At 42.4% G+C, this 144179-nt stretch overlaps 2 protein-coding genes and 1 non-coding gene across 3 annotated transcripts; 1 reads left to right on the forward strand and 2 right to left on the reverse strand.

Annotated features, from left to right (window-relative positions):
• Positions 1–15268: 15268 nt before the first annotated feature.
• Positions 15269–83155, reverse strand: EDARADD (EDAR associated death domain). The gene is made up of 6 exons (XM_043477027.1): positions 82585–83155; positions 69097–69155; positions 64556–64595; positions 57770–57828; positions 34583–34628; positions 15269–21058 (listed from the first exon to the last, which is right to left on the reverse strand). Exons 1-6 carry the CDS (start codon positions 82613–82615, stop codon positions 20676–20678), a joined length of 618 nt encoding a protein of 205 aa, XP_043332962.1. The 5' UTR covers positions 82616–83155; the 3' UTR covers positions 15269–20675.
• On the reverse strand, positions 49848–49920 carry TRNAW-CCA. The gene has a single exon. It is a non-coding gene; the product is annotated as a tRNA-Trp (tRNA).
• A 37761-nt stretch (positions 83156–120916) lies between the features above and the next one.
• On the forward strand, positions 120917–121378 carry LOC122446605 (40S ribosomal protein S15a). Its single transcript, XM_043477028.1, has one exon. The coding sequence runs from the start codon at positions 120949–120951 to the stop codon at positions 121339–121341; it is 393 nt and encodes a 130-aa protein (XP_043332963.1). The 5' UTR covers positions 120917–120948; the 3' UTR covers positions 121342–121378.
• Positions 121379–144179: the final 22801 nt, after the last annotated feature.

A 144179-nucleotide genomic window follows, 5' to 3' on the forward strand; every position in this document is an offset into this window, starting at 1 on the left:
GCTTCCTTGTCTGCCTGGGGTCAGAGTCCAGCCAGTGCAAAGAAAGATAACCTGATCTGGAAGCACCCCGTTTGGGGCCACACCTTCGGGTGTAAGTAAAATGATGGGGAAATGGGTTCAGTGGAGTTGGACTTCGTCCAGTCTGGAGCCGCCAAACATTTACTCTAACTTGGACTTAAGTCACTGCGGCTTCTCCGCCAGTTTTGTGTTGCCGTTTTCTCAGTTTTATCAGGACTTCCCCGAGGAATATGTCAGCAGTACAAAGCCCGGTTCTGAGCACGGTAGGTGTTCAGAAATAACCAACTTTCCTGTCCAGGGCCCATACTGACTGCCAGTTTGACCTGCTGGCTGTAAAGAAACGTCAGCGACAGGCACAAAGTTACGTAAGCTACCTTGAACACGTGGTCCACATTGTTTTCTGATAGGGATCATGAAGTTCTTATCTTCCTACTTGTCTCTGCTTGACTTTTATCCAGGTTTCCTTTGAAAGGCAGGTTTTGCTGTCCCTGCTCTGGACTTTCTGCTCTGTATCTTTGGGCTTTATTATTTTTTATTTAAATTGAGAAATTCATTACACACTCCATACCATTGGACTCACATTCTAATTCCCTATTACGTTTCTCTCTTCCTATTCATTTTCCAAGTTTGCTTCACTCTTCAGGATTCAACTTCAGAAGTTGAATTTAACCTTTAACACACACTACCTGGAATTTGTACTTAGCCTTGTTCGATCTATTCAACACGGATTTAAATCGAGAAGAGGAAATTGTCCTGTATATTCCCCAATGCCTAGTGTTATAATGCTTTGCATGAAGTTGACACTCTAAATGTTAGGTTAAAATGACAGGTTATTGATAAAGTGAGGAGCAGTTGAATGTCTTCACAACTTTGCCTGGGTTGATTACCTTTCTCCACAAAGTTGAAATAAATATAGATCAGTGCTCCATTTCTTTGGTAAATGGAATTTAGGTATAAATGGGACTGTGTAAATAGGCTTCCCCAGTGGCTTTGGCCATCTGATGCAAAGAGCTGACTCACTGGAAAAGACCCTAATGCTGGGAACGATTGAGGGCAGGAGGAGAAGGGGGAGACAGAGGATGAGATGGTTGGATGGAATCACTCACTCAATGGACATGAGTTTGAGCAAACTCCTGGAGATAGTGAAGGACAGGGAAGCCTGGCTGCTCTAGTCCATGGGGTTGCAAAGCGTCGGACACAACTGAGCGACTAAACAGCAGTGGCTTAGCAGTAAAAAACATCTGCCCACAGTGCAGAAGATGCGGGTTCGATCCCTGGGTCGGGAAGATCTAGGAAGGCATGGCAACCCACTCCAGTATTCTTGCCTGAAAAATCCCATGGACAGAGGAGCCTGGTGGGCTACAGTCCATGGGGTCTCCAAGAGGCCAACACGGCTGAAGCTTGACATGGGACTGTGAAAGGGCCAGAAAACCAGGGTTGGTGCCGTAATGTTGGACTGAAAGGTGTGCAAATCCAAAACATTTACTCTTAAAAAAACTTCTTTGATCCCTGTTTTGTTCAGTGAACTATGTTTTTTATATCTTTAAAAATCAAGGAATATATCCTCAGTGCCCACCATGACAAGGCACAGTGGTGAGGAACACCAGTATACAAAGAGCTTTGTAGTAATTGCCTTTCAGGGCCCTTCTAAACGCAGAGAAGAGATATAATACACGGAAGTCCCTCCTCTTTTCTTGGGTTATTACAATAGCTTCTTCATTGATCTCCCAGCTTTTGCCCTTCCCCCTGCAGTCTGTTAACACAACAGCCAGAAAGGCCATGACAACACACGATCCAAACAATGTTACTCCTCTCTCAAACCTTCCACTACTTTTTGCTCATTCTTTGAGTGCAAGTCCATTACACTTCGTGATCTGGCCCCACCCGGTGCGCTCTGACCTCACTTCCTACCATGTTCCTCCTCCCTTACTCTGTCCTGACCACACCCGTGCGCTTGTCACACTCCCAGATCAGAACCTCTCCTTGTGATGTCTCCTTTACCTCCTTAAAAGTCAGTGTCAGTTCTCGGTGAGGCCCTTCCTGACCACCGTATTTAAAATTGTAGACACCCTCCCGAAACACACACACACAACCGCCTATCACTCTTTCTTGCTTTATTACTCTCCAGCATTTACCATATTCTATCTAATATGCTGTATTATTTACTTTTTAGTTTTACTTCATCCACCAGACTACAGGCTCCATGAGGACAGGAGCAGTTTTGACTGCTTTTGTTTATGGCAAGTAGTAATTTTTTTTTTCTTTTAGACCTCATTTTGCAGCATGGGGACATTAGTTCCCCAACCAGAGATTGAACCCCAAGCCCCCTGCATTGGGGGCACATAGCCTAACCCCTGAGCCAGCAGTCTTTACCCTGACTGTTCTTGTTTCAGTGGGACTGCATTCCAGTGGGGGACCCAGGGAGTGATGCATTGTGGAGAAGATTAGGGTTATGTAATTGGGAGCGTTTGGGTGACTACTTTAGTTGCATGCCTGGGAAAGTCTCTCCAAAAAGGTGAAGTTTAAGCTGCTGGTAAATGAAAGAAAGGAGACAGCTAAACAAAACGAAATGACAACTTATGGACTGGGAGAAAATATTTGCAAGCATGCGACTGACAAGGGCTTAATGTCCAAGATATATTAACAGCTCATGCAGCTCAATACTAAAAAAAACCAGCCCAATAGTAAATTGGCAGAAGACCTAAATAAACATTTCTCTAAAGAAGATAGACAGATAGCTGACAGGCACATGGAAAGATGCTCAGTGTTCCTAGTTATTAGAGAAATGCAAATCAAAACTAGAATACGCTATCATCTCTCACTGGTTAGAATGGCCATCATCAAAAAGTCTACAAATAGTAAGTGCCGGAGTGGTAAGGGTTAGTCGCTCAGTCGTGCCCGACTCTTCGGGACCTCATGGAGCCCACCAGGCTCCTCTGTCATGGGATTTTCCAGGCAAGAATGCTGGAGTGTGTAGCCATTTCCTTCTCCAGGGGATCTTCCTGACCCAGGGATCAAACCCAGGTCTCCTGCACTGCAGGCAGATTCTTTACCGACTGAGCTGGAGTGCTGGATAGGGTGTGGATAAAAAGTAACCCTCCTCCATTGTTGGTGGGGATGTAAATTGGTGCAGCCACTATGGAGAACAGAGTGGAGAGGCCTTTAAAAACTAAAAATAGACTTGCCATATGACCCACCAATCCCACCCCTGGGCATATATCCACAAAAGACAAAAACTAATTTGAAAAGAAACATGCACCCCAGTGTTCACAGCAGCGCTATTTACAATAGCCAACACATGGAAGCGACCTAAGTGTCTGTCGACAGATGAATGGATAAAGAAGATGTGGTACATATATGCACATACACACATAAGTATAACAGAACATTACTCAGCCATAAAAAAGAATGAAATAATGCCATTTGCAGCATTGCATGGATTTAGAGATTATTGTACTAAGGAAATAATGTCAGACAGAGGAAAACAAATATCTATGACATCCCTTCTCTGTGAAATCTAAAAGAAAAAATGATACAAATGGACTGATTTACAAAAAAATAGACACAGAAAACAAAGTTTTGGTTACCAAAAAGGAAAAGGAGAGGAGGGATAAATTAGGAGTTTCAGGTTAACAGATATACAGCAATATGTATAAAACGGATCGTTTCTACTGTATAGCATGGGAAATTATATTCAATAACCTATGATGGAAAATAATCTGTAAAAGTATACACACACACACACACATTTATTTATACACACACCCTCTCCAGCACTACTTATTTGTAGACTTTCTGATGATGGCCATTCTGACCAGTGAGAGATGATAGCCTATTGTAGTTTTGATTTGCATTTCTCTAATAATTAGGTATGTTGAGCATCTTTCCATGTGCCTGTCAGCCATCTGTATATCTTCTTCAGAGAAATGTCTATTTAGGTCGTCTGCCAATTTTTTATTGGGTTTTTCTTTAATATTGAGCTGCATGAGCTGTTTTTATATATATTTATATATAGACTTCCCTGGTGGCTCAGTGGTAAAGAATTCACTTGCAAGGCAGGAGACAAAGAAGATGCAGGTTCAATCCCTGGGTCAGGAAGATCCCCTGGAGAAGGGAATGGCAACCTACTCCAGTGTTCTTGCCTGGAGAATCCCATGGACAGAGACAGGCTACATAGGATTGAAAAGAGTCGGACACAACTGAAGCGACTTAGCACATATATATATAATATATATATTATATATATCACTTTGCTGTATACCTGAAACATGACACTGTCAATCAACTATATTTCAATTTTTTTTTAAAAAAAGAGTAAAGCAACTGTACTCCAATAAAAATTTTAAACTAAGTAAAAAAGCTGGGAGGCAGTCACATGAAGATCTTGGGGAGGCGCACTGTTGACTGAAGGAATAGATAATGCAAAAGTCTTTTGGGCTCTTGAGAACACATTGAAGGTTTTCAGGCACAGAGACCGCCAGCATGGCTAAGCAGAGTAAATGAGGGAGAAATGATATTTGATGAAGTCATGGACTTTGATCAGGTCACAGGGGAGGGTAGATAGATGGAGAAGTTGACCTGGACAGAGCCCTCGGGAGAAAAAAAGAAGAAAAACCAGTCAAAGAGACTGAGAAGGGGCGGCCATGGAGAGCTGCTGCAAATGTGTCAGAGCAGCCAAAGGAAGGAAGTGCTTTAAGGGAGTTGAACAACCAGTCCTGCTGTTAAGAGGTCAAGGAACACAGAAGTGACCAGTGAATTTAGCGACATCGAGGTCATTGGTGCCTGACTCTGAAGTGGACTGAGGCATGTGAGGTGGTGGAAACAACGAGTATAAATATCTTAAGAAGTTTTGCTGTGAAGAGGAACAAAAAGTGCTAAGGCTAAGGAAGCAGTGAGGTGAAGGGAATATTTTTATTTTGTTTTGTTTCTATTTTTTTTTAGGCAGAAGATACTACAGTGGTGCCTTTTGTCAAGTAAGCCACAATAAGAAATACATTTACGTTGTGACTTGTTACATACCTATTTAAAATCATGGAAACAAAAATTTCACAAAACCATACTATTGAATGAAGCACTCTCATTCTTCATTTTAAAATACTGCTTATAACTCTCTAAAATGTTCACAAGACTAAACGTTACAAATTGTTTATAGACAATTGCCTTAGACTTCCAAAGATGAAGGGATCATTTCTGGTTGGATCAATTTTTTTTTCATCTATCTTTATTGTCCTCTTTGTTTGCTCAAGAAGCCACATTCATAAAGTACAAATTTAAAAATAGTGTGATATAAAAATACTAAATACACACACACTACTATATATAAAATAAGGACCAAGGACCTACTGTATAGCACAGGGAACTATATTCAATATCCTGATAATGGAAAAGTATGTGAAAAAGAATATATATTGGGTTGACCAAAAAGTTTTTCAGGTTTTTCCATGAGATGTTACAGAAAAACCCAAAGGAACTTTTTGGCCAACCCAATCCTATATATATATATATATATATATATATATCCTATATGTATGTGTGTATATATCTATATGTATATATCATATACGGCACTGAATGGCTGAGTGCCAAAGAATTGATGCCTTTAAATTGTGGTGCTGAAGAAGACTCTTGAGAGCACCTTGGACTGCAAGGAGATAAAACCAATCAATCCTAAAGAAAATCAACCCTGAATATTCATTGGAAGGACTGATGCTGAAGCTGAAGCTCCAGTACTTTAGCCACCTGATGCAAAGAGCTGACTCATTAGAAAAGACCCTGATGCTGGGAAAGATCAAAGGCAAAAGGAGAAGCAGGCAGCAGAGGATGAGATGGTTAGATAGCATCACTGACTCAATGGACATGAATTTGAGCAAACTCTGGGAGATAGTGGAGGACAAGGAAGCCTGGCGTGCTGCAGTCCATGGTATTGCAGTTAGACATAACTTAGTGACTGAACAACAATATATGGCACTGAATCATTTTGATATAAACCTGAAACTAATGTTAACATTATAAATCAACTATAATTAAAGAATTAAAATATGAAGTATTATATGTTGCCCCAATTAAAAAAAAACTAAAATATCACATGATTTCAGACTTATTAATTTAAACTGTATTGTTCACAGGATTAATTGACTAAACAAACACATGCCATATTTTGTCAATGATGTGAACGATGTTGTGTCAAGCCAGGAAACATTTCTGGTAGTGCTTTTGCTTATTGTTGGGCTGCTGTGTTATTTTTGTTATTATAATAATTTTTTGAAATATTGGCCCTCCAAACACTCATTTAAATGGTGGTGCCACTGTTGGGAAAATATGCTCCCATATCGGTAATTTTGGAATACAAGTTACGTGTGATAAAACATTATAAAGAAATCTAAAGAATTACTTTGATTTTTTTTTCCGCCATGAATTTATGAGCCAGAACTCTAGAACCTTTAGCAATAATAATGATAAATAAAAGCAGTATTAAAAAGTTGCCACAATACATATAGATTTATGAACTCTGAGAACACATACACTGCTTTCCATTTATTCTTGTGAGAAAATTAGTCTTGAATTTTGCAGGCCTTAAATTATGCAGTCTTTATGAATGCATTCTTCACACAATCATGGCACTCATATTTCTTACATGTATGTCTACTTCCCAGGGAAATTTTTATGGTTGGTGTCATCTACTTCTTCTGACTCTCCCCACCATTCTACATGGACTCCTGTCCTCTTTGAATCCTCTAGCTTGGAACTAATGTCTCCCACACCCCAATACTGGTACCACGCATAGAACTCAAAGTCTTTTATCACCCTCTAGACCCCCTGTGTTGATTGATTAGGCTTACCTCTTATGTTCTACAGGATCATGTCCCAAATCTAGTCTTTTCAGGTCTGAGAAACAAGCTTCTAGAACTATGGCTTTGTCATAAAATAAAAGAATCTTGGAGACAGGAGAAATCTTCAGAGGAGCGTGGATTAATTTATCCCAGTGGCTCCAATAATGAGATGCTATCCCATTTTCAAAATACTTTTCTTGAATGCCTTGGCAGACTATGGTATGTTAACTAGAACATGTTGTACTATTATTTGATATAAGGATATACCTGAAATTATTTAAAAGTCAAAACAAAATAGAACCCTTTAAAAGTTTATGTATACACACACACACACACACACACACACACACGTATATAAATTGAACAAAATGTTACGCACTAGAGATACAGTGGGTAAAAAATATAGCTTACCCAGGGACTTCCCTGGAGGTCCAATGGTCCAGTGGCTAAGACTCTGCATTTCCAATACCGGGGACAAGGTTTGATCCCAAGGTGGGGAAATAATATCCTACATGTTGCACAGTGGGCCAAAAATGTGTGTGTGTGTATGCATGCCCATGTGTCCTCGGAAGCTCAGTCTTTGCGACCCCATGGACTGTAGCCTGCCAGGCTCCTCTGTCCATGGAATTTTCCAAGCAAGAATACTAGAGCGGGTTGCATTTCCTTTGGATTCTTTACCACTGCGCAACATGGGAAGATGAAATGAAAGTCACTCAGTCATGTCCAACTCTTTGCAACTCCATGGACTATACAGTCCATGGCATTCTCCAGGCCAGAATACTGGAGTGGGTAGCCTTTCCCTTCTCCAGGGGATCTTCCCAACCCAGTGATCGAACCCAGGTCTCCCATGCTCCAGGCAGATTCTTTACCAGCTGAGCTTCAAGGAGAGCCCAATCCTTCCTTAAATCTAGTGGGAGTTAGACATTCAGTAATCACGTATATGAATTTTTTAAAAAGTGCAAAAGAGTGATATTAGTAACTGTTAGTCTTCATTGTGATCTTTGTTCCTACATAGTTGCTGCAATACATAAAATCGTTAAAAGGCCTCCCTCAGCCTCCCTATCTCAATATTTAACCAACCCCTCCTGCACACAACTAATCTCCTTCCAGCTTGTGTTTACACAGCTTATTATAAAATAAAGTGACAAGCAAAACCTCAAGGGAAGAATTTTTGTGACAGGTTGGAGCAAGTAAGAAATCCAGGTGGTTTTTCCAAATAGAAAAATGTTATTGAGTCCAAATACTTATAAAAATTAAAAAAAAATTATTTTGAAAATTTCAAAACATACGCATTAAGAGACAGTGGGATGAATTCACATCCACTCACATTCTAGGTCCAGCATGGACATATCTTATCAGCAAGTCCTATCTTGTTTCATCGGCTCCTAACCCACTCTCTCCCCACCCCCCCCAGATCACTTTGAAGCAAATCTCAGACTCCATTTAATCTGAAGAACCTCAAAACTGGTTGGTAGACTTTAATGTTAATAAGATCAGGTTCAGTTTCTTGCCCAGATGACTTTATAGTGGAATGTATTTCCAATTACAAGTCAGCAGAAGAAGTTTAAAGTCTGGTTGTTGTTCTTTTCTTTTTAAATATTTCTTTCTTTATTTGACTGCACCAGGTCTTAGCTGTGGCACGCGGGATCTCTGATCTTGGTTGCTGCATGCAGGATCTTTAGCTGTGGCATGCTAACTCTTGGCTGCGGCGTTCAGGATCTAGCTCCCTGACCAGGGATTGAACCCGGGCCCTCTCTGGGAACACAGAGTCTCGGCCAGTGAACCACTGCGGGAGTCCTCTGGTTGCTTTCCTGTTTGCAATAACCACACCTCAGGGAAACTGCACTGGGCAATGATACTTCACCTGGTTTTTCTCTGTGTGATATCAAGACTGGTCAGTGGTTTGAGGTGTTCTCAGCCTGATCCATCGATCTAGTACAAAGTTCCCATCAGTTATTTTTCTCCCCACCACTGCCTGGATCCATTATTTCATGAAAAACTGAAAAGTGATATATCAGTGATAACATTCCTCCTGCATTTATGAGCTGGATTTCTTCTATGAGGGAATATTGTTTCCTATTTGGTAACCCCAAGGTGAAGTTTATGCCAGAAAGGCAGGCCATTTGCTTGATTCCTCCCCTTCACTTAGTTTTCTTAATAATGAGTTGGTTTCCTAGCCTCCACAAAAGGTAACCAATGAATTTTTTTAAAATATCATTATGAATTCATGAATATTAATATATTTGATATGTTTCTATTTTTCCTGATACTTAAGTTATCCCATCTTTAACCGTCTCTTTGAGTTGGCTTCTGACTTCTTTTGACTCAACATAGTGATCTTAGCTTCCTTGCTTTCTCGCATGACAAGATGTCCCAAGCTACCATTTTCATTTCCTGCCAAACTTGGATTTAGCAGTTTCTCCAAGGAAACTTGTAGTGGGAAATGGCATATGGAGACTACACTTTTGACGAGGGGTATTCGTGGCATGTGGGTTGGTTTCTGGACTTCCTAGTGAATAGAGCTAGAAGGAGAGTTTTATTTTTAAATATCTGAGTCTATGCTGATTCCTGTCAGTTAAGCATTACAATGTTTTCACTGAGCTTTTAATTTTATATTTATACCTCACTATTCTTGTAAAAAAGCTTCTGACAAAATTAGTATAATTACTTATTTGCTTTATCTTATATAATAGTTTCAGGGTAAAAGGATAAATATTATCATAACCATATGATTACAAAACCAAACCAAGGTTTATTTGTGGCCTTTTTCTATCCTTAGGCTATCTCTCATAAGATACAGATATATACACACATATATATACATATATTAATAATTACATTTCTGTGTTTTAAAGTAATTTGATAGTACTACCAAAGTGATCTATAAGTTCACTGCAAGCACTATCAAAATCCCAACAATATTTTTGCAGAAACATCCAAAAATTTATACGGAATCTCAAGGGACCCTGAAAAACCAAAACAGTCTTAAAGAACAAAAAGTTGAAGGTCTCACACTTCCTGAATTCAGAAAGCAAGTTAGTAGGCAAAATAATGTAGTACTGGCATAAAGACAGACACCTAGACCAGCGCAACAGAATAGAGAACCTTGAAATGAACGCTCATGTGTGTGATCAAATGATCTTTAAGAAGGGTGCCAAGACCACTCAGTGGGGGGACAACAGTCCCTTCAACAAGTGATACTGGGAAAACTGCATCTCCACATGCCAAAGAGGGAATTTGAATGCTTATCTTACACTCTATATGAAAATTAACTCAAAATGGATTAAAGGACTAAACACAAAACCTAAAACCATAAAATTCCTTGAAGAAAACTTCATGACATTGGATTTTAGCAATGATTTCTTAAATATAACACCAAAAGCACAGATAATAAATTTAAAAATAGACCAATAGGACATCAAACCTAAAAATTCTGTGTATAAAGGGCACAACCTATAGAATGTAAAGGCAATCCATGGAATGGCAGAAAGTATTTGTAAATTACATCTGACAAGGGGTTAATATCCAGAATATATAAAGAACTCCTACAACTCAACAGCAAAAAGACAAATAATCCAATTCAAAAATGTGCATAGGACTTTAAAAGACATTTCTCCAAAGATAATATGCAAATGACCAACAGACATAAGAAAAGGTGCTCAACATCATTAGTAGTTAGATAAATGCAAATCAAAACCACAGTGAGATACCACCTCACACCCATTAGGATGGCTATAATAAAATGATAATAATAATGTGTTGGCAAAGATATGGAAAATCAGAATTGTTTTGCACTGTTGGGAGTACCAAGTTGTGCAGCCCCTATGGAAACCAGTATGGAAGTTCCTCAAAAAATAAAAAATAGAATTACCATATGATCCAGCAATCCCACTTCTGGGTATATATCCAGAAGAACTAAGAACAGGCTCTTAAAGAGATATTTGCATACCCATGTTTATAGCAGCATGATTCGCAATAGCCGGAGGTGAAAGCAACCCAAATGTCCACCGACAGATGAATGGTAAACCAAATGTCATATATTCATGTGATACGGTATTACTCAGCCTTAAGAAAGGAAGGAAGCTTGGTCACATGCTACAGCATAGATGAAAATTGAGGACATTATGCAAAGTGAAACAACTCAGTCACAAGAAGATAAATACTCTAGGATTCTGTTTATATGAGGCATCTAACGTAATCAAATTCATAGATAGAATGGTCGTTGCCATTGGCTGTGGGAAGAGGAAATGAGAAGTTGCTTAATGGGTAGAGAATTTAAATTTTGAAAGATGAAAAAGTTCTAGAGATTGGTTGTGCAACAGTGTGAATGTACTTAACACTACTGAACTGTAATGCTAAATTTTATGTTATGTGTTAAACACAATTTTTTTAAAGAAGTAATTGAAATAATGTATCTCTGTGAGTAAGCCACCACCGTAACATACCATTTATACTCATTAGTTTCATTGTGCTTTCAATTCTTGGGGCTTGCTTTGTATTTATTTAACTTTGGTTTAATTCTGGTTTGCAATTGTGTGAAGTATTTACATGAATTCAAAGCCGAATTTACAGACAAGATACATTCAAGGAATTCTAACTTCTCCCCCCCCCCCCCTCCGTGCTCCCCATCCTAGTTCCTTCCTCTTTCTACAGGTAACATTTGTGGATGGTTGCCTCTATCTATTCTTATTCTCAACTTAGACAAAGAGTAGCACACCATGAATAGTTTTGTACTGGCCTCTTTTTACTCCACTTACAGCTTGAAGATCACCCCACAGTAGCACACAGAGATACTCCTCATTTCATTTCTATAGCTGCATGCTTCTCCATTGTGTCAACATTCCATAGTTTACTTAACCTGTGGATACCTGGGTTGTTTCTCATCTATCACAAGTAATGCTTCAGTGATGACTTTGGGTACGTGTCTTTGTATATAGCCACACTATCTCTTTGGGACTGATTCCTAGAAGTGGCACATTTAATATTATCAAGATGTCAGTTCTTCCCTAATTGATTGATAGACTCAATGTAATCCAAATCAAATGTAATCCAACTATTTGATGAATATCAACAAACCAATTATAAAGTTTATATGGAGAGGTAAAAGACCTAGAATAGCCAACACAATATTGAAAGAGAGAACAAAACAGAAGGACTGGCACGACCTAGCTTCAAGACTTACTATAGAGGTACAGTAACCAAGAATACCGTAGTATTCTGGAAAGAATAGACAAACAGATCAACAGAACCAAGGGCCCAGAAGCAAAGCCACGTAAATAGAAGCAATTGGTTTTTGACAAAGGAGCAAAGGGAATAAAATGGAGTAAAGAAATCCTTTTCAGCACATGGTTCTGAACAATTAGACCTCTACATTCAAAAAAATGACTCTAGATACAGACCTTACATCCTTCACAAAAATTAGCTCCAAATGGATCTTACACCTAACTGTTAAATGGAAAACTATAAAACTCCTAGAAGGTAATATAGGAGAAAAGCTAGATGACATTGGGTTCAGTGATAGCTTTTTAGATACAACACCAAAGACAGGGTTCATGAAATAAATAACTGATAATCTGAACTTGGTAAAATTAAAGACTTCTGCTAGCAAAAGACAGTATGAAGAGAATGAGAGGAGAAGGCCCAGACTGGGAAAACATGTGGGCAGAGAACACCTCTGATAAAGGGCTTACACAGAATATATCAAGAACTCTTAAAGCTTAACAAAGCAACAAAAGACACTCAGCTTAAAAATGGATCAAAGACCTTAACAAACGCCAAAATGCTTTTACTGTGTGTTCCAGCAATTGCACTCCCTGGTATTTGCTCAAATAAGCACAAAACTTTATGTCTACACAAAAAACTGCACATAGATGTTTACATAGCAATATAACGTAACTATAACTGGCAAAACTTGGAAGCAACCGAGATATCCTTCAGTAAGGTGAGTGATAAACTGTGTTATAACCAAATAATCAGTGCTAAAAACATGAGCTACCATCTGTGTTCCCACTGACCTCTCCCTCAACTTGAGCCTTTAGACCTAAAGATGCCTACATCTGTTAGTTCCTCCTTAGGTGCCTTTCACTCTTGTAATTAGTTCCTTTATTAAATTGTCCTGATGGAACTTACCATTTGTTCCCCCATGAAAATACTGACTGAATTATAAAAAGATAAACTTTGGCTTCCCGACACAACAGTTGCCTGTTTTCTTGTCTGTCTTCATTCCTGGATTTGGGGTCCGTCACTGTATTCTCAGAACTCAGTTGAGGGCTTGACCATAGTAAATGCTTGGTAAATGTTTGCTGACTGACTTAATGTGATTTCCCCTATTAGTTTCTATTTAAAACTAGAAACAGAAATCATCTAAAAGAGGTATAAGCAGCTCTTCCAAATCTGTCACTCCAGAATACCCTTTTTTGATCTGGCTTTTTTCAGAGACGTACACATAGAGGAAGAACCAGTTCTTGCCATTTATTTCTCTTTGCTGCCCTTTTTCAGTCAGTTCTCCCATTGCTACTTTACTGAGTCCACAGCAAACATGATGATTTTCTGCACCTTGGACAAATCCAACTGCTACTGCCCTGATCACATGGCTGTCTCGGTGTTTTGGCCTGTGTCTTCCTGGGAGAGAGGCTGAGGGGCCTGCAGGTAAAGAGGTGGGATGGAGGGTGGTATTTGGAGCAGGGACCTTTGCTCCACAGCCCCTCTGAGGAGCAGGATCTTCAGCTCTGCAGAGGACAGCAGGGGTCCGGAGTGCTTTCAGCATCCTGGCTGTCATTAGGGAGATGGATGGCAGGCACCCTGCTTGGTTGGACTCACAGAGCAGTCTTCACTGGCTTCAAGACCAGCCTCCTCCTCACTTTCCCCTCTGCCTTCTCCCGGCTCCCCTCAGCTGCTGGGAGCTGCTGTTTTTGCTTCACCTTCCCCTGTGGGGACAGCTTTATTTTTTATGTTTGTTTTTTTTCCTATTGGGACACAATTCACATAACATAAAATTCATCATGTGAAAAAGCACTTTAAGCACACAGTTCAGGGGCTTTGTAGTAGGTTCACAGCTCTGAAAGATTCATTGCCATCTAATTCCAGAAGATTTTTGCTTTGATCTTTGAAGACAGAAAATGAATGGAAAGGGATGAACCTCATTAAAAAGCATCCTGTGTCCCAGAGGCATTCACGGTTTGGTATGTAAAACCCCTCATCTGGTATTTTCTATTTATAACATTTTTCCTCCTCAAGAACCATGATACTGTTAAAAAATTTTCTTAAAGCTTTCACTTTATTTGAAGTATTACTTTCTTAGTTCCATTTCTTCAGCATATTTTGAATCACTCCAGGCCAGTTAGTGCTAATGATAACAGTGAACCACAGACAAGGCCCCATCCTCTGGTTTGCAGCCAAGCGGAGCGGGCTTGACATCAGTAATCAGGTTATTGTGATGAGTGCTGTGGGGTAAATATAACAGGAAGACAACCAAGTCTGGGAGGCAGGGGCACTTTCCTGGTAAGAGCGGTGTTAGAGGCAAGACCTGGGGCTTGAAGAGGCTGGGCTGGGGCAGGCGGCGGGGCCAGGTCTGAGTGTAGCTGGTGTGTGGGGAGCTGAGGACCTCCTCTAGTGCGGCTAAGCTTCAGGAGCTGCAGGAGAGTGGGCACGATGACAAGCCACACAGGCAAGTCGCGGGGCCTCAGAGCCCACGCTGCCAACTTGGGGCTTCACCTTCAGTGGGAGCCCATCGAAGGAGTTAATGTGGGGGTGGCGAGATTCGTCCCGCGGTTGGAGACCACCTGGGAGGCTGTTGCAGGATGAGAAAGGGTGGCTGCCTGGCTTAGGACGGTCGTGAGGATGGAGTAGAGGGGAGAGATTTAAGAGACATTTGGGAGGGGGTCTTGAGGGTGATTTACCAGCAAGGTAGATGGTCAGGGAACTCTGGTGAAGAGGAAGTGTGGACGGGGGAGTCATGGGTTCTCTTCAGGACAGGTTGGATTTGAGGTACCTGGGAAGCAGCTGCATGGAGATGTCAAGCTGGTAGTTGGGGTCTCTGGCAGCTCAGTAGACCAGCCTGGGCCAGAGAGAGAAAGTTAGGAGAGGCGGAAAGTGACTGTGAAAACACTCTTCATGTGCAGGTATTACAACATCCAAAACACTTCATCAGACTGCTTGTTCACCTGAGTTTCCTGCTGCCTCAGTGATTCTCACTTCATTCTGCCCCTTCCTGGGTGTGTGTGACACCCTCTCCAGGAGTGTCTCTCGTCATGTACAATGATTCTCCCTCATCTAAAGCTCCTGGAGGGTAGGAGGGTCTTACTTACCTTTGCATCCCCGGGGTGTATTACAGAAAATCACTAGGTTTCTGACTGATGAATGACCAAGAGAAAAAAGGGAATCAATGATTGTGTTAGGATCTGCATAAAAGCACCAATTAGAGTTATGGTGGACGTCCATTTAATTTTGCAGCACCCATTATGATAGTTTAAAATAATCTCTATTTATAAAGAAGCATATAAAATCATGCAAGACATCAAAATGAAGGCATCTTCAAAAGTACAGCATGAAGACATAGAATGGATCACAAAAATTCAGTCATATAAAAGCATTGCTGAAGAAGCCCTCCATGGAGCTTTCTCAAAGGAAAATGGTCATTGGAGGTCACATCAAGTATAAGAGCTCAGCTCAGCTCAGGGGCCATAAGAAGCTATAATCTTTACATTTCCAAAAGGGTTGATAAACTCGATCATTTCATTTCGAGTTGCACTGTTGACTACTTTGATCTCTTCAACTGTGGAGTTGCTTTCAGGCGTGTCCTCGGCTAAGATGGCCACGGAGACAAAGAAAACAGCCTCTCCTCTGCTCTGGGTCTTCCTCTAGGTGATGGGACCCCCAGCAATGCAGCGCCCACTTGCCTGGCACTTGATTCAGCATCACGGCTGCAACCCTCCAAACAACTGGGAAGCAAGATTTGCCCTTGTCCATTTATACACAACTGTACACATTTCAGAAGGTGGAGCTGGAACTCCCAGGCAGGAAATCACAGAATCAGGAGGGAGACTGCTTCTCAGTCACTTCCTTGAGTACATGCAGTTGCAGATGTTTTGGTTACGTCACTCCAAATTTTTGTTGTGACAAGACAAGAACCGAGGAGCATACACTCGCCTGACAGTTACAAGGGTAGAAAACAGTTTCAACGTTCTTAAGTTCAAAGTGTCATTAAATATGAAAGACAATCCTCTATATGTATAAGCAAAAAAAAGGAAGCCAATGTTAGCAGGTCACCGGGAGTTAAGAAGGCCACAGGCATGTAGAAGAAATCTGATTCAAAGACAGAGGAACTGGCCCTAAAACAAGCAATACAGACAGCAGAAACATGAACCCAGAGGAGAGGAAGATTCTATAACGGAGGACAGAAGTGGAAAAATGTTATTAATATAAGGAGTATAGTCTTGCCTCAAAACTAAATGAAATATATTCACTCATCTGAAAAAGAGAAAGAAAATTCGCTAGATCTTAGTTATTAGGACTGTATTTAAAATACTGTGTTTCTTTTATGTGTCATAGAGGAAGACACAGTTAGCACTCTTCCTTGAAGTCTGCTGTAACTGAGGGAGATCAATCCCTTTGCCTTTTTACACAGAAATCACTATACCTGTGATGTTCAAGATGAAGCATCATTAAACTGAAAGCAAAAGAGACCACAGACAGCTAACCTTATATCTCCACAGAGAAAAAGTCCTACTGAGTGTTTAGGGAGAACTCCCAGGGTGACGAACTGCAACTAGGGTTGACTGTTCCACATTTCATCTGCGTGGTGATGTTGTCATGATGGGGATACCTTCAGGGGACAGGAACCCTCATCTCAATTATGCCAGCCTCATTCCATTAATATTTGCCAATCTGTAAAATAATTGCACTCTTCTGATTTTTTAGTGGGCTACTTCTAAGGGTTCTAACATACAACCAATAATCAATAGAAGGTTGGTTCTAGGCTGGTCTTAGGGCTTCCCAGGAGGCTCAAAGAATCTGCCTGCCAGTACAGGAGACGCAAGAGACAGGGTTTGATCCCTGGAGAAGGGAATGGTTACCCACTCTAGGATTCTTGCCTGGAGAATTCCATGGACAGAGGAGCCGGAACCTGGCGGGCAGCAGTCCAGGGGGTCTCGGCTTAGTGACTGACACACACACTGGTCTTAGCCAAGCCTGAAAGGATGCAAGCAGATTCCATTCTCCAGCAGAGGGCAGCGCCCCATAAAAATTACCCAAAGGTGCAGCATCTTTGTCTATCACCATGCATTTGCTGTATTGTTATTTTATGGCCATGTAGCTTGTGGGATCTTAGTTTCCCAACCAGGAATTGAAGCTGGGTCCCCTGCAGTGGAAGCACAGAGTCTGACCACTGGATCGCCAGGGAAGTCCCTCTGTATTATCAAATATTTATTATTTAGTGTCACAACAATGGAAGGCTTGTTCATACAAGTTATCTTGAATACTGATGGGCAATCCAGGCAAACAATTTAAGCCCTAACTATTTAAAATCTTATAATTTTAAGATTAATTGAAATTAGTTAATAATTTAAATGACTCTGTGCTTTATTTGTGTCTTCCTTCCACGTGAGTCTTCCTCTGTGTGCATATGTCCTGGGTGTGTATGTCGTGTCTACTTTGCTTTCCATTCCCTTGCAAGTAGTAATTTTCTATTGCAACCAAATAAAATGCATATTACATAGAGCCGCAACACATAACACCATAACATTGCAGGTGGGAGTTTTGTTTAAAAGAGTGTAACTTGGAACTTAGCTAAGAAGAATTCATCCTTCTGATAGCAAAAGGACATCATCAAAAGCGGATTAGTTCATAGTATGATCAATTCAACATGGATTCCTACAGAAGAAAGCTTTTAAGTATTAATGAATACATTTTAACAATGATTTGATCAATCAGTCATAAAGTAATTCCCTTCCTTTCCACTTTGACCTTTGTAAAGTATCAGCATAGTCAGGCTAACACAGTATTTATCTACTAAAAATAAACTTTAAAGAAAATTATTTGGGGTTACTACAGAATTGTGTTATAGTTCTACTTCAGGTGAGATTTACTTTTGATATTTCTGTATGTAACACAGATGAAAGTCATCCTCCATTTGGTCAAAGTCTAGAATCTAAATGAACTTTAATTAAAAACAATTTTTGGTTAAATCTCTCTCTGCTAATACACTGTTAATAATTAAAACTTTTCCTAAGGTAAATGCCAATGAATGTAGATGTCGATATGTGCAAATAATGATAGAGTGAAATTAAAACAACATACTTATATCAACTCCTATTTTTTTTTTAAATCCCTTCTATCCTGGCACTTCCGCTATGCAATTATAATAGAAACTTAAGCTTTTATAGCCAGTGATGAAAATTATTAGCCATCAGGCTTTGGAACTAATGCTGCCAAATGGAGAGCTGAGTGGGTGGTGCTCTGTGGTCTCGTGGTTTCTCTGTAATTCCTGAACATAAAGATAAAGGAGCGTTCTTAGCTCTGCCCATAGCTGAACCATCTGCATTCTTGTGTCTTAACATTTCTGATCCAACTCAAAGGTAATTTCAGCCGACATTTATGAACCACAGCCACGTTCAGGTATCTATGAGGGTAAGTTCTGTCTCAGCTTGGGGGGAATTCCCTGGTGGTCCAGTGGTTGAGACTTTGCCTTCCAATGCAGGGGGTACGGGTTCAATCCCTGATCAGGGAACTAAGATCCCACACACTTCTTGGCCACAGTACATTTTGGGCTAACATATGAGCACATGTCACACGCAGCCTAACGAAAACCCCGCGTGTACATGCTTGTGCATGCTCAGTCATGTCCAACTCTTTGCGGCCCCGTGGACTGTAGCCCACCAGGCTCCTCTGTCCATGGGATTCTCCAAACAAGAATGCTGGAGAGGGTTTTCGTTTCCTACTCCAGGAGATCTTCCCGACAGGGATCGAACCCGAGTTCTCACATATCCTGCACTGGCAGGCAGATTCTTTACCATTGCTCCACCTGGGATCCCGAACACGGTGCAAAATCAAATGTTCTGTACAGTTCCAAGAATACAGCAGACAACCAGCACCTAACAACCACCCCACTGGACATCAAGCTGCAAAAGAACCCAGTTTTTAAAACTTACATTTTATTTCTGACTGCTGCTTTTGGGTACATCTTTTGATAAACTTGGCATTTATCTGCTAAATCTGACAAAACGAGCTAGGTGTGACTAACACTGACTAAGTCGGAAGTGATCAGTAGGTCTCTACAGTACTTTTGCAAGTTTAGAGATAACATTTGATGACTACATACCAGCAACCTCTGTAACAAACTGCTGTAAACAGTGGGGAAAAAATGTCAGTGGTTGAGAAAATAACTTTGAGTTAATCCTAATCTTTCTTGTACTCCTATCAATGTTAGTCATCATTTTTGCTTCTTTTAGTCAGGGATTTATACAGAATCCTCCCACACTGGATGAAGTACCTTAATTTTCTAAGCCTACAGCCAAAATCAAATAGCACGTTTATGAAATTGTCAGGTAAACCAAGGCTTCCCTCCCATCCTCCACACCTTCCACAGTAAACCATCAAACAAGACTAGTGGATATTCTTTGGATCTCATCTTTTCATTTGGTTTAAAATCCTCTAAAATTTGGATTTTAAAGCACAGCTCCCCTTCCAATATCATCATTAAAGATTTCTCTTTCTTGGCTAATGTGTTGGGTAATACTGAGGCTCTGTCTTAAGCTGAGATAGTAGGTTTTAGAGGGGGTTGCCTTTCACCCATGGGCTGAATTGTGATGTACAGTACCTGAACTGTACAATATTGTGATGGTTTTTGCCATATATCAGTATGAATCGGCCACAGGCATTCATGTGTCCCCTCTATCCTGAATCCCTCCTCCCTCCCCAGATTTTTATTTATTTCTCAACTGAGCTTTCTCTCTGGGGCAAAACACTTGACCTGATAGAAAAGATGTAGAAATAAATACTAAATTAACTTTTGAAAAGTCAAAGATACTGGAAGGGCCAACTCTTTGTCAATACCTTTCCCGTGGTCCTTATTACCCTGCTAATTCCTGACTTTGTCTTCCCAATAACTAGTTGTTTTGATAAATATTTCTTTTGAAAATACTCGAGCAAAGACCTCTTTGACAGCGCCCAGAGTTTGAATAAGAAAGGCGGCACCTGTATCCTGGTGTGTATCACTACATAATGCCAGCAACCTGTAAGTTCACTTTGTAACAAAAAGCATAACAGGCTAAAGGGTGACTGCTCTCTGTGTGTGGGAGTGTCGTTACTCATCAGGGATCTTGTGGATGATGACTTTTGGGGGCCATCAGCCATCTTAGTTCCAATCTCAATCTTCTGTATTTAAAGGAGGGGAACTTTTATTTTCATCATGGCATGAATCCATTCTGATTATAGCTTTGGTCCTGGTCCCCGTAGGAGCTTGCAACACATTTCCCCCAATTCCAGATTCAAATATTAAATTAAAACAGATGTGCAAAACTAAAGGAAATTCCACCACCAAAAACATACCCGACCCCTCCACAAAACTGCCAGCTCTGGGGAAAACCAATGTCCATGGTTCCGGGTCCTTCTCCTAAACTTGAAAAGGAACAGAGTCAGGACTCTCCCAGCGGTCCAGTGGTTAAGACTCCATGCTCCCAATGCAGGCAGCATGGGTTTGATCCCTGGTTAGGGAACTAAGATCCTATATGCAGCACAATGTGGGAAAAGAGAAAAAAAGAACAGATTCACATTGCTCCTTAACCTGCGCTTGTTGCAATGTCCGAGAGGCCAATGAGAAGGAGCCGAGGTCTAGAAGTTCCTGGGGTGCTCTCCACGCCCCCGCTTGGGCCACTCCTCGTCCACCCACCTGCGCAGCACCTTCTCCACGTCGGCCCGGTGGTACAGCCGGCAGAGCTCCATCAGCTGGCCCACCGTCCTCTGACTGTTCCGGAGCAAGAACTCCAGGGTGGGGCTCTGGGGTCGCTGCTCCAGGAAGCACAGCTCGTCGTAGGGCATGCCCCACTTGCTGGCAAAATTCCTCCAGTTTTTGACTGTTGGGTGACAGGGATCCAGCTTTATCCTGATCACATCTAGTAAGTCCTGGTCATTGAGCAGGTCGCTGATGGTGGGGACGCGGAGCGCACAGGAGGGACAGGAACAGGTCTCCGTGCAGGACGCATCCTTGCTCACACCTGTAGGGTAAACCACAAGGGTGCGTGTGTCAGCAAGAGGCCCCAGACACGTGCTTATCTCTTCGGTCCTTTATTTTCCTACTGAATTGCTCATAGCGTCAGGGTAAGTACAGCACCTATTTCAGGGTACTCACTTCTACATATTCACCAATAACGTCTTATTCTTCGCGGTCAAGAACAGCTGCTCTGCTGGAAGCAGTGGCAAGACTTTCTAAAGCCAGTATTCCTTTCTTTCTGAGACTCTGTCCCCCAGGCTGCCCATTTGTGAGCCTGCCGGCCAGATGAGGGCTCCAAAGAGCAGAGCTCTCTCCGTGGGCAGATAGCCAGTCTAGGCGGGGTGGACTCTGCCATCCCAGGAGAAACCAGCGCATTCTCACCTCAACCCTCTTGCCCCTTCCAAATTACAAGTCAGCCTTGTCAGCTTTTTAAGGTCAAGCACAGCATGTCAGGGTGTATTGCACAATTCTTCAAAAGGTCTTTATTAAAAAAAAATTATAATAACACGCACAACCTCAAACTGGAATATCCACTCCAAATGCATATTTGAAAATGAGTGATAACTGATAATGCCAGACTTTTCAGATTTATGGCCACCTTATCATGGCTTTGCCTTTATTTATTTATTTATTTTTAACACATAGGGCTGCCTTTGAAGTGGAGCCAATACCCTGAGGTGTGTGCAGTGGGCTGGGTGAGTGGGTGGCTTTGAGCTCAGCCTCCCCAAGAAGAGGGCTTCCTTGGTGGCTCAAATGATAAAGAATCTGCCTGCAATCCCGGAGACCCAGGTTCAATCCCTGGGTTGGGAAGATCCCCTGGAGAAGGGAATGGCTACCCACTCTAGTATTCTTGCCTACAGAATTCCACGGACAGAGGAGCCTGGCGGGCTACAGTCTATGGGGTCGCAAAGGGTCGGACATGACTGAGCAACTAACACTTTTGCTTTCACCAAGAAGAGCAGCCCCAGCACAGAGGAAGGGCCACCTTCCCATCCATCATCTCTGGCCTCCCTGCTTTATCTGGCAGTATCTACTAAGAGGATGAAGCTAGTAGGTAAGCAGTAAATAGGTTAGAGGTAAGAGGTTAGTAGGTAAGAGACAACTCAGAGTATAGGTGTAAGCGGGGTCTACACAGCAACCCAAGTGAATTAAAACTCTGCAACTGCACTGAATCTCCTAGCTCCTCTCACTGGGGATATTTAACCACCAAAGACGACACTAAAGACGACTGGCTTGGAAAATTCTGGGAGGTTATGATGCCTTTTTCTACAGCGAACTGTGTGCACAGTCCAACTTAGGAAAGTAAAAAATTTGGAGGAAAAAAAAAAGGAGTCACTCTGGTTATTATAAAATTGAGAACTAGAAACTTTGAGGCAAATACAAAGTAAAAGATAACAAGAGCCATGAAAATTATGCTCATACTCTGACCTACTAATATAACTTCTGAGAATCCAGTCAAAGGAGATCATCTGAAACATGTATGTACTTGAACATTTTTTATTATAGTCTTACTCTTATTATATATTAAAAAAGAACTTAAAATCAAAGTTAGGGGACTAGTGAAATTATTGTTACTATTTGAAGGAATATTATCTAAGAAATTATGAAGACTATAGCAACCTAGAAAATGTGTGTGCTATCATGTTCAGTGAAAAAATGCAAGATGTAAGGAATTTATGTACTCTGATTAAAACTATGGGAAAAGTCTCTGTTAATATTACCATGGAAGGAAATGTATAAAAATAATCGTAGCTTCTGTGGTTAATGTAGGATTATGTTTTTATTTTCCAGACTTTCTCAGCGTGTATGCCGGCGTGTGATCAGGCGTGCGCTGTGTGCTCAGTCGTGTCCGGCTCTCTGCGACCCCCTGGACTGTAGCCCGCCAGGCTCCTCTGTCCATGGGATTCTCCAGGCAAGAACACTGGAGTGCGTTACCAGGCCCTCCTCCAGGGGATCTTCCTGATCCAGGGATCGAACTTGTGTCTCCTGCATTGGCAGGCAGAGTCTTTACCACTGCACCACCTGGGATTGTGTTTCTATTCTCCAAACTTTCTCTAGTGGTGGTTATATTTCGATGATAATGAAAACCATGTATTACATTAACAAACATATTGTTCAGCACTGAGCAAATGTATCAATGCAGCATCCCTCCTTTTTGCCAAGCTTCACTTACCCCTCTGAGGTCACCTCTTCCTACCTTCCCCATAATTTATTTCATCAAATACCTCCTTTCTTTCCCCTCACCTCCAGACACCCATCTCTACTGATTCTCTTTCCTTTATCCACAAATAGGTATACAGCTCCTCTATCATAAAAAGTAAGAACCTCAAACTGCCACTCTCTGGTTTATAATGCACTGAAGGACTTTCTCTTACTCTTCATTTCTTTACTGTTTTAAAAATATTTATTATTATTTTGGGGGCTACACCACATGGCATGTGGGATCTTAGTTCCCCAATCAGGACGAAACCCATGCAACCTGCAGTAAAAAGCTCAGAGTCTTAACCACTGGACTGCTGGGCAAGTCCCAATTTACTGTTAAACTTCTAAAAGGAGAAATCAAAACCTGTTGCCTACAATGCCTCACCATGTTATTAATCTTCACTTTCTTTGGCTTTGAGCAGCGTCTGACCAGCCCCATTCTTGCCAACACTGTAGAGATCAGACCCAGTTCCCCATGCCCCGCCTGTGGACCAGAGTCCAGTTCTGATGGGGTAGATAAATCCAGAGATGCAGATCCCCACCTGGCTTGGAGGATCTGCTGCTGCTAACGCCCCCATCACATCACTCCCCTTGGGCCTGCCTGCCTCTAGAACTGAGCCCAAGATTTTGTGCCCCTTTGAACACTGTCTATTGCACTGAAGACGGTGTTTTCCCAGAACTCAGGCCCCTTATCCCCAAGCACATCCTACATTGTCCCGGCCACATCCCTTTTCTTGTCTGCCTGACGCACTGCGATCCCAGCCTGTCTCACTGCCAAGTCCCTGGGAGTTATAAGGAGGTGCTCTGGTCCTGTTCTTAGCCCAAGGCTTTCCTCTTCTGCGTTGTGTCCCTTTGGTCTTCTCTGCTCCCAACAGCCTCCATAAAGATCTCCCACTAGAATGGAAGACCCTTTCTTTTTGTGTCTACAGGATCCAATACAGCCCTTGACACACTGCAGCAAACACTTAACCAACGTGGACTGAGTGAATAAATGAATGGCCAACCCTGCCAGCTCACCTGGGCTCCAGACTGGCTACTAGAAAGCGTCTCTTGATGTTCAGATGACATGTCCAACTCAAAGGACCCAATACGGTACTTATATTTCTCCTGCTATGCACCCAAAGCCCCTCAAGTCCCCTAATGACATCTGCAACTCCTCAGCATCCTTACAGACTTTTTTTTTCTATCTAACCAGTTACCAGGGTCCCAATCTCCCCTGGAAGCTCTCCATACCTCTCTTCCATCTTATTTCCCATGGCTTCCTTGAATATAATCTGGGCTCCAGAGAAAAGGGACTACTTACTTCCTGAATAGACAACCTGTATTTTCTTTGCTTCAAAGTTTAATAAAATGAAAAGGAAAAAATATAAGCTCAGTGTAGAACATTAAAAATTATACTCAGTTATGAATTTTGCGTAAACTTGAACATTTAGGGTTTCCCCATAGTTGCATGACTATGAGTAACAATTTGATGCAGACCCTTACATCTAAATTTTTGACCACCTCTTTAATGATCTCACCAGTAACTATTAGGCCGAAAAATATGACCATTTTAAGGCTGTCAGCGTCTATATCCTAAATTGCTTTCCAGAAGTAAATGCTGTATCAATTTACACTCTGTAAACTCCGAGAATAGTGACGGTGCATATCTCAGTTGACCTTTGTTAGCATCAAGTAACACTTTTATTAAAAAAGATGTTTGTCAATTGCATAGGTGGAAAATAAAGATTTCCTGCAGGACTTTTCTGATGTTTTCTCTCTGATCAGTTCTCTCTCTTCTTTCTCTCTCCCTCTCACTGAACTTCCTCTCATTGAACTTCCCCTCAGCTACTAAACTTATCTATCCTATGAAACCCACCTCAGAAACACCCCTTCATTAAACCCCCTGGCTCTGCCTGCAATGCCGTCTCATCCACAGTCTCTTCATTGTGTTTGCATCTCCTGACTTTGCCTTGCAGTGAGATATTCCATATGGTCTTTTTTGTTGCTCCTTCAGGGCCCTGAGAAAAGATCCATATCCTTCTGCAATGTGTTACACATCTTAGAGTTCTAGATTGTTGAATTACATTTCTGTGTAATACAGTAAGAGTTATTCTTCTGCTCCATTAATAATGGTGTATCTGGAAGTCAGACTTTAGCTCCATGATGGGATAGAAATTTATTTATAAAGAGTTTTCTAACATTGAAGGTGGTTTTTGAAGTACAAGGGGGAAACTGTGCAATTTTCTTTGCCCTTATTTAAAAGTAGAGTCAAAATCCAGGGAACTTAAATTGGGGCTCTGTAACAACCTAGAGAGGTGGGATGGGGTGGGAAGTGGGAGGGAGGTTCAATGCGGAAACATATGTACACCTATGGCTGATTCATGTTGATGTGAGGCAGAAACCAACATAATATTGTAAAGCAATTATCCTTCAATTAAAAATAAATTTTTAAAAAAGGTGGGAATATAGGAAAAAAGTAATACTTTGTCAAGTAGAAAAGAAAGCAGTTTACCAAAGGGTATGTATAATTCCGTTTTTGTAAAAACAAAATAATACAGTCATTTTTATCCACATAAAGCTTATATTATACACACATTCATGGGCATAGGAAAAATCTAGAAGTATGCATAAAAACATTAACAATGGGTATTCCTAATTTTCTATAGTTACTATGTTTATTTAGATACTTAAAATATAATTTTTAAATGTCACAAAAAATAAACGATTTATATCTCTAAGTCCAGAGTGAAATGTATTGCTTTCTGAAGGTCTGCTCTGTATTACCTCCATAAGACTCAGGGTTTTAGCCATGTTTTTTCCTTTAGTGTCAAGAAGAATGAAAATCGTTAAGGTTTCTGTGAAGCTCCTCTAAGCCTTCTAGTGTACGAGAAGCTTCTATTTCTTTGAACACCACCACCATCCATTTATCAGTTTGTTTTAAAATGCATGATGTGTCAAAAATCTATTGTTTCCTTTTTTATTTTCAATGACACACATGCTAAGCCATTTACCCAACTGGAATCTACATAAACTGCCAATAGTCATGAAGTTGTCGAATCATAAACTATAATTAGTTCTCTGAGGACTTAAGCAGACAAACTTTTTTCCCTATGAAATACATTTTGTCCTGCCCTGCTGTAAACACCTATCATGTATTCATGTGCATGCAAGGAAAGAATGGCTGATGCTTTGGGGTAAGAAAAATCATGGGAAGAGAAACACTTAGAACCAAAGAAGTTTTCCTCAGAAATGGGGGAAAAAATGGGATTATTATTGGGTGCTACTCAGTGGCAAGCTCAGGATATCTGTACAGGAGAAACTCAAAAACTGTTTACTAAATGAATGAATGAGAATTGTTCTTTCTCCTCTGGAGACAAGGTAGGTTTCTTATTACTGTGTGATGCATTTTAGGACATGAAGAGAGAATTACTAGCAAAGGAAAGAGAATTTACTGGTGTCTGTTGGCTGTTAACAGAAAAATACAAAAGACAGATTGATTCTAGATTTGGGGGAAGGAAAGGACAGTGTTACTGAGGAGAGAGAAGTCAGTTATGTATAAAAATTCACTTAGATTCTCTAACAAGTAGGGTCCTTGCTTGTCATATTTTGACACTTGACTTGCATATTTTCCACTGATGCAAAACAAGAACAGGTTGCACCATTAGTTCATAATAACTTCTTAGAGGCCAAAACCCTGGAAGGACTTGCCTTCTGTAGGTTTAGTCTGAGTCCTGGCTTGAACTAAGGAAGAGTTTATCAGGGGAGGAAGGGCCAAATTTCTCAGTGGTTTTTATCATCACAGTAACCGTCATTTATTAAATGCGTTAATATATAACCGGCCCTGCACTGTGCCCTTTTACATCAGGAGTCCCAAATTCTGGGATCTAATGCCTGATGATCTGAGGGGGAGCTGATGGAATAATAATAGAAATAAAGTGCACAATAAATGTAATGCACTTGAATCATCCTGATACCATCCCCCAACTCCCACCCTCAGATGGTGGACAAACTCTTTCACAAAACCAGTCCCTGGTGACAAAAACACTGGGGACTGCTGCTTCACACGCATAGTCCCGAATCAGCTGCATCAGATGGGGCTCATCGAACTGGTGCCCCAGCTTCCCAGGGCTTGACTGCTCAAGGCATTTAACATCCCCGAACTTCAGATTCCTCATCTATCAAATGGAGATGATAATATAATAATTCCTACATCTCACGAATTAAATGAGATAAATGATGTGAAAGCATTTTTGTCAAGTCTTATGTAAATGTTATTTAAGGTTGTTAGGTTTTACAATTTTTTTTTAAGTAGAATGGGGGGAAAAAAGAGTGTGTCAATGTGTCATCTGGCCTCTGCTGACACCTCCCAGCTCATTCCCTTTTCAAGTGCTCTTTACTGCCCACACTTGTCTCTAGAACATATACCCAACCCTGCCTCAGGACCTTTGCACCAGCTGGGTCTTCTCTCTGAAGTCCTCCTTCCTCAGATCTCCACATGGCTGGCTCCTTTGCATTGTTTAGATTTTGGTGCACCTTCTTAGCTAACACAGCATCCTTTCCTCGCAGGCAAACCCCACTGTGCACTCATTTATTTTCCTCAAGGCACCTACCACCATATGTAATTATTTGTGTTTATTGTCTGTCACTCCCAACTAGTATATAAGGTCCAAGAGGAAAAGGCCTTAGATGTCTAATGTCTCCACTTCATTCCAGGCACATAGTAGGCACTCAGTAATGTCTGTTGAGTAAATCTATTTAATGAAGAACATGACACAGAGAAATAATCAAATCAGGAACTTCTGAGCAGCATATGAAGTGCTATCTAGAAAGTCTCAGACAAACGGAAAGGTTTCTCGCGCTGAGTATATACAAGGCAGAAGAAGGATGACTGGTTGCTATGGAGAAGGAGTACCCCATGTACCACAGGGGTACCCACATGAGCTTTAGAAGCATGCTGACCAACTATTAATACAAGCTGACATCGTGCAGGTATGCAGCGTGGACAGGTTACTCAGCTTGCTAAGGCCATGTCCTCCCTCTCTGAACAACTGAGAGGACTGAATTTCATAAAGTTGTGGAGAGGATTAAATGAGACCATCCCTTAAAGCCTTATCCTAGTGCATGGTAGTTGGAAAAGGAAATGGCACCCCACTCCAATACTCTTGCCTGGAAGATCCCATGGATGGAGGAGCCTGGTGGGCTGCAGTCCATGGGGTCATGAAGAGTCAGACACAATTGAGCGACTTCACTTTCACTTTTCACTTGCACGCATTGGAGAAGGAAATGGCAACCCACTCCAGTGTTCTTGCCTGGAGAATCCCAGGGACGGGGGAGCCTGGTGGGCTGCCGTCTATAGGGTCGCACAGAGTCGGACACGACTGAAGCGACTCAGCAGCAGCAGTGCATGGTAAGTGTGCAACAAAGAATTAGTAGCTGTGGGTAGGGAACCATAACAGCAGTTGTTCTCAGGACTTTCCTGGTGGTTCAGTGGTTAAGATTCTGAGTTTTCAATGCAGGGGTGGGGGGTTTGATCTCTGGTTGGAGAACTAAGATCCCATGCATGAATGAATAAATAAAGCAGTAGTTCTCAAACCTTGGCTAAAAATGGAACTCTCGACCCCCTCCCAACCCCACTCTCCCCTGGGGATATTACAAAATCCTGATGTCTGGTTCCAATACCAAGACCCTTATTTAACTGGTCTGGGGTATAGGCAGGACACGGGAAGTTTTCCAAGCTCTCTTGGAAATCCTCGTGTGCAGCAGGGTTGAAAACCATGGCCTTAAACCGTATCTACTGAAGAAGTTATCAATCAGATGGGCCAGCAAAAGTAGGTGTTGGAATGCCAGCTACTTCTCTTTGAAGAATACAGCGTGTGCTTGGTGATTGGGAATTTGTGGATAATATTTCTGCACACTCACAAGCAGAAGAATGGATTTTCCTAGGGGGCTTTTTTCCCTTCTTCCACTATTCTTCATCGCACACACTTTTTACATCGTACCTTAAAGAAGACTTCAGAAATCAAGCATGCTCATTGACAAGGTATGTCCACGTCATTTCAAACAAAGTAAGAAACAGTTCACATCCAAAGATTCAGTGCCTAACTCTCAAGTTGGCGGCTGGCAGATCATAAAATGCTGGTCAATTAACAGTTAATTGTGAACTGGAACAAGATGCAGAGCTCACAAGGGCCCTGATTGGCTGAGCCTGGAAAATGGCTCCAGTCAGGATGCTGGCAGTGGATCACAGATTGACTTAATGTGTCTCCCTGCAGGGGAGGTGCCGTTTTATCTTGTACACCCTGGCTTTTCGAGAGCTATTACCACACGGGCATTTCCCTCCACAGTGCTCAGCGCCACTGCGGGCTCTCAAATCATTTATAATAATGTTCCCCATGATAACCAGGTCTTCAGTTGGCGCAAACAATTAAATAGAAAACATTTTATATTGGCAGCTTCGCAAATAGCAAAACATATTCTATTCTAAAATAACTAAAATAACTCCTAGGTGTCTATAAATTATGAGATTTGGAAAATACCACCAAGTGTCAAAGTACTGTCAAATACTTCCACAGTTATGTTTGTTAATGGTGTAAATTCATTCTTTTTTCTGCGTGTGGTTTCTAACATGGCTGGAAATAAATATATTTAAAATGCCAGTTTACGGCTTTGAGCTATCACTGGGGTGCGTGCATACCACATGACTCATCAGAGGTAGTTATTTGCTCTGAGCTTGAAAATGGTGAAGAATTATTTTTATCTACTAAGAAACTGACCCCAGGGCTTTTGGTGGGTGTTTGATCTCTTAACCAAAGGGAAAAACAATATGATTTCATTTTCCCTCTCTGAAACACCCTTTTAAGAAGACATCAAGTTGGCGGCAGCACTAGGAAATCTAACTGACAAATTGGATGGATCTTGGCAAGTAAATCACACTGGGCCACTCTCATCACACAAAACTGAGGCATAGAAGGTGTGTTTAAAAACAAAACAAGACACACATGGAAGAAAGGACCCAGGTTAAAATTCAGCAGAGGATTTAATGTGAGCTTGCATTCTGAAATTACGTGACACAATGTATTTACGAAGTGTCAGTTTATAGCCCTCAGTTGAAAAAAAGAAAAGAAAATCTTTTTGCACGTTCAGTTCTACAGGTAAATTAGGTTTGGAAGAGGCAAGTGCCGAATTATGCAAGGTGGTCAGAAAGTCAAGTCTTGAAAAGCTGGCAACTGAAGAGGGAGGGAGGAAGTCATGGTCCAAGTGATAAACAGCGCCACCAGAGGGGAGAACAAGAATAGGTTATTATTTAGTTTTTTAAATTATTTAATTTCTGTAATTTATAAAATTGACATATCCTATTTACATCACCCTCCCCTTGTGGCATGTGGGATCTCAGTTCTCCAACCAGGAATCGAACCTGTGCCCCCTGCATTAGGAGTGCAGAGTCTTAACCACTAGATTGCTAGGTAAGTCCCTAGAAAAGGTTTTTAACTTTCCAATTTGTGAGGAGTTTTTTGTTTGTCTGTTTTTTATAACTGAGTCTTACTCTTTTAATGCCCAAATGTTTTCATTTTGAAAAACTGCAGGAAAACATAGTAAAACTTTTATGACTCCTGGGGGCTGGTTTCTGTATTCAATGGTTCCACAAGGGGGCTTTGATTTTCTGGTAGTAGCTGATTCTGAATTGTATTCTTATTCTCCCCTTGATTATCAACTGTCAGCTGTCATTTCTCACTCTGGTTGAATCCCTCCTTTTATCTTAGAGCCCTCCATCCTCTGCACATTGCTTACTTTAACTAGATATAAACTGGATGCAGATAACTAGGGTTTTCAGGTTTTAAGAATTAAATAAAAGCCAGGGTCTGAGTTAAGTAAGGCTAGACCAAGGGCCTGATTAGGGGAGAGTAGCAAGCCTCTGCAAAAAGTGTTTCAATGGCTCAAAGACTGACTCTGGGGGGAGGGATGGACTTTGGCTTTGTTCCAGCCTGAGACTCTGAGCTGGAAGTCTGACCTTCACCCCCGGGTATGATACTGAAGCACCAGACATGTGCGCTACACAGGCGATATGTCTGGCCCGCGGGGAGACAGCATGGTGTGGTGCTGGTGCTGGTGGCGTGGCGGTCAGGCCAGGCCTGGGGCTTGAATCCCACTCGGGACCTGTGCGATGGAGCACCAGTCATGGGACCCAGTGCTCCTTCTGTTGCATCCACCTGGTGAATAACTGAACCCACAGAGTTGTCATTAACACTTTTTTCTAAGGGCATCTCTAAAAAGAGCAGACTCATTGAAAAAGAGCAGACTCATTGGAAAAGACCTTGATGCTGGAAAAGATTGAGGGCAAGAGTAGGAGCGTCAACAGAGGATGAGACGGCTGGATGGCATCACCGACTCAATGGACATGAGTTTGAGCAAACTCCGGGAGATGGTGAAGGACAGGGAAGCCTGGCTGCTGAAGTCCATGGGGTTGCAAAGAGTCAGACACAAATTAGCAACTGAACAACAACAAAAGTACTTGAAGGAGGTCTGGTTCATGGCAAATGCTAAATTTGTGCAAGTACAACAGTAAGTAAACCTTACTTAGGTGGCTGCTGTCATTCAAACGGTAAGGCAGGACTTACCTAGTAGTCCAGTGGCTAAGACCCAACGCTGGGGTCCTGGGTTGAAGCAAGGAACTAGATCCCGTATGCCACAACAAAGAGTTTGCATGCCACAACTAAGTATCCCTGTGTGCTGCAACTAAGACCCAGTGGGGCCAAATAAATAGATATGTAGAAAAAAACAAAAAACAAAAAAGAGGAAATAATGGGGATCCGCTTTTGCCTCATCTTCCAAAGTCAATGCCCTGAAGTCAATGTCTCTCATTTGCTTGTTTATGAAAAAAAAAAAAAAAACAACAACAACCCACCCAACCAAACACCTGAACATTCCTCTGGGCAAAGCATCATGCTGGGTGGCAAAGATGTTGACTTCCGCAGCACGGGTTCTGCTCTAGGTAACGCTACCTGCGATCACTGTGAAAAGTTTGTTCTCTCTAAAGATCTTTCATTTCATTTTGACACGGGTAAAGATATTTAGAGACACACCGAAATTTGATTAATCTAGTACTGACCTCATCTCATAAGAGTCTTGGAAGGGTTGACAGATATTACTAACCAACTTACTTGATTCATTCTCATTTTAGGTGACGTTTCCCATTGGTAGGCAGGATGTTAGTCTTTAAAAAGTTTAACTATAGATTTTTTTTTTAATTAGAAAAGAAATATGTGCTTGTCACAGAAAATCTAAAAACTCAGATGAGCATAGGGAAAAAAATTTCACATTCTCACCACTCAGGCTCATCACAGTTCACCTTTTAGGTTATTTTACTACTCATTATATGTATTTGCCTACACCAGGTCATTGGTTATATATATATTTGAATATACCGATTAAAGTTTTGGGGGTAGGTTTTTCTGATACCCACTCATGCTAGAAATTTTTTAAATACAGGGGAGTGAAAAGGAAATTAAAACTGCCTCTGCTTGTATGATAAGATACCTTCCGCTCCTCCACCTCATTCAGCGAGGTGCTTCTAATATGAGCCTGTGTCCACTGGAGCATTTGTGGAAGAGGATAATTATTAGCCGTGGCCTTAGCCTCCAGCAGGGGCGGACTGTGGTCCAAGGAAGACAAGTTCCATGGGCTCCTGTTTGGGACCACAGATGTTGGGCCTGTCCCATAAAAGCTGGTGGGTAGGTGCCACTGGACGTTCTCTGGCCTGATTTCTCCCTGATTTCTCTAATCACAGCAGGACAGTGGCTGAGCAGGAACCAGCATCCCAACTTCTGTCTTTCAGAACTGTACCTTTGCCACTTGGCCTCCTCAGAAAGCCTGGCACACAGTGGGTCTTTAAGAAATGAAAATCAAGTGAATGAAAAAACAAACAAACAAAAAAACACCTGGAATCTCACCACCCAGAGATAAAACTGCTCCTAACATCATGTATCAAAAGTTGATTATGCATCGCAAGTTCTGATTTTCAGCATGGTTACCTGGGCACAGCCTGGGATTGATGATAGAATATCCTAAGACTTTTATGAGTACCCCCATCCTTCTTTAAAAAAGAAATGAACAAACCCCTGATGATTTGGGTCATTCAATATGTGTTTTAGAAGATATTTTCAAATGTTGGTGAGGTTTTTTTTCCCCCTAATTATTATTTTGGTAGCTTATTTTAATGCTCACTCCATATTTTCCCCATGATTAATTAATGAGAAATCTAAGTACTGCCTAACTTTTTTTTGTTTTTTCCTTTTTTTGGCCATGCCACATGGCACATGGGAATCTTAGTTCTCTGACCAGGGATCAAACCAGCAACCCTGCACGAGAAGTGTGAAGTGCCAACCCCTGGACTACCAAGGAAGGTCCTTAATATTGCCAAAGTTTCTGTCTTACAATGAAGAAACGAAAAAAGGTGGTGGGGGACGAGGCATTGGAGACAAATTAAATGTTTCTTGTATATGAATACATATATGCATAATCTAGAAAAATGGTATAGATGATCTTATTTGCAAAGCAGAAATAGAGACACAGACATAGAGAACACATGTATGGACATCAAGGAGGGAAAGGGGAGAGGTGGGAGGAATTGGGAGATTGGGGTTGATTTATATACATTATTGATACTACATATAAAATAGATAACTAATGAGAACCTATTGTATAGCTCAGGGAACTCTACTTAGTACTCTGGGGTGACCTAAATGGTAAGGAAATGTAAAAATGAAGAGATATATGTACATGTATAACTGGTTCATTTTGCTGCACAGTAGAAACTAATATAACATTGTAAAGCAACTACACTCCAATAAAAATTAATTTAAAAGTGTTTTTTGGTGAAGCACATTAGAAGCAGAAAACGGTGGGGACCAGCACATAGCCTGGCTCCCTCAGGCGTGGAGATGGAAGGGAGGCAGTGGGTGGCTGAGCGGCCCTCCCTACCCTGACTGGGTTTGCCTACATCCCATCATTTGCTTCCTCCTGGCAAAGTTCTCTGCCAACACTGTGGCTCCTGGAACTTGGAGGGAGGGTCAGTTCTGACCCTCATCTGATCCTAAAGCCATCCAGTCAAGAACCCTGCTGTGCCCTGCACAAGCAACGGAGGGTTAACACGAGAAAAGGAGTCTTGTAGGCTTTTGTGAAATCCTGCAAGATTTCTTTGCAGTTCACCATGGAATGTGGTTGGAAAGTTTCTCTAGTCAGTAATACAGATTTTGAAAGTTAATGATAAACACCTTCTCAAATGATCTTGAATTTAGCCATGCTAGCTAGCACTGATGCCCAGATACCTTTAAAGTCAATCATTTACCTGAAAGGGGGTCTCCAGTACTGTCTCGAAAGCCATTTTCTTCTCCCTTAAAAAACAAAAATGCAGTCTTCATTAAAACCATACCCATATGTGATTAGAGATGTTATCAATTTTCCAATTTAGTTAAATTTCCACCAGAACCTGGGAGGTGGGTATGGATCTTAAGAATGGTACTTTACTGAGTAATAAGTCAGACAGAGAAATACAAATATCATATGATATTTCTTGTATGTGGTATTAAAAAAATGGTACAAATGAACTTATTTACAAAACAGAAATAGAGTCAGAGACATAGAAAACAAACTTACAGTTACTGGGGGGAAAAGAGAGAAGGGATAAATCAGGAGATTGGAACTGACATGTTTACACTACTAAATATAAAATGGATAACTGATTAAGGACCTACTGTATAGCGTCCCCCTACAGGGAACACCACTCAATACTCGGTAATGATGTATATGGGAAAACAATTTTTAAAAGAGTGGATATGTGTATATGTGTAACAGTTCACTTTGCTGTACATACGTTAGTAGAAACTAACATAACTATCCTCCAATTAAATCAACTATCCTCCAATTAAAAAAAAAATATGGGTAGTGAATGATGTGTCTCTCCCTAGAATATAAACGCCCAGAGAGCAGGAACCCTTGTCTATTTCTTCTCCGTGCTAGGCCCTCAGTGGTCAGAACAATGCCCAGCACACAGCAGACACTCAACAAATGTTTGTTAAATTACTGTCATTTTTTTAAAGTATAAATGCATACAAGATGCCGTTTCTTTTTTTTTAATCTTACATTATGGACTATTTCCCGTGTTTTATTCTCTATCTGCTTTTTGTCGGGCTTGTTGTCTGTCAGTCCAAGTTATAATTCTTGCCTGTATCTGTTATACTTTTTGTTGTTGTTGTTCAGTTGCTAAGTCACAGAAGCAAAGAAAAACTGTTAAAAACAGTGACTAATTCCCTAGAGGAGCAATGAGTTTCTGCCCGCCTAGTTGAGGTTCTATTTTTACCAAGGCCGTGCTGCCTGGAGGGAGTTACCTGATCTCCTCGCAGTGTGTATGTGGCTGTTTTTGGTGGAGTCAGCAGAGGAGAATGACCCCAGTATATATCTGTTCATGCTAACTCTATGTTATTTTTAAAATTTTTATGTATTTATTTTGGCTGTGCTATGCGGCATGTGGGATCTTAGTTCCCTGATCAGGGATCGAACCTGCATCCCCTGCAGTGGAAGTGCAGAGTCTTAACTACTGAACCCCCAGGGAAAGCCCACATTAACTCTATCTACCTACAACTAAATCTCCCTCAGCAGCTAACGGTCCCCCTTCCATCCACAGTGCTGCAGAAGAAGCACGAAGAGCTGGCCCAAGGCCCCGGGTGTGAGTCCACCTGCATTCACAACCACAGGCACGTCACTCACCTGGAGTCAGAGCACTGGCCTCTGATTTCTCATTTGCATACTGAGGGGGCTGATAGATGACCTTATCCCTAAGAGGCTCTACACTCTCAGGTCTCTGAGAGTTTCACTTAAAGATGTGCTAGCTCCCTAATGTCAAACATTTTAAACAGTCTTTTTCTCTTAATCCCCTAAGAAGCCTTTCTCCTTGCTCTTGAGTTCATAAATTCCCATGTTGCAGGGTTTCCCTAGTGGTCGAGCAGTTAAGACTCCTAGCTTCCACTGCAAGGGTCATGGGTTCAATCCCTGGTCTGGGAACTAAGATCCCAAATGCCACAGGGTGTGGCCACAAACAAACAGATTTTATCCAAAAATAAATGTCCATGTTTCTGCAGAATACAGACAGTGGTCTAATTACAAGCCTAATTTTTTTATTTTGAACAAGAAGCATCCCTGTGTCTTATCAGCTAGATTTTGTACCCTAACTCATCTATTTCTTGCTTTTGTTTGAATCCTGTTCCTTCTCACTGTCCTCACTAGAACAAAAAGCAACCTGTTCACCATACTGTATATACAGTTTATAAGAGTTATGGGCAGTCTCTAAAAGAACAGAAATTCCTCTCTCTACAACTTTTTATTTCTGCAAGACAAAACCCAGGAGCTGCACAACATTAAGGCCACTATTCACTGTTCACCAGGTCGTGTGGGGACCTGCCTTTTCCCATCTGTGAGCTCCAGCAGGACTGGGCAGGCTCTTCCTCCCACCAGCACAGTCACGGTTATGCTCACTGAATTGGAAACTTTCACGAAGGGAGCAGAAACCGGACCTTCAGGTAGTGTCAAGAGACACAAACATTAGCACTGGACAGATTTTTGTGGTACTGACGAGGTCCTGCTAAAGCATGGGCTGTTCTTTAAGTAAAGATGATGTTACATGGCATAGCTGATTTGATTTCTCATCATCTGGAGAAAACATTACCAAACTCAGTGTCCGGCTAGACTCACCCCGCTGATGTAGATGAGGGACAAGAGTCAGAATTACTTGTGACAGTCGATGGGGACACAATTTAGATTTTTGTTCTTTCACCCTGATTAGTATGTTGTGCTACTTTTAAAGATGGGTTCCTAAGAGTGAAGTCAGAAGAGACTTATATTTTGCGGTTTCCAGGGTCTTACTGAAACCTCATTCGGCACCTCTTTTCTGAGTAGCTAGTAGGTACCAGCTCCTGTGGGGGAACCCATCTACAAAGGTAAAGGGACCTGAACCCTGACTGCAAGGCTCAGAGGTGCTGGGGAAATAGAGACACACCAGACCAGCTAAAACATAAGGCAGAAGATGGTGCATTCTGATGGGGAGGAAAAGATCAAGTCAGAGGGGGGAGGTTTCTTCCAACCAAAACACATTCTGATTCTTCAAATCAGAGATGTCTGAGATGAGCCTTTTAGAAGGCCTGGAGAGTAGGCATCAGGAGGAAAGGGCATTGAGCTAGAGGCCCATGGGAGCCCAAAAGGAAGTGAAAACACACGGGGTCCCTGCAGGGCATTTTGTCTGAAGCAAAGGCGTTGGGGGGGTGGGTGATGGAGGGAGATGAGATGGGAAGATGGGCTGAGGTCTGAGACCTGGTTTCAGGCAATGGGAGTCACAAAGAGGCAATCATCAGAACCTGGGAATCCTTGGAGCTGTCGAGGATGAGTGGGAACACCTATCCAACTGTAGGAGGCAGGGACACACGGGTAGCCAGGAGATCTGATGAGGGGAAGCATGACCGGCTCAAAGGCAAGGATTAGGAAGTCTCCACACCACTGCTTTGGGAGAGGAAGGGATAAAGCTAGAGCCATGGCAAGGATCCGGCCAGCGTGGGGGCGGGTGAGCGGAAGTGAGACGAAGAGCGAGTCCAGAAGATATGACGGATGAGACCACAAGAGCTTGGGGGCAACTGAAGACAGTGCTGGTCCTCCGGAGAGGCTGGGCCAGGAGACTAAGACACGGATGCTGGGAGAAAAGTCAGGCAGTGGAGGGCACGTGGTGAAGTCTCAACTTCGAGGAACACCCAGTAGCAAGGGAGGGAATGAGAAAGGAGGGAAGTCAGAGGGGAGGAGAAAAAAGGTCCAGGGCCACATGAAGACATGGTCTGGCAAGGAGAGGAGCAGGTTCTGAGAGAAGCTCTAGCAGCTTCTGCTAGGCGGGCAGTGAGGATGTGGGGAATCCTCTCCCCCACCCCTCCTTGCTGCTTCACTTTCTCTGGTCTTTAAGGCCTCAGCTTAGGCATCACCAACTCTAGGAAGCTGTCCAAGCTCACAATCAGGGTGATGTGCCCTGGGTACTCCTAGAGCCTTCTGGACCTGAATGACCTTGGTGACACACAGGGTCAGTACCAATAATCCTCAGGGGAGAGCCTGGTGGTGGGAACCTAGGCAAAGTACAGCTCTGGGGACAGGAGTCCAGGGCCGAGGAGCTGTGACTTGGGCACGGAGGCCAGCCCTGCAGCATCCTGGGGGCGCTGAATCCAGGTCGGAGGGTATGAGTGCAGTTGAGCACTCGCTGCTCCATTAAAGCTGATCCGGGAACAGAGGACAGAGTTGCGGGTCAGAGCAGCACTGGGCTTAGCTGTAAGCAACAAAGAATGGCAGGGGACATGAAACAAGGGCTTAATCCTCTCTTTTTCATGTCTGTCCCTTCCCTCCAAGGGATCCTACCCCTGGGTCTTTTCTGAGCCAACTCCTGAAACCAGTTCCTCCATTCTGCTCCTTCCTACCTTCCGAACTTCTCGATGGCTGACTTCTGCCGAGTGCATACTATGTCCCAGGCAGATGACACTTTTTTTTTGGGGGGGGGGGGGTGGGCATGAGGCATGCGGGACTGTAGTTCCCTGACCAGGGATCGAACTCATGCCGCCTGCATTCAGAGTGTGGAGTCTTAACCACTGGACCGCCAGGGAAGTCATCCCCAGGCCAATAATCTTTATTGGGTTAGCTCATTTCCTCCTCCAGATGCCGAGGAGCAGAGAACCACCACACGCAAATGATGAAACACTGCAGATTTCTGTTTGGAGGACTTGTTTTAATTCTGAGTGAAGTTCAAGTGCAATGCATTGGTTTTGTGGAAGAGAATACTTTCTGGATACCATTGGGTCTGTGTGCCAAAGGGAAATGGTCTAGATAAGAAAAAAGGTAGAAATGACCTAAATGTCCATAGAGAGATAACTGGATTAACAAAATGTGGAATATTATTCAGCCTTAAAAATGAAGGGAATTCTGACATGCTAGAATAAGGATGAACCTTTATTCCATGATAAGTGAAATAAGCCAGTCACAGGTGGACAATACCATATGATTACATTTATATGGGTCACCTAGAGGAGTTAAATTCAAAGAGACAGAAAGTAAAATAACGATTACCAGAGGGTGGAGCAAGGGTGAATGGAGAGTTAGTGTTTAACGGGTATAGAGTTTCAGTTTGGGAAGATGAAAAAGCTCTTCAGATGGATGGTGGTGATGGCGGCACAACAGTGTCATTGTACTTAACGCCTTTGAACTGCACACCTAAAAATGGTCAAGATGGTAAACATCGTATGTGTATTTTACCACTTAAAAATTTTAAAATATCTCCTTAGGAAATCTGAAGGTAACCACAAAACTGAACACCAGTGTTGTATAAATTCAAGCCAGCTAAAGAAAACACCCATTTTGCAAAACCTTTCCATTGTGAATATGTGGAAATTACCTTATATTTGGGCAAATGTATTAACTGCTGCCAAGAATTCTTTGAGTAGAAAGAAAGTTGGCTAGGTGACATCAATTTTGCACTTGGGTGAGTTTATAACCTAGTCGTTGGGTCCCATGTCTGCTTAGGGAGCTGCAGGAATCAGGTGATGAACAAGAGTCCGCCCTGGGGACTTACACGTGGTGACTTCACACCAGGCTCCAAGCAGCAGCAACCGCAGGGCCAAGAAGACACTGGGGGGAAGGAGAGATGAACACACGATCGATGTGCCATCCACACATGGGGACAGACTGATGGGCTGAAGATGCTGACAGATAGATGAAGAAGATATATATAAACCAGCACCGAGGAGCTAGGTACCGGTTTTCAGGGAAACACGATTTGCTGGGCTCTTTCGTCCATCTTTTTTCCTTTCCTTTTCTTCCTTATTTCCTTCCAGAGCACTGCACAGCATGTGGAATCTTAGTTCCCTGACCAGGGATTGAACCCGAGCCCCCTACACTGGAAGCACCTGACTGTCTTCCAAACTGGGAAGTCCCAGTTTGGTCTATTTTTATGTGTCTGTGCTTAGCTCACTCATAAGGAGTCCCATCTTTATGACTTGGAAAACTAAGGAGAAGATAACTGAGTGGGGAAGCACTCAACAGGTTGGTTAATCCAGTTGTAGCCTAAGTCTGAGTGGAAACCACCATAAAGACCAAAGTTGTCACTGCCCCCCTGTTGGCAGCAACTTGCACGACAGGCAACGAGCCAGAGAAGAAATGCCTCCTTTGAAATAACTAGCTTCTTTGGCAGAACAACCAGTGCTAAAGCTTGATGTCTCTGCTTCATGAAAATATTTTAGTAAATGGCTTTGAAAGTGTGATTTTAAATGCCTGAGTGTGCCAGGGAAACAGGGCTTATATAGCACGGGTTTCAGTTCAGTTCAGTAGTCGCTCAGTCGTGTCCGACTTTTTGCAACCCCATGAATCGCAGCACACCAGGCCTCCCTGTCCATCACCAACTCCCGGAGTTTACCCAAACTCATGTCCATCGAGTCAGTGATGCCATCCAGCCATCTCATCCTCTGTCGTCCCCTTCTCCTCCTGCCCCCAATCCCTCCCAGCATCAGGGTCTTTTCCAATGAGTCAACTCTTCGCATGAGGTGGCCAAAATATTGGAGTTTCAGCTTCAGCATCAGTCCTTCCAATGAACACCCAGGACTGATCTCCTTTAGGATAGACTGGTTGGATCTCCTTGCAGTCCAAGGGACGCTCAAGAGTCTTCTCCAAGACCACAGTTCAAAAGCATCAATTCTTTGGTGCTCAGCTTTCTTCACAGTCCAACTCTCACATCCATATGTGACCAGACTGTTCGCAACTTTCTCCCATTGCTTGCCACTGCAAGCAAGCACCTTTTGGTGCTATGAATTCCCAGGATAGACCTGTGTTCTGTGTAACTCTTCTGAATGCATTTACTGATTATCCACTTATAAACATTAGGACTGGACTATCAGTCTCCTGTTGGGTTTTTCTAAAGCAGTTTATACTCAATTCTTTTCCTGCAAATTAATTGCAATTTAATAACTGTTTACATTTATTTTTATTTCTTACTGAAGTATAATATACATAGGGAAAACTGGACATATCTATTTGAAAGTATACAAGCACAGTCTGAAGATATTGCAGGTTTAGTTCTAGGCCACCACAAGAAACTGAATAACTCAATAAAGTGGTTGTTGTTGTTTAGTCACTAAGTCCTATCTGACTCTTTGCAACCCCATGGACTGTAGCCCACCAAGCTCCTCTATTCAAAGGATTTCCCAGGCAAGAATACTGGAGTGGGTTGCCATTTCCTTCTCTAGGGGATCTTCTAGACCCAGGGATCAAACCCACCTCTCCTGCACTGGCAGGTGGACTCTTTACAACTAAAAGCCACCAAGGACACCCCCTCAATAAGGTAAGTCACATGAATTTTTTGGTTTCTCAGTGCACATAAAAGTTATGTCTATACCATTCTGTAGTCTACTAAACATGCAACTGCATTCTGTCTAAAAAACAATCTACAAACCTTAATTCAAAAATACTTTATTGCTAGGGAATTCCCTGGTCCAGTGGTTAAGACTCTGCACTTCCAATGCAGGAGGTATGGGTTTGATCCCTGGTTGGGGAACAAGATCCCACATGCCTCATGGTGTGCCAGAATGTTAAAAAAATTTTTGTAAATACTTTATTGCTAAAACTACTAAACATTATCGGAGGCTTCAGCAAGTCATATTCTTTTTGCACCAGTAGCATCAAAGATCACTGCTCCCAGATCATCATAACACATATAATAAAAATGAAAAAGTTTGAAATGTTGCAAGAATTACAAAACATAACACAGAACCATGAAGTGAGTAAATGCAGAAGGGAAAATGGTGGCAACAGACTTCCTGGACACAGGGTTGCCCCAATTTGTAAACAATGCAATCTCTGCAAAGGCAAAGAGGCAATAAAGGCAAAGAAAATAAAACGAGGTGCGCCTATATTTCAGAACTGGCTTTTGGAAATGGGTTTCAGTCGATATGTTCATCAAGCACCTACTCAGTGCTGGAAACAAATCCCTGATGCTGCGGACTACGATCCAGTAATGTGACCAAGACACACACATAAACATCCAGACCACAAGGAAAAACGTGTGAAAAAGGTACATGCGGAGTGAGTGCCAAGGGAACACAAAGGTGTGCAGGTGCTCAAGTGAGACCTCCAAGAACAGGGCAGTTTCGCTAAGGATGAAAGAACTAAATCTGGAAGAAAGGCATTTTGAAATGAACGCTACAGTGCTTCACTAGGATGAGAGCAAATCTGCGGGTTTGTGTACATTTAGTTCTTTCTTCTCTTCAAGGAGCTCTCTATCGAATGACAAGGAAGACCTGCTACTTGTGGAGGTGAAGTGAAGGTCAAAGACTGCAGCGGCTCTTTCCATGACTTCAAGGCGGGGATACTCAGGTGTAATTTCATACATCGGCTACGGTTTCAGAGATGAAAGAGGGAGGGGGTTTCCCTTTGTGTATAAAGCATTAGATGATTATCGTTGAGAAATATCACGAAGTATTTTACAGGAGATTATGGCTTGCATGTGCAAATGCCAGCAGACAACGAAGATATGGATATTGCTGCGAGGCAGGGAGGTTCTGCCTGTATTTCTTTCATTCACAAATCCTGGGTTGGAGGATACAAGGGATGCTAGAGCACAGACCAGATGAAGGTTCCAGATGAGGAAGTGCATTTGAGAACTCCTCATTTCAGTCTCTGATTTTCCTCTCCTGCATAATTAAGATGCTAGCTGAAGAAAGACTGCTTGGCTTCATATGGAGGGCCAATATATGAAAAGGTTACTGAGCCAAAATACCATCTAAAATGCGTATATGATTTAACCCATCACTTTTCTTTGAAGAAAATAACAAAACACGAATAACAAGTATTCAAAACTATACTATTTTTCAAAACAGCAACAAGTGATAGGAAAATTTTTTTCCCCCTAATCTCTCATCCCACTTCCTTCCCCAGATATCATTAGTTACAATCTGGAGTGCCTCCTTCCTCGTTCCTTATTGACAGCCACCCTCAAAACCTACCTAGAGATGTTGTTTAGCCCAAAACCATAATAGTCTACAATTTCGTTTATTTAACATTATATTGTGAATATCTTTTAAGGTCAGTAGTCTCTCCTCTTTTCAATGGCTTAATATTATTACACTGTGTCAAAGTATCAACATTCATCAACCGCCTCCTACCCATGTGCATGTAAGCTAGCAGCAACACTTCTCTGCTTCAAACACACTCTGCAAAGATGTCTCCAGTATCAAGTCCTTACAGGGGGATCACTGGATCAATGAATAACAGATGCTGCCAAATAATTTCCTGAAAGTTCTATCAGTTTACACTCTCAGCTGTGTATGAGGGCAGCTTCCACAGCAACCGAGAGTTTAAGTGAAATTTAGCACACTTGTGAAATTTAAAGTCATTTTAGTTCACAGAGCACTGAATGGTAATGAGAATAGAAGCCACTAAGTCAACAAGAACAGATAAAGTAAAGAACTAGGGACTTCCCTGGTGGTTGAGCGGTTAAGATTCCATGCTCCCAATGCAGGGGGCACAAGTTTGATCCCTGGTCAGGGAACTAAGATCCTGCATGGCACGGCCAAAAGATAAAAATAAATAAAAAATAAATTAAGAAAAGTAAAGAGTTGTACAGTTTTAATGGTTAATAAACTCTTTATGCTGCTCTCAGGATAATAACTATGAAGCGCTAGGAAGCAGGCATGTTTGCCCTTCAGCGTGTACCTGTCTTATCACAAATATTTTCTTTTGACTTGGTACCGAAGTATAAATAAATCAAAGACACAGACATTAATAGATTCTATCAAATTAGAGTACTATGATTTTTCTTTCAAAATTTCATATCTGGAATATTCACTAGAGACAAAAGGACTCAAGGTTCTGAGATGATGACTGTGGTTGGGTGGCATGAATTTGTGGTGGGAGGAATAGTTCACATTTCATCATTTTCCAGGGATCAAAGTCAGAGAGAGGAGGTGGTCCTGGTTCAGCCAACCTAGGACTGGGTCAGCCAGGTTCCACCCCAAATTAGCAAGAGCATCACCAAAACGCCTGATGAGTTGAGACTGTTGCCAGCTAAGCTGATGGAAAGAAGGAGCAAGGGGGAGGAAAAAAAGAAAAGAGACCAGGCTGGGTCAGAGATGTGGGAGAGATTATTCTCGGGAATAATGCACCACAGACGCAATGGTTTCCATGGATGGCAGAGCACAGTGAGGAGGCAAGCAGGTCATCATCCAGGATAAATAAATTACTGGTTCAAGAAAGTGCAATCTGTTTGGACTGGGAGAGGGTGAAGCTAAAGGGAGTCCCTCTCATGAGAGTTAAAAACACCAAGTGTAAGGGTCCTCCAGGGCAGTCCAGTGGTTGCAACTCCATGCTTCTACTGCCAGGGCCCAGGTTCAATGCCTGGTCGGGGAAACAAGACCCTGAAAGCCGAGCAGCACAGCCAAAAATAAAACAAAGGGACTCAAAAAAAAAAAAAAAATCCAGATCAATAATGCAAAATTCACAGTGTTTGCCATCCAATAAAGAAGTTAGTAAACAAACAGGGGACTTCTCTGATGGTCCAGTGGTTAGGACTTCCCTTTCAACGCAGGGGGGTGCAGGTTTGATCGCTGGTCCGGGAGTAAGATCTCATATGCCTCCAGGCCAAAAAATCAACACATAAAACAAACAACATTGTAATAAATTCAATAAAAATTGACTTTAAAAATGGTCTACATCAAAAAAATCTTTAAAAGAATTTAAAAATCATACAAAGAAGTAGGAAAATCTGATTAATAACCAGGAGACAATATCTGACAATTAAAAAAAAAAAAAAAAAAACCTGAAAAATGCCAAATGTAGGTTCTGGGCAAAGTTCTCTAATTTTATCTGGTTCCACATCTCTAAACTTCACATCAGGGTGAAGTAAGGAACGCCTGAATACTTTCTAAATGCAGAATGATCTGATTTTTCCCTTAGAGAACAAACAAAAGGACTCGCCAATCGATCAAACAGATCTTGTTGGAGCTTGAAAGGATTGCTGCGTATCAAGGAGGGCAGGTAGGGGCCTGCTGGGCTGACTCACAGCAGACACCATCCACGGCAAGTGCTGGTGGGCCCATTCCCTGTTATTAAAACACATGTAATTGCTTCAGGTTTGCAGATGGTCTGATGGGCTGCTACCTCTGCCAAGGCAATGAGGCTGCTGGATGGGATTTTGCCAGCCACCTCTCAGCCTAATTTAAAGAAAAGAGCAACCCCTCCATTTACCAATTTTGTTCCCAAAGTTTTTACGCTAGTGGTCTGCCAGACTGACAGCATTGAGAACTGTGGAAAAGCCTAGAATCTCCCCTGGTTTTTGCCAGGAAAGAGGCCCAGCAACAACTGATAACACCAACTGCTACTGATCAGAAATGCTAGGCATAGGGGCGGGGTTGGGAGTGGGAGGAGGGACACTGGATGAGGAAGGCTCCAGGTCCCAACTCTGCCCTTCAGCCACTGGCTCAAGTCCCCTCTGTGAAACAATGTGATTTCTATGCCCCGCTTTAGCTCTAACGATGCCAAGTTGTCAATTTGGGCATCTAAGTCCAAACCCACTATCTAAATGGTCAGGATTAGCAAGGCCAAGCCTTCTCTCTGATGTAGTATCAGGTGGCAAAGGCTCAGGATATCAGGTACAACATAGACGAGACTCCAGCCTCTGTCACGACGGAGGGTGTGTGGAAGGCCTGGGAGGAAGCAGGGAGTCCAGAGGGTCTTACGAAGGCTCAAGGCTATCGGGGGGAAGGAGTCCTGCCTCAGATAACAAAGCATGTGTCCTTAGAAATAAAAGACTTCTGTTTGGTTCATAAATTAATAAGAAACAAAATTAATCATCATCTCTAGGGGATGCTACTCTAGCATCAATCACTAACTGAGAGTTTTTAGGCTGCAATGTCTTGGCCATCATATTACATTTTGTGTAACACTATCAGTGGGCTAGAATGCTAGGAGTTTCTGTGCTTTAAAACTGGGTGGATGTTCCCTGCGGCCCCACCCCCTCCACTGACTCTGAGGAACATAATGAGGAACATTAACTTTGAAAGGCTTGTTTAATTTTGAAGAAATCAGTTAGCTGTTGTTAGGCTTTCCATAGAGAAGACAGCATGTTTTTTAAAATTTGGTGGTATTTATGACTAGAAATAGACTTCAAGCCCTTATAGCTTGCTTAGTGGAAGAACTGGCAGTGTGGTCTATTGGGTCTAACCTAATAGAGATGTAAATGGAGTCTAAGGAAATATATAGCCTTAAAGGTGGGGACTGACACATGGACATTCACCATAGCAGTACTGAGAACAGTAACATAACCTCAAAGTACCATAGTCAGGAAACTCAAGTAGCTCGATGGCATAGAATATAACAGGATAGAGGATGGGATGCACACTCCCACAGAGAGGTGCCAGGTTAATCCCGAAGGACCAGCCTTCGGCTGATAGAAGGAGGAGAGATTTCTTTGAAGGAATCAGAAGAACTGAGAGCTGGGGCTGCTTTCCTTCCTCTATCTATACGGCTCTCTGTCCCACCCCCAAGCCAAGTGAAGGGGGCCTCAAGATCACCACGTGTCAGGGGGTGCTTGCCAAAAGAAGGAAATGGCCTCTCACTCTTAGCCTGATGCTTGTTGATCTGCAGACGCTCACAGTCCCAACCGCGCTGGGAGACCTACCCTGTGTGTATAAGGAGATAGAAGAGCCAGTTTGGAGCTGTTCCTGATGGTGGGATGGGGCGGCAAGTTTGCCACAGCCGAGTGGACCAGAGCCATTGCCATTGTTAAGGGACCTTGCCCAAGGTAAGAGGTGCAGAACATACTCCTGAGAGAGAAGGACCTGGGGTTGGCTGTTGGAGGCAAATGTGAACATTCAGCTGGGAATGGTTTGCCCATATCAGGTAACTGCAGTATTGACTTCCCACTCTGGGGAAGGGGAGGAGAACCAAGGCCACTTGCCCCTCTTTGGAGCCTCAACATTTCAAATCAGACTTGAGTTGGAAGTGAAGAGAAAAGGTTTGAATTGGATGAGAGATTTAACTACTGTATGGAGTTCACTTCATTTAAATATACTAACCAGACATTTAAATATACTAACCAGACTACTGGATGCTAGGAGACATATTATTATACTCATTTTTCAGAGGTGGAAACTAACAGAGAGCTGAACTAACTGTTTAAAGTGATATGGCTAAGTGGCAGAGTTAGGGACCTGGTAGGTCTGTCTAGCTCCAAAGACCATGGTAAGGCTGGCTACAGTTCTAAATATGGATTCTAGAGTCAGACTATCTATGGCTCTACTATGCAATAGCTGTGTGCCTTAAACAAATGATTTAACCTCTCTGTGCCTGGGCAGAATAACAGTATATCCCACATAGGGTAATTTTGAAAATGAAAGTTTACACTGCTGTATTTAACATGGATAACCAGACCCTGATGCTGGGAAGATCGAGGGCAGCAGGAGAAGGGGACAACAGAGGTTGAGATGATTGGATGGCATCACTGACACAATGGACATGGGTTTGGGTGGACTCCGGGAGTTGGTGATGGACAGGGAGGCCTGGCGTGCTGTGGTTCATGGGGTTGCAAAGAGTCGGACATGACTGAGCAACTGAACTGAACTGAACTGAACCAACAAGGTCCTATGTATAGTGCAGAGAACTCTGCTCAACGTTATGTGGCAGCGTGGACGGGAGGAGCGTTTGAGGAAGAATGAATACATGTATAGGTATGGCTGAGTCGCTTAGTTGTGCACCTGAAACAATCAATGTTGTTAATCTGCTGTACTCCAAGATAAAAAGTTAAAAAAAAGACATTCCCCTCTCCAGCTGTTAGAATTTTTTTAAATTATTAATATAAAAAAAGAAAATTAAGAGAGTTCATGCAGGTGAGTGCTTGGAACAACACTTGACCTTAAAAATGTTAATGGTGATGCTTCTTTAAGGCAAAGAATGCTGAAGATGGTGTCACCCACCAGAAGCTAAGGGAGAGAGCTGGGACAGATTCTGCCTTTTGGCCTACAAGGAGCCAATCCTGATGACACATGGAGCTTGGACTTCTGCCTCCAGGCTGACAGATCACGAATTTCTGTTTAAGCCACTCAGTCTGTAGGATTTTGTTAGGACAGCCCTAGGAAACTAATACACATGTGATACATTCATTGCTTCTGAAACGGAAAAAAACAACTTTTTGGACCTCTGTTTTCCTATCAGTGAAGTGAGAAATGGATCCCAGATACAGCTTCTTCCATCTCTGTCGGGAATATCTGCATAATCTCTCCACCAGAAACACATATATTTAGGTGAAGAATACATCTAAAATAACCTAAACTCTTATTCATAAATATAGCACATCAGCATTTCCAATGTGTATTTCTTGGATTATTGGGCCTAAGAGTTGGAGAACAGGCTTCAGCAGTCAAAGAACCCTCTTCCTCACGCTGTCCACATGCAGTGAGCTGTCCCCTTCCACTGTGCTGACCGACCACTGTGAGGGGACCGACGCAAGGATCGGCACCACCCCCCACCCGCTCAGGCCGCCCCACTTCTACCTCAGCCAACCAGCCACACCTGCTGGCAGGAAGGAGCAGTCTGCATCTGTGCCAAATGAAGAGGTGATGCTGAAGACATGTCTGGGTTGTTTCACTGTGTGGACACATGGTCCACCCCAGCCCTTCTCACCCCAGTTACACAAAGTCCTGGAACACTGAGAAGTATCAGAGGTTGGAGTCCACTCCAGACCACTTCAGCAAGACGCTGCAAGGTAACAGCCAGCCATCAATATTCTGCAAAAGTTCTCCAAGTGATTCTGATGTGCAGTCAGGGTCCAGGACCATTCCTTTGTCTACGCAGATCACAGGCGGGCACTAATAACTTTCGGGCTTCCCAGGTGGTGCTAGTGGTAAAGAACCCACCTGCCAATGCAGGAGATGCAGGTTTGATCCCTGGGTCAGGAAGATCGCCTGGAGGAGGCCATGGCAACCCTCTCCAGTATTCTTGCCTGGAGAATCCCACACACAGAGGAGCCTGGTAGGCTACAGTCCATTGGGTCAAAAAGTGCCAGACATGACTGAAGTGACAGCGTGCATGCTATAGATAGCTTTTCGTGAGAAAAGTAAATTTAAATCTTATTTTTGTGGGCGCTTTCTTCTAAGTTTTTTGTTTGTTTTAATTTTTTGGCCTTGCAGCATGCGGGATCTTAGTTTCCCAACAAGCAATCAAACCCATGCCCCCTGCATTGGGACCCCCTCAGTGTGAACCACTGGGCCGCCAGGGAAGTCCCTCTTCTGAGTTTTAAAATCCGTCCTCGAGGATTCTCAGTGCTGCCTATAGTGCTGGATCAAATAGCAGCCAATGGACGGTACAAGACCCTGCCCCTATCCAGACCCAATGTTTGCAGTACTTTCTATGTGCAAAGTGATGTGCCATGTTCATGTAAAGTCGCTCAGTCGTGTCCAACTCTTTCTGACCCCATGGACTGTAGCCTAACAGGTTCCTCTGTCCCTGGGATTCTCCAGGCAAGAGCACTGGAGTGGGTGCCATTTCCTTCTCCAGGGGACCTTCCTGACCCAGGGATTGAACCTGGGCCTCCTGCATTGGAGGCAGACGCTTTACCATCTGAGCTACCAGGGAAGCTCCATGCCATGCTCATAGGTTACCCACAAATGGCCAAGAAGGGTAGGGTGGTGAGAGAATATACCAAATGAAGGATAAGAGGGTCATTTGAGACTACTCCCATGATAACTTCAACCACAGATTTGTGTTAACATAAATTAAAATTATTCGGACATCAACCTAGCTGTGCAGTAGGTGACCTTAACCCATGGCCAGACACTTTCTCCCTTCCATTCCATGATTTCATTTGGAGGGAGGCAGTTGGCACATCAGAATCACCTATGAGGCTTACGGAAACTACTTCTGGGTTTGGGAAATTTCCTTGTGCTATTTTGGAAGCTCAGAGCTCCTGCAACACGGCCCAGTTCCCTTCCTTCCCTCACCTGCCTCTCTACTTCATGATGGCTGGCAGGATGGTCTTGCTAATGCCCCCCCAAATAACAGGACTAACTTTATACAGAAGAGAGTCCTGGGAACCCCCAACAGCCTAGACGCCCGTGCACATGTCCAGCCCACGGAGCCCCTGTGTGGTTTCTGGAGGGAGGAACCCTGCTGCAGAGTCCTCTGTGGACCACATGGATACAGCGTGGCGCCTGGGGCTGTGGAGGAGGGCAGGCCATGAACCTGGACTAGCGCGCTCTCGTCCCTGGGGACTTCACATCTACAGCCCTTCATGCTGCTTCCTGTAACACTTCTCAAAAATCCACCATGTGCTCTGCCACCCTGAACACAACATAGCTTGCTTCTGATTCCCTGGCAACTCCCACCCAATCTGGACACTCCCTTCCAGTGATTTTTTTCCCCTGTGTGATTTTTCTCTGCCACACCATTACCAGTAGAAAGATTCTGTATTGTATAGATTCAGTCACAGTAAATCTTATTTATTTGTTACATACCCATAAAGCATTTATGATGTGCTTGATGGCATCTTTTAAAGACTTTTTTTTTTTAAGTCTTTATTGAATTTGTTACAACATTGTTTCTGTTTTATGTTTTGGCTTTTTGGCTGCAAAGCCAAAAGGGGGATCTTTGCTCCCCTACCAAGGATAGAACCCATACCCCCTGCATTGGAAGGCGAAGTCTTAACCACTGGACTGCCAGGGAAGTCCCTTGCGGATATCTTAAGAGCTTAAAAAAATATGAGTTCACTTTTTTTCCGAGTTCCCAGAGAAGCCCTTTTCTTATTTTTCAACAGAGGCCCCACTAGGCACTGCTCACCTGCTGGGACTCTCTGAAGCAGATCTGTAACCCTTTCTTCCTCTGCAGTCTCAAGTCCTATCAGACACTGAACCCTTGACATCTCCAAAATGTATCATTTTGTTCTTTCTTCCCCCAAGCATTCTTAGAGGTTGAATGGTGTCCCTTAAAAGATATACACTGGAGTCCAAACTCCAGCACCTCAGAGTGTGATTGTATTTGGAGACAGCTCAGTGGTAGAATTCTCGCCTGCCACGCGGGAGGCCCAGGTTCGATTCCCGGCCCATGCAGCCCCAGCGTCCCATTTAGGGCTTCCCTGGTGGCTCACAGGTTAAAGCATCTGCCTGCAATGCGGGAGACCTGGGTGCGATCCCTGAGTCGGGAAGATCCCCTGGAGAAGGAAATGGCAACCCACTCCAGTATTCTTGCCTGGAGAATCCCATGGACAGAGGAGCCTGGTGGGCTATAGTCCACGGGGTCGCAAAGAGTCAGACACGACTGAGCGAGTTCACTTTATAAAGGTAATTAAGTCAAACGAGGTCATGAAAGTGAGTGCTAAATCAGTATGACTGGTGTCTTTACCAAACGGGGACATGTGAAAAGAGAGAGCCATGCATGGGGGGGAAGACGATGTGAAAAGACAGAGGGAACAGACAACTGGCTACAAACCCAGGAGACAGACCTGGCACAGATCTTTCCCTCATGGCTCTCAGAAGGAGCCAACCCTGCCCACACCTTGATTTCAGACGTACAGGTTCCGCACAGTGAAACAATACATTTTTGCTGTTACTGCCACCCTCTCTGTGGTGCTTCATGACAGCAGCCCCAGCAAGAGAACACGAACGTCTCAGAATTACACTCCCCACTCTCCATTCTTCCTTCCATAACCGCACCCAGGCCCTTGGGCAAATGATCTTCCTGTGTGACTGCAATAGCCCCTTGGTGTCTCCTGGCCTCAATCTTTCTTCCTACCTATCCCTTGGACAAGCCACTTATGAGAGTAACATTTCTAAGACTCTATTTTCATCCCATCATTTCACAGGAAGACTCTTCCGGGACCTTCCAAGTGCCTGGGAGATCCGGGCCCTCCAGGCTTCCTCTAGAGCAGCACCTCCTATGGTAGCAGTTAGAGACAGGTATGCTAACGTGGGAGAAACAAGCCTGTCTCTCTTCAACAGGTAAGCAGCCTGCTTACCTATTGAACACGTTCAACCACTGTCTTCTCTCTTTTCTTTTCCCTCTCTATTTCTGTGCTGAGAGTCTCTGAGAATCTAAGGGAGAGGCTCTTAGCTTAAACATTCTGATTCAGCTTTCCATGTGGGAGATTTAAAAATGCTCAATGTCACTGACAGCTCTAAGTGTGCATCACTGTACACCCCTAGCTTTTAACAGTAGTGGTGATACATTCTTGGACTCAAATACTGGATGGATGGGTGGATGGATGGGTGGAAGTGTCATCAGCTATCCTCTTGTAATCTATTTCCCATTTATCAAACACTGCCACACCACTACCAACTTCAAGAAGGTCTATGGCCTCAGTGCTGTATGACTGGAACAAACTCTTTCATCCCCTGATGTCTTTGCTGGATTTCCTTTCTTCCTGCTCCATCCACATGTCATCATTCAAGGCACAACTCAAATTTGACACTGATTAACTCAACTACTTGCCTTTACATCTAAAAAAGAAGTTTCTATCTTTCTCCCATTTTACCCTTCTTTGCGTCCTGCCTCTGAAAAAGAGTCGAAGTTCTTACTTTTAAAATACAACTCCTCTCTGTGTGTTTTTGGTGTCTTTATTTATCTAACATAGGTGTGCATATATCTCATTTGCCAGATTACAAATTCCTTGAGGGAAATCAATGTGCTGTGTATTCTCCAATAGAAATTGCTAAGGACTTATTGGTAAATAGTTGCTAAGAAAATTAATCCTCTCTGCCTTCCCAGGGAAAACAAATCCCATTAATTATTCCACTTCTCTCTCTTTTCCCTCTTAATCTTTAATCTCTACACCCCTGGTGACACCATATCCTTTAAAATCTGTTGTTTCCCATCCTTAGAAAAAGAACCTTTTGCCATGTTTTCCAACATCTTCAAATAAAAGCTTACTACTTTTCCTTGCTACCTTAGTAAATCTGACAAAACTACATAAACTTTATCACCCACTCCTCAAGCCTTTTGTAATTATGTTTTTGTCCCTATAACTGAGTTCCTTCCTAAAAGGTCCTTCCTGAAATACCATCTGAAAGGAAAAATCCAAAGGTGTCTTTGTAGGGCCTGCCCTTGACTACAAGATGATGTTGACAGTACTTTCCTTGGCACTTGAAGCAATGCCCAACCCTGACCTTTTGCTGTCTTTATTCAACGTACATTTATTGAGACTTACTATGTGCTAGGCATTGAGGATACACTTATGAGCCAAAAGACATAGCAGTCCCTGCTCATGAGGAGAGACAATGAGACCATCAGCAAACATTTGAGTATAAACCAGGAAAGTGTTGCAAAGTACAGATGCCTCCACCACAGACAGTATTCTTCTCTGGCCACTCCTCTTTCTGCCTCTCAGCTCCTTGTCTTCCTCTGGACTCCAGATGGAAGTGTTCCTCAAGGCTCCACCCTTGGCACCTCTCTTTGCTTTTCAACAAGGACGCTCTCCTTGACAGTCCCATTCTCCTCTCGGGCTTCAACTGTAACCTCTGGAAGCAGGCATTTTAAACCAATCACTTCCTGCCACACATCTCACATACCCCAAACTCTACAGACTTCAATCTCCCTTTTCTGCAGTCCATAAACAGACAACTCTCAATCCTGAAAAATGAAAGTCACTCAGTTATTTCCAGCTCTTTGCGACTCCATGCACTGTAGCTGGCCAGGCTCCTCTGTCCATGGGATTCTCCAGGCAAGAATACTGGAGTGGGTAGCCATTCCTTTCTCCAAGGGATCCCGATTCTGGGATCAAAGGCAGGTCTCCTGCATTGCAGGCAGATTCTTTACCATCTGAGCCATCAGGGAAACCCACTCTCAATCCTAACAAGACACAAATCTTATCTTCCCCCTTAATCCTCTACTGATACTGTTAGTAGCATCCCTCTCCTGCTTACAGGCCGAGTCTCATCTCTCTCCAGTTCCCCAGGGCCCCAGATTTGGTCACAGAACCATCCCTGAAAGCCACCAATATCTTCCATCCACCTCCTTCTGGCATTTAAGGTTCTAGGGTCCTGGATCCAAATGATCTTCCAGCCTCACTGCCTCAATCTGCCAACACTTCAGCTCCAGGCAAAGTTGGTTGCTCTGACTCTCCTCAGAGCATTCCTTCTATGAGGCTGCTCTCACCCTGCCCCCAGGCACACATCCTCAAGTCTATTTCTGTTATCAATAAATATCAGAGGTGACAGTATCATGCAGCCATTGATGGATGGTAAGGCCATGCAGCAAACTGGATGAAATGAGATCCAGTTTTCAAACTGGATAAAAGCTTGTGAGATCATATTATACAATAAAAGCAAGATGCAAAATTGTCTGTAAACAAGTTTTTAAAAAAATAATTATCCAGATAAAAATATATAAAGAATACATCAAAATGACAAAAATAACATTAGAGTGGTGGAATTTTGGATGAGTTTTTTCATTTTTCTAGATTCTAAATTATATTTAGTGTGGTTTTTAAAATATGTGTATGTTTCAGGACTTCCCTGGAGGTCCAGTGGTTAAGATTCTGTGCTTCCCCGGCAAGTGGTGGGGGTTCTATCCCTCATCAGGGAAATAAGATTCCACATGCTGTGCAGCACAGCCAAAAAAGAAAAGTAAATTAAAAAAATATATATATTATACATGTGTGTGTATGTATGTACTGCACATCTAAGAATACCCAGGCTCAGGACACAGACTCGGTAAGTACCAGCTGTAACAAACTGGACAAGTAGGAAAACTCTAATTGATGGGGGTATTGATTTCAAATTACTAAAAGGAAAGGATTCTTTATGAAATTTTATGAGATGTCGGTTTTCTATTTTTGACAAACAGGACATCACAATGTTTTCCCTTGGCATCATTCAAAAAAGCTGGTTAAAATTAGATCTTACATAGAAATGGATTTTGGTTTATAAATTAGAAAAATCATCTGCCTCCTTAGTGCAGTAGGCAGCGCGTCAGTCTCATAAATTAGAAAAATTGAAGAAACGGCAAATGATAAGTATTCTAAAGAATGTATTTTCAACTTGCTTTTAAAGTCTGAGCTACAGAAAATGAAGTGTTGTTGTGTTTTTTTTTAAACATTTCTCCCCTAGTGAGTTTTCTTTGTTCTAACTGCCAAGTTAGTTTCAAAGATTCTTTCTGGATACCTAGCGGTTAGAACAAGTCCTACAGATTATGCAAAGAAATAACCAACTGAAGTAGTAGGTACAGTGTTACTTTTTATAGGAATATATGACAGCCTGTTTTAAAACAGAACTTAAATAAAAATCCCAAGTAGGTCCCCCCGTTTTTAGGGGTGGGGGACCTTCCCAGGTGGTTCAGTGGGTAAAGAATCTGCCTACAATCCAGGAGACGCAGGCAGATACGAGCTTGATCCTCAGGTCGGGAAGACCCACTCCAGTATTCTTGCCTGGAAAATCCCATGGAGAGAGGAGCCTGGTGGGCTACAGTCCATAGGGTCGCAGAGTCGGACACGACTAAAGTGACTGAGCACGCACCCTGCTTTTTTTAGTTGAAAAATCTTTTTCCATCTTTGAAGATAATCTATACTTGATCAAACCAGAACTATAATACTAAAATTAGAAAATATACTGAACAGTGTCCTAAAGCATATTCTGTATCTAATCTTGTATGATTTTGGAAAATCCCTAAAACTAAAGAAACAACATAACATTCTTGTATCTTGTTGCAAAAAAATGTGAGGAGCAAAACTTTAAGTAAATTAAGGATTGCAAGAAAGGAAAAACTTATACTAAGTTTTCAGTGAATCTAAAGTTCACTAAAATAGTTGAAATTCAGTCACTGTCGAAGTCCAGCATCAGGTTATAATTCAAAGGAAAATGCTGAGTATCAGGATTAATAAATAAGAAAATGGTATTCCCAGTTGGCGACTAAAGATTGCCAAGTTAAAGTTAGAAGTAGCACCATTGACAATTTTCAAGAGAACTGTGTTTATGGTTAAAATTGCTTATCTTATCAACTACTGTATAAATCTGCTTTATGACAAAAGTGACTTGATTATCTAAGAATATCACTATTATTGATTTATTACTGACTGATGCTTTAATAGTAAGACTGAAAAAAAAAACAAAACGTTAATCACTCAGTCATGTTCGACTCTTTGCAACCCCATGGACCATAGCCTGCCAGGCTCCTCTGTCCATAGGATTCTCTAGGCCAGGCAAGGTTCAAATCAGTCTTGTTAAAAATGAACTTGGTATTACAGAGAGAGCAGGACCCAGCCAGTCTGTCTTGAGGCAAGACATCCTTTTTGAGACTTTTAATGTCCTCACTATAGCTAGGCGGATGTGAGGAATTGTGTAGTTTTCCTAATGAGCTTTGAATGAGTAAACAGAGATAGCCTGGAAAGCATCAGAAGTAACTGAAGCACCCGGTGACCCAAAGAAGCTTCTGGAAGGAGGTACAGTAAGTCTCCTACATACAAACCTTCAAGGTGAGAATTTTCAAAGGTGTGAATGTGCGTTCACAGGTCCAATCACACAAATCAGGTCACGTGTCTGGTGTACACTGTCGCGTGTGTGCGTCCTCTACCAGCGGCCGTGCGTTTGTGTACATCACTGTAACTACTGTATACGTCAGTAGCGCAACACCTTTATGTCAAGCCCAGGATGTCTGGGAGCGAACGTAAAACCAGCGGTGATGTAGCTGGCAGTGCTAAGAAGCACCAGCTGCTGTACTATACACTACAGTACTTTTCAAAGTACTATACTGTAAGGTTAAAAATGTCTTATTTTTCATGTTTGCTTTGTTATATATTATTTTTGTGAAAAGTATTATAAAACTATTACAGTACAGTACTATATAGCCGATTATGTTACTTGGGTACCTAGGCTAACTTTGCTGGACTTATGAACAAATCAGACTTACAACTGCTCTCAGAACAGATCTCATTCCTATATAGGGGACTTACTGTCCCTTGCAAGGTGAACAGTAGAAGGTGCCAAGTGATTTTCAACCTTTTGGTACACTTTTGTCTGAAGTTTAAAATAACAAGCACTTTTTAAAAGCAGAAAACAACAGCTGTATTTTGTAAAAGGACAATTAAAATAATACGTTAAAACTTGGTATCTGAATGAAGTAAAAGTTTTATAAAACATTACAAAAATGTCTTGAAACTACCCAGTTTTGTTGAGGCTTTAAGAAAAAGTTCCCAACCAGTGCATACCAACAACAGGTAAAAGAAAGCAACTTTCCTTTCTAACTCAATAACACTGATGGCCTGTTTTTGGCATATGGATAAGTATTTATTTCAAAGAGTAGATTAAAGCTACCCAGTTACTAAAAGTAACAGAAGCTATACAGATACACCACAGTACTGGGATGCTTAAAGATCATTTCCAAACTTATTATCCAAAAATCCTGTTCTTTATTTTTAAAGCTCTAGAAGATAATTACTAAGTAAATTCTAGTTGGATTAGCATGTGCCTAGGGGTAAAAATATAACTGACATTATTCTTACCTGGTGCTGCACATCGGAATTTGCTGGGCAGTTCAAAGTAATTGGATCACACTCCTCTTCTACGGATTAAAAAAAAAAAAAAAAAAGATGCTAAGCTTGATGAAGAAAGCACATGCTCTGCAGTATAAGGCCTGAAATGAAGACCTAATATTACGTTCTGTTTACATCTGGTAAAACCAGGAGGACCTTGAATGGCCCAGTTACAAGTTCCCCTCCTCGCTCTGCTCCTGTGGATAAGACCCCAGCTAAATAGTTCTCCTTCTCGAGGGGATCAGGCACAACCCTTGCTCATCCCAGGGCGGTGGTTCCCTGCCAGACCACTGAATTATTCAGACAGTTACATCCTTCCCCAGGAGCCCTGGGGCACCTCCCCGTTCACAGGAGAGCCTCGTCACCCGCAGCCCCTGGCGTTCACTCTGTCCCCGAGAGCAGCCCCTGTATGACCCTGCATGGCGTGTACCATCGTCCTCCCCCAGGCCATGAGGCTCCGTGACTCATAAGCTGTCAGACTCAGCTGCCCGGATGTCCTGTGCGTGGCCATCCTCATAACCCCACGGCAGGACCCCTCCCTGGCAGCAGGGAGCAGGAGGTGGTTCAAACTTTCCCCTCTGATAATTTTACATCAGATTCCAGGTGTTGGCTGTCTGACTGACAGTTTACTAAGCCCTTCAGAGAGCAGGGAGTGGGATTATACTTATCTTGATAGCTCAGCCTCCTAAAAGTCAAACCGAAACCATTTCAGTTCTAAAGTGGGGATTGCCAGTGAAAGTCAAGGAACATGATAGACATGTGAAACGTCTAACACCTCTCAGAATTAACTGTGAGGAAGGAAATTCCATTCGTACGTTGTCTTACATATGTGTTAATGTCACAGCTCCCCAGTTTGTGGTGAAGACAAATACATTAAAAGCTGATCTGGGGGACTTCCCTGGTGGTCCAGTGGTTAAGATTCTGCACTTCCACTGCAGGGGGCACAGGTTCCTTCCCTGGTCAGGGAACTAAGACCCCACATGTCATGTGGTATGGCAAAAAAAAAAAAAAAGCTGAATTTTTCCATTAGATTTTACTCTTTAACCATAGAATTCAGTATCACACTAACCTTGAAAGCTGACAGAAATATAGTATACTATGAAACAAATGCTTAGTGGCATGTAAAATTTTAGAGTTATAAAGCCTTACACACAGAATCACTTAACTCAAGGTTCAAAAGTTAGGACTGAATGACAGATTGATTGATTCATCCATCATTTATTTTTACATTCTGTAACATGCATTGACCTACTACAGACTGAGCTGATAGATTTGTTCATGTAAGGGGCTATATTTATTGCTGCCTACACGATTCTGACTAAAAGGTCATTTTTCTTTAATATTATTATCTGCGAAATTTAAACTAAAAGCACAGTCTTTTACTAAGATTCCATATGGTATCTTTTTCTCTTTTAAATTTATTTGGCTGCACTGGTTCTTAGTTGCAGTATGCAGGATCTTGAGTTGCAGCATGAGAGATCTAGTTCCCTAATCAGGGATAGAACTCGGCCCCTGGGCATTGGGAGGGCGGAGTCTTAGCCACTAGGCCAGCAGGGAAATCCCTATACCATATCTTTCTAAGCTGGAGCAATGGAGATCTCACCTAGGCTTGTGTTCCTCATGATACAGTTCCAGTTCTCTTGCATGAGAATCATCTGACTGCCTGTTAACAATGCAGATTTCTGGGCTCCACCTCCACAATTTCTGGTTTGGAACTTCGGGGAGTCCAGAAATCTGACACCTAACAAGCACCCCATAGAATTCAGATGCATACTAAAGTGATTTTTCACAGTGACAGACATTTGATTTCGGTCATAATAATTCTCACAATGGCCACGCGTGCTGTGCATGCTCAGATGTTTCAGTCGTGGCCAACTCTATGTGACCCTTCGCACTGTAGCCTGCCAGGTCCATGGGATTCTCCAGGCAAGAATACCAGAGTGGATTGCCATGCCCTTCCTTCTCCAGAAAATCTTCCCAACCCAGGGATCGAACCCACGTCTCTTATGTCTCCTGCATTGGCAGGTGGGTTCTCTACCACTAGCAACACCTGGGAAGCCCCTCACAATGACCAGCGTCATCACTGTTACCCGAGCATTTTTGAAAAGGCAGGGCTTTTTCTTTCCCAACACAATGTTAACTTGAAATTAAAAAGCAACTTTTCTTACATGGCCTCCCACACACTCCTGTGGTCATATCCTTCTCCCTCCCATTCACCCTCCAGTAAAGAAAAGTTTCGCAGAATGGTCACCTTTGTATTTGTGTTATAATTTGGGGGAGCGGATTTAACTTTTGGTTTGCTATAACAGGAGACTGCCAAGAGCCTGGGTCAAGGTTGGGTGGGAGGCAGTGAGCTGGTGGAATGAGTGGGACCAGGTAACATCATATCACGCAGACAAGAGAGGTTTTTAGTTTGATTTTAAAACAAACTTAATAGCAAAATACCATCAATCAATCGGCAAAATGAGAAATCATATAAAATACAATACATTGGCTTGCTAGTTTGGGGGCAGACATTTTTATTGGGTTGGCCACAAAATTCATTTGGGTTTTTCTGTTACAGCCTATGGAAAAACCTTAACAAACTTACTGGCCAGCTCAACACTTCCAAATTATTTTAGTGATTTCCTCAGTACTTGTTTATTTTCTCTTAATTTTTCCAAACTGAACTACTACATTCCGTTAACAAATTTTTCCAAATATCACCCATGTTGAAGTTCAAATTACACAAAGTTATTAACAATAAAATCAGTCTATTTCTCTTTCACTTTACATTTGCTATATAATTTTTTTGAACAATGAAAGTCAGAGAAAATGAAGGTGATAAAATTTTGATTAAATCAAATATATTTTTGTGCAATTTCCCCTCACTAGGAATAGCAGCTGTGGAGAAGGAAATGGCAACCCACTCCAGTACTCTTGCCTGGAAAATTCCATGGACTGATGAACCTGGTAGGCTACAGTCCATGGGGTCGCAAAGAGTTGGACACGACTGAGCGACTTCACTTCACTTAGGAATAGCAGATGAAATATCAGAATTCTTTTTCAAAAGACATTTTTCTCTCAAAATGTGAAGAGCCACATTCCCTCTAGAATCCTCAAGCCAGTATAGGAATTTATGAAATAAAGTGAACCCCAATCTAAATGAGTCCTGAGTTTAGTGCCTAAAGACTCTCACAGAGAACCTACAATAGACACTCGACATAATAAACTGCCTGAAATCTCTAAAATCAGGGGAGGTAGAAGCTACACATTTGTTCCCAAGAAAACAAGTATTATAACATGTTTTACCTCAAAAATATGCTGATCATTGAAATTACACTAGATGCCTACAGTTGATTTATGGTAAAAAGCACAAAATTCAGACCCATTTTTGTTTGGACCATGTTGAGGAACAGCGTTATATTGTCCATGGGGAAACTAGGAATATACTAGAATTAGAATGAAGATTTTGTGAAACATGCTTGTTTTCTTAAGAAAATATATTTTGAGGACTTTTTAATCATATGAAAATGGTTCAAGCTAATTACAAATGACTCCTCTATTAAATATAGTGAAAGAAAGTAAAGTGAAAGTGAAGTCGCTCAGTCGTGTCCGACTCTTTGAGACCCCGTGGACTGTAGCCTACCAGGCTCCTCTGTCCATGGGATTCTCCAGGCAAGAATACTGGAGTGGGTTACCATTTCCTTCTCCAGGGGATCTTCCCAACCCAGGGATGGAACCCGGGTCTCCCTCATTTGAGGCAGACACTTTAACCTCTGAGCACCAGGGAAGCCCCATTAAATATAGTGGCCCCCTAGAATTCACTTACGTGTCAGAGTCTGAATCTATACTTAATATAATTCTATTACATTTACTTTTAATCTATAAATTAGTCTCTTCATTAATTTATGTGGGCTTTGTGTTCCTAAAAACAATGGGAAAATAACCATAATCATTTAATACTGAAATTGGCTCCATTATGGTGTGTTTAACAAAATACTGCAGACGTTAAATTGTTGTATTATCAAACGCAAATGTTGGAGTAAGTTTTCAAACTTCTGGACATGGTTCATTACATTTAAGATCATGTATTTCTTGGAGAAAAATTATGTGCTTAAAAATGCTCTTCCACCCCATGAATAAAGACAGAGGAAGGTCTAGAATATGGTTTTTAACAGTCATGTTACTTGTCAACTCACCACCATTTTAACTGAGGTTTTGTAAAACTTAAATTATTGAAGAAACAGTTACAGTACAGTTACTGTATTATCAGGCTGCTAAGCAACAATCTTTTTCTCTTAAAACAGGAAATCACATTCAAGATGATAAAAAAAGAAAAAGATTTCAGATGGATCAGACTGTGGCAATGCCTTCCCAGAGTCACTGTGGCTCCATTTGTGCTTAAAACAGTGGTTCCACTCTCACCTCTGCTACGAGAGCTTTCCACTGTCCTCAACCCTGACTGATCAGGGCTCTCTTGCCACACTTCCCTCCTCCCTGTCTGAAGCTCCTGGGTGCCAGGCGCTATTCTGGTGTTTGATTCTCACGAGCACCCTGGGAGGTGGCATCTACCTTGTCCTAAGCTTTGAAGTCACCTGCTGAGTCCTCTCAGAGCTGGCAAGCTTTGTCAGCCGGTTCTCTCCATCATGTCCCATTGGAGGGTACACCGCATTCTTGAAGCTTCGTAGGCAGGCTCTCAAAGGGAGGTCTGAGACCCACTCACTCAGGTACGCATTAAAACACAGGTTTCAATCCTAATCTCCCACGTGTCTCACCCTCCCCGACCACACTACCACGTGTAAAATAAACAGCTAGTGGGGAAGGTGCAGTATAGCACAGGGAACTCAGCTCAGCGCTCTGTGATGCCCTAGATGGGTGGGATGGGGTGGTTTGGGAGGGAGGTTCAAGGGGGAGAGGATACATGTACATACACAGTTGATTTGATTCATTGTGCGGCAGGAACTAATCCACATTGTAAAGAATTATCCTCCACTTAAAAAAGCAACAAACGAGTGAAAAACAAAAAAACCCTACAGGTTTCTGGGCCTGATCCTAGACCCACCACATGATGATTTTGGAGAAGCAGGGCCCAGAATCTGCATTTTAAACTAGCTCCCCAGATGATTCTTCACTGTACCCTCCCTGAAGTCCACTGAATACCACCCAGGACAGTTTCCTCTCTTCGCTGGTGTCTTGGCCTGCACCTCCCACTTTCTTGCTGAACTAGACAGTCACAGGGTGGCGAATTCGGATGCTGAGAAGTCATTCAGGGAGAAGGGGAAGGGAAAGGAAACACGCAAGAAGCCAGCCTGCCCTAGAACAACCAGGAATCGGGCTCAAAGTTGGCCTTCAGGCTCTTTTCCCTATACTACTGCCATTCCTGGGTGAAACTGTATTGATGTCATCTCCGGAAGCAGGGAGAGGAGTCTGGTGAGTAGAGAATGAGAGAAGGGGACTCAGCAGAACCACAGACTTAACCACAGATGGGTCCTGGCAGGGAGCTCCCTTCCGACCTGCAGTCTGGCAGTCCTGTGATATTCATCACCAGAAGGAGGTTGGGGAAACCCACAGCAGGCTTGTGCTGGGAAGTCCTCTCTCTCCAGGAAGCCAGGGAGGCCCTGCCAACTCTGATGCAGGTCAGATCTGCTTGCTCCCCATCCCACCCCTTCACCCTGGGTTGTCAGCAGAACATAAGGTAAGTGCTCCATTGTGAAGGCCACCAGCTCATTCTTCTTACTGGATACAGCCTTGCAGACTGTAGCCTTGGACAGGCTCAGGCTCCTTTCAGATGCATCTGTACCACATCTGAGATGTTAATCTATGGATCATGAAAGAAAGCTCTTTTTGCTTTGGGACCTGACAAGCATCCCCTTCCCCTTGTCTGGCAATGGAACCTGTGGTTTGAGTAGAACTGTCTCCATGCCCTCCACACCCACCCTCTAACCTCGAGGCTCAGACCTGGTCAGCCCTCCCTCCTCCTGATGACCACAGTCGATATGATCGCCACATGACCAAGCTGCTCCTGCCAGCACTGCCCCTAAAACCGAGCCGTGTGTGCTGGGGGAAAGGCTCCCTCTTGTTCCACCGTCGTAAGCAGCACCAAGTGAAGCTGGAGGCGGCAGAGACCATCTTTCCCACCTCATGGGGAAAACTGGCCCGAGAATTTAGTCAACACAGAAGACTGAGCCATGAGAGTCAGAGAGAGGGGTGGGGAGAGAGAGAAGAAGGAGATGAGGAAAAGAAAAAGAGAGGGAGAGAGAGAGAGCCTGAGACACCATTTTAAATGTTTGGATTTAACAGACTCAAAGACTCTAAACCACCAAATTCTTCCCCTCCCCTTTTTTGTTTTTATTGGTTTGGGGCCATATCATGCAGCATGCAGGACCTTAGTTCCCCAACCAGGGATCAAACCTGCGCCCCCTGCATTGTAAGTTCAGGGTCTTAACCACTGGACTGCCAGGGAAGTCCCTGCCCCGCCCCCCCCATCTTTTAAAATTAATTTGAGTTATATTTCTGTCACTTGCAACCCACAGTCCTGGTTGTCCTCATTTTAACCATGCTAAAAACACCATCGGAACTTGATGTATCATTTGATCTAAAATCATTTCTAGATTTTAATAAGAAAATTCATGCTACAGATGATCAAATCAGGCACTAAATTATCAGTATGTTTCTGTTCTACAATTTTAACAAATGAAAAATTACTCTGACTAGTGCTTTGTTCAGGACAGGAGAATAATCACAAGCACAAGTTGTTGCATTAACTGTACATACCTTTAGGGAGTCCTGTGTCTTGAATGGGATACTTGTCTGACTGCAGAAACCAACAAAAGGGGAAAGTTATTTTTTTAAACACTATAGTCAATTATAAGATCAAAGTGAAAAGAAAGCTTTGTCTTGGGAAAGTCATGATTTTCATTTAAAATCTTGTAAGTTTTTAGCCTTGAATTTATCCATAGGCCTGACCCGTGGCTTATTCTCAGTTTTAAAGAGATGAAGTCAAATTTGATGAGACGTCAATGCTGGAATATGAAACAGAACAAGCCTTCAGCTCTGACCATAAACCACACTTCCTCTCTTGTCTGCAGTGTTATTTTACTCCCTGCAGCTCAAAACTGAGGGACTGTCATATCTTTTCTCACCACTTCTGTGACATGCATTTGGGTCAATAAGCATGTATTCTGGGCAGCTCTCTCAACTGGGGAGCTCTGTCCTGGGTTGGCAGGATTGAAAAGGTAACTATCCCATAAGTTGCATGAAGATCAGTCACCCATATGCCCAGTTACGCACAGTTCCTCAATGCTTTCCTGGAGGGCAGTACTGTCACAGGGAATTCAAAATAGCAAATGCTCTTGCAATCATGTATTTCTTTGCTGGTCCTGGTAAATATGCAGGTATCTAAGCTTCTGGAAACTTCTACTTCAGATTACACAATGTAGTTGTTTTCCAAAGATTTCTATGAGAGAAGCTTGAATGTGCCCAATTTCCCTAGCCTGCCTCTGACCCTGCCTCAGTTCCACCATCATCTCCTCTGGGCCTTTGGGTCCATGGCTCTCCAGCTTAAACAAAGCTGCACCTCCCAACTCTCCTGTATGTCTCATCACTGTCTTCCTTGGACAGAGGAGGAAAAGAAACAAATGCAGCACCAGGGATTCTTTTTGTAAGGGAAAAAAAACTGAGTTTATTAACATTATTAAGCTTTGAAATTAACATGACTTCCTTAACATAGTCCAATAGTCTATGGAGGTTTGAGTTTACATGGTTGTCATCTATGTATTTAACTTTGCTTATTGATCAGTAGTTAAAGGAAGGCTGATATGTGGTCATCACTCAGTATTCTTGAGGGGCTGATTCTAAGACCTTCCATGGATACAAAACTTTGGACGTCTGAGTGGGATTTTAGTTCCCCAACCAGGGATGGAACCTGTGCCCCTTGCATTGGGATCATGTAGTCTTAGCCACTGGGCCACCAGCGAAGTCCTATGCCATTTTATGGAAGGGACTTGGGCATCCAGGGATTCTGTTTTAAATGCCTTTCCTTGGAGTTTCTTCGGAGCAGAAGCCTCCAACCTCTTTCCACAAAAGAAATTAATCTTCTTTATGTCATAAATTCAACCTTTGAAGGGCCTGGGGTTTAAGGTCAGACACACTGGGAGTCAAGCATGTCTACACAACTGAGCCCCGAGAACACTTTGGACACCAGAGGCTGGATGAGTTTCCTTGGTTGTCAGTACTCTGTGTGTATCATCACACACCATTACTGAGACCAGTAAATACTGTCCACACAGCTGAGAGGGTAACTGAAAACCACCTGCTTACAACTCTCCTGGGCCCTGCCCTATGCTCCTCCTGCTTTGGCTGACTTTAATCTGAATCCTTTTGCTATAATACACCACAGTCTTGAGTGGGAAAAAAATAAACATCAATCAGAAAGAACCTAAAAGTCAAATACTTTCCCCCCTGACTAAATACTTCCCCATACTCTGCCCCCTAGAACGTGGAAAACACAACTGTACTATAGTACTTCTCAGACTCATTTCAAAGTATTTTTCTCAGACTGTGAGTGTTTTAAGAGAAAGGACCATCCCAAGGTTTTGACTAAGTTCAGTCTACAAGAACGAACAAGTGTGGGTTTCCTGGACAGACTGACAGTTGAGCAGGCCTATAGGATGCCCAGAATTCAGGACGGCCATTGCAGATGGTGGGCATAGAGGATCAAGGCCAGGTGGTTGGGAGACTGGTCAGCCTGCAGCAGAGACGGTGCTGGGGGTGGAAAAGGAAGACATAGTTGGATATGAAATAATGGAGCCGGTTTCCATGGAAGACCCTGGAAGTGAGGTGAAGGGACTGAGGTGCCATCCTAGGATCTCAGGAAGCTTGACTCACAAACGCTGCTGCCTGCCTGGTGCCCACTTCTGCATACGGGAACATGGTCGGCACAGCCTTGCAGAGAGCCAGCCAAGCAAATCATCCCCACACAATAGCATAAGAAGTAGAGAAGACAACAGCCGAAGGCCCCAGGATACAGCAGAGAAGGCTTTCCAGGTACGGAATGCTTAAGTCGAGTGGCAGGGTGCATAGGCACTCACTAGGTGAGGAAGTGGGCAAGGCCAGCATTAGGGGTACCCCAGGATGGCGAGAGGGCGTGCGGCATCCAAGGAGCAGCAAATAGCTACACACGACTGGGATGCTGAGACAAGGGGACCTCATGTGCCATGTCAAGGACTGTAAATTTAATCCTGAAAGCAGCAGGAATGTTATGGTTGAAATCTGTGCACCCCCTGTATACGCCAAAGTCCTAACCCCTAGTCCCTCAGACTGTGACCTTATTGGAAATAGAGTCAGTGTAGACAGAATTAGTTGAGCTGAGGTCACACTGGTGTGGGGTTGGCCCTTCATCTAACAGGATGGACATTCTTGTAAGAAGAGAAGAGACACAGACACCCAGGGAGAAGACGGCCATGTGCCACTGAAGGAAGAGAGCGGAGGGAAGCAGCTACAAGCCCAGGGACACCACGAACTGCTGACAACCACCAGAAGCCAGAAGGCACAAGCCAGGATTCTTCCCTACAGGTTTCAGAGGGAGCACAGCCCTTGATTTTTAGTCCATTTGCATGACCTTGTCAGGCAGCCCCAACAAACGAATACAGGGAAGCGACAGTAAAGGCAATTTGTCCTGGAGTCACAGAGGAGTGAGGAGAGGCAGCCAGGACTCCAGGTGAGCCGTAAGGAGGGGGCCCCCAAGGAAGGGAGACGCTGGTGTCAGGGGATCAAGTGGACAGCAAGACAATCACAGGTCAGGCAGTGTGAAGGGTGAATTAAGTAACCCTTTTGCAGGGGTCCCCATCCTCTGGGATCTGATGCCTGATGATCTGAGGTGGAGCTGATGTAATAATAACAGAAATAAAGTGCACAATAAATATAATGCACTTGAATCATCCCCAAACCATCCATCCCCACCTGGTCTGGGAAAGTTTGTCTGCAATGAAACCGACCCTGGTGCCAAAAAAGTTGGGGAGCGCTGCTCTATAGAACCCATGGCTTTAGTAAGAGGCTACACCCAAGAGGGTCATAAGACCTGGCCACAGGGCCATTGTGTGCTCTGCTTCTACACAAGTTAGGAGCTGGAAGTTTCTCATATTGGCAGTGTCTCAAAGTTTGATTCCCTACACTGTCCACACTTATTAAACTGTGCTGTAGTTATAATACGAGGCCATGAACACAAACATTTCAGGTCTGTAAGACATTAAGGTGCCTTGTGAATCACCCCCCTTTTTTTTTTTGGCTGTGCTGGGTCTTAGTAGAGGAGTACAAGATCTAGTTCCCTGATCAGGGGTTGAACCCAGGCCCCCTGCATTGGGAGCATGGAGTCTGGACCACCAGGGAAGTCTCCACCAAAGACTTAAAGACATTGAACTGAAATCCCTTGAGAGTACTTATGCCATTCTAACTAAATTAATACAAATTCTTCATGACTCAATAGATCCTCCAGACACTTTGAAAAACAGGAATGTATCTCACACTGCATGCATAGTAACACACACAATGCTGTCAAAGGCATTTATTTGGTCATAAGTAAGAGGCAGTATCAAGTAGGGGAGCAGGGTGTCAGTCTGGCTGACTTTCTACAAACCAGCTAATTGCCATATCCTCATCTACAGTAGAATAATAAAATCTTTTATCACAGTAGACACAGCACAGAGTGGTTATGGGATGGGGGGGCAGGGATCTGAAGCCAGCTGATGGGTTCGAATCCCACCTGGGCTGCTTCCAAGTTTGGCGACTTGCCTCACTCCTTGTGTCTCAGTGTTTCAGCTATGAAGCAGGCAATGCCTACCTTTCAGGACTGTTTCAGGGGTAAAAGTGGTAATTGACAACGTATGCCCACCTACCTATGGGCAGCCCTCCATTACTGTAAGGTGTTCATATTTTTTCTTTCAATCTCAAGCTATATATTTTGATTTCTGAAGAACAGGGTCATTAAAAATAGATACTATTAAAATTAGACAAGCAGAGACTTCTTTGGTGGTCCAGTGGTTAAGAACTCGCTTTCCAATGCAAGGGACACAGGTTCCATCCCTGGTGGGGGAACTAAGATTCCACATGCCACATGGTGTGGCCAAAAAAAATAATAAATTTAAAATAAAAATAAATAAAAATACATAATTAAAAAGACAAGTAGATAAAGACCTCACATAATCTAAGAAGAACACTCCTGACATGTGCAAAATGAGAATAGAGTCTAACACCAATAACAAAGGGAGAAAAAAAAAAAAAAACAAAACCACACCATTAATGTAAAACGAGTAACCTACCGTATTAAGGGATATAGTGCTAGGGTCTGTGTCTTCCACTGGTTCCTTTGCCAAATGATCTGTAAACAAAACACAATGAGAGAATTTTCTTTAACTTAAAAGCACAAATGTATCCTTTGATAACTGTCTTCATATAAATGCAAGCTGCCCCCATCAGTTTGGAGAAAAACTTTCAATCATTAGTAGAGACAAAAAAGAAAGAATGGGTTCAGACTGCATCAAGAAAGTGATTAAGACAAACTACATTAAAAAAATTATATATATATATATATATTATATATATATATTTTATATATATATATATATATATATTTGGACTTCCCTGGTGGTCCAGTGGTGAAGAGTCCATCTGCCAACGCAGAGAACACAGGTTTGATCCCTGGTCCTGGAAGATCTCACATGCCATGGGGCAACTAAGCTTGTGAGCCACAACTGCTGAGCCCACATGCCCTAGAGCCTGTGTTCTACAACAAGAGAAGCCACGGCAATGAGAAGCCTGGACACTACAACTAGAGAGTATCCACTGCTTGCCACAATCCACTGTATCCACTGAAAGCCCAGGAGCAGCAATGAAGATCCAGCGCAGCCAAAAATAAATAAATAATGTTAAAAAAAAACATGTTTTGTTAACAGTTTACTTATAAATGTCTACAAACACTCAGAGGTACAAATAGCTACAAATGATGCAAACATGGTATTAATTAATGACTCTTTTACACTTTGGATTTTGAGATAGACTGGGACCTGGGACTCTACTGCGGTGCTCATGCCTGACAAATATCTCCTTGAGCAACAGATACAAAGAAACTATAAGGGACTGAAAATATCTGTGTGCATGTGTAGTTGGGGCAAATTATGAACAGCATACAATAAGGAAAACAAAAAGGGCACAAACCAACTGCCATTTCCGAGGCACTGGGAACAAAGGCGGGTATGATCCCTGCATGCAGCACCACCATGGGGGTGGGCAGATCACTTAAGCCAGCGCTCTGGTCCATCCCCACCCTTGCCCCACTCAAGGAACTAGCCTGCCCTCTGTAGAGAGCAAGGGCACCTGTTTTCTTGTTTTCACTAAGAGTAAAGCCTTGCCTGAATTCCTCATCTGGTCTGTCATCAATTTCTATTGATTAAAAGGCAGGGAAGCCTTGTGTGCTGCAGTCCATGTGGTTGCAGACTCCAGACAGGACTGAGTGACGAATAACAACAATTGATTAAAGAGTCCAAGGACCCAGGCTGGCAACGATTTGATTATAACTTTGAGAGAGAAAATTAGAAAAAAGGCTCAGAGGTTAAAGCGTCTGCCCGCAATGCAGGAGTCCCAGGTTCGATCCTTGGGTTGGGAAGATCCCCTGGAGAAGGAAATGGCAACCCACTCCAGTATTCTTGCTTGGAGAATCCCATGGAGGGAGGAGCCTGGTAGGCTACAGTCCACAGGGTCGCAAAGAGTCGGACACGACTGAGCGACTTTACTTTACTTCACTAGACACTTTAGGAAACATCTGCTGGAAAACTATCTTGCTCAATAACCATATCTGAGTGGGATCCTCAGTATTTGGGCAGTCAGCACACAAGCTGCAAAACCCTAAGTGGCAGCCTTAGACCAGTCAAGATTCAACTTTCATTTTTCTCCCAAATCATCATGAAGTACATAATGTGGCCCAGGTCCGAGGTCCTGGGAACGCCTTGGGGCATCCAAACAAACAGGACAGGACAACCTATGGAGGTTTGTTCCTTCTGCCTACATGTCTTTCATTGAGACTGTGTCTGGACTTTTCACATTCCTCTCCCTACGGGGTATTGACAATGCCCAAAGGAAAAGTCATGTGAAGGGAACATCTCTTTATCTGTTTTATGATAGGCTACAGTCAATGAAGAGATTAAAGGAGGTGGCCCAGAGGAGTGGATGCAGACAGAGATTTGCCAGTGTCCCCCCATGGAGGAGGGGACAGACACCTGTGCCCTTGTCCCTGGCAGAGCCCACAGGTGGCAAGATCACATCACAGAATACACAGAGGGGGCTAGCCCCTGGGCCCCAGGGTTCCCAGCCCCAGCAAAGAAATCCCATGATTTGGGTCTGGCACAGAAACAGAGGGCTCCTGGATCCCAGAGTCTTCTCAGGCTTGGACCCTGATGCACAAAAAATTCAAGGCCCCTCCTTTTCCAAGTGCCATATCAGCCTCTTAGACTCCTGTTATTACATTAAGGAAGGAGCCCAGTTCAGAGTGAAATGGAATTTCCTGCCAGCCCAGCAGATGACAGACTCAGACTTGAGTTTAAATCGATATAAAGACAATAAGAACAAACTGTGTTGCTAACTCCATTCTGAGTTTACAGATCTCCTGCTGCCCAAATAAGAGACAATTATAATACAGAGCACGTGGTGTGAAGACAGCAGAAACGCAGAATGACGTGGAAACACATGGGAGGAACAGAAGCCCGCTTGGGGTGCACGGTGGGGAGAGCAGAGCCTGCAGAGGAAGTGGTTCCAGAGTCTGGAAGGCTGAATTGAAGCCAGCCAGGAGAAAGAGTCACAGAGGGGAAAGCATTCTAGACAGAGGGAACAGCATAGGCGAAGGCTGAGAGATGAAAAAGAACACGACACGCTAGTGGACTTCAACTAGGTCCAGCCAGACACTTGCATTTGGTTTTCCAGTTGTTTTTCCATCCTTCTCACACTCTGGCTCCTGGGTAGGGAGTGGGTAGTAGAAGACACCGAGGAGCTTCAAGGCCCTTCTTCCCTCCTCCAGTCACCGCCTGGTCTCAGCCATGTCATTTTTCCTAAAGTGTATCTGAATGACAATACGTTTTTTTTTTTTTGGCTGAGTGGCTTGAGGGATCTTAGTTCCCTGATCAGAGATCAAACCCATGCCCCCTGCACTGGAAGCAGGGGCTCAACCACGGGATGGCCAGGGAAGTCCTGGGATGACAATACTTCAAACGATTACCTCCACCGTGGGTGCGGGATTTTAGCAGGTACCCTGTGCAGGTATCCTATGACATGGAGGGCTTCTTTCCTACAGAGACATTAACGCGAGAGGAAGTAAAAGGAAAAAAATAAAGAAGAAAATGGAGGAGACAGCTGGGAAAAGACAGAAATACCCTCAAAGCAGCAGTGAGGATGCAAGTAGAACAGTTAAAGGGAAGGCGCACAAAGCCTGGGGAGAAGGCTTGGGTCTCACAACCACACCACTGAGACCTAGAGCTCTGAGTAACACTGTGACCCTGGTGACTCGGATAATTGATCTCAGCCTCAGGCTCTTCCCCGGTAAGAGGAGGGTGGTCCAGGCTGGTTTCCACACCCAGCTGATCAGTGTTACTCTGGTCCAGGTTTGGGAATGACCCTCCCTGAGAATCTGTGCCTCAGAGGGTGATGGGGTGAACAGGAAGATATGGGCTGCCAACAACAAGTGTTTGGAGCCCCAAAGGCTCTTCCTTTGGTCTGAAATCTCTGAGAATAAATGAAATTTAAGATGAGAAGGGCAAGGAGAATTTAATTTTTGTTGTTGTTTTTCGGAAGCACAATAGCAGAGTGAGAGAGCAGTCCAGAAAGGCAATGGGTTTCAGTTCAGTTCAGTTCAGTTGCTCAGTCGTATCTGACTCTTTGCGACCCCATAAACTGCAGCACGCCAGGCCTCCCTGTCCGTCATCAACTCCCAAAGTTTACCCAAACTTACGTCCATTGCATCGGTGATACCATCCAACCATCTCATCCTCTGTCTTCCCCTTCTCCTCCTGCCCACAATTGTTCCTAGCATCAGGGTCTTTTCCAATGAGTCAGCTCTTCCCATCGATGGCCAAAGTATTGGAGTTTCAGCTTCAGCATCAGTCCTTCCAATGAACACCCAGGACTGATCTCCTTTAAGATGGACTGGTTGGATCTCCCTGCAGTCCAAGGGACTCTGAAGAGTCTTCTCCAACACCACAGTTCAAAAGCATCAATTCTTTAGCGCACACCTTTCTTTACAGTCCAACTCTCACATCCATACATGACTACTGGAAAAACCATAGCCTTAACCAGATAGGCCTTGGCAAAGTAATGTCTCTGCTTTTTAATATGCTGTCTAAGTTGGTCATAACTTTCCTTTCAAGGAGCAAGCGTCTTTTAATTTCATGGCTGCAATCACCATCTGCAGTGATTTTGGAGCCCCAAAAATGAAGTCAGCCACTGTTTCCACTATTTGCCATGATGTGATGGGACGTGTCATGATCTTAGTTTTCTGAATGTTGATCTTAAGCAAATTTTCACTCTCTCTTTCACTTTCATCAAGAGGTGCTTTAAGTTTTCTTCTTTCTGCATAGAGGGTGGTGTCATAAGGGTGCATATCTGAGGTTATTGATATTTCTCCCGGCAATCTTGATTCCAGCTTGTGCTTCCTCCAGCCCAGCATTTCTCATGATGTACTCTGCATATGAGTTAAATAAGCAGGGTGACAATATATAGCCTTGACATACTCCTTTTCCTATTTGGAACCAGTCTGTTGTTCCATGTCCAGTTCTAACTGTTGCTTCCTGACCTGCATACAGGTTTCTTAAGAGGCAGGTCAGGTGGTCTGGTATTCTCATCTCTTTCAGAATTCTCCACAGTTTATTGTGATCCACACAGTCAAAGGCTTTGGCATAGTCAATAAAGAAGAAATAGATGTTTTTCTGGAACTCTCTTGCTTTTTCGATGATCCATTGGATGTTGGCAATTTGATCTCTGGTTCCTCTGCCTTTCTAAAATCGGCTCGAACATCTGGAAGTTCACGGTTCATGTATTGCCTGGCTTGGAGAATTTTGAGCGTTACTTTGCTAGTGTGTGAGATGAGTGCAATTGTGCGGTAGTTTGAGCATTCTTTAGCATTACCTTTCTTTGGGATTGGAATGAAAACTGACCTTTTCCAGTCCTGTGACAACTGCTGAGTTTTCCAAATTTGCTGGCATATTGAGTGCAGCACTTTCATAGCATCATCGTTTAGGATTTGAAATAGCTCAACTGCAATTCCATCAGCTCCACTAGCTTTGTTCGTAGTGATGCTTCCTAAGGTCCACTTGACTTCCCATTCCAGGATGTCTGGCTCTAGGTGAGTGATCACACTGTTGTGATTATCTGGGTCGTGAAGATCTTTTCTGTATAGTTCTTCTGTGTATTCCTGCCACTGCTTCTTAATATCTTCTGCTTCTGTTAGGTCCATACCATTTCTGTCCTATATTGAGCCCATTTTTGCATGAAATGTTCCCTTGGTATCTCTAATTTTCTTGAAGAGATCTCTAGTCTTTCATATTTGATTATTTCCCTCTATTTCTTTGCACTGATCACTGAGGAAGGCTTTCTTATCTCTCCTTGGTAGTCTTTGGAACTCTGCATTCAAATGGGTATATCTTTCCTTTTTTCCTTTGCGTTTTCCTTTTTTTCTTTTCACAGCTATTTGTAAGGCCTCCTCAGACAGCCATTTTGCTTTTTTGCATTTCTTTTTCTTGGGGATGGTCTTGGCTCCCTGTCTCCTGTACAATGTCACAAACCTCCGTCCATAGTTCATCAGGTACTCTGTCTATCAAATCTAGTCCCTTAAATCTATTTCTCACTTCCACTGTATAATCTTAAGGGATTTGATTTAGGTCATACCTGAATGGTCTAGTGGTTTTCCCTACTTTCTTCAATTTAAGTCTGAATTTGGCAATAAGGAGTTCATGATCTGAGCCACAATCAGCTCCCAGTCTTGTTTTTGTTGACTGTATAGAGCTTCTCCATCTTTGGCTGCAAAGAATATAATCAATCTGATTTTGGTATTGATTGTCTGGTGATGTCCTTGTGTAGAGTCTTCTCTTGCGTTGTTGGAAGAGGGTGTTTGCTATGACCAGTGCGTTCTCTTGGCAAAGCTCTATTAGCCTTTGCCCTGCTTCATTCCGTACTCCAAGCCCAAATTTGCCTGTTACTCCAGGTATCTCTTGACTTCATACTTTTGCATTCCAGTCCCCTATAATGAAGAGGACATCTTTTTTGGGTGTTAGTTCTAAAAGGTCTTGTAGGTCTTCATAGAACTGCTCAACTTCAGCTTCCTCAGCATTACTGATCAGGGCATAGACTTGGATTACTGTGATATTGAATGGTTTGCCTTGGAAACGAACAGAGATCATTCTGTCATTTTTGAGACTGCACCCAAGTACTGCATTTCAGACTCTTTTGTTGACTATGATGGCTACTCCATTTCTTCTAAGGGATTCTTGCCCACAGTAGTAGAAATAATGGTAATCTGAGTTAAATTCAACCCATTCCAGTCTGTTTTATTTCGCTGAATGTCAACATTCACTCTTGCCATCTCCTGTTTGACCACTTCCAATTTGCCTTGATTCATGGACCTAACAGTCCAGGTTCCTATGCAATATTGCTCTTTATAGCATCAGACTTTGCTTCTATCAGTAGTCACACCCACAACGGGTTTAGAACTAGTCTTTGAAGCACTTGAGGTCTTCTATTATTATTTTTTAATGTATTTATTTGGCTGCATCAGGTCTTAATTGTGGCACACGGGATCTTTCACTGTGGGGTGGGGGTTCTCCAGTTGCAGTACATGGGCTCAATAGTTACAGCAAGTGGGCTTAAGTGTCTCTTGGCATGTGGGATCTTAGTTCCCCAGCCAGGGATCGAACCTGCATCCCCTACACTGGAAGGCAGATTCTTAATCACTGGACCACCAGGGAAGTTTCATTTTTGTCTCTGTTTTTTATTATTTTCACTCGAATGCTTGTAACTGTATCAGACTCTGACTTGGACCAGGCTGGGGCTGATGTTCTTCCTTACATGTTAGTGTTAAATCCGCCCACAGACCCAGAACCAGGCCCGAGGTGGCCCCCTTCATGCTTGCTCTCCCAGGCTCATGTTGTGTACCCAAAGATTATCTGGAGGAGGGCTGATCCTGGTTATTTGAGACCAGTCTAGCAGTAAGCATTTGTCCTAAAGTATTTTCTTAGAGCTCTGGGACCCACATGTTGACAATATTATTAAGTATAAAATAAAATAGTTTACTTTGAAGCTTTAAAATGTTTATTTTTACAGGCCCCAGGTAACAGCAGGCTGGGCCCCCAGAGAAGGCTCTGATACCAGACGAGACAAGGGCACAAAGGAGCTGACACAAAAAGGAGGACCACGTGAGCTCCAAGGCGGCAAGGCCAGCAGTTCAGCGAGGGGCCAGTGGGGACGTTCCTACTGCTCCTGGCTGTCGCTATACTCCCCCAAAGCTGCCTCCACTCTCCTGGATCGATGACTCTACACGAGGCAGAGCATGCTGAGTCGCTTCAGTCATGTCCAGTTCTTTGCAACCCTTATGGACCATAGCCCATGAGGCTCCTCTGTCAGTGGGATTCTTCAGGCAAGAATACTGGAGTGGGTTTCCATTTCCTCCTCCAGGGGATCTTCCCAACCTAGAGATCGAACCCCATCTCTCACATCTCCTGCACTGGCAGGCAGGTTCTTTACCACTAGCACCCCACACAAAGCAGAGATCACCCCAAATAAGCTGGTAAGTGACCAAAGCGGATTTTACTGCTGGCAGTGAGAAGATGTTTCATTCATATGAGCATCTCCTGGGGAGCTCCTCCAAAGGCATGAGCAAAACTCAGTGGTGAACTAATGTCTCTGGGCAGCTGGAGGGACACCCAGCCTGGTTCCCAGAGCTCCAGGCGAGAGCAAGTGAGGCTGTCACTTACTTCTGTGGGCCTCAAGATCCCAATCTTTACTATTCAGGGGTGAACAGAGAGCCTCCACATGCTCTTCCAGCTTTTTAAGTCCACGAGTGGGGACTTCCCTGGTGGTCCAGGGGTTAAGACTCCACATTCCCAGTGTAGGGGGCATGGGTTTGATCTCTAGTTGGGGAACTAGGATCCTGCATGGCACGGACAAAATAAATAAATAAATACTCTCTATATATGTATATAATGTTTTTTAAGTCCATGAAGTGAGAAGTACGGGCCCCACAGGGAAAGCAGCATCTTCAGGTGAAGGTCACAGGAAGCCCAACTACAATTACAGCTCCCTCTTACAGTGCCCCCGGGGCTGCCTGGTTTACACAGAGCCCCAGTTCATCCTCACAGCCACCCTGAGAAAGGACCATGCATCTCCTTTGTCTGTACTGAGTGCCAAAGTCACAGGGCGAAGGAAGAGCCAGAATTTGGACCTGGGACTTTCTGACTTCAAAATCTGCTTGTTTTCCACTATCTTCAGGGTGCCAGAAGTGGTCCATGCACTGGCCACTGATGACAGGCTCTCCTGGGGGGAGAGGGAGGGGGATCTCTGTGCCCAGGATTTCCCTGCTTATAAGGGTACCAGTCACATTGCATGAGAGCCCACTCTAATGACTTCATTTTGACTGCTTTGGTAAAGACTCTATTCCCAAATAAAGTCACATTCTGAGTTATTGGGGGTTAGGATTCCAACAAAATTTTGGGGGTGGGGGGAAGAGTTCAACCTGTAACAATTTACCCTCAAGCCCTCAAATTCATGTCCTTCCCATGTGCAAAATACATTCACCCAACATTCCCCAAAGTGGTCATCATTCCAGCATCAACTCTAAATGCAAAATCCCATCTACCCATCATCCACTCAAAGACCCAGCTCTCATCTCTTCCAGATCAGAATTCCCGGGAGCCCTGGAGCCTGTGGACTGCAGCCGGCAGCCTCTCCACCAGGAATGATGGAGGACTGCCCAACACAGAAACACAGACACGGGTGAGTTGCCCGAGAGCGGCCCAGTCATGTCTAGACATCTCCCTTTATGAATCACATTAGATAAGGGCCAGAATTTCCTCGAGATAGTTTCTCAGAGGAAGTTCAAAGATCTCCTCTAAAGATGTTCTTTCAGGGAAACAAAGAGGAAAGCCTGTCACAGCTTACTGGCTTTCTCAAATCTCAGGAGCCAAGAGAGTGAGGCCTCACACTTCTTAGTGAAGAATTAAAGGCAATTCTTTGAACTTGTGATATCAGAGTTAATTTATTTTTCCTTTGTTATTATTTTTTGTACCTAAGCTTTTCTTTTGACCTACAGCTGTTTTCACTCCTGAGTCTAAAGAAGCCCTAGAGTCCTAACCGTATTCGGGATTACAGAAGCTCTCAGGGTGGAAGCGCTGTGTAATCTTCCTCCCCGTCTTAGACAGCAGCCCTGCTCTGTCATCCTTGGACCTCAGAGAGGGGGCTGAACAAGCTGAGAAAGAACCAGGGATCAAGAAGGTGTGCCTCTGGATGGTGGCCAAGCTGAGGGGGTCCAATCGAAGAGGGCGAGGGAAGGGGAGAGGGGAGGAACAGATGAACCAAGGGACCGAAGAGGAGACACAGACGAGAGGAAAATACTTGGGTAGAGAGAAGAAAACTTAGAGGCATGATGAGAAAGGGAAAGAAATGAAGTGGGCATTGGAAAAACCCATTGGAAGGGGAAGGAGAAAGGGAAGAAGGAAGAAAGGAAAATCGCAGCCTGTCACTACTCTCCGGTGGATGCGGAGGAAGAACTGACTGGTCTAGCTTTGATAACAAGGATGCTCCCACTTTAGCCCTGGTTTCTGCACCCAGTGCTACTGGTGTTTGCAAGAAGGACAGGGTGCCACCTCAGACCCATCTAAGCCAGGAAGGCTCAGAGGGGTGCAAGAGAGGGGAAAGGCCACCTGAGGGGCTGTCATGAGCCAGTCTCTAGGGCCAGGGCTCCCAGAGAGCAGCCCCACCGTGCAGTGCAAACAAGATCCAGGGAATGAAGAAAGGCAGAACATACATTGATGTGCTCTGTGGCCCAGGGCACTTAACTCGTTGCAACAAAGCAATGAACTCTTCTACCTCCCCAGCTCTCTTGACTTTCAAAGCTTCCTTCTTTCTCTCCTTAATATCTGTATGAACGCAAACCAGATTTTATTCACATTCAGCAGGCAATTCTGACTCATTCCATGTTGGATGGTTTATTAGTGGTAGAGATAGAGACTGACTACATTGTAACCAGCATGACAATTTTCCTTCCAATGTGAATTTTTTTAGAGTAAAGAGTTGTTTTTTAAATTAAGATCATACAGTATAATAATATTCACCTTTGTTATATGCAAGTGGATATACAAAGATATTTATTATTTTTCAACTTTACAAGGCAAACCCAGTTAACACATCTAACTTGATGAAGCAGTTTCTAAGATGCCAACATGGGAACAGCTTTTATTGCCCACAGTTTGAGGCATGGTTGTTCAGTTGCTAAGTTATGCACAACTCTTTGCAACCCTATGGACTGCAGCCCGCCAGGCTTCCCTGTCCTTCAACATCTCCTGGAGTTTGCTCAAACTCATGTCCACTGAGTTGGTGATGCTATCTACCATCTCGTCCTCTGTCATCCCCTTCTCCTCCTGCCTTCAATCTTTCCCAGCATCAGGGTCTTTTCCAATGAGTCGGCTCTTCACATGAGGTAGCCAAAGTACCGGAGCTTCAGCTTTAGCATCAATCCTTCCAGTGAGTATTCAGGGTTGATTTTCTTTAGAATCGACTGGTTTGATCTTCTTTCAGTCCAAGGGACTCTCAAGAGTCTTCTCCAACACCACAGTTCAAAAGCATCAATTCTTCAGCGCTCAGCCTTCTTTATGGTCCAACTCTCACATCCATACATGACTACTGGAAAAACCATAACTTTGACTATAGGGACCTTTGTCAGCAAAGTAATGTCTCTGCTTTAATATGCTGTCTAAGTTTGTCATAGTTTGAGGCATACATGGTTACATTTTATATTTTCCATTCATTTGCCTACAAAGGCAAATGAATGGAAATTCATTTGCCTCGGACATGACTGAGCAACTGAACAATTCATTTACTGAGGTGATAAGTATTTAGCCAAGGCTTACTATGTGCTGGGTACGGGGCCGGGTGTTGGAGATAAACTGTCGAGCCTTCTGTCTAAGAACTCATAGTTTAATGGGGGAGAAAGAACGGTGAAATTTCACGGCTAGAAACGGTGACAAGCGCTGGAAGGGTGCACCAAGAGTGTGTAACATGGAGCCAGATCTATATCCATTTTGATCTGAAATCTGAATGGTGAGCAGGAGATAGCTCAAGTAGGGTGATGAGCGGATGGGAATGTGAAGGGGGTCTTCTATGTGCAAAGGTCAGGAGGCAGGTGGTCCAGGGCTCTCAAGGAAACAGAGGAGGTGGCATGGCTGCAACGCAGAGAGACAGAGCAGGCTCACCAACTGAAGGGAGACCTACAGGTCCGTGCACAGAGTACACTGTTAAAGGATTGAGATATACGGGAAAGTCAGCACAGGTTTCTAAGTAAGGAAGGACAGGTCTACGTTGATACTAAAAGGTCACTCTAGCCACCTGTAGGTGATCAGGTTGGTGGAAAGCAAGAGTGGGTATGGAAACACAAGTTGGGAGGTCAGTGCAGGAAATTAGGTGAGACAGCATGGTAACGGGGTTTGGGGAAGAGATGGGAAAATTCTATTTAACAAGTTCCACATTATCACCACTTTGTGGCTTCATCACAGAAACGAAAGGGGCAAGTGGGTGTGTCCTTGTGGTTATAGAAACGAAATGAGATGTCAGAAAGAAGTCATTTTTAAATCTTTCTTTTTAATGGAAGAACTCTATCTAATTGATAGAATTCCAGAGTGGGAATGGACATGAGGGTATATTCAGATGCCTGAAGATGTTCTTAAGCATCTCTGCAAGTGACAGAAACATCTCTACTTAGGAGGGCTCCCCACTATTTGCAGGAAGCCAAAAAGAGTCCACTATAAGTTTAGGTTCTACCTTTTAAAAGTCAAGAGACAGGTTCATACCAGATGACATCCTCAGCTCTCTCGACCTACCACATGTGCTAGGATTTCCAAGTCCCTTTGTTTCAGGCTGTGTGCTTCCATCTTGGCTGGGCCACACAGACTAAGTACCATCGCTGGAATTCTAGATCCTGCAATGCTATTACTGCCATCTAAGATCCCACTAGTTGCCCTGGTGGCCTCACCATACTTTTGACTCATTGACGCTTTTATACATGATGCTGTGTCCCAGCCCCCACCTTCTCCGGTGCCACTGATGGGGGGAGCGGGGGCATGGGGCAAGCAGACTTTCTATATATCCCCATTCAATGGGTCCCTATAAAGATATTTTTGAATCTCCCTCACCATCATCATTTAATAAGATCTGAAACCACTGTTCATAAAATCTAGCTGAACACCTCTTGTACCTAGTCAGTTAGGTTTTCAGAAGAGGAAGTGGATGTGGAGGTGAGAGTTGGGGGGCAGGGGCAGAATTTCTCCCGTCATTTCCTCTTCTGTTTTTTCAAACAATGAAAACGGGGGAGGACAAGGATATCCAAACTATGCATTTATTTTCCATCTCTTATGGATAAAATGTTTACCATTCCCCACTTGAAGAAGAATTTAGACCTTCCTTTAAGATCTCCAGGAAGTCCTTCCAGAGCAGCACATCATAATGCCAATTTAGTGATCTTCTGACTCACCTCCAGGTACTTTCTGTCTCCTTCTCTTAACTGCTCAAGCCCTAAGTGAACAATGAAACAGTCAAGCTCCCATGCTGCCCACGAAAGAAAATAGGAAACACCTCTCTAAGCAGTTTCACATACCTGGGATTCTCCCTAACCTTTCCTGCCTCAACGAAACTAGAAACAGCCCCAGTGTGCTCCAAGGGATACATCATTCATTCATTTAGGTGTTCAACAAACCTTCACTGAGGATTAGCCAAGGTTATGGGAGAGGAAGGACAGAGAATTTCCGAAGGTGAAGTCTGAGAAAGATTCTAAACTCAAGTGAGATTAACAGCTAGATCCTGACCTCAGTTACAACTCAGTGTTTTACGGTTCTTAAATTCAAGTCAGACGGAAGAAAAGGCTAGAATCTGGCTTCAGATACAAACAATGTTTAACGCTAAGGACAGAACTAGCGGCCTTTCTAATCAAAGGCCTCTACAGGTGGGATCCCACCAGTGGGATCCACCGCTTGGTTTTGCGGATACATTTACGAAATAGCTCCAAGAGCCAATATTTAGAACCCAAAGCATTTAATAAAAGTGAAATGAGGAGACAGGAGGAGAAATGAGAAAGCACGTGAGTGGGGAGAAAGGACGAGCTCGGGAGGAAGAAATGCACCCCCACCCGCCCCTTGCACTCTCCTCTGCTGAGAGGTTTGAGAGGCTTGTTTCAACCTGGCACCCTGGGTCCAGAACAAAGCGGCTGGGGCCACAGAGTGGGAAGAGGAAAGGGGAGTCTCAGGCATCCGACGGGTTGACGGGGGCTGCGGGGGGCGCAGGAGGCGGGTGCCACCAGCAGCCGCTCCCTCGGGGCTCGGGCGCCTCCGCTGTCTGCCGATCGGACCTGAGCGAGCCTGGGTGGGGCGCCGCGGCCCAGGGCGGTCCCAGGTCGCCCCTCAGGGCTCGCGGGGAGCACGGCCTCGACGACCCTGCCGCAGCCGCGGGCGCCTCCAGATCTCGCGACCCGCGGTCCCCGCTCCAGGTGAGGGCGCGGCGCGGTGTCACCTTACCTGCGCGCAGAGGGTCGTCCGGAGAAGCCATGGGAGCGGGGTGGGGCCGACGGGCGCCCGAGGGGCCTGGGCGGCCTCCGGGACCGGGGAGGAGAGCCGGGTGCTGAGCCAGGGAGTCCTGCAGCTCCGACGCGCGGGGAGCAAATCTCCGTGGCTCCGCGCGCCCCTCCTCCTCCAGCGCCTCCCCCGCCTCCTCCTCCCTCTCTCCGCGGCTCTTCCCCGCGCTCACTTCCTGCTTGGCAATTAGCAAAGCCCCTGCGGGAGCGTCCCGATCCCCCGCCTCCAGAGGCGCGGGCGGGAACCCGGGTCCCACAGGCCGGGGCGTGGGGAGGAGTCCCCGGCTGCCCGGGACTCCCAGCGCCCGCCGCGGGCGCCCTTCCAGTCCCGCGTCCGGGTCCCCCCGCAGGTCCCGCCGCGGAGCTCACGTGTCTGCTGCCCGGCACCGGCGGCGAAGCAATTATTAATTAGCCTTAAAACCTGGCTGCAGTCACGGGGCGCCCTACGGGCTCCTCATCTCGCCCTGAGACGGAACGCAACTTTACTCCGCGCACAGGCCTGGGCTGAGATGCCTGGCGGCGATCTGATATTTAAACCATTTCCTGATCTTTAGGCAGAGAACGCCGCTGCATGATGGCACACGCTAATAATTTCGATTTTGATTTTTCTTTGGCATTGGTTATTACATGACCTCCAGGTTAAGTGCAACACAAAACGAGTGTAAAAAGGAAGCTTGATACACGGTCGCACAGCCTCGCTAGAAAAATAGCTTAGCACTCCCCTGGAAATGCCGAATCGGTTCTTTAATAAACGAAAGTCTAAATACAACTTCTGAACTTAAATGCTATTCCCCCCCTCCCCCGACCGGCAACTCTTAAATCTACATTTCAGTATATCCCCCCCGGAAATGAACTTCAAGTTTTTGTCTCAAAACTGGCGGTAGCACCTGGTGCCCCAAAGGCGGAGACTGGCCTTTGCGTTTGGAAGATTGTGTATGGGTATTTTTGTATTAAAAAATATTTAAAAGCAAAAAAAAAAAAGTCTTTTTAAATTTAAATTTTCATTTCATTTTATACCAGTTACATGCGCATGACTGGAATCGTTTACTAAGAATATATATGATGGTTATATTTTAACTAAATCTAACATCAATCATAAATCTTTTATTATACAGTGGTAACAGGTAATTTAAAAGAAATCTCTTAAGGGTTTAAAATAATCTCTGTCTTTCTTCGCAGGTAAGAATTGAAAGGTATAAATTACCTGGAAAGAGATAACTAATAGCTTTTAGTCAATTTATCAGAAAGGAGCAGCCTCTAGCTAAAACCCAGCTCTAAAAATGCAGGAAACCAGAAAGTATCTATCATACCTACCCTCTTGGTGCCCAGGGGCCTGCTTGGTGCTTCTCCCCATCTGTTTAGTCGTCCTGAGGCCCATAGCACTCTCCAGATCGCGGCCTTATTCTCTGGAATATGCCATGGAAGAAACTAGAGGCTCAGAGAAGAGGGTCCTGCTGAGTGTCGACCTTCTGATGGAGAGCTTGCTGGGGAATTTGTGGGTGGGAGGACGAACTTCCTTTTGGTCTGCCTTCTGACAGGAAGGGAAATTTTTTAAAAGGGTGTTTTAGCATCCATTCTGAGGTTTGGTTTGTGGTTCTTTACTTCTCATGAAGGTGGAATTATTTCTGAGGTTAGTTGTCAAGAACCACATATCAAGTCAGCAACACAACCTCAAGCATTGCTGTAAAGCTGGTTTGCTTTTCAAAACCCACAATTCATTGTTTTATCACTCCCAGTCTTATTATATCAAATAGAAGGCGGGTGGCGGAAACACACGTTAAGGTTAATTTTTTTTTTAAAGAAAATGCACTATATATAATAAAGGTTATTATTCCCTCTCATTCTATTTCTTTGTACCTGATATTATGAATTGCAACTATAACCCCTCATTACTTTATTTTCCCCATGTGTTTGGTGAACTCTAAAGGGTCATGCAAATGGAACTATTTTTTAAATTTACAAAAATCTAATTAAAGAACAACTATCATCCACCAGAGTTCCCAAAGTGCTCCCATACAATCTATTTGTTGTCGCACTGTCCTGCTTTCACTTCTACTGATGCCTGCAGAGTGTTTTAAAACATTCTTTAAAATAGACATGTTTTACTTTTCTTAATAGCACCTAAATTAACTCATGAATCTCAGAATCACAATAAATCACAAAGAGTCAGACATGCTGGGTTTGACTCATGGGTCTCTCACCAAGAGTTTGTGTTACTTTAGCAAGTAATCGAAACTCCAAGTCTGTAAGAATGTGTAGGGTTGTGAAAGTGAAATGAAATCATGTATATATAAAAATCCCCTTCATGGATCACAGCCTTGTCACGGTGAAAGGGCTTTTGTAACTCAGTGAAGTTATAAATCCACCCAAGATCGATGATGAAGAAGGCTGAGTACCAAAAAACTGATGCTTTCAAACTGTGGTGCTGGAGAAGACTCTTGGGAGTCCCTTGGAGTGCAAGGAGATCAAACCAGTCAATTCTAAAGGAAATCAGTCCTGAATATTCATTGGAAGGACTGTTGCTGAAGCTGAAGTTCCAATTCTTTGGCCACCCGATGCGAAGAGCCAACTTATTGGAAAAGAACCTGATGCTAGGAAAGATTAAGGGAAAAAGAGAAGGGAGTGGCAGAGTATGAGATGGTTAGACAGCATCACCAACTCAATGGACAGGAATTTGAGCAAACTCCGGGAGATAGTGGAGGACAGAGGAGCCTGGCGTGCTGCAGTTCATGGAGTTGCAAAGAGTCAGACACAACTTAGCAACTGAACGAGAACAACAAACAAATATATAAAAATACCTAAAAGTGCCTTGCTTATAGTAGGTACAAATAAACCAGCTACCTTCCTGCCTTCATTCTTTCCTTGGAATTTAACGTTACTGTGAGAAGTTCCTATTCCCTTTGTTACAAGAAATGAACCAATATTTGTTATACTGTTCACACATAGCATGGATCAATGGATTGATTGATAGCTCTGTATGCACCAAAGAAAATGCCAAGCCCTGGGAAACCAAAGTAAGAAAGCCCTGAAATTTTAGGAGTCAGATTTGCAAATACTCATCCACAGTAGAACTGAGATGATGAAAGTTTAAAACAGGAAATGGTATGTGTATAAAAAAAGGGACTGAAGACATATGTAAGCCCAAGTGGCTTGGTGGTAACCACCCTCAGACTGACAGTTTGCCATGGAAGCTTTCAGGCAAATTTTGAGACGTTCATTTATAAAGCCTTAAGTGGAAGGACTGATGCTGAAGGTGAAACTCCAATACTTTGGCCACCTCATGCGAAGAGTTGACTCATTGGAAAAGACCCTGATGGTGGGAGGGATTGGGGGCAGGAGGAGAAGAGGACGACAGAGGATGAGATGGCTGGATGGCATCACCGACTTGACGGACATGGGTTTGAGTAAACTCCGGGAGTTGGTGATGGACAGGGAGGCCTGGCATGCTGCGATTCACGGGGTTGCAAGAGTCGGACACAACTGAGCGACTGAACTGAACTGAACTGAAAGTGGAGGGAAGACTGCTGGTCTTGTGTCTTTGCACAGACAATGACAGTGATCAGAAATGTTATCTTCAAAAGGGGAAAACAGCAACTCAAAACACAGCTTATTTGATTCATCACTGAAATATATTGCTTTTGCTCATTTTACATTATTTTGGGTGTTACTTAAATTTATGCAACCTGAGATGAAAAGTTATACTTCCTTATTTCAAAAGGTATGCAGTTAGACCTGCAATGACAGCATGTGGATTTAGGATCATAGGAGACTCCTTACATTCCAGAATGGGACAATCCCTCAGTTGAATTGATTTGATAAACCCTTGAGGCCATATGTGTGGTAGAAGAGGCACAAATGAGGGTTAGTAAGTTCATTTGAACAGGTACTTGCTGATGTTTGACTAGAGTATGTTAAGGCAGTGGTAATGGGTCTCTGTCGTTTTTGCTGTATAACTTCTAATGGGAATGTCAGTTTTCTCCTGGAGAACCATCGTTCCACAGTCAATCCATGTGATCAGGCAATGGCACCATCACCCCTGCCTCCTGACTCTAAGGGTTGGCACATGACCCAGGAATAGCTTTTCTAAGCATTGCTGAACGAGCCAACAAGCCTGGAAGATGCACGGGGCCCTCAGTGGGACAGCTGGGAGATGGGTCTCTTTTTTTTTTTTGGCCACACAGCATCTGGAACCTTAGTTCTCAGACTAGGGATCAGACCCCAGCCCCATTCAGTGGAGTACAGAGTCTTAACCACTGGACCTCCATGGAATTCTCGAGATGGGCCTTTACATACCCCCAAGATCACACAGACTGTGTGCAGTGGAAGAAATGAGCAGGAGTGAAAGTGTGGGAGGGAGAGAGCCTTGAATGACAGACAAAAGCACCTGAAACAATTTTTCAGCAACAGGAAGCCGGGAAGCTAGTGTTTGAAAAGTTGCATATGAAAATTGGTGTTTTTAGAGGATTAGTCTGGCAGCTGTGTGGAGGATAGGATGGGGGTGAGGAGAAAATGCAGGCCAAGAACCATTTCATCTTTACAATACACTGTAATTTACTACAGAGGTGAATTTACATCCTTGTCCAAATGTGAGTGAAACTCATATTTGAAATTTTAAAATGTCTTTTTATGGCCCTTTATTTTGGGTGACCTTTTTAAGCATTCATTGTCTCACACCATTTGATTCCCCTGTAGGTTTGCATATATGCATAAAAATGATGTATTCCCAAATGTCAACAGAGGAACTGAAAAACTTAAATAAGGAAAATATTATCATTTTTGCTGATGTGAATACTGTTTGACAGGGACACAATGTCCTGCTGCATATGTTAAAGCATAAATAGTTCTTGTTCATTGAAATACGGTTGATTTACAATGTTGTGTTAACTTCTGCTGTACAGCGAAGTGATTCATTTATACACATATATATTCTTTTTACATTCTTTTCCATTATGGTTTATCTCAGGATATTAAATATGGTTCCCTGTGCTATACAGTGTAGGTATGTTAGTCCCTCAGTTGTATCTGACTCTTTACAACCCTATGAACCATAGCCTGTCAGGCTCCTCTGTCCATGGAATTCTCCAGGCAAGAACACTGTAGTGGGTAGCCATTCCTTCTCCAGGGAATCTTCCCAATCCAGGGATGGAACCTGGGTCTCCTACATTGCAGGCAGATTCTTTGCTGTCTGAACCATCAGGGAAGCCCATGCTATTCAGTAGGACTTTGTTTATCCATTCTGTATGTAATAGTTTGTATCTACCAATGCCAAACTCCTAGTCCATCCCTCCCCTACACTCTCCCTCTTGGCGGCCACAGGTCTGTTCTCTATGTCCATGAGTCATTTTCTGTTTCATAGTTAGGTTCATTTGTGTCATAGTTTAGATTATACATATAAGTGGTACCATGTGATAGTTGTCTTTCTCTTTCTGACTTACTTCACTTAGTATAATAATCTCTGGTTGCATCCATGTTGCTGCAAATGGCATTTCCTTCTTTTTATGGCTGAGTAGTATTCCGTTTTATATATGTGCCACCTCTGCTTTATCCCTTCCTCTCTCAATGGACATTTAGGCTGTTTCCATGTCTTGGCTATTGTGAATAATGCTGCTATTAACATACAGCTGCATGTATCTTTTTGAATTATGTTGCTGTTATTGTTCAGTCACTAAGTTGTGTCCAACTCATTTCGACTCTGTGGACTGCAGCACACCAGGCTCCCCTGTCCTTCACCATCTCCTTGAGTTTGCTCAAATTCATGTCTGTCCATTGACTTAGTGATGCTATCTAACCATCTCATCCTCTGTCGTCCCCTTCTCCTCCTGTCCTCAATCTTTCCCAGCATCAGGGTCTTTTCCAATGAGTTGGCTCTTCGCATCAGGTGTGCCAAAGTATTGAAGCTTCAGCTTCAGCATCAGTCCTTCTGATGAATCTCCAGGGTTGATTTCCTTTAGGATTGAATGATTTGATCTCCTAACAGTCCCAAGGGACTCTCAAGAGTCTTCTCCAGCACCACAATTCAAAAGCATCAGTTCTTTTGAGTTCAACATTCTTTATGGTCCAGCTCTCACATCCATACATGACTACTGGAAGAACCATAGCCTTGACTCTGTGGACCTTTGTTGGCAGTGATGTCTCTGCTTTTTAATATGCTGTTTAGGTTAGTCATAATTTTCCTTCCAAGGAGCAAGCATCTTTGAATTTCTTGGCTGCAGTCACTGTCAGCAATGATTTTGGAGCCCAAGAAAATAAAGTCTGTCATTGCTTCTACTTTTCCCCCTTCTATTTTCCATGAAGTGATGGAACCAGATGCCATGATCTTCATCTTTTGAATGTTGAGTTTTAAGCCAGCTTTTTCACTCTCCTCTTTTATCTTCATCAAGAGACTCTTTAGTTCCTCTTAGCTTCCTGCTATTCATGGTATCATCTGCATATCTGAGGTTGTTAATATTTCTCCCAGAAATCTCAATTACAGTTTGTGAGTCATCCAGCCTAGCGTTTCACATGATGTACTCTGCATAGAAGTTAAACAAGCAGGGTGAAAATGTACCACTTTATTGTATTCCTTTCCCAATTTTGATACAGTCTGTTGTTCTATGTCAGGTTCTAACTGTTGCTTCTTGACCTGCATACAGGTTCCTCAGGAGACAGGTGAGGTGATCTGGTATTCTCATCTCTTTAAGAATTTTCCACAGTTTGTTGTGATCCATGTAATCAAAGGCTTTAGTGTAGTCAATGAAGCAGAAGTAGATGTTTTTCTGGAATTCCCTTTGAATTATAGTCTTGTCCAGATATATGCCCAGGAGTGGGATTGCTGGATCCTGTGATATTTCTATTTTTAGTTTTTTAAGGAAACTATCTATTGTTCTCCATAGTGGCTGAAGCAACTTACATTCCCACCAACAATGTAGGAGGGTTCCATTTTCTCCACACCCTCTCCAGCATTTCTTGTCTGTAGGCTTTTTAATGATGACCATTCTGACCATTGTGAGGTGTTACCTCTCTGTAGCTTTGATTTATGCACGAATAGTTTTTAAAGGTTCTTCTACTTTTCAGTTAAGCAATGCCTGCCCTTCTACATACACAAGATTAAATCTCTCTTGTCTACACCTATAAGCTTACTTTGAATTATCTACACATCAAGATGATTGAGCTAGTAAACCACAGCTTTTGTGCTGCGTTTGGCTTCCCCAAAAGGGAACAACACAGTGTGGGTGATTCTCAATATGGCATTTGGCTGAAACACTTAGGATGCCACGGGTGGGGTATGAGAGATGGGAAGAGAAGAAGACGGACAAGGAGAAAAGCTGAGACTGGGCGGCGAGCACTAAAATTTGTTTTAGCAATCCTCCTCCAGCCTCAGGGGTCTCACTCACCACACACATGTGTCATGGTGCCTTGACATGGTATGATTTCCAGCTGCTTTCTTAGTGAATATCTTTATGTATAACAATTTATTTCATGCTTCAGATTTTGAGAGAAAGTCTGTACAAAGAGATGAACAGATATGTTAAAACCTGAAACCCAGCTAACGAAAATCAGCTAGAGGAGATTTTGCTCTGCTTTTGCCGTGAGGAGGGCCAGTGAGCGTTATCAGTGATCAACTAAAAATTGCACAGTCAGCACCTGAGAGCATAATTTCCTGTGTTTCGTACCCTGACAATGTAGAACACAGGCTCAAACTGGTGATTCTGGAATCTACAAAATCACCAATCATTTAAAAAATTAATTTGACGACTTGTCATTTAGAATTTATTCTAAGCTAAAGCACAAAGGTGGATCCAAGTGAGTCAGTTGAGAACTTTTAGAACTAGTGAATCTGGCTCAGACAAGAGAGAAAGTTCCACAAATAGAACACCAACAGCTTTCTTGTACACCAATGAAAACCAGCCGGGCAGGAATGATCTCATTTACAGCAGAAAAGAAAGCTATAGAGTAACTAGGAACAAATTCATGACTGAAGAGATTTAGCATGCATACAATGAATCTAAAGGTTTGATATAAACTGAATCACACTAACAAGACCTTTTCTGGAACATGAACCTGATTGCAAATTCATATGGAAAGGTAATGTCAAGATCACATTGAAAAAGAATAGCAAAGAGAGAGAATGTCCTTCAAGGATGGCAAGATCTTATACATCAATAGTGAGTAACAATGGATTAATGAAACCTGCTATATGATAGAGACAGTTAAATGGTGAAAAGATGGACAGTTCAAGAAACAGTATTAGGAGGGTATTTTGCTATTTATAGGAACAGTACAATTTGTATTCCTGCCTCACTGTATATACAAAAGTAAGATTCAAATAGATCAAGTATCTCACTTTAACATATTTTAAAAATTATTAAGAGAGAATATGTGAGAATCTCTTAATAACTTTTGTAACAGGTAAAGCTTTCTTTAAGGAGAAAAATCATAAGACATAAAATTCTGATAAACCTGAACACATAAAATTCAAATTCTGTGCCATTAAGACAACAGAAAATCATAAAACAGGGTATAAACTCAGAGAAACTAATTATACAAGTAATGTTCTATTTTAAAATTATAATATACAAAATAAAATGTAATTATGAAATATTTTATTTTTAATTATAAAATAGAATATTATATAATATGTATTATCTAAATTTTTAAGCATTTATTCAAACAAATTAAAATACAATAAAAATTCAATGTAAAGTTAGGCAAAGACTAAATAGAAAATTCCTAGAAGAAACAAAAACGGTCAGTAAAACTATGAAAAGGGATTCAACTTTCTAAAAATAAGAGAAATACAAAAGAAAGCAATAATGAACTAGCAGGTTGTCATAAACTTAAAAGGCTGCTAATATAAATTACTGGTAAGACTGTGGAGAAACAAGTCCTCATATGTTGTAGGAATGTAAATTCATATGATCACATTGGAGAGCAATCTGACCTCTGTACGTTCCCTAAAGGAACTCTTACACGTGATGCAAGGAGACATGCCTGAGACTGCTGCTTGCAGCATTGTTTGTAATAGGAAAGATCAGAAACAACCTAAATGTCCATCAACAGGAGAATGGATAAGTATGATATAATCATGCAATGGAATATTTTACAGAAGTTACCAAAAATAAGCTTAATTTTTAAAAAAATGAAAACAACAAGTTGCAGAATGATGAGGGGTAGGCACAAACCAATCTCTGTTTTCTATAACAACAGATAAAAATTTTTAAATGGACACATGTTAACTTTGCCTCACAGTCAAGATAGAGTAAGAGGGTGCAGATTTATCTTCTTGTTTGAAGCAATAACAACAGCAACAAAGCAGACAAAATACATGAAATGACAGGTTTTTAAGGCACTGCACATCAGACAAAGAAGGAAAGTGATCCACAAGAGCTGGCATATAAACAAGGTGATTCCTAAGATTGCCACAGCTTACTGCCTTGAGAGAATTTCCAGACTGCAGTGCAGAGAAAGGGAACCCAGGCAGAGCCCAATGGACTCCCTGACTTGAAGAGATGCAGCTAGAAGTCTGAGGAGACCCAGGCTGTCCTGTCTAACTCACAGGACAGAGCTCTATAGAGACTGACCAGGAAGATGCCGGGAGACGATGGCGTGTCCCCCTTGACTCCTTAGCATAACACTCACTGATGGTAGGTGCGCTCGTGTTGGAAATGACCCCAGACTCAGGAAAGGACCACTGGGGGGAACTGTGAGAGGATTAGAGGGAGCAGTAATTGGTGCTTACTTGGGGCCAGTAATAGTGCTGTTCGTACCAGTGAGACTGAGAAGAAAACCTTATATTTCATGGGCGCTTGGTAGCACGCACAGAAGAGTTTTGCCTCTTCTGGGGCAAAACTTAGTCCCTAGATTAAGCAAGCACTGTCTCAGTTCAGCTAGCAGAGCTTAAAAGCAAGACCCAAAAGGATGAAACTTTTTAAAAAATTTTTAAATTGAAGGATAATTGTTTTACAGAACTTTGTGGATTTCTGTCATACATCAACAAGAATCAGCCATAGGTACACCTATGTCCCCTCCCTCCCAAACCTCCCTCCCATCTCCCTTCCCATCCCACCCTTCAGCCTGTCACAGAGCCCCTGTTTGAGTTCCCTGAGTTACATGGCAGATTCCCATTGGCTATCTATTTTACATATGGTATTGTAAATTTCTATGTAACTCTCTCCAATATCTCCCCTTCTCCGTCCTCTCCTCCCACCATGTCCACAGGTCTGTTCTCTATGTCTGTTTCTCCATTGCTGCCCTGAAAATAAATTCATCAATGCCCTCTCTTCAGATTCCATACATGTATGTCAGTATACGATATTTATTTGTCTCTTTTAGATTTATTTCACTCTGCAAAATAGGCTCTAGTTTCATCTACCTCATTAGAACAGATTCAAATGTGTTCCTTTTTACGGCTGAGTATATTCCGTTGTGTATATGTACCACAGCTTCTTTACCCATTCATCTGTCAATGGACATCTAAGTCGCTTCCATGTTCTAGCTATTGTAAATAATGCTGCAGTGAACATTGGGGCATCTGTGTCTTTTTCAGTTTTGATTTCCTCAGGGTATATGCCTAGCAGTGGGATTGCTGGGTCATATGGTGGTTTTATTCCTAGCTTTTTAAGGAGTCTCCATCCTTCATAGTGGCTGTAACTGTTTACACTCCCACCAGCAATGCTAGAGTGTTCCCTTTTAAACATTTTTTTAATTGAAGGATAATTGCTTTACAGAATTTTGTGGATTTCAGGATAAAACATTTTTCAAATAACTTAGCTGCATCCCAGAGCTAAGTTACATTCCAAGTAACTTAACTGCATGCTCAAGAAATACAGACTACAGAAACACAGGCACGTCCGGTACCCATAAAGGTATGTGCATGATATCTGGAATACACAGATGGCCAGGTTTGGAAGAAGAAGGAAAATACAGGCTCATACTCAGAAGAAAAATTAGTCAATTGCAACAGACCCAAAATTGACACAGATGTTAGAATTCACAGAGAAGGACATTAGCACTTTTATCATAACTGTATTCTACAGGTTCAATAAGCTAATCAGAGATGTGGTGGTGCATAGAAAATATTAAAAACCCAAAATAGAACTTTCAGAGATTAAAGCTGTAATACCTAAAATGAAATATACACTGACTGGGATTAACAGCTGATAAGGCGTTGCAAAAGAAAAGATTAGTGACTTGTGTATGTGCTCAGTCAATAATTTGTATCTGACTGCTTGCAGTCTCATGGACTGTAGCCTGCCAGGCTTCTCTGTCCATGGGATTTTTCAGGCAACAATATTGGAGTAGGTTGCTGTTTCCTCCTCCAAGGTATCTTCCTAACCCAGGTGTCAAACCTCTGTCTCCTGCATTGATAAGCATGTTCTTTACCACTGAGCTACCTGGGAAGTCTTTAGTGACTTGAAGACATAGCAACTGAAAATATTGAAAATGAAACTCAGACAGAAAAAATCATTTTTTTTAAAAAGTGAAAATTAACTGTGGGACAGCTTCAAGTCACCTAGTAAATATGTAACTGAAATCCCTGAAATGAAAGGAAGAAGGGGGACCAAAAATGTTTAAAGAAATAATGGCTGAATGTTTCCCAAATTTGATGAAAACCTTAAACTAACAGATGGAAAAATCTCAGGGAATCCCAAGCCCCAGAAATATGAACATGACTTCACCAAGGCACAACATAATCAACTTATTCAAAGCCATTGATAAAGATAAAAATCTTAAAGCAGCCACAGGAAAAACAAAATGCATTACAGAGAGACAAAAATAAGGATGACAACAGATTTCTCATCCATGCGACCCAGGAGACAGTGGAGCGTCTTTAAATAATTGAAAGAAAACACTGTCAATAGAGTTTATACTCAGTAGAAGTGTTTTTCAAAAATGAAGACAAAATTAACTTTTTCAGACATACAAAAGTTAAGTTAGTTTATCTCTGGCAGACCTGCATTACAGAAATTGTTAAAGAAAATCCCTCAGGCAGACAGAATGGCACTAGATGGGAATTTGGATCTATGCAAAGAGTGAAGAGCACCAGAAGTGATGAATATATGGTTAATAAGAAAAGGAGTTTTCTTCTTATTAAGAGTATTCAAAGGCTCATAGATTTTTTTAAAGCAAAAAAGTAACAATGTATGTGGAATTTATACCATGTGTAGAGGTAAAATTAATATCAACAGTGGCTCAAAAACCTGGAAGAGATAAGTAGAAGTATATTCTTCTAAGTTTCTTAGACAGAATTGTTATATCATTTAAAGATATACTGTGACATGTTAAAGATGTATACAATAAACTCTAAAGCAACCACCAAATAACACAGTAAAATTTATGGCTAATAAAGCCAATAAAGGAGGTAAAATGAAGTCAGATATAATACAGTTTTGCAGTTTCTTAAAAATTAAATGTACACCTACTATATGATCCACTACTATATGATCCAGTTATTCCACCTTTAGTTATTCACCTAAGGGTAATTAAAGCATATTTAAAACAGGTGTTCATAAATATAAAAACTAACTGTAAAATGTCAAGAAGAAAGCAGAAGAAATTTTTGTGGCTTTGGGTTAAGCAAAGATTTCTTAAGTACAATATCAAAAATACAACATCAATTAAAAAATTGAAATATTGAGCTTTATCCAATTTCAGAATTTTTGCTTTTCTATAGAAACTTAGAATAATGCAAAGACCAGCAACTTCTGGGAGAAAATATTTTCAAGGATGTATTTGACAAAGGGCTTTTATTCAAAAATAAAAAAAAACCCTTAACATATAAGGAAACATACAACCCAAAAACAACAAAAGAAACTGGACAAAACCTACAAAGAAATACTTCACCAAAGAAGATGGCAAATAAGTATATGAATAGATGGTCACATCACCAGTCTTTTGAAAAATTCTAATTAAAACCATAATGAGATACTACTTAACACTTGTTAGAATGGCTAAAATATAAAAGACTGACCATATCATGTGGTGGCAAGCGTGTGGAGAAACTGGAACTATCCTGTCCTAATGGTTGCCATGTTAAGGGGTACTATCTCTTCAGAAAACCATCTGGCACTTTCTTAAAATTTTACATATACATCTACCACATGATCTTGCTGTGGGTCATACATGGTCCATGTATGATATCTACCCAAGTTTCTAAGAAGCACATGTCTAGACAACAACTTGAACACAAATGTTTACTGTACCTTTATTTGTAATAGCTCTAAACTGAAAACAACTCAAGTGTTCATTAACAAGTGGATGAGTAAAAATATTGAGGTTTACCTTTATAATGAAATATGTATGTGCATGCTCAACTCTTTGTGATCCCATGGACTGTAGCCCACTAGATTCCTCTGTCCATTGAATTTTCCAAGCAAGAATACTGGAGTGGGTTGCCATTTCATACTCCAGGGGATCTTCCTGACCCAGGGACTGAACCCAAATCTCTGGCATCTCCTGCATTGGCAGGGGGATTCTTTACCACTAGTGCCACCATAATGAAATACTATTCAGCAATAAAAGGAATGGATTCTTGATACACATAACAACATGGATGCATCTTCAAATGGCCATGCTCAGTGAGAGAGGCCAGGAAAAAAAAGAAAGGAGTACAATACTGTATGGCTCCATTTATATTAACCTATTGAAATTTAAGCTATCTATAGCGACAGAAAGCTGACCAATGGGTTCCTGGGTCTGAGGATGGAAAGGAAGAGTAGATTACAAAGGAAAGTGAGTCAACTTTGGGCATGATGGATATGCTTGCAACATGGTATTTGTGGTGGTGGTTTCATAGGTATAGGCACATGTCAAAACTTATAAAATTGTATATTTTAAATTTGTGCACTTGATTATCAGGCAATTATTCCTCAGTAAAGCTGGTTTTTATTTAAAGAATGGATGTGTGTCAAGCTCATAACAATGGCTGATAATAACTATATCTGGGCAACAGGAAAATGATCAGGAATGAGAAAAAGTAATACTTAAAAGGAGATTTTAGCTTTGCCTGTAATTTATGTATACCTCATTTAATTAAAATTTTTAAATAGAAAATTTGGAAATGATTTTCATAAAGGTGCTTGCTTAGCAAAATCAAATTTGATCCAAGAGAATGCTCAGTCACTTCAGTCGTATCTGACTCTTTGCGATCTTATGGACTGTAGCCCGACAGGCTCCTCTGTCCATGGGATTCTCCAGGCAAGAATACTGGAGTGGGTTGCCCTCCTCTAGGGGATATTCCCAACCCAGGGAAACCTGGGTTTCCTCAAACCCACGTCTCTTACTTCTCCTGCATTGGCAGGTAGGTTCCTTACTGCTAGCATCACCTGGAAAGCCCCCTGATACTGTTGCCCCTCCACACACTGTTTCACAGGCTGATCTATTTGCTAAGCTTCAGTCAACTGCAAGGTTTTCTTTCTTCTCATTTTCCAGACTATGAAATGTTCAAATAAATAAGTAATAGTTGATTTTTTTCATCTATTTTACAGAATAAGTGGTGGTTAGCCTATTTAACTTGAGACTTTTCCTTCCTGTATTTACACCATTGGCATTTTGTTCCTTTGTGTTTGTTATATTATTTTGATCCCTTTTTAAAGGTAAACAGTTTTATGCTATTACCGATTAGTTTTATCCAACCAGGTTTTTCTCTGGGGAACGTGGGAACATTGTGAAAGGAAGAAAAACTGAAGAGGAGTCAGGAGATGGAAGTTCATAGAGAGGGAAGGCAGGGGGCACCAAAGGCAAACACAAGCGCAGAGGACCTGTGTGTGAATTACCATAACCAACGCGGGTGACATAGCAGTCTCAGCGGGAAAACCAGTACTTCTTCATCAGTAAATCACACTGGGCACCAGCAGCATGAAGGGAGGTTTAAATCAGCTAAAACACAAGGGGAAGCTTAGGGTGCACATTGCAGAATAGAATTTCTCATAGGTTAATAGAAATGGATGCACCTTACTTGCATCTTAGATATGTCCATCACCAGTAATTTAATAAAAGCTCTCTCAGTTTCACACCTTCTCACGTCTTCTGTAGAGAGAGGGGATTATACCATTCATTGTTTCAATAGGCAACTTCTTGTGATGTTCAGAGATTTTTTCATTTTAATTCGTGCAACTGCCAGAAGAGACCAGTACCCTTCTCTCTCCACTCCCCACCCCTGTCACAAAAGGATCCAATCGATTATGAATACTTTAGTCATTAAAAAAAAATAGAGTTTGTGATTGAGGATTATGGATGTGAATTTTGAATCTAAGAAGAAAATTATACAAAAAAGTAATTTTCAGTGCAGGAAGATAATCATTTCAGTTGAAGTATAAAAAAGAGATAAATGAAAATAGTAGCACCTAAATATTCAATGATAAGAGAGTGGTTGAATTATGATCCATCCATGATGACCACAGAAGTAGGTCAACACAACAATAAAATAGTCATTTTGCTTTCAATTATGTAAAACTTTATAATGGCAAGCATGTAAGGAACTTGGAAGTCACCACTTCTTCCTAACAGAAAGTTCAACAAAGTGGAACATCAACAATTATTCTTTGATTGATCAAAGGAGTGATGTCATGGAGAAACTGGAGAGACCAATGAATGGGTCAATACAGAGAATCATGATTTACCAGAAGCAGCACACAAACAGACACCTCCATAAGCCAGTACCAGGGTCCTGAACGTGAACCGTGAATGACAAAAATCCTGGAGGTCTCAGTGCAGACCAGTCTGAGAGAGAAGCTCTGGGCGGGGGCAGGGGGCACATTTATGAGTTTTACCTCCAAGATTTTTTCCTTCTTTTTGCTGCACTTCACAGCTTGCAGGAACTTAGTTCCCCAGTCAGGCATTGAAACCAGATCCTCGGCAGTGAGGCTACCGAGTCCTAACCACCGGACCACCAGGGAATTACTCTACCTTCAGGATTTTGGCCAGGTTCTTACAGTGAATATAAGCAGGGGAAGCAGGAAAAGGAATGATTTGAGATACCCAGAGTGAGTGAGTGAAAGTCACTTGGTCGTGTCTGACTCTTTGCGACCTCGTGGACTATACAATCCATGGAATTCTCCAGGCCAGAATACTCTAGTGGGTAGCCGTTCCCTTCTCCAGGGGATCTTTCCAACTCAGGCATCGAACGTAGGTCTCCTGAATTGCAGGCAGATTCTTTACCAGCTGAGCCCCCAGAGAAGCCCTGAGCATTCTATTTTTAGCAAGACCTGCCCTCCAGAGAAACTATCCTACCAAAGCCTAAACCATTGGGGTTTTATAAGAGCCTTACCAGCCTGGGAGAAGAAAATGCCCAAGTCAGGCTGCCTCTAACCTTCCACATGAGGGAAAGGAAATATCCAACTCCAAACTATCAACAAAATCTACAAGAGCTGCTGCTTGGTATCAAAATCTTAATGATGGAAGGCCATATGAACTAAACATGATGATGATGACAATGCCTAAGAAATTAATTAGCAGATCTTTTTGTTTATAAAATGAGTGGTAATTTTTAATTTAATTATCATTTCATTAAAGAGGCATATCCCTTACCTCAAAAAACTTACATATTCTTGGGAAGATATGTACAGGTAGTGAAATGAAAATATATACAGCTGGATAATGGATTGTCAAATGATTGATACAGACAGTAAATGCTACAAAAAGTTTAGAGGAAGTAAAAATATGACAGAAAGAGATCCTTTTGAGTTGTAAAATTCACAAAACGAACAGAAGTATAGTTAGCCCTTGAATGAATGGGAGCTGGGGTGAGGCGACGTGGGAGCAAATATACAGACGAGAATACAGCGTGGGTCATCATATAGTGAGAAGTCAAACAACGAGGGCAGATGCCTATTAAAGTAAAGGTTCTTGGGACTTCCCTGGTGGTCCAGTGGCTAAGATTCTGCACTCCCAATGTGGGGGGCCGGGGTTTGATGCCTGGTCAGGGAACTAGATTCCACACGTCGCAACCAAAGAGTTTCCATGCCGCACTTAAGAGGTCCCACATGCCATCGTGAAGATCAAAGATCCTGCCTGCTGCAACTAGGACCTAGCACAGCCAAACAAATAAACATTTGTAAAAATTAATAATAAAGTAAAGGTTCTTACAGGAGGTGAGGTTGGAAAGGAGTGGAAGAGTCCGAGAAAGACTTTAAATGTCAGCCGGAGACTTGTTCGTCCTTTTGAAGATGGTAAATATTATGGGTTATATGATAAAGTTTTAATCAGGTTAAAGTTTTAATAAGTTTTAATGTGACAAATTAATTTTGTTTGGATTATGAATGCTTTATAATCAAAATTCTATGTCTGGAAATGCTGGGGTCCAGCCTCGGCAGGATCCAGGGGGTACCCTCAGGATGAACGGCGTCTGCGAGAGAGAGAGAAAAGACACGTGAGACTAGCCTTGATAGGGCCAAGTCTGCGAGGGAGAGAGAGAGAGAGAGAGAGAATGACCAGACGGGGGTGTTTGCAGGGTCTGGCAGAGTCTGGCAGAGTCTGGCAATGCTTTATATTTTACCATAGCTTTTATACCCTAAGTTAGTACATTTCTAAGGGGATGATAGTTTAACATTACCTCAGCTTGTCCTTCATGAAACCAGGGTGTTTTCTGCATACTTCTTTGTTTATGAGGGTCTTGTACATTATCTTCTGGCCTTGGGGCCTATTAACATTTTATGCAGGTCAGGTGAATGTAAACCTATTTTCTGTTTCTCTGGTGACCATAACTGAAAGGTAGCAGTCTCATAGGGCAACAGTACAGAGTAGAAGTATAACCTTGATAACACAAAAATTAATCCTTCTGCAGAAGTTGTCAGTTGCGTTTATCTAAGAAGTTTACCCCACACAGACTCTGCGACTTTGGTGAGGCAGCTTCTGCCTAGCACTCCTGGCTGACAATTAACAACCATCTCATTGTTACCACACTAGGGCTAAGTTCTTATTTCTCTAGATCTTTAACTATATTAACAATGGTTTCTATAACACAACCTTAGCACATTAAAAGCAAAAACACAGCAAGCAAACGTCAACCCAATAACCACCATTAGAATAATTTTTCTTATGTTTTCTAATAGGACTCCTCCACCCCTCAAAAAGGCTCTATGTCTATTAGGGCTTTTATATAATCAGGTTCTTTATGCTAATTTATGATTAGGATATTATAAGCAATCATGCATATTAGTACCAAGGGCATAAATGCATTTGGCTAACAAACTACTAGCCAAGGAGTTTAAATTAAAATACTCCTTTCACCCTGGATAATCTTATAAAATACCACCACCTGAGAAACTTATTGATTAAAGTTCTAAATTGATTCTTATTTGGGTAGAGATCGGGGAAGGCCTTCTGACTGTGTCACAGAAATTAGGGAGTAGTCTATTGAAGCAAGCATCAGAAAAAGATATCATCTTTAAGGTGAGCGCTGGGGGCAGCTTTGGGGCAGCTTTTCGGAATCCCTGAAAACCTGATCCGCCTTGCCCGTCAGGTTTTCTCCTCATGACCTTGTCATGGGTGGGATCTCATGTGCCGGCTCCCGGCATAGAAAAATATCTTTCAAAAATGAAAATGAAATAAAGACATTTTCAGTCATACAAAAAGTTGAAAGAAATCAGTAGCAAGAGACCCATACTCTAAGAAATGTTAAAAGAAATCCTTTAGATAGAAGGAAAGCAATTATGGTTGGAAATTTAGATCTATACAAAGAATGAAAATCAGTGGAAATGACAACCACATGGGTAAATATATAAAATCTTTTCCTTATGATTAAAATCTTTTAAAAATATAATTGGCGGTTAAATAAAATTTATCATAATACATTGTTGTAAATTTTATTTAACAGCCAGTTATATTTTTAAAGGATTTAAATCATAAGGAAAAGATTTCTGTCACATTAAAACTTTATCATATAACCCATAGTATTTTCCCAAATGGATCACATTGTGTACCATAAAATAAATTTTAAAAGATTCAAGTCATATGAAGCAGATTCTTTGACAACAATTAGATTAAGTTACAAATCAAAAACAAAAACATCAGGCTTACCTGGTGGCTCAGTGGTAAAGAATCTGCCTGCCTATGCAGCAGGGAAACTCAGGTTTAATCCCTGGGTCAGGAAGATTCCCTGGAGAAGGAAATGGCAACCCACTCCAGTATTCTTGCCTGGAAAATCCCATGGACAAAGGAGTCTGGCGGGCTACAATCCATAGGGTCGCAAAAGAGTCAGACATGACTAAAAAACAACAAAGACATCTCTGGAAAGTCGCCAAATACTTAGACTTTAAAGAACACACTCCTAAATAACCTAAGGTACAAAAGAGACATCAAAGGGGGAAAATTAAAACATTTTGAACTAAGTTAAATTGAGAATATAACATATCAAAATTTATGGGATGCCATTAAAGCAGTTTTTAGGGAGAAATTTATATCACTAACACCTAAATCAGAAAAGAAGAATGTCTCAAATCTATGACTTTATTTTAAGAACCAGGAAAAAGGAGCAAATAAAATAAGTAAGCAGAAAAAGGAAATAATAAACATTGGAATGGAAATTAATGAAATAGAAAAGAAAAACAGCAGAGAAAATCAGTGAAACCCAAAGCTGGTTCTTTGAGAAGATCAATAAAATTGATAAACCTGTAGACTGAATAACTAGGAAAAATTATCTTCTCTCTGAAGATATACATTGCCAGTATTAGGAATGACAGAAGTGACATCATTACAGATTCCACATATAGTAAAAGGAAAATGTGAATAATGTTATGCCAATAAATTCAACAATTTAAATGGCTCAGAGCCATTTATTAACTCATTTTTAAAAATTAAAAATAAATTCCTGCATGTTAACATAAATAATATATATTTTGCAAAATACAACTACTTTTTTCCAAAACAAAAGAAGTCATAAGAAGTGTAGCAATGTTTTAAATGTTTGCAAATCTCCTTGTGCCTGGCTTAAGACAGCAGGATTCTTGTATTTGCCTCTGTATTTAATCTCTTGTGATATGTTTCAATGTAAATATATGAGGAAAACCTAGCCTCACAAAGATGTATGGTAGCAAAATGAAGGGTTATTTTAATTGTATTCTGAAACAGTTTTGAATACTCTTCTTTGATACCAGATCAGAACTTGTAAAAAGAAGCCTATGTTCAGTAATTAATGTTACAGTATCTTATTTTAGTTGGGAATGACCTATTATTTAATAAACTTCTACCATTTAGCTTAATTTAGTAAACTCTAAAGTTTCAAGTTATCAAATTCTGGAGAGATGATTTTTTAATTTTTATTTTTGGCCATGCGGCTTGTGGGATTGTAGTTCCCCAACGAGGAATTGAACACAGGGCCCTGGCAATGAGAGCACTGAATGCTAATCTCTGGATCCCACAGAATTCCCTGGAGAGACTATTTTATAGTAGATATTCCTAAAACATAATTATTCCTAACCAGTATACCTAAAAGCTTTTATGTCATTTGTATATATATATGACTCATTGGAAAAGACCCTGATGCTGGGGCGGATTGGGGGCAGGAGAAGGGGACGACAGAGGATGAGATGGTTGGATGGCATCACCGACTCGATGGACATGGGTTTGGGTAAACTCTGGGAGTTGGTGATGGACAGGGAGGCCTGGTGTGCTGCAATTCGTGGGGTCGCAAAGAGTAGGACACGACTGAGCGACTGAACTGACTGACTGATTGACTTATAAAAATTTCATTATACCAAGTTTTTTCTTTTTTTTATGACCAATCACTTTATTTATTGTAGTAAACTACAGGTAACATTAAATTTACCATTATAACCTTTTTAAGTGTACAATTCAATGGTACATTCATATTGATGTGTAATCACTACTACCATTCATCTACAGAAGCCTTTTCATCTTGCAAAATTAAAGTTGTATGCTTATTAAACAATAACTCTTTATTCTCTCCTCCCTCCAGCCCCTGGCAACCACCATATTGATTTTTTTTTTTAATTTTTTTTTTCCAGTGGGTTTTGTCATACATTGATATGAATCAGCCATGGATTTACATGTATTCCCAATCCTGATCCCCCCTCCCACACCATATTGATATTTTATGCCTCGTGATCTTGACTGTAAGATCTTGACTCTAAGTGACTTTATAAGTTTCTCATATAAGTAGAATCATACAAGTACTTGTCTTTTTTGTAACTAGCTTATTTCACTTAGTACAATGTCCTCAAGGTTTACCCAAGTTGTAATATATGTCATAATTTCATTCCTTGTAAGGGGTGAATAATATTCCATTGTATGTATACATACATTTTGTGTTTCCATTCACCTATATAAGTTATTTTTCTTGCTGACAAATTTTGCAACAGATATAAAAAGATCTTATTTGGCTTCTAGAACCTAAAAGTATTATGCTTAATGTCTGTAATAATTAAAGCAACAAACTTAGACTAACTTTATTACTAAACATGGCCCCACCCAACAGAACAAGACTCAGTTTCCCCCTCAGTCAGTCTCTCCCATCAGAAAGCTTCCATAAGACTCTTTTCCTTATCCATCAGAGGGCAGACAGAATGAAAACTACAATCACAGAAAGCTAACCAAACTGATCACATGGACCACAGCCTTGTCTAGCTCAACAAAACTATGAGCCATGCCATGTAGAGCCACCCAAGGTGGACAGGTCATGGCGGAGACTTCTGACAAAACACGGTCCATTGGAGAAGGGAATGGCAAACCGCTACAGTATTACTGCCTTGAGACCCCATGAACAGTATGAAAAGGCAAAAAGATATGACACTGAGAGATGGAACTTCCCAGGTCGGTAGGTGCCCAATATGCTACTGGAGAAGAGTAGAGAAATAAGTACAAAAAAAATGAAGAGACGGAGCCAAAGCAAAAACAACACCCAGTTGTGGATGTGACAGGTGATGGAAGTGAACCCCGAGGTTGTAAAGAGCAATATTGCATAGGAACCTCAAATGTTAGGTCCATGAATCAAAGCAAATTGGAAGTGGTCAAACAAGAGATGGCAAGAGTGCACATCAACATTTTATGAATCAGTGAACTAAAATGGACTGGAATGGGTGAATTTAACTCAGATGACCATTATATCTACTACTATGGGCAAGAATCCCTTAGAAGAAATGGAGTAGCCATCGTAGCCAACAAAAGAGTCTGAAATACAGTACTTTGGGTGCAGTCTCAAAAATGACAGAATGATCTCTGCTCATTTCCAAGGCAAACCATTCAATATCATGGTAATCCAAGTCTATGCCCTGATCAGTGATGCTGAAGAAGCTGAAGTTGAACAGTTCTATGAAGACCTACAAGACCTTTTAGAACTAACACCCAAAAAAGATGTCCTCTTCATTATAGGGGACTGGAATGCAAAAGTATGAAGTCAAGAGATACCTGGAGTAACAGGCAAATTTGGCCTGTACAAAATGAAGCAGGCAAAGGATAACAGAGTCTTGCCAAAAGAATGCACTGGTCATAGCAAACACCCTCTTCCAACATCACAAGAGAAGACTCTACACAAAGACACCACCAGATGATCAATATTGAAATCAGATTGATTATATTCTTCACAGCCAAAGATGGAGAAGCTCTATACAGTCAGCAAAAACAAGATCAGGAGCTGACTGTGGCTCAGATCATGAACTCCTTATTGCCAGATTCAGACTTAAACTGAAGAAAGTAGGGAAAACCACTAGACTATTCAGGTATAACCTAAATCAGATCCCTTATGATTATACAGTGGAAGTGAGAAATAGATTTAAGGGACTAGATTTGATAGACAGGGTTTGATGAACTATGGGCAGAGGTTTGTGACATTGTACAGGAAGCAGTGATCAAGACCATTCCCAAGAAAAAGAAATGCAAAAATGCAAAATGGTTGTCTGAGGAGGCCTTACCAATAACTGAGAAAAGAGAAGTGAAAGGCAAAGGAGGAAAGGAAAGGTATACCCACCTGAAAGCAGAATTCCAAAGAATAGCAAGGAGAGATAAGGAAGCCTTCCTCAGAAATCAATGCAAAGAAATAGAGGAAAACAACAGAATGGGAAAGACTAGAGATATCTTCAAGAAAATTAGAGATACCAAGGGAACATTTCATGCAAAAATGGGCTCAAAAAAGGACAGAAATGGTACGGACCTAACAGAAGCAGAAGATATTAAGAAAAGGTGTCAAGAATACACAGAAGAACTATATAAAAATGATCTACATGACCCATTTAAGCACAGTGGTGTGATCACTTACCTAGAGCCAGACATCCTGGAATGCGAAGTCAAATGGGCCTTAGGAAGCATCACTACAAACAAAGCTAGTGGAGGGGATGGAATTCCAGTTGAGCTGTTTCAAATCCTGAAAGATGATGCTGTGAAAGTGCTGCACTCAATATGCCAGAAAATTTGGAAAACTCAGCAGTGGCCACAGGACTGGAAAAGGTCAGTTTTCCATCCAATCCCAAAGAAAGGCAATGCCAAAGAATGCTCAAACTACCACACAATTACACTCATCTCACACACCAGCAAAGTAATGCTCAAAATCTCCAAGCCAGGCTTCAACAGTACATGAATCATGAACTTCCAGATGTTCAAGCTGGATTTAGAAAAGGCAGAGGGACCAGAGATCAAATTGCCAACATCAGCTGGATCATAGAAAAAGCAAGTTCAGTTCAGTCTCTTAGTCATGTCTGACTCTTTGCGACCCCATGAACCACAGCACGCCAGGCCTCCCTGTCCATCACCAACTCCCAGAGTCCACCCAAACTCATGCCCATCGAGTCGGTGATGCCATCTAACCATCTCAACCTCTGTTTTCCCTTCTCCTCCTTCCCTCAGTGTGCCCTAAAAGCATTAGGGTGTTTTCAAATGAGTCAGCTCTTCGCATCAGGTGGCCAAAGTATTGGAGTTTCAGCTTCAGCATCAGTCCTTCCAATGAATACTCAGGACTAATCTCCTTTAGGATGGACTGGTTGGATCTCCTTGCAGTCCAAGGGACTCTCAAGACTCTTCTCCAACACCACAGTTCAAAGGCATCAATTCTGCGCTCAGCTTTCCTTATAGCCCAACTCTTACATCCATACACGACCACTGGAAAAATCTTAGCTTTGACTAGATGGACCTTTGTTGACAAAGTAATGTCTCTGCTTTTCAATATGCTGTCTAGGGTGGTCATAACTTTCCTTCCAAGGAGCAAAAGTTTTTTTAATTTCATGGCTGCAGTCACCATCTGCAGTGATTTTGGAGCCCAGAAAAATAGTCAGCCACTGTTTCCCCATCTATCTGACATGAAGTGATGGGACCGGATGTCATGATCTTAGTTTTCTCAATGTTCAGTTTCAAGCCAACTTTTTCACTCTCCTCTTTCACTTTCAACCAGAGGCTCTTTAGTTCTTCTTCCCTTTCTGCCATAAGGGTGGTGTCATAAGGGTGCATATCTGAGGTTATTGATATTTCTCCCGGCAATCTTGATTCCAGCTTGTGCTTCCTCCAGCCCAGCATTTCTCATGATGTACTCTGCATATGAGTTAAATAAGCAGGGTGACAATATACAGCCTTGATGTACTCCTTTTCCTATTTGGAACCAGTCTGTTGTTTCATGTCCAGTTCTTTTTTTTTTTTTTTAATATTTATTTATTTATTTGCACCAGGTCTTTACTTGCGGCATACAAACTCTTTAGTTGTGGCATGTGGGATCTAGTTCCCTGACCAGGGATTGAACCCAGGTCCCCTGCACTGGGAGCATGGAGTCTTAGCCACTGGACCACCAGGGAAGTCCCGTCATGTCCAGTTCTAACTGTTGCTTCCTGACCTGTATACAGGTTTCTCAAGAGGCAGGTCAGGTGGTCTGGTATTCCCATTTCTTTCAGAATTTTCCACCATTTATTGTGATCCACACAGTCAAAGGCTTTGGCATAGTCAATAAAGAAGAAATAGATGCTTTTCTGGAACTCTCTTGCTTTTGCGATGATCCAGTGGATATTGGCAATTTGATCTCTGGTTCCTCTGCCTTTTCTAAAACCAGCTTGAATGGTTAACGGTTCATGTATTGCTGAAGCTTGGCTTGGAGAATTTTAGGCATTACTTTACTAGCATGTGAGATGAGTGCAATTGTGTGGTAGTTTGAGCATTCTTTGGCATTGCCTTTCTTTGGGATTGGATGGAAAACTGACCTTTTCCAGTCCTGTGGCCACTGCTGAGTTTTCCAAATTTTCTGGCATATTGAGTGCAGCACTTTCACAGCATCATCTTTCAGGATTTGAAACAGCTCAACTGGAATTCCATCACCTCCACTAGCTTTGTTCGTACTGATGCTTTCTAAGGCCCACTTGACTTCACATTCCAGGATGTCTGACTCTAGGTGAGTGTGAGTGATCACACCATTGTGATTATCTGGGTCATTCCAGAAAAATATCTACTTCTGCTATATTGACTACACCAATGCCTTTGACTGTGTGGATCACAACAAACTGTGGAAAATTCTGAAAGAAATGGGAATACCAGACCACCTTACCTGCCTCCTGAGAAATCTGTATGCAGGTCAAGAAGCAACAGTTAGAACTGCACATGGAACAACAGACTTGTTCAAAATAGGAAAAGGAGTACATCAAGGCTGTATATTGTCACCCTGCTTATTTAACTCATATGCAGAGTACATCATGAGAAATGCTGGGCTGGAGGAAGCACAAGCTGGAATCAAGATTGCCGGGAGAAATATCAATAACCTCAGATATGCACCCTTATGACACCACCCTTATGGCAGAAAGGGAAGAAGAACTGAAGAGCCTCTGGTTGAAAGTAAAAGAGGAGAGTGAAAAAGTTGGCTTAAAACTGAACATTCAGAAAACTAAGATCATGGCATCCGGTCCCATCACTTCATGACAAACAGATGTGGAAACAATGGAAACAGTGAGAGACTTTATTTTGGGGGGTTCCAAAATCATTGCTGACAGTGACTGCAGCCATGAAATCAAAAGGCACTTGCTCCTTGGAAGAAAAACTATGACCAACCTAGACAGCATATTAAAAAGCAGAGACATTACTTTACCACCAAAGGTCCATCTAGTCAAAACTATGGTTTTTCCAGTAGTCATGTGGATGTGAGAGTTGGACTATAAAGAAAGGTGAGTGCCAAAGAATTGATGCTATTGAACTGTGGTGTTGGAGAAGACTCTTGAAAGTCCCTTGGACTGCAAGGAAAGCCAACCAGTCCATCCTAAAGGAGATCAGTCCTGAGTGGTCATTGGAAGGACTGATGCTGAAGCAGAAACTCCAATACTTTGGCTACCTGATGCAAAGTACTCACTCACTGGAAAAGACCCTGATACTGGGAAAGACTGAAGTTAGGAGAAGGGGATGACAGAGGATGAGATGGTTGGATGGCATCACCGATTCGATGGACATGAGTTTTAGTAAGCACCGGGAGTTGGTGATGGACAGGGAAGCCTGGCATGCTGCAGTCCATGCGGTTGCAAAGAGTCAGACACAACTGAGCGAGTGAACTGAACTGAACTGAACTTTAATATCAAATATTAATTTAATGGTAAATATTTCCCAGTTTATATGAACCTGAAATGTATTGGGGTTAATTTCTTTTGTATTTCTGATAATTTATATATTCTGTTAATTTAATTAAATCTGTTCATTTATAAATAAATTTTGGTAATACCATTCATAGGTAAATATATATCAGGCCTATAATGTATACACAGACATATAGACAGACACAATCAGAGATCTCATTAGCTTCATTTTTAAACAGTCATGAATCAGGTATTACAATATAAAACTCACTAGTTTATAACAGTTGGAATAAGTTAAGTTTACCCATTTGATTTCCAAAAGGATTCGTTTTCCTTTTTTTTCCCCAGTCTCAGGAATTAGAGATGGTCTAGACAGGATAAGAATTTCTGAGAACCCTAGGAGAACATTTACATTTCAAGGCATAGAAAGAGAAATGCAAGCTCCTCTAAAAGGACTTGTTCTCTTAGGGTCAGAGTTCTGAAAAAATGTTATATCAAGCTGACTTTCTCTAATTCTAACTGCATATGCAAAAAACTGGTACTGGATTGTCAAAAGATCCCCATTTTAGCCACTTTCAGCACAAGATTTTCTTTAATTCCTAATTAAGTACTTGTAAGTATAAGTTTCCCTTGTACATAAACCTGGCAGGGGTATTAGTTAGAGACTGGCTTTCTGATGTCCCAAAGCTCAACATTCAGAAAACTAAGATCATGGCATCCAGCCCCATCACTTTATGACAAACAGATGGGGAAACAGTGGAAACATTAGCTGACTTTATTTTGGGGGGCTCCAAAATCACTGCAGATGGTGATTGCAGCCATGAAATTAAAAGACGCTTACTCCTTGGAAGGAAAATCATGACCAACCTAGACAGCACATTAAAAAGCAAGAGACATTACTTTGCCAACAAAGGTCCGTCTGGTCAAGGCTATGGATTTTCCAGTGGTCATGTATGGATGTGAGAATTGGACTATAAAGAAAGCTGAGCGCTGAAAAATTGATGCTTTTGAACTGTGGTGTTGGTGAAGACTCTTGAGAGTCGCTTGGACTGCAAGGAGATCCAACCAGTCCACCCTAAAAGAGATCAGTCCTGGGTGTTCATTGGAAGGACTGATGTTGAAGCTGAAACTCCAATACTCTGGCCACCTGATGTGAAGAGCTGACTCATTGGAAAAGACGCTGATGCTGGGAAAGATTGAGGGAAGAAGGAGAAGGAGACGACAGAGGATGAGATGGTTGGATGGCATCAATGACTCAATGGACAAGGGTTTGGGTGGACTCCAGGAGTTGGTGATGGACAGGCAGGCCTGGCGTGCTGCGATTCATGGGGTTGCAAAGAGTCGGACACGACTGATCGACTGAACTGAACTGAACTGTTTATGAAAGACATTAGGCCAGCCTCCCACCTAATCACCCCAGTCCAGACCTCTCATTGTGTTTCAGTTGAGCAAATCCCAGAGTATTCCAACCAGGTTCCCCCAGTATTTTTTTCAACTGGGAGGCATTTTTCCCTAGTGTCTTTCAACTGGGTTCTCCCAGTATCTTTCAAAGGTGGGGGGGGGGGGTCAAGTACTTGTGTTTCATCACCAAATAAGATCATGAACAATAGTTGGGAGATTGGCGAACCAGGAAAGACTCACCCAAATTCATCTGGACTTGCCAAGGAGTCAGATGGGCAAAAAAGCCTGCTGGTACCAAGGCTCCTGATCCTTGTAGAGTTCAGGCAAAGGAGAGAAGTCTGCTCTAGGTCCCTTTAGAGTTGCAAAAACTTGTCAACTGAAATAAAAATGCACAACATGAGACCTGTGAGTTTCAGTTTCATTGAGAAACTTACTGAGGAATATAGCCCAGGATCTAAGAAGAGGTGGCAAGAATACACAGAAGAACTGTACAAAAAAGATCTTCATGACCCAGATAATCACAATGGTGTGATCACTCACCTAGAGCCAGACATTCTGGAATGTGAAGTCAAGTGGGCCTTAGAAAGCATCAGTACGAACAAAGCTAGTGGATGTGATGGAATTCCAGCTGAGCTATCTCAGATCCTGAAAGATAATGCTGTGAAAGTGCTGCACTCAATATGCCAGCAAATTTGGAAAACTCAGCAGTGGCCACAGGACTGGAAAAGGTCAGTTTTCATTCCAATCCCTAAGAAAGGCAATCCCAAAGAATGCTCAAACTACCACACAATTGCACTCATCTCACACACTTGTAAAGTAATGCTCAAAATTCTCCAAGCCAGGCTTCAGCAATACGTTAACCTAGAACTTCCAGATGTTCAAGCTGGTTTTAGAAAAGGCAGAGGAACCAGAGATCAAATTGCCAATATCCGCTGGATCATCGCAAAAGCAAGAGAGTTCCAGAAAAACATCTATTTCTTCTTTATTGACTATGCCAAAGCCTTCGACTGTGTGGATCACAATAAACTGTGGAAAATTCTGAAAGAGATGGGAATACCAGACCACCTGACCTGCCTCTTGAGAAACCTGTATGCAGGTCAGGAAGCAACAGTTAGAACTGGAAATGGAATAACAGACTGGTTCCAAATAGGAAAAGGAGTACGTCAAGGTTGTATATTGTCACCCTGCTTATTTAACTTGAATGCAGAGTTCATCATGAGAAATGCTGGGCTGGAGGAACCACAAGCTGGAATCAAGATTGCTGGGAGAAATATCAATAACCTCAGATATGCAGATGACACCACCCTTATTGCAGAGAGTGAAGAGCAACTAAAACGCCTCTTGATGAAAATGAAAGAGGAGAGTGAAAAAGTTGGCTTAAAGCTTAACATTGAGAAAACTAAGATCATGGCATCTGGTCCCATCACCTCATGGGAAATAGATGGGGAGACAGTGGAAACAGTGTCAGACTTTATTTTGGGGGGCTCCAAAATCACTGTGGATGGTGACTGCAGCCATGAAATTAAAAGACACTTACTCCTTGGAAGGAAAGTTATGACCAACCTAGATAGCATATTAAAAAGCAGAGACATTACTTTGCCAACAAAGGTCCATCTGGTCAAGGCTATGGTTTTTCCAGTGGTCATGTATGGATGTGAGAGTTGGACTGTGAAGAAAGCTGAGTGCCGAAAAATTGATGCTTTTGAACTGTGGTGTTGGAGAAGACTCTTGAGAGTCCCTTGGATTGCAAGGAGATCCAACCAGTCCACCCTAAAGGAGATCAGTCCTGGGTGTTCATTGGAAGGACTGATGCTGAAGCTGAAACTCCAGTACTTTGGCCACCTGATGGAAAGAGCTGACTCGTTGGAAAAGACCCTGATGCTGGGAGGGGTTGGGGGTCTGGAGGAGAAGGGGGTGACAGAGGATGAGATGGCTGGATGGCATCACCGACTCGATGGGCATGAGTTTGGGTAAACTCCGGGAGTTTGTGATGGACAGGGAGGCCTGGGGTGCTGCGGTTCATGGGGTCGCAAAGAGTTGGACACGACTGAGCGACTGAACTGAACTGAATTTATTTATTTTAATTGGAGGCTAATTAATTTACAATATTATGGTGGGTTTTCCATACATTGACATGAATCAGCCACAGCTGAACATGGGTACCCCATCCTGAACCCCCCACCCACTTCCCTCCCCATCCCAGCCCTCTGAACTGAACTGAACTGATAGCCCAGAATACAGCCTCTCAGATAGGCTTCAGGCACTGAGGTAGGGGGAGAGGTCAGTTTATTCATGATTTTGGAGAAGGGGTATGTGCAATTAAACACATATCTCAGGAGAAGATTACTGCTAGTCATGGGACACAAAGATCTCAGTTAATGATTTTAGTGCTTTCTAAGCATGGGAATATACCAAGAAAATTGGGTTCGTAACATTTTCTCCTGAAAATATCTGACTACCTGCAGCCCTTTTCTGATAGTTTTCCAGAGCACAGAGTACCTCATTCCTGATCCAGGGGTGTTGAAGGTCAGTGACTGCAGTGGCTAATGACCTAGCCCTTATAGGGCTGAATGGTGAGTGACATTCTCTAATTGGCAATGTATTATACTAAATGTATATTGCATTGTTTTTCATTTGGTCCTTAAAAAAAAACTGTATAATTTATTAATATAATTTTTATAGATGAGGAACTTGGGCTTAAAGGGGTTAATTAATTTGTCCAAGGTCACATACCCAACAAGTGATAATGCTGGGGTTTGGCCCTAAGTGTGGCTTCCAACATTCTAGCCTTCTCTCGTACTCCGACATTTTCAACTAAAAATCTCTGGGTTTCTCATGGCACTTTAATGTGTGTGAGTCATGTGTGCACAATCCAGGATGTGTTTCCTGGGTAGGAGATGCAAAACCTACTTGGCATTTGAGGTCAGTACATTATAGGAATAAATTGTGCTTGTGTCTAGGCTTTTAAGTATCTAAATGACTGAGACTTTGTCTTCAAAAGGGAAAAATAACAGCCTTGTAAAACAGGATTACAAGTACAGAGCTGAGTGTCTTAGAATCTTTAAGCCTCAGAACACAGAGAGCAGAAGAGAAAAAATGTTTCTAGGTACAAGAGAATTAATGAGCTCCAAAAGAAAGAGCCTGTCCTTTTGCTTAGCAACACCAAAAGCAGATTATTTAGTGCTTGCTCTCTGGGCAAAAGGCAGAAAAACCAAGTGATGAAAAGATACCACCTCATTTAACAGGCACTTAAAGCATTATCACACATGCTACTTTACCAAAAATAGTCTCCATTTTAAACACTAACCTTAGTTGAACACCAAGTGTCTTATGCATGCTGGGTGCTCAACAGACCCACAGTCTCAGAATAATTTTTATCACCACCTAAGCTGTGTACAAATACAGATTGAGAAAGTAAGGCCAAGAGATGAACAACTGGCCCGAGGTCACACAGTTCTTCTCAGTAGAGCTGAAACAGAGCCTAGGTCTGTGGTAGGTAACAACCCTGGACTCGGAAGTCAGACTGCCTCAATCAACTGAGGCAAACTTAAGAGTTGAGGGTTCGGCTCTTACATTTAGTGATAGAGTTACCCAGGCCAGTGTACTTGATCACGCCTGACTCATAGAGTTATAGTGAAGGGTCCTGTGATAATACAAAGGGAAGACTAGCCACGTGGTACATGAGCTCTCTGTAAATTCACTGCCCTTAATGCCATTATTACTGACCAGTTTCTTTGAGCACCCTCTACCACATAGATTGACAGTTCTACACAGCTTGACAGCTCTTTCTTTCTTTCTTTCTTTTTTTAAAGATTTTTTTTTGTTTTACGTGGACGATTGTTAAAGTCTTTATTGAATTTGTTACAATATTGCTTCTGTTTTTGTTTTTTTTTCTTATGCTTTGGTTTTTTTTAGCTTTAAGGTGTGTGGGATCTTAGCTCCCCGACTCAGGATTGAACCTCACTCCTTGCATTGGAAGGTGAAGCCTTTACCACTGGACCACTGGGGAAGTCCCATGACAGCTCTTTCAACAATGTCTTGAAGGCTACCAGACTAGCCATGCCAAAGTATGACTCTTTGGCACATGGATTACCTTCAGCTACAGGGGGCTTTCCCTCACAGCTCAGGTGGTAAAGAATCAGCCTGCAATGCAGGAGACCCGAGTTCGATTCCTGGGTTGGGAAGATCTGCTGAAGAAGGGATAGGCTACCCACTCCAGTATTCTTGGGCTTCCCTTGTGGCTCAGCTGGTAAAGAATCCACCTGCAATGTGGGAGACCTGGGTTCAATCCCTGGGTTGGGAAGATGCCCTGGAGAAGGGAACGGCTACCCACTCCAGTATTCTGGCCTAGAGAATTCCATGGACTATACAGTCCATCGGGTCACAGAGTGTCGGACACAACTGAGCGACTTTCACTTTCACAGGGAATTAAGAGCCAACAGATGCAGGAAAAGTTCCTTACCTCCCCTTAACTGACTATAATAGAGTATACATTTCCTCATAAAGGAAATTTCTGGGACTTTCTTTTTGGTCCAGTGCTTAAGACTCTACAATTCGAATGCAGGGCGAAGTGTTCCATCCCTGGTTAGGGAACTAAGATCCCACATGCACATGGTGAGGCCAAAAAATACAAATAAAAGAGAAAAATGCATACATATGGAATTTAGAAAGATGGTAATGATGACCCTATATGCAAGACAGCAAAAGAGATACAGATATAAATAACAGACTCCTTTGGACTCTGAGGGAGAAGGTGATGGTGGGATGATTTGAGAGAATAGCACTGAAACATGTATATTACCATATGTGAAATAGATCACCAGTCCAAGTTCAAGGCATGAAACAGGGCACTCAAAGCTGGTACACTGGGACAACCCAGAGGGATGGGGTGGGCAGGGAGTTGGGAGGGGGGTTCAGGATGGGGGACACATGTTCACCCATGGCTGATTCATGTCAATGTATGGAAAACCCACCACAATATTGTAAAGTAATTAGCCTCCAATTAAAATAAATAAATTCAGTTCAGTTCAGTCGCTCAGTCATGTCCAACTCTTTGCGACCCCTGCACCCCAGGCCTCCCTGTCCATCACCAACTCCCGGAGTCCACCCAAACCCATGTCCATTGTGTCAGTGATGCCATCCAACTATCTCATCCTCCATCGTCCCCTTCTCCTCCTGCCTTCAATCTTTCCCAGCATTAGGGTCTTTTCAAATCAGCTCTTCCCATGAGGTGGCCAAAGTATTGGAGTTTCAGCTTCAACATCAGTCCTTCCAATGAACACCCAGGACTGATCTCCTTTAGGATGGACTGGTTGGATCTCCTGCAGTCCAAGGGACTCTCAAGAGTCTTCTCCAGCACCACAGTTCAAAAGCATCAATTCTTCAGCACTCAGCTTTCTTTATAGTCCAACTCTCACATCCATACCTGACCACTGGAAAAACCATAGCCTTGATTAGATGAACCTTTGTTGACAAAGTAATATGCTGTCCAGGTTGGTCATAACTTTCCTTCCAAGGAGTAAGTGTCTTTTTAATTTCATGGCTGCAATCACCATCTGCAGTGATTTTGGAGCCTAGAAAAAATAAAGTCAGCCACTGTTTTCCCCATCTGCCATGAAGTGATGGGACCGGATGCCATGATCTTAGTTTTCTGAATGTTGAGCTTAAGCCAACTTTTTCACTCTCCTCTTTCACTTTCATCAAGAGGCTCTTTAGTTCTTCTTTACTTTCTGCCATAAGGGTGGTGTCATCTGCATATCTGAGGTTATTGATATTTCTCCCAGCAATCTTGATTCCAGCTTGTGCTTCCTCCAGCCCAGCATTTCTCATGATGTACTCTGCATATAAGTTAAATAAGCAGGGTGACAAATAAAAGAGGAAATTTCCATTTGTAAAGTTGCTTCAGTGTCAGGAAGAGGACCACCCCTAGAGACAACTCTGATCATCTGAGACCCTTAACTGCACAATATATTTCCTCCCTTCAACTTCTCCTAACTTGCCTCTACTCTCTCAGAAGTGCTGAACTTTTTTTCCTATGTTTAGTCTAAAACAGTCTTTAAGCCTCAATCACTTGGTCATGACTGAAGCGATTTAGCAGCAGCAGCACTTGGCCACAATCTCGAATATATTTTCCTTGTGGAACTCCAACACATCTTAATCCCCACAAGTCTTTTGTCAGTTTAATTCCCAAGGCCCTTCTCAGGTGGCACAGTGGTAAAGAATCCACCTGCCAATACAGGAGATGCAAAAGCCATGGGTTTGATCCCTGGGCCAGGAAAAATCTCCTGGAGTAGGATATGGCAACCCACTCCAGTATTCTTGCCTGGAGAATCCCGTGGACAGAGGAGCCTGGCGGGCTATAGTCCACAGGGTCACAAAGGCGGACATGACTGAGCAACTGCGCGCGCGCGCACACACACACACACACACACACACACACACACACACACACACACACACACACACAGAGCTGCAGAACCTAGCTGGGCAGAAGAAAAAGGTTTTTGCCTCCTGTACAGTCTGCTTGAAATAAAGTATTTGTTGGGCTCACCTATTAAGGAGAAAATTCTGGGTTCTTTTTAAATACTCCTGCCAAACTTGTAACCTAGCAGGACCCTATAGGGCCTTGCCGGAAGAGGACCACCTCCACCACGTCCTCTGTCTACTTCTTATCTGTAGAGAAACTTTAGCCTCCTAGGTCTTCCCCAAGTTTCAAAGAGGGAATTTAATCAGAGAAGTGAGAAAATACAGAAAGGAAAACAGTCAAACAAGACAAAATAATAATAGTTTAGCCATTAAATAAAGTCAAGAAACTAAAGACTCCTTTAGTTCCTTCTCAAGGGCTATAGATACTATTCTGAGCCATACACTTTAAGTTGTTTTGGGGCTACTGAAACCCTTACCAGGAAGAAGTTAACCACATGCTGCCCAGACTGGCTGGAACCAGAAGGCTGATGACGGTAACTCTCAATTTCCTCACTATCAACCAATAAGAAGAATGTACAGGAGCTAATCAAAAACCCCACAACCCATCTCCCTCACCCAGTCTTTAAAAACCTTTGGTCAAAGAAAGATAAAGATCATTACAGCATACTAACACATATATATGGAATTTAGAAAGATGGTAATGATAACCCTATATGCAAAACAGAAAAAGAGACACAGATGTACAGAACAGACTTTTGGGCTCTGTGGGAGAAGGCGAGGGTGGGATGTTTCGAGAGAACAGCATGTATATTATCTATGGTGAAACAGACCACCGGCCCAGGTGGGATGCATGAGACAGGTGCTCGGGCCAGGTGCACTGGGAGGACCCAGGGGAATCGGGTGGGAGGGGGGGATCGGGATGGGGAATACATGTAACTCCATGGCTGATTCATGTCAGTGTATGACAAAACCCACTGCAATGTTGCGAAGTAATTAGCATCCAACTAATAAAAATAATTGAAAAAAAAAAAAAAAAAAACCTTTGGCCAAAAGCCTGCAGGGAGTTTGGTCTTTTAAGCACTAGAGGTCCCGGACCCCTTCCTAACAAGCACCTTATATAAACCTGCACTTTGCTTCATCACCACTAGGTGTCAGTAGATTGACTTTACTGCTAAGCTCCTGCGGGCTAGGGGACCCAAGTTTGGTGCCCTAACGAAACCAATAGAAAGTTGTCAGCGACCAGAACTTGGGATTGGAATACTTTGTCACAACCTAAACTTGAACTAGGTTCATTCAGGGATTTTATCAAGAGAAAGACTGCAGAACGGGGCAGACAGCTTCCTTACAGGAGATTCATGTGTGGCAGTTTCATCCGGCAGTCGTGTGAGCAAGGCAACTTGTAAGTAGGTCTTGGTCCTTGTGCTTGCAAATATGGGCTACGCAGGTGCCCGGTTTCTGAAAGCAGCCTCTGTTTACAGTAAGACGAAGGACCGGAGGACAATCCTATTTTCCGATAGTTCAAGCCAGATCCTGGGCCCTCAGGGCTGTGTAAGTTCAGGGCAGAAGTGCAGTATTTAGAGCTTCTAAAGAAGGAGGCGGGACTGCGAGGACGGCAGGTCGGGTGGCAGGGGGCACCGTTCCATGCGCCCGCACCTCCCTGTTTCGGATGCCCGCGGGGTCCCGCCTCTTTCGCTGAGCTGGCGCAGGAGGCCGGGGAGCTGAGCAGCCCCCTCAGCTGTTCAGTTTCTAGGTTTGCTCGGCCGCAGGCCCCGCCTTCCTTCCTGGGGCGGACTTAGCGGGCCCAGAACCACAATTCCCACAAGGCGCCGCGCTCGGGGGGCGTGGCCAGGAGGGGCGTGGCCAGGAGGGAGAGCGTGGCCTCGGCGGCTGGACGATCAGCGATGCTGAGAGTCTTGGTGCTTACCTTCTCGGCTTCCCTACCGGGCTTCCCAGAGCTGGGGAGCTTTCTCATCCTTGGGGTGATGTCTGATCCTCTGACCCCTAGAGTCACTCAACATCTGGGAGCGTCGCCTCAGACAGGAGCTCGACGGGCAGCATGTGCCAAAGAGTTGTGTGGGAAGCCCAGGGTGGGGACCGTGTTACATGGAAGCTGCTGACGGTCCTGGACTTCGTGGGGGAACCTGTTTGAGACCCAGGAAGTTACAGGTGCTGGTACGGGAATCCCAGGGAAAACTGGGGCCAAAACCAGCACTGCGAGCCGGAAGCCAGCAATAAGAGTAAAGAAAGTGAAAGTCGCTCAGTCGTGTCCCACTCTCTGGGACCCCATGGACTATGCAGCCCATGGAATTCTCCAGGCCAGACTACTGGAGTGGGTAGCTGTTCCCTTTTTCAGGGGATTTTCCCAACTTAGGGATTGAACCCAGGTCTCCCACATTGCAGGCAGATTCTTTATCAGCTGAGCCATCAGGGAAGCCAAAGAGTATTGGAGTGGGTAGCCTATCCCTTCTCTAGCAGACCTTCCCAACGCAGGAAACGAACCGGGGTCTCCTGCATTGCAGGCGGATTCTTTACCTGCTGAGCTACCAGGGAGGCCCAGAAGCCAGCAATAACTCTGCGGAAAATCCCAACCTCTAAGATGCTTGAATTTTGGCAATGAAAATAATCAGGAAAGTTGACAGTGGAATCAATGTGATGTCTGTGGAGCAATGCTGAAACTTTTAGATTTGTCCTCCAGATCTTTCTTAGCTATCATTCATAGCTTTTATCCTTTCATCCCTTGTGTTGCATTCTGAGAGAATACCTTGGCTTGGTATTCCAGCTGTCTGGTTTGATTTTCAGTAGTGGCCATTCTGCTATTCAACCCATCTCTTTCAGTAGCTGTTTGTATTTCCAGTATCTCTGGTTAACTTATTTTCATAACTGCCTGCTCTCATTTCGTGATGTGATATTCTTGTTTATCCCTGTGTTTAAATAATGCTGATTTTAAGGTCCTGATCACTTAAAAAAGTTTCCTCAGGTGTAAATTCTCTTTTAAAAAAAGAAGAAAATGTATGTTGAAGTTGTTCTTTTTTGTTTTGGTTTTCTTGAAATATTTGAGATTGTTGGTTATGTGTCACTTTTTTTTTTTTTTTTTTTTACCCAAGAACCGTAATTTTTACTCTTTGCAGAGGGAAGAGGGATAAGGAGAGGACACTGGGGTTTAAATATTTTTTTCTTTTAATGAAAGTGGAAAGAAGCAAGATTTGTAGCCTAGTGACTATCTGGGGAACCCCATCCTTCCTAAACCTGGGATTTTGTGTATTTCTCTTACTGAAACTCTCATACTCTTTGCTCCTAGCTGGAAGCAGAGATCCCATCTTCTGCTCCCTGAGAGCCTGTATTTTGTGAAGCCTCTTATTCTGTTATCACAACTAGTTACCTTTCTGTTTCCCTTGGCTCCCTCTCTCCAGGTTTTCAACCCCCTTTCCTCATGTGCGAATGGGGATGGTAGGAAAGAGTGATCCAAGGAGCCTCCCTCAATTATTTCAGTATCTTTTTTCAGTATTTAAAAGGGAACCAACAATCCTCACTAGGATTCTCAAAAGATGAATGAAAAACAATGCCAGTAATAAATCTGCTATAGACATGAAAAGGCATCTGTTCTTTATATTGCATATAATTTTTTTTAATTAACATTATGTGAAACATAAGAATTAGCTTGAGGTAATCATTTCGAAGGGCTTCCCCGGTGGCTCAGATAGTAGAGACTCTGCCTCCAATGTAAGATACCCAGGATCAGTCTCTGGATTGGGAAGATCCCCTGGAGAAGGAGATGGCTACCCAATCCAGTATTCTTGCCTGGAAAATTCCATGGACAGAGGAACCTGGTGGGACACAGTCCATGGGGTTACAAAGATTCTGACATGGCTGAGCGACTTTTACTTCCCGTCACTTCAATCATTTGAAAACTGATGTCCATATACTTTTATATCTTAGTAAACAAAGATGCTGTAGGGTCTTACTGATCATTCTTACTCTATATAAGAACTCTTGGACTCTTTCCGCCATCTTTCCGTGCCGCCAGAATGGTGCGCATGAATGTCCTGGCTGATGCTCTCAAGAGTATCAACAACGCCGAAAAGAGAGGCAAACGCCAGGTGCTTATTCGGCCGTGCTCCAAGGTCATCGTCAGGTTTCTAACAGTGATGATGAAGCATGGTTACATTGGCGAATTTGAAATCATTGATGATCACAGGGCTGGGAAAATTGTTGTGAACCTCACAGGCAGGCTAAATAAGTGTGGAGTGATCAGCCCCAGATTTGATGTGCAACTCAAAGATCTAGAAAAATGGCAGAATAACCTGCTCCCATCCCGTCAGTTTGGTTTCATTGTACTGACAACCTCAGCTGGCATCATGGACCATGAAGAAGCAAGACGAAAACATACAGGAGGGAAAATCCTTGGATTCTTTTTCTAGGGATGTAATACGTACAAATAAAATGCCTTAGAGGACACACACACACAAAAAAAAAGAACTCTTGGAGTTCTGTTAAGATAACACCATCCATTTAAAAAAAAAAAAAAAGGTAAAACTGGAACAGTGATCAAGCATTAACTCCTATTTGTGCCCTGAACCCCTGATGGTGGGCATAATTAAAAATTTGAATATTTACCCTTTAAATTAAGAACTTTGAGGGTCTGTTGTTTCAGCACATAAGCACTTCATTGACAGAGGTATGATTTTCATCATTCTTTAAGCGGGTAGAAGAGGACACACAAAAATAAAGATATTGTTTAGTTTTAGGTAAAAAATAAATAAATAAATTATTATGGTGTGTAAAACCTTTATAGTACCTAGGTTGGCATACTGCATCCCCGTTTTGAATCACAGCAAATTCAGGCTGAACAAATGCTTTTGCTTCCATAACATAGTCATCATCCTCACTCTGGATATTTCTACATCTGCTTTCACAGCTGTAGGCAGGTACCTAAGTTCCCAAGCTCCACTAACGGTAGCAAGTACAGTGTAGAATCAGACTTTATCCACTTCAGAGTTTAATCCTTTTGTGCTTTCTATTTCTCCCTTCTCTTTCAACAGCTAAGAAAACCTTGCTGAGCAAAACTTGTATTTTTGACCAGTTCATGAAAGATACAGTAAAAATACTAAAATCAGTTAACTAGCTATTACTGATTGGTATTAGCCAGTGATAATAGCGGGGGCTTCCCTGGTGACTCAGCTGTAAAGAACCCACCTGCCAATTCAGGAATTGTAGGAGATGCAGTTTCAGTCCTTGGGTTGGAAAGATCCCCTGGAGAAGGAAGTGGCAACCCGTTCCAGTATTCTTGCCTGGGAAATCCCAAGGACAGAGGAGCCTGATGGGCTACAGTCCATGGGGTCGCAGAAGAGCTGGACACGACTTAGCAACTAAACAACAAAACTGATAATTATTATAGATAATTTGAAATGTTGGTGGAAACATTGATGATAAAACTCTTTTCACAGCCTGGTAATAGAGCCAGAGCACAAACAGCTCAGCTATGAAGAATTTACACACACACACAGATGCACTATAAATGTGATTACCAGCTGGATTCCGTTGGTGGTTTCTTCATACCCAACCCCACTCTTGCTTGGGTAGAAGAACTTCAAGCAGCTTCATAACAATCAAATAATTTTATTATTTATTTATTTTTAATTTTTTTGAACTTTTTATTTTGCATTGGGGTATAGCTGATTAACAATGTTGTCATAGTTTCAGGTGGACAGCAAAGGGACTCAGCCACACAGATACATGTTTCTATTCTCCCTCAAATCCCCCTCCTATCCAGGCTACAGCCTCACACTGAGCAGAGTTACAGCAAAGCAAATCAGCTATAAGAGGTTGGTTGGTGCCTTTTTAAGCAACCACTTGGAAGCATCACTATAAACAAAGCTAGTGGAGGTGATGGAATTCCAGCTGAGCTATTTCAAGTCCTAAAAGATGATGTTGTTAAAGTGCTGCACTCAATATGCCAGCAAATTTGGAAAACTCAGCAGTGGCCACAGGACTGGAAAAGGTCACTTTTCATCCCAATTTGAAAGAAAGGCGGCAATGCCAAAGAATGTCCAAACTACTGCATAATTGCACTCATCTCACATGCTAGCAAAGTAATGCTCAAAATTCTCCAAGCCGGGCTTCAATAGTATGTGAAGCGAGAACTTCCAGGTGTTCAAGCTGGATTTAGAAAAGGCAGAGGAACCAGAGATCAAATTGCCAACATCCACTGGATCATCGAAAAAGCAAGAGAGTTCCAGAAAAACATCTACTTCTGCTTTATTGACTATGGCCAAGCCTTTGACTATGGCAGAGCCTTTGACTGTGTGGGTCACAACAAACTGTGAATAATTTTTCAAGAGATGGGAATACCAGACCACCTGACCTGCCTCCTGAGAAACCTCTATGAAGGTCAAGAAGCAACAGTTAGAACCAGACACAGAACAATGGACTGGTTCCTAACTGGGAAAGGAGTACGTCAAAGCTGTAAGGTGTCACCCTGCTTATTTAACTTCTATGCAGAGTACATCATGAGAAATGCTGGGCTGAATGAAGCAGAAGCTAGAATCAAGATTGCCGGGAGAAATATCAATAACCTCAAATATGCAGATGACACCACCCTTATGGCAGAAAGGGAAGAGGAACTGAAGAGCCTCTTGTTGAAAGTGAAAGAGGAGAGTGAAAAAGCTGGCTTCAAACTCAACATTCAAAAAACAAAGATCATGGCATCCGGTCCCATCACTTCATGGCAAACAGAAGGGGAAACAGTGCAAACAGTGACAGACTATTTTTTTGAGCTCCAAATCACTGCAGATGGTGACTGCAGCCCTAAAATTAAAAGACGCTTGCTCCTTGGAAGAAAAGCTAAGACCAATGTAAACGGCATATTAAAAAGCGGACACATTACTTTACCGACAAAGTTCTGTCTCATCAAAGCTATGGTTTTTCCGGTAGTCATGTATGGATGTGACAGTTGGACCATAAAGAAATCTGAGTGCTGAAGAATTGATGCTATTGAACTGTGGTGTTGGAGAAGACTCTTGAGAGTCCCTTGGACTGCAAGGAGATCCAACCAATCCATCCTAAAGGAAATCAGTCCTGAATATTCATTGGAGGGACTGATGCTGAAGCTGAAACTCCAGTACTTTCGCCACCTGCTGTGAAGAACTGATTCTTGGGAAAGATCCTGATGCTGGGAAAGATTGAAGGCAGGGTGAGAAGGGGACGACAGAGGATGAGATGGTTGGATGGCATCACCAACTCGATGGACATGAGTTTGAGTAAACTCCAGTTGCTGGCGATGGACAGGGAGTCCTGGCATGCTGCAGTCCGTGGGTCACAAAGAGTCAGACACAGCTGAGCGACTGAACTGAACTGAACTGGACTGATGCAGCTATACATATACATATATCCCCTCTTCTTTGGATTTCATTCTTATTCAGGTCACCACAGGGCACTGAGTAGAGTTCCCTGAGCTATACAGTAGGTTCTCGTTAGTTACCTATTTTATCATGTTCATGTTAGTCACTCAGTCATGTCCAACTCTTTGCAACCCCATGGACTGTAGCCTGCCAGGCTCCTCTGTCCATGGAATTTTCCAGCCAAGAATATTGGAGTGGATTGCCATGCCCTTCTCCAGAGGATCTTCCCAAACCAGGGATTGAACCCAGATCTCCTGCATTGTAGGCAGCTTCTCTACCATCTGAGCCATGAGGTAAGACCCATCTATTTTATGCATAGTATCATTAGTATCTCCTGGAGCTTGCTCAAACTCATGTCCATCGAGTTGGTGATGCCATCCAACCATCTCATCCTCTGTCATCCCCTTCTCATCCTGCCTTCAATCTTTTCCAGCATCAGGGTCTTTTCCAATGAGTCAGTTCTTCGCATCAGGTGGCCAAAACATTGGAGCCTCAGCTTCAGCATCAGTCCTTCCAGTGAATATTCAAGGTTGATTTCCTTTAGGTTTGACTGGTTTGATCTCCTTGCTGTTTGAAGGCATCAAAACCACAATTTGAAGGCATCAATTCTTCAGCACTCAGCCTTTCTTATTGTCCAGATCTCACATCTATACACGACTCCTGGAAAACTCATAGCTTTGACTAGATGAACCTTTGTTGGCAAAGTAACGTCACTGCTTTTTAATATGCTGTCTAGGTTTGTCATAACTTTTCTTCCAAGGAGCAAGCGTCTTTTAATTTCATGGATGCAGTCACTGTCCTCAGTGACTTTGGAGTCCAAGAAAATAAAGTCTGTCACTGTTTCCATTGTTACCCCATCTGTTTGTCATGAAGTGGTAGGACTGGATGCCATGATCTTAGTTTTTTAATGTTTTTTAAATGGTAAAAACATGATCTTAGTCTTTTAAATGTTGGCTTTAAGCCAGATCACTCTCCTCTTTCACCGTCATTGAAGTGAAGTCGCTCAGTTGTGTCCGACTCTTTGCGACCCCATGGACTGTAGCCTACCAGGATCCTCAGTACATGGGATTTTCCAGGCAAGAATACTGGAGTGGGTTGCCATTTCCTTCTCCAGGGAATCTTCCTGACCCAGGGATCGAAGCCAGGTCTCCTGCATTGTAGACAGACACTTTACCATCTGAGATACCAGGGAAGCCCTCGCCTTCATCAAGGGGCTCTTTAATTCCTCTTCCCTTTTTGCCATTAGGGTGGTGTCATTTGCATATCTGAGGTAATTGATATTTCTCCTGGCAATCTTGATTCCAGCTTGTGCTTCCTCCAGTCTGGCATTTTGCATGATGTGCTGTCTTCTGAATATTATTTTAGAAAAGCCTAAATTTAGGATTTCATCCTGGCAATTTGTTAGCACACTTCCTAGAGTAGGGATGAAAGAAAGCACAAATGTGACAAGAACACCTCATTCTTGAACAGATCATATTCTAAGGTGCAGCGTTTGGTAATATAGCCCACCGCACACTCCCTCACCTACAAGCTTCCTCATCTCTCTAGCTCACAGATATCAAGCAGAAACACTGATTTTAGATTTTATTGAATTTTTATTTTACAGATTATATGGTCACATTAACAGAAGTCTTAAAAAGGTAAAAGTTGCCCTAACATTTTGCAAATAAATTAAACTCTTGTTTGAGGTAATTGGTGTTTTCTTTCTAGATTCCACATGCATATTATATGATTTATGTAGTTTTACTTGTAGTTGAATTTGAGAACTGTCCACTAACTTATGCTCTCTTTCCCCAAAATTTTTGTTGTCAATCTAACAGTAGAAAATCAAAAGTATATTGCTTTGCAGGTGAAACTTCTTTTGAAATTATTCTATTTAAACTAATTACTGGGAAATTGTTCATTAATGTAAAATTAATGTACAGTGTAAATTAATGAACAGTGAGAGAAGAGAAAGTGCCATCAAATTTCCCATTCAGAAGGAATTTGTTTGAGGTTAGATTATTCTCTTGTGAGAGAGAGAGGAGAGAGAATAAATGACCAACTTAAAATAAGTTCAGACTTACGTTGGAAAGTCAAAAGCCCTTTCTAAATGCCTCTCTTATAAATAATTGTATTAAAATAGCAAAACCAATAGAGTACAAATTTATTTGTTCCCAAATACATACCCTTGAACTTTTGTTATCATGTAGAAAGCAATGGCACCCCTCTCCAGTACTCTTGCCTGGAAAATCCCATGGGCGGAGGAGCCTGGTAGGCTGCAGTCCATGGGGTCGCTAAGAGTCGGACACGACTGAGTGACTTCACTTTCACTTTTCACTTTTATGCATTGGAGAAGGAAATGGCAACCCACCCCAGTGTTCTTGTCTGGAGAATCCCAGGGGCGGGGGGAGCCTGGTGGGCTGCCGTCTATGGGGTCGCATAGAGTCAGACACGACTGAAGCGACTTGGCAGCAGCAGCAGCAGAAAATTATCCATTTGCCCTCGGTTGGAATTTTGAAAGGAAGCTAGTGTATAGAATAGGATGGTTTTTAGCATTGAGTGAGGGTGAGGAAATGGGTCCCTTAATACTGCCTGCACAGTGTAGCAGCAACTTTCTGAGGTCACGTTCTGATTTCGGATGGCCATCCTTTCCCTCAAGGAGATCCAAGACTCCGGAGCTGTGCCTATCTCACTCAGTAGTGAATGAGACTTACTGGTGGCTTACTGCTTCAGATATTTGCATGATAGACTCTAGTTAAAATCCGCAACCGGCTATTTACAAATTATTACAGGCACTGGACCTTCAGAGACCTTTGAAACCAGGTACAGTCCTGGCTGTTAAGAACATAGAACAGGGTACTATGTAGCATACATTATGTGAAAAAATGACATTAGTATATTCGCTCAGTGGTTTCAGTAAGTTGTTGTCCACTAGACTGTAGGGGTGAGAAACATCTGGAAGTTTCTCAGGAAGTAATGGTTTTAGGGGGAAAGAAGATGAGAGTAGGATTACCAGATTTAGGAGGTAATGAATAAAACTTGAGAGGTAGGCTTGGAATCATGAACTTTTGCTATTGTCTTGGCAGGAGTTGAGGTATAAGAGTGTCCTGGGGCTGCATTGCAGTGAGTCGACCATGGGGAGATGGTGAGGTGACTACACAGGGGAATCACCATTTGGGTTTGGTATCAAGAAGCAATCAAAGAAAAAAAGTAAAAAAAAGAAACTTCCCTGGGCGGCCCAGTGGTTAGCACTCTGAACTTCCAATGCAAGGGGCACAGGTTTGACCCCTTGTGAGGGAACTGAAATCCCACAGGCCGCAAGGTGTGGCCTAAAAATTTAAAAATAAAAAAGAGAAAAGAAAACATCAAAGTAATTTAGCCAGAGAATCCCACTTGCAGGGTGTGTCTGTGTGTTAACTCTTCATAGCTGAGGATACTGTGTTAATTGTTTACAGATACCAGTTGCAACATTCCTTATGTCTGGACTTGGTTCTGCTGTCAACCAGACCTCAGGCAATTCCTCGACCTCTGATTCTATCACAGTGTGATAAGGTCGTGTGTCCCAAGCCCCAGTGTTTGTTTTATCTGTAACCAGTCCTTTGGTCCCTAATCTCTTAACTGGACTGACCATCACAGTGCAGAAGGTGCAGGTGAGAAGAAATGGTTCACTTCCCCTTGAGGAGAGCGGTCAGACCACAAGGGGAAACCAGCTAGCCTCTGGGGGCACTGGGAAGGGTGTGCTGACAACAGACTTCTGGAAGGAGGGCAGGAGATGCCACCGCTGGTTCCGATGCAGTCACAGAACCGGGGTTGGGGGCAGGACGGGGAGGAGGGAGGTGATGGAGCAGCAGCAGGCATGCAGAATGACTTAGCTGAGTAATTAGAAGGGAAATGTCTTGTTATCATTTTTTATTTTATGAGCGTGTATATGTGTGTGTGTGAGAGAGAGAATGTGTTACGTTTTAAACAAGAGAGATAGGTGATATTTACTTTTGTTTCTGGTAAGATCTTCTCTGTGATAGTAAGAAATTCACATGACTGTAAGTGGAGTGCTGGTGCTGGACCTCATTCACAGTTTCAAAGAGTTGAAGAGGGACATCTGGGGAGTCATTCTCTTCTTTGAAAAATTTTGGTTTGTTTTATTTTGATTTTTATTTTTAATGCAGCATCTGGGATGATAGTTCCCCGACCAGGGATCAGACCCACGCCCCTGCAATCTAAATCAGAGTCCTAACCACTGGACTGCCAGGGAATCCCTCTTTTTATTTAATTTTATTTTTAATTTTTTAATTGAAATATAGTTGATTTACAATCTTGTGTTAGTTTTAGGGGTACAGCACAGTAACTCAGTTACATATATATGTGTCTATGTACATGTATATATATGTGTGTTCTTTTACACATTCTTTTCCCTCATAGGTTATTACAAAATATTGAGTGGAGTTCCCCGTGCTTTACAGTAGGCCCTTGTTGTTTACCTAATTTACATGTATGTCTAGAGATCCATTCTCTTAATAAGAGAGGTAAACACTAGTCACAGTAAAATCAGAGGTCCTACGTGACTGTTGTCATCTGGACCTTGTCACACAGGTCTGGCTGTTGCAGCACTTTCACAGCATCATCTTTTAGGATCTGAAATAGCTCAACTGGAATTCCATCACCTCCACTAGCTTTGTTTGTAGTGATGTTTCCTGAGGCCCACTTGACTTCACATTCCAGGATGTCTGGCTCTAGGTCTTTGAGATCATTTTTGTATAGTTCTTCTGTATATTCTTGCCACCTTTTCTTAATATCTTCTGCTTCTGTTAGGTCCATACAATTTCTGTCCTTTATCGAACCCATCTTTGGTATCTCTAATTCTATTGAAGAGATCTCTAGTCTTTCCCATTCTATTTTTTCCTCTATTTCTTTGCATTGTTCACTTAGGAAGGTTTTCTTATCTTTCCTTATTAGTCTTTGGAACTGTACGTTCAGATGGGTATATCTTTCTTTCTTCTTTGCCTTTTACTTCTCTTCTTTTTTAGCTATCTGAAAGGGCTCCTCAGAAAACCATTTGCTTTGTTGCATTTCTTCTTCTTGGGGATGATTTTGATCATCCCCTCAGTACAATGTTACAATGTTACAAACCTCTGTTTATAATTCTTAGGCACTCTATCAGATCTAATCCCTTGAATCTATTTGTAACTTCCAGTGTATAATGCCTGGTGGCTCAAATGGTAAAGAATCGACCTGCAATGGTGGAGACCTGGGTTTGATACCTGGATCGGGAAGATCCCCTGAAGAAGGGCATGGCAACACACTCCAGTATTCTTGCTTGGAGAATCCCATGGACAGGGGAGCCTGGTGGGCTACAGTCCAGGGGGTCTCAAAGTGTCGGACACAACTGAGCAACTAAGGACAGCACTGTATAATCATAAGGGATTTGATTTAAGTCATTTAATGGCATCTGGTCCCGTCACTTCATGGCAAATAGATGGGGAAACAGTGGAAACAGTGGCTGGCTTTATTTTTCTGGGCTCCAAAATCACTGCAGATGGTGATTGCAGCCATGAAATTAAAAGACGCTTACTCCTTGGAAGGAAAGTTATGACCAACCTAGATAACATATTAAAAAGCAGAGACATTACTTTGCCAACAAAGGTCCGTCTAGTGAAGGCTATGGTTTTTCCAGTGGTCATGTATGGATGTGAGAGTTGGACTGTGAAGAAAGCTGTGAAGAAAGCTGTGGACTGTGAAGAAAGCTGTGGACTGTGAAGAAGCGCTGAAAAATTGATGCTTTTGAACTGTGGTGTTGGAGAAGACTCTTGAGAGTCCCTTGGACTCCAGGGAGATCCAACCAGTCTATCCTAAAGGAGATCAGTCCTGGGTGTTCATTGGAAGGACTGATGCTGAAGCTGAAACTCCGATACTTTGGCCAATGAGCTGACTCATTTGAAAAGACCCTGATGCTGGGAAGGATTGGGGACAGGAGGAGAAGGGGACAACAGAGGATGAGATGGTTGGATGGCATCACCGACTCAATGGACATGCGTTTGGATGAACTCTGGGAGTTGGTGATGGACAGGGAAGCCTGGCGTGCTGCAGTTCATGGGGTCACAAGGAGTCGGACACGACTGAGTGACTGAACTGACTGACTAAATGGTCTAGCGGTTTTCCCTACTTTCTTCGATTGAAGTCTGAATTTTGCAATAAGGAGTTCATGATATGAGTCCCAGTCAGCTCCTGATCTTGTTTTTGCTGACTGTATGGAGCTTTTCTGTCTTCAGCTGCAAAGAATATAATCAATCTGATTTCAGGATTGACCATCTGGTGACGGCCATGTGGAGTCGTCTCTTGTGTTGTTGGAAGAGGGTGTTTTCTATGACCTAAAGGAAATCAACCCTGAATATTCATTGGAAGGACTGATGCTGAAGCTGAAGCTCCAATACTTTGGCCACCTGATGGGAAGAGCCTGACTCAGTAGAGAGGACCCTGATGCTGGGAAAGATTGAAGTCAGGAGGAGAAGGGGACGACAGAGGACAAGATGGTTGGATGGCATCATGGGCTCAATGGACATGAGCTTGAGCAAGCTCCGGGAGATGGTGAAGGACAGAGGAGCCTGGTGTGCCGCAGCACCTGATTCACAAAGGGTCAGACACGACTGAGCGACTCAACAATAACAACTCCTCTTTTCCAGGCACTGTGCTATGACCTGAGTTTATAGAGGTGAAATAAAAGCAGAAATAAAAATAGATGTGGGCTCTACTCCCAATGAAGCTGAAAGCCATCTGTTTTTTTTATTTTTATTTTTTTTACTGTCCATTCTCTTCTGGTCTTCTATGGGCACTATGTAGCCCCTCTAAGCACTTACAGGGGTGAAGTGCCTGATTCTGCGAAAGGATTTCACTGTCCTGTGTTCACAAGGATGGCTCTGCCTTGGTTTTTCACCAATCAGGGATTGAACCTGTGTCCCCTGTATTGGAAGTATGGAATCTTAACCACTGGACCGCCAGGGAAGTCCCAGGATGGCTCTGCCTTTGAACCTTGGGAGAACATGCAGGGCATTTCTTCCTCATGTTTGTTAGTGATTTTATCATCTGGTGGTGATTTCTGGTTGCTGCAAGGGGGACATTATCTGGCATGGCCAAGTTTATAAGTGCAACATAAGAGTGTTAGAAGATAGATATTGTGGAACAAGAGCAGTCCCTGAGGGGTCCCTTGCACTCACGGGAGAGAAGCAGGTTCCAGGAACTTGATCAGTGACCTGAGGATGGCAGGCGTGCTATGTGGAATGGGTGGGAGATAAGAGACAGCACTAACAGCCTGGTTCTGTGACCTGATTTTCTGAGTGCGTTTACGGGAAGCACCTTGTGCTAGAAGAAGACAGTTTGTGGGACAGAGGGGAAGCTTTAGAAAGGAAGTTTTATCAGTCATTGAATTTATTGCGTCTTTCCATCCTGGGCTCAGCACTCATTAATCTCTAGTCCAGTCAATCTGTTGGTTATAAAAATAAGCTTTCTTCTAACTGGTATTTATCATTTTGTAACCTCTTTGAGCAGTGAATCATTCTAGTTTATCTCCAAATACCTAATCCTGACTAATAAAGAAAACTTGAGAGTTTTATAACTCCATAAACATTTAAGAAAAACAATAGATTCATTCAGGTTACTTTTTAATCCTGTTGATGTGCCAAAGAAAGGAGATAGTAAGTATCAAAAATCTTACTACAAAGCACAAATTGCAATTTATACTTGTCAAGATGCCATCAGTAAATAAATATTCTGCCTTCTCCAAAGCCTGTTACCCACCTTCTAGTATCTCTATTATGCCGTATAAATAAAAGCAGTTACCAGTATCCAGCTGTCATTAACCACAACTCAGCTTTCTCCCAGAAGTATAAATAAACTGTTCATTATGTTTTTATCCCATCACTTTGCCACTGTTGTGGAATTGTTCATTAGCTGATTCCTAAAATCAGGAACCACAAAATTTTAATAGAACAGCAATATCCTTGATGGTCTCATGGAGAGGTAAGTGCCCAGTGTAATTTTCTTAATTTGTAAAATTACGTTAAAATTACAGTAGATGGGCCAAGGCCATTGTCAAACCTCCATCAAGAAAGGTCATTAATTTGAGAAATATCCCCTTGTTTTTCACGATGACAGCCTCTGAGTTATTCCGTTAGTTGGCACACACATTTGAGATGAGAGCCTTGTGGACTTTTTGACAACTGAACAGCATATCTGTGTTTAAAGCATTCTGATCCTTTTTCTTAATACAAAAATGCCAGTTTTTTCACCCTTCATGTTACTGTCCTCATCAGGAAAGTTCCTGCCTCAGAAGGTTGGACCAGTTCTCCAAGGGAATTTTCAGGAGAACTACCTCCAAAGTGATCACCTGAAATACCTCCAAGATAAAGCTGAAATTCTAAACATCCATAATAACTTTAGTAATATTGATAAGGAAAAGATTTTCCCCTTAATACCATAATACTACATACGTGTATATATATGGAATGGAAGAAAGAATAAGCACAAAATTTCAGAGGAGTTACACCACTGATATCTGAACTCCATGAGAGCAGGATTTTTGCCTTTTTTTTTTTACACTACTGTGTCACCAGCACCTAGAACAGTGCCTGACACAGTAGCCACTCAAAGTTTGATTGTTTTGAATAAATCACTTTGGCCTTTGATAGTGAAATAGTTCACATCCTCAGGCAAGGGGTGGGATTTGGGGTGGGTCAGAGTATATTTCAAACATGATTCATAATGATTGTGGTCTGTTCACATGTTGATTATTTTCTTTCTTTTAAGATTTTTTTTGATGTGGGTCATTTTTAAAGTCTTTATTGAATTTGTTACAATATTGTTTCTGTTTTTATGTTTTGTTTTTTTGGCTGCAAAGCATGTGGGTTCTTAGCTCCCCGACCAGAGATGGAACATTAGAAGGTGAAATCTTAACCACTGTACTTCCAGGGAAGGCCTGATCACTATCCTTTGAAAATGTGAGGCACATAGATGTTGTCCACATTGAATTCTCTTTATTCATATACAGAATCACAAAACAAGTCATCCTGCCTGGCCTCAACCCATAACCCTCCAGGATTATACACATCTCTCCCCATGTCTTTCTGGGAAATTGGATCTTGAGGATTCAAACCAAAGATGAAAAAGGATTGATGCCCCCTTATTCTGATGGCCCATTCATTTTTGCTTTCTTGGTTTTGGGGTCTACCATAGTTCCTGACTTTCTGAAGATAAGGACCACTTGACTGAGAATGATGTTCACAGAGTCCCTCTGCAGATGTTCACACAGTCCCATGTGGGTCAAGGGCAGGGAACATAATGGATCTCTGGAAGTTTTTAAAAGATGCCTTTGTCCCTGTTGTAAAGGACCATTCAAGACAAAATGTTCAGGTAGAGTAGAGGATGATTAGAAAAGGTGAAGTTATAGCTGCTCACTGATCCTGTAGCTGATGGAGGGACAGAACTACACCCAGCTACAGGGCCGGGGTGTAGAGGTGCAGTGAAGTATGGGAAGGGAGAGACATAAATCATCTTTGTCTTTCACAACAGCCCCTGAGATCTTCCTCACAATGGAAAATGCTGTAGTGAGGTTCTTCTAAATTCTGGCAGATGCCTTAAATTGAAGGCTGGGAGACAATTTTCCATTTTCCATGGATCTCACTATTTCTGCACATCTTGGGAGCAGAGGCACTAAAAGCCCTTGTTCCAGACTGCTTTTCAAAGTTTTTTATGTACTGAACATCCTTGAGATATAGAAGGAGTGTCTCTTTGAAGAGCAGAAGACAGGTTTGCTTACTGTCCAGTACAACAAAGATAATGTCTCCATCTAGGGAAAGGTCAGCCAGATTTAAAATCCATTATAAAAGATTTGGAGTCCCTATGTTCAGGGCTCCTCAACTGTAATGCAAACCTACTGAGTGCCCAGCATCTGCCTGGCTGCTCCATGTTACCCCCGAGGAACCTGAGGATTGAAGGTTGGAACCAACATGAACATGAATCTCTTGCCCCTTGCTGTGCCTGAGTAATAAAATTCTCTGTTATTTTGACCTAAATATTGAGAAAGCTAATTCTTTGGTCGGTTGATAAGGAGTCCAGGGCCCTCAGGGAGGAGGAAAGGACAAACAGTTTTTTCTACATTGCTTTGTCTTAGTCACATGAGACGTTTTTTCTTAAACTTTGAGTTGTTATGACAACAGTCTTTAAGACTGAATTTCCAAAGACATACTTTCCAAAAAGACATACTCTTTTCCCAATTTTGATCCAGTGTGTTGTTCCATGTCTGGTTCTAACTTGCTTCTTGACCTGCACTTAAAAGTCCAGAGCTAATGATTACACAACAGGACAACTCATCTTGCTTAAGGGTATGTCTTTCCTTAAGCTCTGTACTAATTATTATATAACAACAATGTATATTGCTCAAGGACATGTTTTTCCTTCTGACTGATCTTGTTAATTTAAGATGTATTTTGTGGGAGTGGGTCTGGTAAAAGTATATAAGGCCTTGATAAGACTAGTGAGTGGGGCACTCTCCATCTCCCTTCTGATGTCTACGTCAGATGCTTTCTCTGCTCTTTTTCGCTGTAATAAAACTTTTGTCACACAGAAGCTCTGAGTGATCAAGCCTGGTCCCTGGTCCTGAAGCTAAATCTTCTTCAGAGACCATGAATCTGACATCTTTCACTGTAAGCTGTCAATATATTGTATTTTCTGACAACATCCATGAAACTGGCAGGCTAGTTTCCAGGTAGGGTAAAATTTCAGATGCTTACAGTTCTTGGTAAAAAGTCAAGGAAGCAGTTGAATGTATAAGTATGGAGTTCACAGGAATAGTGTGGAAGGTGTAAGTCCTGGAATATCTCTAATTTGTGGATGAAGAGCCTGACCATAGGATGGATAGCTTATCCCTAGTTATGGCAAGATTACAGCAGAGCTGAAACTAGAGTCATGTCTATGTGCTTATTGGTTAAACCTGACTGTAAAGTTCAAGTTCAGCTGTCTCCAGTCTTGGTTCTTTTGCCACTTCTTATTCTCTGACCCTGTTTTGTAATTTAGGAAATAAGGGTAGTAACATTACCTGTATTAAAGGGTTATTCTCTCTCTCTCTCTCTTTTTTTTCCCCCTTCTTTGGTTGTGGTGCCCAGCGTGTGGGATCTTAGTTTCCTGACCAGGGATGGAACCGAGGCCCCCTGCACTGGAAGGACAGAATCTGAACCACTGAACCAGCAAGGAGGTCCCTAGAGAGTTATTCTAGTTTTTTATGTTTCAGTCCTTGTCAGACATTTGCCGCAGGGTTTAGCACACACATGGAAAGTGCTTGGCCCTCAAATAACTGTTCTCCAATATTGAGATTACTTATCAGTGCACTTTGTACTCACTGCTAATCGGCTCTTTTGCCAAGAACTGATTAAAGGAGAATTGTCATGTGAGAAACTTCTAAGCCAAACAGTGAAGGCTGTGAGAACCCGGCATCTGGGAGGTTTTGTGTTGGCCACGTACCCATGGTTAGAAGGTGACAGAACAGACCTCAGAAACAGTTCACCCCTTCAGGAGCCAGTAGGTCAGGGACTTTGTAAGAGTATGAAAGCCTCAAATTGCAAAGACCACCAGGAACAAGGCTGTTGTCTGTTAAAATCAGAGGTATTGACTTAATACAGTGAGAGGAGGGACTTCCCTGGTGGTCCCACATGCCACAGCTAAGAGTTCTCATGCTGAACCAAGACCTAGTGCAGTCAAATAAATTAACTTTAAAAAATACAGTGAGGGGGGCTTCCAAGCTGATGTTGTCGTTGCTCAGTTGCTCAGTCATGGCCAGCTCTGAATCCATGGGCTGCAGCACACCAGGCGGTCTGTCATTCACTATATCCCAGAGTTTGCTCAAACTTGTCCATTGAGGCAAAGACATACTCTTTCCCCAATTTTGATCCAGTCTGTTGCTCCATGTCTGGTTCTAACTTGCTTCTTGACCTGCATACAAGTCTCTCAGCAGGCAGGTAAAGTGGTCTGGTATTCCCATCTCTTTGAGAATTTTCCAGTTTATTGTGATCCACCTAGTCAAAGGCTTTAGCATAGTCAATGAAGCAGAAATAGACGTTTTTTTGTTTTTAAATTCTCTTGCTTTTTCTATGATCCAACGGATGTTGGCAATTTGATCTCTGGTTCCTCTGCCTTTTCTAAATTCAGGTTTTACATCTTGAAGTTCTCCATTCACATACTGTTGAAGCATAGCTTGAAGGATTTTGAGCATTATCTTGTTAGCATGTGAAATGCGTGCAATTGTGTGATAGTTTGAACATTCTTTGGCATTGCCTTACTTTGGGATTGGAATGAAAACTGACCTTTTCCAGTCCTGTGGCCACTGCTGAGTTTTCCAAATTTGCTGGCATATTGAGTGCAGCACTTTCACAGCATCATCTTTTAGGATTTGAAATAACTCAGATGGAATTCCATTACCTCCACTAGCTTTGTTCGTAGTAGTAATTCCTAAGGCCCACTTGACTTTGGACTCCAGGATGTCTGGCTCTAGGTAAATGATCACACCATCGTTGTTATCTGGATCATTAAGACCTTTTTTGTACAGTTCTGTGTATTCTTGCCACCTCTTCTTAATCTTTTCTGTTTCTGTTAGGTCCATACTATTTCTGTCCTTTATTGTGTCCATCTTTGCATGAAATGTTCCCTTGGTGTCTCTAATTTTCTTGAAGAGATCTCTGGTCTTTCCCATTCTATTGTTTTCCTCTATTGCTTTTCATTGATCAATTAAGAAGACTTTCTTATCTCTCTGTGCTATTCTTTGGAACTCTGCATTTACATGGGTGTATCTTTCCCTTTCTCCTTTGCCTTTCACCTCTCTTCTTTTCTCAGTTATTTTATGGCCTTCCTTAGACAACCATTTTGCCTTGTTGCATTTCTTTTTCTTGGGGATGGTTTTGGTCACCAACTACTGTACAACATTACAAATCTCCATCCATATAGTTCTTCAGGCACTCTGTCTATCAGGTCTAATCCATTGAGTCTATTTGTCACTTCCACTGTATAATCTTAGGGATTTGATTTAGGTCATACCAGAATGGCCTAGTGGTTTTCCCTACTTTCATCAACTTAAGTCTGAATTTTGCTTCCCTGGCGGCTCACTGGTAAAGAATCTGCCTGCCAATGCAGGATACATGGGTTTGATCCCTGGTCCAGGAAAGTCCCACGTGCCTCATAGTAACTAATCCCATGTGGTACAACTACTCAGTCTGTGTTCTCAGGGCCCAGAAGCCACAATGACTGAAGCCCGTGTGCCCAAGAGCCCGTGCTCTGCAACAGGAGAAACCACTGCAATGAGACGTCCATGCACTGCACCTAGAGAATAACCACCTGTTCACTGAAACTACAGGGGGAAAAAGCTCTTGCAGCGACGAAGACCAAGCGCAGCCTAAATAAATAAGTAAATAAAATTAAACAAAAAACAGTAACACACTGTAAAAGAAGACATTTCTCAGGATGCTGCTGGCCGAGAGGATAGAGGAAAGCATCTTTTGGAAGGGCTGAGCGCCCTCTGAAGGAGTCTGCAGCACACCCAAGGAAAGTGGTTCTGTGCTGGTTGCTCTTTCTGAGGTGGAATTAGTAGGAGAGGGATTAGTTAGGACTTGGGTGCTGTCTTAATGCAGGCTACTGTCAACCACAGATTGGCACTTGTCATGAGCACTTGTCATCTGCCTGTACAAGGATCAAATCACGTGCTGCTGAAGCTGCTGGCCTCCAACAACCCCCTGAAAGAATTCAGGGTGGAGAGCAGAAATGAGGCACTCTGTGCTCTGGGAAAACTGGCAGGACAGGTCTTGAGAGTCAGATATTCTCAGGAGCAGATTTTATGAGCCCAGTTCTTGAATCGCCTCTTATCTCGAAAAGCACTAAAATCCTTCATGGTGCCGATTGTTTCTTGTGACTAGCAGAAGCTTCATGAGATCAGAAATTTTCTACAAAAACTATGTGCTTGATTGCATGTACTCCCCCTTTACCAAAATCACATATATGCTATCCTACACCGCTCCTCCCCCCGCACCCCTCTTCCCCCCAAAACCTCTTTGGAGCAGTTTCTCAGAGCTATCCGAGGTGCTGTCTTCTGGGCTGCAGTCCTCACATTGCCCCAAATACTTAACTTGCAACTGTCACGTTGTGCACTTTTTCTTTTTTTCAGCTGACACTAGTATAACAAGTAACCTTGCACTGGGTGGCTTTAAACAACAAACCTTTATTACTCGCGGTTCTGGAGACTACAAATTTCAAGATCAAAGTGCTGGCAGATCAGCTCTGATGTCTGGTGAGGACCCGAATCCTGGTTTGCAGACAACCATCTTCTCATGCTGTCCTCACAGTGTGCACAGCAGAGAGAACACGCTTGCAAGTCTTTTCTTACAAGGACAATTATTCCATTCATGAGGGCTCCATCCCCATGACTTAACCACCCCAAAGACCATGCCTCCTACTCCCATCACTTTGGGGGCTAGGGTTTCAATACATGAATTTGGGGGATCATAACCATTCAGTCTCCTAACAAGTGCTGCCATGAGAACGGGGTGGTTTAGCAATTGGGTGTCCCCAGTGATTTGTTAATTTTGTTGGTCTTAAAAAAAAAAAAACAACTCTTGGTTTTGTTAATTTTCCTTATTGTTTTTCTATTCTCTATTTACCTCAGCTGTAGTTTAAATTGTTTCCTTCCCTCTGCTAGTATTGGGTGTTTGTTTGTTTTTTCCCAGTTTTTTAAGATGTAAAGTTAGATTGTCGATTTGAGACCGCTCTTCTTTTTAATACAAGGACCTGCAGCTCTAAAATTTTCTCTTAGCACTGCTCTCAGTGCATCACATAAGTTCTGTCATTAATGTGTTTAATTTTCTTTTGTCTCAAGATATTTTCCAATTTTCTTTATGATTTCTTCTTTGGATTGTTGGTTAAGAGTTGTTTAATTTCCACGTATCTGTGAATTTTCCTGTGTCCTGCTATTGACTTCTAGTTTCATTCCATTTTAATCAGAAAAGGTGCTTTGTATGAATTCAGTAACTTTTTAACGACTTGTAGCCTACTGGATGGTTTCTCCTGGAGAACATTCCATGCCCCTTGAGAAGAATGTGTATTCTGCCTTTGTTGGGTGGATGTTCTATATATGTCTGTTCACGTGTTCTGTTTTCTTATGGACCTCGTGTCTAGTTGTTTTATTCATTATTGAAAGGGGAGTATTGAAGTCTCTTTCTATGATGGTACAGTTGCCTATTTCTCCCTTCAATTTTGTCAGTGTTTGTTTCATATATTGAGGAGCTCTAATTGGTACACATATTTTATATGTATTTTACTTTATAATTGGTACATATATTTTATAATTGTCATGTCTTTTTGGTGAATTGACCTTTCTATCACTATATAATGTCCTTTGTCTCTTGTGATGCTTTTTTATCTAAATCCTACTTTTTAAATTGGTATAGCCACCTCTGTTCCCTTCTGGTTGCTATTTGTATGGAACTAATCATCAACTCTTTCCTCATTTGACAAGTCAGCCAAAAGGCAGGCATAATAGAATGACAATACATTTGCTGGTGTCATGGAAATGCAAATACTAAGTGCAATTTAATTCACCCAATCATTAACATTACAGTAATCTTACAAGGAGCTCTGAAGACTTTGTTGTTAAAAAAAATCCTTAGCCATTTGAAGTAGAGCTTCAGAGAAAACTTTGAGCTGACAGGATTCTATGCATTGGTACCAACATGTAGGATAATCAATTAGACATTTTGTCTTTCTGGTGTCCTTTATTTAAAGGAAGCTATAACTCTTTTGTTAACGAAAGATCATTTTCCATCTTACTGCCTTTTCAAGAAATGCGATATTAAGCCACCTAAAAGAAATATTCAAGATATTGGAAAACCAGATTCACATTTTACTGTTAAAAGTCATAAAATGTATTTTTCTGAAAATGGCCTGAGAAAGAATGTTAGGAAGAACGTCTTAGTGCTTCCTGCCTAAAAAGTAAATTTATGCTAAATATATACTGGTGAAGTTGTAGAACAAAGGTATAAGGTCAGATAGAAAACTAATCATCACACTGATGGTGTATAGGTTGAAGTTTGGGTGAGTAAATTAAACTTCTACAACAAAGAAAATTATATTTCCCAATAATAATCACATAATAAATACACTGAAAGTGAAAATGTTAGTCACTCAGTCGTGTCTGAGTCTTTGTGACCCCATGGACTGTAGCCTGCCAGGCTCCTCTGTCCATGGAATTCTCCAGGCAAGAATACTGGAATGGGTAGCCTTTCCCTTCTCCAGGAGATCTTCCCAGCCGGCTCTCCTGCATTGCATGCAGATTCTTTACCATCTGAGCCACTAGGGAAGGCCAAAATAAACCCAATATCTTACAACTAATATGTAACTATAGATTCAAAGATTAAATTCCATAAGAGACCAAAATTTTATACTTAAAAATAGATTATTACAGGAGGATGTTTTCCTTTTCATAAAAAAAAAAATTGTTAGAAGCCCAACTTCATAATGCTAAAATTAAAAGATTCAGAACATATTCAGTCCATTACCCGCTTGTGTCATTATGATGACTGATAATATTTTTCAGCCTTCTCTTTCTCTGTCCAAGAGTGATGACAAGTTTAGTGTTGCTTTCTCAACAGCACTTGCATCATTGATTTTATCCTTTCAAGGAAATGTTATTCTGATCTTCTTTCTTTTTTGCTGATGGCATTGAATTTAGTAAGAACTAAATAAAAATATTTAGGGTTTATAGTTTTCTCTTTCCACAAGGGGCACCAACTCTAGGATGGTCATTTGGGATATCCTTTGAGATTACAAGAAAAATTCATGGACTTTTCTGGTGGTCCAGTGATTAAGACACTGCACTCCCAATGCAGAGGGCATGGGTTTGGTCCCTGGTTGGGAAACTACCCACATGCTACATGGCATAGTCAAGAAAAAGACAAAAGAAAATTCAAACAATACAGTGATTCAGTCAACAAATGTTTATGGGCAACTGTGTATGGGTACTGTGATTAATAATCAGAGAGCTATTACATAAGTAAGGAATTCTCCAAGGACATTACAATCTGGAAATTCCCTGGTGATACACTGGTTAAGTCTCCGAACGTTCAATGGAGCAGCTGTGGGTTCAATCCCAGGTAGGGGAACTAAGATCCCACATGTCTGGTTCAGTTCAGCTCAATTCAGTCACTCACTTGTGTCTGACTCTTTGTGACCCCATGGACTGAAGCACGCCAGGCTTCCCAGTCCATCACCTACTCCCGGAGCTTGCTCAAACTAGTAGCCATTGAGTCAGTGATGCCATCATACCATCTCATCCTCTGTTGTCCCCTTCTCCTGCCTTCAATCTTTCCCAGCATCAGGGTCTTTTCAAATGAGTCAGTTCTTTGCATCAGGTAGCCAAAGTATCGGAGCTTCAGCTTCAGCATCAGTCCTTCCAATGAATATTCACGGTTGATTTCCTTTAGGATGGACTGGGTGGATCTCCTTGCAGTCCAAGGGACTCTCAAGAGTCTTCTCCAACAGCACAGTTCAAAAGCATCAATTCTTCAGCACTCAGTTTTTTTTTATGGTCCAACTCTCACAGCTATCCATGACTACTGGAAAAATCATAACTTTGATGAGACCAACCTGTCAGCAAAGTAATGTCTCTGCTTTTTAATATGTTTCTAGGTTGGTCATAGTTTTCTTCCAAGGAGCAAGCGTCTTTTAATTTTATGGCTGCAGTCACCATCTGCAGTGATTTTGGAGCCCCCCAAAATAAAGTCTGTCACTGTTTCCATTGTTTCCCCATGTATTTGCCATGAAGTGATGGGACCAGATGCCTTGATCTTAGTTTTCTGAATATTGAGTTTTAAGCCAACTTTTTCACTCTCCTCTTTCACTTTCATCAAGAGGCTCTTCCGTTCCTCTTCGCTTTCTGCCATAAGGGTGGTGTCATCTGCACATCTAAGGTTATTGATATTTCTCCCAGCAATTTTGATTCCAGCTTCTGCTTCATCCAGCCCAGGATTTTGCATGATGTACTCTGCATAGAAGTTAAATAAGCAGTGTGGCAATATAGACAATATACAATCTTGATGTACTCCTTTTCCAGTTTGAAAGCAGTCCATTGTTCTATGTCTGGTTCTAACTGCTCATCTTTGCATGAAATGTTCCCTTGGTATCTCTAATTTTCTTAAAGAAATCTCTAGTCTTTCCCATTCTATAGTTTTCCTCTATATCTTTGCATTGATCGCTGAGGGAGGCTTTCTTCTCTCTCCATGCTATTCTTTGGAATTCTGCTTTCACATGGGTATATCTTTTCTTTCCTCCTTTGCCTTTCACTTTTCTTCTTTTCTCAGCTATTTGTAAGGCCTCTCAGACAACCATTTTGCCTTTTTGCATTTCTTTTTCTTGGGGATGGTCTTGATCCCTGCTTCCAATACAGTGTCATGAACCTCTGTCCATAGTTCTTCAGGCACTCTGTCTATCAGATCTAATCCCTTGAATCTATTTGTTACTTCCACTGCATAATCATAAGGAATTTGATTTAGGTCATACCTGAATGGTCTAGTGGTTTTCCCTACTTTCTTCAATTTAAGTCTGAATTTGGAATAAGGAGTTCATGACCTGAGCCACAGTCAACTTCTGGTCTTGTTTTTGCTGACTATATAGAGCTTCTCCATCTTTGGCTGTGAAGAATATAATCAGTCTGATATTGGTATTGAACATCTGGTGATATCCATGTGTAGAGTCATCTCTTGTGCTGTTGGAAGAGGGTATTTGCCATAACCAGTGCATTCCCTTGGCAAAACTCTATTAGTCTGCCCTGCTTCATTCTGTACTCCAAGGCCAAACTTGCCTGTTACTCCAGGTATCTCTTGATTTCCTACTTTTGCATTCCATTCCCCTATGATGAAAAGGACACCTGTTTTTGAGTGTTAGTTCTAGAAGGTCTTGTAGGTCATCACAGAACCTTTCAACTTCACCTTCTTTGGCATTAGTGGTTGGGGCATACACTTGGATTACTGTGATATTGAATGGAAAAAAGCAGAGATCATTCTGTCATTTTTGAGACTGCACCCAAGTACTGCATTTCAGATTCTTTTGTTGACTATGATGGCTACTCCATTTCTTCTAAGGGATTCTTGCCCACAGTAGTAGATATAATGGTCATCTAAGTTAAATTCATCCATTCCAGTCCATTTTTGCTGGGAGCCAACACACAAGACCCTACCCCTAACAAGGCCGTAAGGGAGAAAACCTGACGGGCAAGGCGGATCAGGTTTTCAGGGGTTTCAAAAAGGCCAGCTCACGAGATTCCACCCATGACAAGGTCACGAGGAGAAAGCCTGACAGGCAAGGCAGATTAGGTTTTCAGGGATTTCGAAAAGCTGCCCCCGGCGCTCACCTTAAAGATGATCTCTGTCTTTCTGATGCCTGCTTCAATAGACTACTCCCTAATTTCTGTGACACAGGCAGAAGGCCTTCTCCGATCTCTTCCCAAATAAGAATCAATTTAGAACTTTAATCAATAAGTTTCCCAGGTGGTGGTATTTTATGAGATTATCCAGGGGGAAAGGAGTGTTTCAATTTAAACTCCTTTGCTGGTAGTCTGTTAGCCAAATGCATTTATGCCCTTGGTACTAATATGCATGATTGCTTATAATATCCTAATCATAAAATAGCATAAAGAACCTGATTATATAAAAGCCCTAATAGACATAGAGCCCTTTTAAGGGGTAAAGGAGTCCTATTAGAAAACATAAGAAAAATTATTCTATAGGTAGTTATTGGTTTGAGATTTGCTTGCTGTGTTTTTGCTTTTAATGTGCTAAGGTAGTGTTATAGAAACCATTGTT

The sequence above is a fragment of the Cervus canadensis genome, chromosome 8 (assembly GCF_019320065.1).
Source record: "Cervus canadensis isolate Bull #8, Minnesota chromosome 8, ASM1932006v1, whole genome shotgun sequence".
Taxonomy (NCBI): domain Eukaryota; kingdom Metazoa; phylum Chordata; class Mammalia; order Artiodactyla; family Cervidae; genus Cervus; species Cervus canadensis.

Bases quoted from the DNA above. Each gene is read 5' to 3' on its own strand.
- EDARADD (XM_043477027.1), bottom strand. From the start codon at position 82,615: ATGGCTTCTCCGGACGACCCTCTGCGCGCAG. The intron at 69,156-82,584 runs GTAAGGTGACAC...TTTTGTTTACAG, and splicing joins GGACGACCCTCTGCGCGCAG to ATCATTTGGCAAAGGAACCA. The intron at 64,596-69,096 runs GTAGGTTACTCG...TGGTTTCTGCAG, and splicing joins GCACTATATCCCTTAATACG to TCAGACAAGTATCCCATTCA.
- LOC122446605 (XM_043477028.1), top strand. From the start codon at position 120,949: ATGGTGCGCATGAATGTCCTGGCTGATGCTCTCAAGAGTATCAACAAC.